The sequence below is a fragment of the Ricinus communis genome, chromosome 5 (genome assembly GCF_019578655.1).
Source record: "Ricinus communis isolate WT05 ecotype wild-type chromosome 5, ASM1957865v1, whole genome shotgun sequence".
Classification (NCBI taxonomy): domain Eukaryota; kingdom Viridiplantae; phylum Streptophyta; class Magnoliopsida; order Malpighiales; family Euphorbiaceae; genus Ricinus; species Ricinus communis.
The window spans coordinates 9,627,825-9,772,003 of record NC_063260.1 but is presented as its reverse complement, the minus strand read 5'-3'; the positions used below and the strand labels follow the sequence as shown (position 1 = coordinate 9,772,003).

The 144,179-nt window shown below is 30.8% G+C and overlaps 10 protein-coding genes across 12 annotated transcripts; 2 read left to right on the top strand and 8 right to left on the bottom strand.

Annotated features, from left to right (window-relative positions):
- Positions 1-4,815: 4,815 nt before the first annotated feature.
- LOC8277307 (cytochrome P450 85A) lies at positions 4,816-8,547 on the bottom strand. The gene is made up of 9 exons (XM_002525863.3): positions 7,994-8,547; positions 7,212-7,533; positions 6,941-7,090; positions 6,604-6,849; positions 6,436-6,522; positions 6,211-6,289; positions 5,513-5,619; positions 5,248-5,372; positions 4,816-5,149 (listed from the first exon to the last, which is right to left on the bottom strand). The coding sequence occupies exons 1-9, from the start codon at positions 8,182-8,184 to the stop codon at positions 5,062-5,064; spliced, it is 1,395 nt and encodes a 464-aa protein (XP_002525909.2). The 5' UTR covers positions 8,185-8,547; the 3' UTR covers positions 4,816-5,061.
- Positions 8,548-30,953: 22,406 nt separating this feature from the next.
- LOC8260261 (PI-PLC X domain-containing protein At5g67130) lies at positions 30,954-36,339 on the bottom strand. Of its 2 annotated transcripts, none has more exons than XM_015726493.3 (8): positions 35,646-36,339; positions 35,402-35,524; positions 32,623-32,760; positions 32,431-32,529; positions 32,018-32,321; positions 31,699-31,922; positions 31,412-31,506; positions 30,954-31,291 (listed from the first exon to the last, which is right to left on the bottom strand). In XM_015726493.3, the coding sequence occupies exons 1-8, from the start codon at positions 35,727-35,729 to the stop codon at positions 31,186-31,188; spliced, it is 1,173 nt and encodes a 390-aa protein (XP_015581979.1). In that variant the 5' UTR covers positions 35,730-36,339; the 3' UTR covers positions 30,954-31,185. The 2 variants fall into 2 exon arrangements, with proteins under 2 accessions (XP_015581979.1, XP_002531004.1); XM_002530958.4 differs by having other exon boundaries at positions 31,420-31,506.
- Positions 36,340-36,471: 132 nt separating this feature from the next.
- Positions 36,472-41,703, bottom strand: LOC8260260 (PI-PLC X domain-containing protein At5g67130). The gene is made up of 8 exons (XM_002530957.4): positions 41,385-41,703; positions 41,018-41,140; positions 38,053-38,190; positions 37,859-37,957; positions 37,476-37,779; positions 37,153-37,376; positions 36,715-36,801; positions 36,472-36,618 (listed from the first exon to the last, which is right to left on the bottom strand). Exons 1-8 carry the CDS (start codon positions 41,466-41,468, stop codon positions 36,586-36,588), a joined length of 1,092 nt encoding a protein of 363 aa, XP_002531003.1. The 5' UTR covers positions 41,469-41,703; the 3' UTR covers positions 36,472-36,585.
- Positions 41,704-45,347: 3,644 nt separating this feature from the next.
- Positions 45,348-46,568, bottom strand: LOC8260259. Its single transcript, XM_002530956.4, has 3 exons — positions 46,408-46,568; positions 45,825-45,913; positions 45,348-45,670 (listed from the first exon to the last, which is right to left on the bottom strand). Exons 1-3 carry the CDS (start codon positions 46,429-46,431, stop codon positions 45,523-45,525), a joined length of 261 nt encoding a protein of 86 aa, XP_002531002.1. The 5' UTR covers positions 46,432-46,568; the 3' UTR covers positions 45,348-45,522.
- Positions 46,569-54,080: 7,512 nt separating this feature from the next.
- Positions 54,081-56,217, top strand: LOC8260258 (COBRA-like protein 4). Its single transcript, XM_015726494.3, has 6 exons — positions 54,081-54,327; positions 54,421-54,500; positions 54,643-55,099; positions 55,272-55,422; positions 55,514-55,791; positions 55,885-56,217. The coding sequence occupies exons 1-6, from the start codon at positions 54,276-54,278 to the stop codon at positions 56,166-56,168; spliced, it is 1,302 nt and encodes a 433-aa protein (XP_015581980.1). The 5' UTR covers positions 54,081-54,275; the 3' UTR covers positions 56,169-56,217.
- Positions 56,218-56,350: 133 nt separating this feature from the next.
- Positions 56,351-61,049, bottom strand: LOC8260257 (COBRA-like protein 2). The gene is made up of 6 exons (XM_002530954.4): positions 60,573-61,049; positions 59,420-59,499; positions 58,320-58,776; positions 57,861-58,020; positions 57,440-57,717; positions 56,351-57,022 (listed from the first exon to the last, which is right to left on the bottom strand). The coding sequence occupies exons 1-6, from the start codon at positions 60,664-60,666 to the stop codon at positions 56,721-56,723; spliced, it is 1,371 nt and encodes a 456-aa protein (XP_002531000.1). The 5' UTR covers positions 60,667-61,049; the 3' UTR covers positions 56,351-56,720.
- A 12,770-nt stretch (positions 61,050-73,819) lies between these two features.
- Positions 73,820-78,252, top strand: LOC8260256 (solute carrier family 25 member 44). Of its 2 annotated transcripts, XM_015726490.3 has the most exons (6): positions 73,831-74,285; positions 74,755-75,136; positions 75,277-75,473; positions 75,961-76,105; positions 77,102-77,255; positions 77,706-78,252. In XM_015726490.3, the coding sequence occupies exons 1-6, from the start codon at positions 74,227-74,229 to the stop codon at positions 77,729-77,731; spliced, it is 963 nt and encodes a 320-aa protein (XP_015581976.1). In that variant the 5' UTR covers positions 73,831-74,226; the 3' UTR covers positions 77,732-78,252. The 2 variants fall into 2 exon arrangements, with proteins under 2 accessions (XP_015581977.1, XP_015581976.1); XM_015726491.3 differs by lacking the exon at positions 77,102-77,255 and having other exon boundaries at positions 73,820-74,285.
- A 272-nt stretch (positions 78,253-78,524) lies between these two features.
- On the bottom strand, positions 78,525-80,475 carry LOC8260255 (probable methyltransferase At1g29790). Its single transcript, XM_048374359.1, has one exon. The coding sequence runs from the start codon at positions 80,112-80,114 to the stop codon at positions 78,705-78,707; it is 1,410 nt and encodes a 469-aa protein (XP_048230316.1). The 5' UTR covers positions 80,115-80,475; the 3' UTR covers positions 78,525-78,704.
- A 138-nt stretch (positions 80,476-80,613) lies between these two features.
- LOC8260254 (FACT complex subunit POB3) lies at positions 80,614-83,954 on the bottom strand. The gene is made up of 7 exons (XM_002530951.4): positions 83,683-83,954; positions 83,422-83,543; positions 82,825-82,877; positions 82,647-82,710; positions 82,497-82,539; positions 82,273-82,320; positions 80,614-81,180 (listed from the first exon to the last, which is right to left on the bottom strand). The coding sequence occupies exons 1-7, from the start codon at positions 83,761-83,763 to the stop codon at positions 80,908-80,910; spliced, it is 684 nt and encodes a 227-aa protein (XP_002530997.1). The 5' UTR covers positions 83,764-83,954; the 3' UTR covers positions 80,614-80,907.
- A 10,388-nt stretch (positions 83,955-94,342) lies between these two features.
- LOC8260252 (receptor-like protein kinase FERONIA) lies at positions 94,343-97,499 on the bottom strand. Its single transcript, XM_002530949.4, has one exon. It carries the CDS (start codon positions 97,351-97,353, stop codon positions 94,687-94,689), a length of 2,667 nt encoding a protein of 888 aa, XP_002530995.2. The 5' UTR covers positions 97,354-97,499; the 3' UTR covers positions 94,343-94,686.
- Between the last annotated feature and the right edge of the window lie 46,680 nt (positions 97,500-144,179).

Below are 144,179 nucleotides of genomic sequence, written 5' to 3'. Positions count from 1 at the left end.
GTAATGCTAAAAATGCACAAATCGGTATAGATTATGAATATTTTAACTAATAAATTAATGAATATTACCAATATTTTTGGCAATGTCCATACTTTTCAAAATATGAAACTTTCTTTAGGAGTCTCCTCTTGTCTATACGTTGCATTCTATTTCTTATGAAGTTGAAGCGAAAGAGGAAGTAATGATTTTCATGGAAAATGATAAAAATACCTATAAAACTAGGTATATGTAAGCACAGGATCTATAATAAATTAAACAATAATTTTTTGATAAAAATTTATCCAATTACTTACAAGTTCTGCATCTCCTGAGATATTTTTTGGTAAATAGTTCAGTTAGGAATCAATTGTTTGATTGAAATTTTTTTGGCATTTATCTCTTATCAAATCTTTGAGCATGTATTATGTTGGATTCTCCAATTGTAGCTGAGAAAATTAAAGTACAACAGTTTAATAAATGAACATTATTAATTAATAAATTATTTTGTTATTAATGTACTCACATATGGTTGCATGCAGAAGAAAAGTCTTTTAGGTGTGCTTTGAATGCTTTTCTCAACCATGTTCATTTTTACACTCCATATATTCAAAACGTTTATTAAGACTTGTTCATCTCTACACAACCTCTTATCTTCACGAAAACCTAGCCACTTTTGGAATTTGAACATACATTCACTATATATAAAAGAAATAATTAGTTAGATGATGCGATATGGTCTGTATATAGTTTAAAAAATTAAAATACTTAAATATTACTCTTACTTTTGATCAGTATCTATAAATGCATATTTTGATATTAAACTTTCTCTTGCTATGACTTCTTTTGATTTCTGATTATATCTTGTCCAAAAAGTAGGCTTCAACTTGAATAGAAGGCGCTTGTGTTTCCTTACTGGTCTCATTCTTCTGTTTACATCCTCGACTTTTATTTTGATTCTTCATTTATTCTAAATTATATACAAACAATAATAAATATTAAACATAAAGTTAATGAACATTTAATATTTATGTAATGAAAAATCATGACAAAGTTGATGGACATTACAAAAATAATTAATGAAAATTCAAGATAATTATGAATACTGATTAATATACCATATATAGATTAAAAATGTTGAATACACATTTTTTTATGATCACACATTGAACATGAAAAATAAAATAAAATTTACACAAATTTCTAAAAGTTAATGATCATACTCATCATATGTTTCTCCATCTTCAGCAGATTTTTTTTTTAGCAGTTGGTGTTTTTGGTTCATTATCTCTTGCTTTTGGATTTTGATAAGCTATCTGTTGTTTCTTGCTTGCTGCTGTTTTTGAAATTGCTACAACTGTTTCTTGTGGTGGATCTTGTGTCGGTTCTGAAGACTCTGGAATATTAGAAAAATATTATATTATTGAACATTTCAATCTCTTCTTGATTTGGTTAATACTCTCCACTCGCTTCATTTGGTGTAAGGCCCAATGAAATTATAAGTTGATCAACAACTTTGTCTATTTCAGAATTGCATTTTTAAGCTTTGCTACTGTTTCAAGAAATTTTGGATCACTAAAGAAATTATCGTCTTGATCTAAATTTCTTCAAGTAGTTAGTTTTTTTTTTCTAGGAGCTTTATATATTTTTTGAAACTGAATTGAAAGTCTTCTTAAAAATATCATTTCCTAGTTCTGCACTTCTTGCTTCTGCCATAACTTCTCCAAACTCTAATACTACACTTGCCATTTTCTTCAATACAGCAGCAACTTTGTCTACAAATTCTTTGGAGAGGATTTGTAGTGTTATCTGAGTTAGAAATTTGAATCAATTGTTATTAGTGGAGAGAAAAATAGGTTTATACACCCATGAAATATGAATTGATATTTGAGGAGATTGTGATTTATGTTAAAAAGATATATTCATTTATTCATTTTTTAAACTTGAAGTTAAGACAATTCATTTTTGGTTAGTGAAAAGTCAATAGAATATCCTTATTTTTTTGGTTGAAAAGGTGGGAATCTTTTAATTTTTGCACTATCTGTTTCAAAATGAAACATCTTGCATTTTTTCATTTAATGAAACGGGCGTTTTGAAATCTTCATTCCTTACGTGTTTATGCACCCTGGCTCTATAAAGCAATTGGTTAAAAAGGAAAAAAGTTCATGAGTCAAATTAAACTTTGTTTCAAATTTTTGTAATAACATTAGGGGTGCTTGCAGTCCAATTAAAAGTATTAAGCAATCGTATAAAACTATATATCCCTTCACTACTTCAACAGTCAATAGTTAACTTACTGTAATAAAATATATTTAAGAAGTTAAAAAAGAATAACATAAAAATATTATTCTATTTATTATATTTTTATATAAAATATATTAAATTTAAGTATTTATTCACTATTAATCTCTTAAAATTAAAAATAGAATTGAAATTTATAAGTTCAGTTTAACTTTTTGATTTCGGTTGGATTATTGATTTTATTGTTTATTTTTAATCACCCCGTGGACCTTCAATTGTGCTGGCAAGATCTGAAAACTCACACTCTATTAGATTTTAACACTTAATTTTATCTTAATGATGGAATGAGATGGAGTTTGAAAATAGATTGGTTAGGATACTTAGGCCTAGAATGGTTCATGAATCCAGATTTCGGTTTAATAAAGTTGATAATAATTAGAGGAAATTACAGTATATATGTTTTTTTGGAAATTATTTCTTTTATATGGTAGTTTTAAATTTTTTATAATTTTCTATTTCAATTATACTATCTTTGTTTCTTTCAATTTCTCTTTTACGTCTTCTACTCTTTAGACAAAGTTATTTATCTTTCGAGCACGTCTATGGCTCTCTGTATCTCTCTTGCCCAAAATGCTTATACTTGAAAAAAAATTCTCTATTTTCCATCTTTTATTCTTTTGTAATCAATTGTCAGTTCACTGAGAGGAACCATCAAGAGACTAGCAACATAAGGCTTATGCTCCTTTTCCTTGTTCTTATCCTTTCTTAAAACATATAGTCTCGATGTGAACAACCATGAATGTTTTCAGCTTAATGCAAGATGGTTTGAGTGTTGTGATATGGATAGGTGGATAACTATGCTTACGATTTCGGATCTCTTGTTATTACTAGCTCGATATCACTCATTCACCATTTGGTTAGTGATTTCAATATGATTGATTTTAGGATATTATGACTTAAATATATTATTATAGTAGTCATGTTAATTGCTCTCTTGTTGCAGCAAAACCAGTAGGATTATTTGTTGAACATAAAAATATGATAATTATTTGTCTTTACTTTAATAAAAATAAATTATTATAGGTATATTGATGTTGTTATGGTAAATATGATTGAATCATACTTGTATCTTATATTGTAACTTTGCAGCCCCATTCTCCTGATATCTCTGCTTTAGCAAGAGATTATATGATTTTTTTGGCATTTGAATTGGGATAGAAAGAATATTTATCATTAAGTATATATGGAATACCATAAATACTGCTATTTGTTTAACCATTTTGAGGGATATGTCATTGCTAGTCTGTGTTTCAACAATAAACAGAAAATTCTCTGCACGAATGGAACACAAAGAAGGCTAGATTTATCTTGCTTCGCCATATACAACAGCTGCATCTTCTTTGACTGGTTATGTTAATGATGTAAGAGAGTTCTTGCAATAGGCTATTGTTGTTTTATTTACGCACTATAGATTATATTTATCATCTAGATTAGAATATTTTATCACATGTATAAATCAGGTACCTCATATTTATTGAAACTTACAGTTCTCCTTATAGCTAAACATAGGAAAAAGAAAAGTTAAGGAACCAAAAAGGATTGTTTCTAGCTGGTTTCATGGTAAGAATTGTGTATTTTATTCACTTTAAATGTGCTACTTTTACTTCTTTGAAGCTTGGATAAACATCAGACAACTTTTATAATAAAAAAGAATGATTGATTTGCACTTGAATTGAACCGATTTTCTAATTTTAATATACAAGAAGATGTGGCTTCACGCTTTATAGTATGGTGATCAGCTCATTTATGGTTCTGTTTTTTATCTTTTGTATTTTTTTTGGTTTCTTTGAAGCTTTTTTATTTTTGCTAATCTGTTATTTTTTAGTTTTATTTTTTATTTTTACAACATATAGATGTTTTGTTTTATTATTTGAGAAGGAAGGGAAAATATCCAGTAGCTGCAAGGTAAAGTTCACCATTACTAATAATTTATTTGATCAACACATACAAAGTATATACCATCTTTTATGAATATCAGTATTTTTAAAATAAATTTTAAGACACTGTAAATTAAATGTACTATTCTCGATATTTGCAGAATTTTCCATAATAATTACTGAGAGATTCAAATCCTGAGAGGAGCACCATGTTCTCAAACTCAAGGTGGCTAGTCCAGCCCATGAAATGAAAAATGGTAAACCCTAATTGTCAGTTTTGTGGGTTCTGTTAGGTTCCAACTAACATTATTATTATTTCTCATGGGCCTGATGTGGTCAGGTCGGGAATTCTTAAAGACTGTAACCCTGCAACTCTCAGGTTCAAGCTGCAAGGTCGAAACTAGAATATTGAAGTAACTACCCAATTACATCTCCTTAATTACTGCACAATAATAGCATCCACTAGAGTATTCTTATGATCCTTTAAACCAGAATTAGTTTAATTTTGCAGGACCCTATGATTTTGGTGCTACATTTTCCAGTTGGAAGCATGTCATAAGTCATGTTCCATGAGGCATGATGCTTTACTATTCTTCAATCATATGTTATTTAACATTTAGCGTTTAGAAGGAAAAAGAAAACCAAATTGGGCATTAGAGTCTGTGAGCCAATTTCTTTTTTTTTTTTTAAAGAAAATATGAAGGTAAGTAACAAGAATAAAGAAGAGAACCCATAGCTTTGATAGGCAAAAATGGAAAGGCTCAATGTCATGACTCACTTTCTAATCTGTTAGAAGATCATTGTACATCCTTCTCCCTCTTTTTTTTTTTTTTTTTGTCTTTTCCTGATAATGCTATATATATTATATATAGATATATCTCTTATGTACATTCATAGGTTAGGGTTATTAGTAAGATGAAACCCTAATGTGTAGTCCATTGGGTGCTTCTACTCTTGGGAATTTCATTAGTGTGTCTCCACCAACTTCTTCCCATCTGTAAGAATATAACATTAACTCACATTAGCTCCGCACCATTTAATTACCCTCCTAAACAGAATTAAGTTTGACAAGTCTTGCAATAATGAGTTTTACCTGTATCTGGTTACAAAATAGTGAAGGAAAGTTGAAATTTCTGCTATTCCTAGTTCCTTTCCAGGACACTGTCTGGTACCCCCTCCAAAAATGAAGAGATAGTTTTGAGACTCCAAACTTCTATCCTGCATTTTAAGCAAATGTAGCTGATTAATCACTCTGAAGGTGATTAAACTAAATAATAATGGGTTATTTTCTTAACTGACATGGTAAATTATCATGAATAGAAAATGTAAAGAAAATAAATGATTTATTTGACACTAACCATCCATCTCCATGGGTTGAAAGACAATGGATCTGGGTACAAGTAGGGATCATAGTTTATCTCCCTAGTATAAACATAGATTCTCCATCCTTCAGGAATCACAAATCCTGAGAGCAACAAAGGGAAAACCTGTGATTAACTTCATATAATCTACTAATAACTATATATGGTAGGACCTCTTGTTGATAACTTAACATGCTTATTTACCGACTCGAAAAAAGAAAATGAAAAAAAAAAGTTTCCTGTCAAAAGTTAATGTTATTTTCCTATATCTACAACAAAGATAAGAACATTCTGGTCACTAGAAAGCGAAAGGTGCTGAGAGTTTGAACTCCTGATCTCATGTACTTTGTGACACATTCTTGAAAACACGCACAAAAAATAAAGAGAAACATAACACTTCCTTTCTTGTCAAAAATAATTCAAACAAGGGCTGGGCAACAAAGGAGTGACTTAGCTGGATTGGTAGGTAAATCATAATGGAGTAAGGTCCACAAAGGAGGGAAGATGATCATGTTTCCATGATCTATCTATATATAAATATATATATAGTATTGCATTATTTTTTTATCTACTCATGACACAGTTTTAAAGATAGCTGCTATCTGCAAAACAGCTTCTTGAGCCCATAAAGAGAACACAACTTTAGCAAAAGGAGACATTATATCATAATAACATGAACTATTTTTAACACTCACCATTTATTTCCATTTCTTTAGTAGTCTTTCTCAGAACCCCATTAACTATTGTAGCTAATCTTGAGGTCTCAAAAATCACCTGCATAATATCACCCCAACAAAAAAAAGAAAAAGGAAAAAAAAAAACATTAAACACATAACAGTTCAGATCATGATCAACTTTCATTTATGAACAAATCAAGAAATAATGATTATGTTCAAGTTCAAGAATTACAGATTTCTTACCGCACGAGTAAAACACATCGATTTAAGGTCGTTTAAGTTAATTGGATCCTCAGGCATTTTCTTTTCTCTAATTGCTAAATGTTCTTTCTGCAAATATCAAGACATTCTGTTAATATGTCACAAGCATGTAGACAGTACATATATTAAATACCAAAACTAAGAACTTACTCTTAGTTCTTGAAGGATTTGAGGGTGATCATGCAAATACTTAATAGCCATCATTGAAGTTGTTGAGACTGTTTCGTACCCAGAATATAAAATTGTGATGATTTGATCAATTATCTCATCATCATTGAGTTTGTATCTGTTTTCATCAGTTTTCATGAGGCAACCAAGCATGTCTTTATGGGTTTCTTTTGATGCCCTTCTCTCTTCTATAAGTTGTCTCAATAAGCTCACAATATTTTGCCTAGCCTGTAATAGCAATACTGAGCATTAACTACTGAAACATCATACCAAAAACTAGCTTGCTGACACTAACGGACATAGAGATGGAATTAAATACCTGAAATCCGTTACGATAATTTGTTCCAGGAAGATCAATTGGCAACGACAAGGTGCCTAAAACAAGCTTGAAAAACTCAGGCATGAATGCTTGAGATATTGAGCTAGAATCAGGGCCAGCAATTTGCTTAAGTGATGAGAGAAGTGCCATCTACATACATTTACATTTTGTTTTAGAAAAAAAAAAGAGAATTAAATTAAAGAAGAAAAAGGAACTATGATAATGAATACTGATGTATTAAATCAAATATCAATACACTAATAATGCAGACCTCTTTGGTTTTCTGTTGAATGTCAATAATTTTGTCATGCCAATTGCTGAGGTGGGTTCTCATGAAGACATCGATTGTTGGCAAAAGTTGTTCTCTGATCATGGTAGGGCTAATGAGGCTTAATAGTGCACCTCTCATGTACTTGTGAGTGGAGCCATGAACTGCTGCAATATTACATTTGCCTAATATATCCAGCATGGATTGAGGATAACCAGGAACAAGCCCTTTTGCCTCATTCATGAGAATGTACCTATTTACCTCTGGATCCATTGAAACAATGGTAGGACACCCAAGAATGTGCGATTTAAAAAAATTACCATACCTATAATTTACCAAAAAAGAAAGAAAAAGAAAATTAGAGTAAGTTAAAAAGTAGAGAAAGTTAAAGTATAATTTACAAGAAAACCCCTTTATAACTGTTCTAACTAACATCCATAGTTTGATGAAAAGATTGGCCTTTTTGTATTATAGCTATCTTTTATGGTTTATGATGGACCAATCCTCCCTACCCAAAAGGAAAAAAGGGAGATGGGATGTAGCTACCTATTACTGATTGAAGAGGAGAAATGAAAAAGAAACATCACTTTTATAAAAACAATTGTTAGTTCTCTAATGGGTTTATTTTATATAGCTTGCCCATCTTAAATTTCCTTTTTTTTAGAAAAAACAACTTGAAAATAATATATCAGCAAATACAGAATAACCCTTTTGTTTCATCCATTAACATTCTGGAGACAGAACACAAACAGAGAAGGATAGAAGCATGTAAGTAAAGTAATGACCTTGCTCTTTGGTTTTTCATGAAGTTGGGACCTTGTTTAAGAAACTCAGTAGTTTCTCCAAAAACTGGCCAACCCATAGTGCCAGGAGGCAAACCCTTCTTCATGTATTTAACCTCATTCCACCTCAACAAAGCAGAGGAGACACAGAGCAAAAAAAGGACTATAAAAACAATCACCAAGAAAACAGCCATTGCTCTACTTCAAGAAAAGCTTCAAAGCCCACTACTCCAAGGAAAAAAAAAAAAAAAAGAAGAACAACACAGAGCTGTAAATGGCACGGGGCTTTTATTTCTTTTGCTCTAGTTGAAGCTACTTAGAAGTGTGCATATATATAGAAGCCTTTGAACTTTATAAGCATATATCAGTGTATAGAGACAGGGAAAGAGAGAGAGAGGGAATGGCCAGATAGGCCAAACCATGCACCCTACTAAGGTAAGGACCCTACCCTAATACTTCAGGGTAATAAAAGCATTACAGAGAAAATTAAATGAGAAAACTATTTTAACTTTAAAAGAATAATAATCTTCTTAATTGACCCAACTACTTTGACTCAACAGAGGATTTTGAAACTCGATCCTTGTCCACGAATGCTTGTATTATGCAAACAAAAAAAAAAAAAAAAAGCAGAAAATTTAGCATCAAATTAGAGTAACTGCATGGGAAGGTGTTAAGAATTTATTATTTCTTTGAGAATAATTTTAAATTGGCAATTTCACACTAATGTCAGATGCGTTTATGAATAATTTCTGAAGTGAATTCCAGAACAGTTGAATCTTGATTGATAAAATTTAATTACAGTTAGATAAAATAATATATTTACTTTAAATGAAAATACTAAACATTTCATATTAATTTATACAACTTTCGGTGTAATATATAATATATTTATAAAATTATTTTATTAATAAAAAATAATTATAAATGTATTTCGTAACATTTCAGGTTAGATAGACAATAATGATATATAGTATTAATTAAATTTATAGAAAATTAATATTCATTGAGGTTTGTGTAAAATCATTTGGACAGGTCTTATTTTATTAAAAAAAATATAAAAATATTATTTGGATTGAGAAATTTTTAAATTTATATATTAAATTAAAATTTATGAATTCATCATGAATCTAAATTTTTTTAAAATTTTTAAAATTTTTAAAATTTTGACATTTAAATTAGACATAAAAATTTAAAAAAAAAATATTTAAAGTTAAAATAAATTTTGAAATAAAATATTATTTATAGAAATAATTTTTAAATAAAAATATAATAATAATTTATAATTAATCAATTTGAAATTTTTCAATTCATAGGAAAAAGAGTAAAACTCTTAAAATAAGAAATTTGATGAATGGGAGATTTTGTCAAATGAAGAGTTAAATTAAATTTATAAAATTTGTGGTGTAAAATCTATGGGATCCGAAAGAAAAGAGTTGGGGAGAATGGAGAGTGGTTTAGGAAGGGAATTGGAGCTTCCAAGAAATGATTCGAGTATTATTATTATTGGTATAAAATAAGAAAACTGGAGGAGAAAAGAACTAAGTAAAGAGTTTGTTTTTATAAGAAAAAGAAAAAAAAAAAAAGAAAAAAGAAAAAAGGGGGATGAAAAGAGGCACATGCAAACCACCCCATTGGACCCTAAAAGAAAAGGGCAGTACCCTTCACATGTCTGTCAACAAGATCTGTGCAAATGGAATTTGGAATACCACCACTACTACAGGACAGGTTTCCTTAGTTACCATGTGAATAAGTGAAGAGAGAGAAGTGTAAATGGTTTTATATACATATTTATTGGTTCTACTTCAACTCCAACTTCCAAAATTGGACTGCCCTAAAAGAGAACTCTTTGCGTTTGTGTTGTAGCAGTTTGAAGCTGTGGGACTGTAATTCCTTGAGAAAACCTTCACACTCTGCTTCTTCCCCCAACATTATAATATTCTCAACCTACCCTTTTACTCTCTCCTTCTACATTTCCTGATTATATATTGTCCTCTTCACTTTGTTGTTAATGATGTTAACCCTGAGTTTTTTAATTTTTACTAGATATTTTCTAATTTAAAATTTTTCATACTAACTCGAATAAAAAATAGTAAATCCGCTCCGTCTAAAATATATAAATATAAATAAATTAAAGTTATCGCAACATATAGCAACAATCACCATTTGGTTCCACACATAACTAATTTTTTATTTCCTAATAAATTTGAAATTATGAGATTATATGCTAAATTTGTTTTTTAACTATCTTTTTAGCCTTTATATCTAAAACACTGAAAGACTTGATTTATTTTGGGGTTGATAGCGGGCAGTACCTTATGCATTCTCAACCAGATGCTCTTTAGTTGTTTCCCATATTTCAACACCCCACAACCCTTCTTTCTCTTTTTCTTGTTAATGTTTTTCCTACAGTGATTTCTCTTGTACTTGTAATTTCTTCTTCTTTCTGTTCTCTTACATATGTTCTGTCAATCTGTAGAGTTTTATTCTCCCTTTATTCCCAATTTGAGTTTGTTCCTGAGGATTAATCCTTGTTTAAAATTTGATATTGTCTTTAAATTTCAATTAAAGTTCCTATCTCTGGCTAATCATTTTAATATCTAGAGGAGGAGGTGCTATAAAACTATGTAAGAAAATAGATCACAAGGATGAAGTAGCACAAGGCTCAAGGGCGGAGCTGAGGAGAAATTGTTTTTTTTTTTTCTTTTTCTTTTTCTTTTTCAGGGAGACCAAATCTTTCTTTCTTCTTTTTCCTTTTGTTTTCTTTTTCCCTTTAATAACTTGATGAAAGAATCAAAACTGTAACTATTCCTTAGCAAAAATATGGCAGTCCAACATTACAAGTTAAACACGTAATAAAGGGGAGGGATGAACCTACTTTGAATGGAAAGAAACCCAAGAAATTCTCTTAGGTCACATCGAAGTCTCTATTATATCATCTGTGAAAATAAATAAATTCATTACACCTTACTAGATATAGTATTTATATTGATTATAAATTTCGGTGTTAACATTTAATTTTAATTTTATTCTCTGATGATTTAATAAATTAAAAAGTAAAATTTTGAAATTTACACGCGGTTTGATATTTTTTTACTTAAAAAATAAAAATATTTTTTATATTAAAAGAGTAAACGTATTTTATTTTTTTAGTATTTTAGATACAAATTTATATTTTATATATGTATTTAATATAAGTCATTACTAAATTATAATTTTATAAATAGTATGGCATCTAATAATATATTATAAAATATTTATATAATTTATTTAAAAATTACTTTTAAATTTAATTAAAATTAAAAAAATTTATACTTTAACGATTTGTTATGATTACAAAATATCTAATAGAATATTAAATTATTTAAAAATACTTATATTACTAAAACTTTATATTTTATTAATATTTATAATCTAAAAAGTAAAAAGAAAAGTAAATATATTTAAAAAATTTAAAAGATAAAATACATATTATTCATTTGATAAAAAAATGTATATTCTTCTTTAAGATGTAAAAACGCTAAAATAATAATTTTTTAAATTTTATTTTAAATAAAATCCATTTAAAAATATATGTAGAAAGAGAGTTGCTAATCGATCCACTTGTTGGCACATTATTAAATGGAGTTTTGGCAAGAATGAGAGAGAATTAATGTTTAATTGTCTACTAATCACATCAATTAGACTTAATTTGTTGGAGATTTGGAGTTTTATTGAACTACCCAACTTTATTTGGCCATGTTTATCTTCCCTCTTTACTTTTCCTTTTTTTTTTGATAACTTCTAATTTCAGCCTCCCAGAAAATAAAAAAAAAAAAAAAAGGATTGCCCTAAACAATAGATCATTGCCAATATTTCCGGAATTTGCGGGGAGTTATAAGATTGATTTTCGGTTCATCGAGTCTGTAATGTAAGCAGAAATGGTACTTTTGTCTTATTTTGAATTCTTCATTCCATTATATTGAATTTATCATATATAATTATTTACATATGTTCTTAATTCATGATTTCTTGTATTTTTATTATCATGGATCAACTTGTATTTTTATTTTTCAGTAAAAGAAATTCATGATTTCTTATTAAAAAGAATGAAAAGACAATTAGAATTGTTTAGACCAATTGGACTGTCTTTCTTTAAATACTTAAAATATCTAATACAAAAAAGAAGTTAGCAATATTTTTCCTTAATACTTTTTTAGGCTATTTTTTTATTAGTTCGTTTTATCTTATTTTCTTATTTTAATAATATTAATAAGTTAATTTTACTATATTGAGATAAATCGGGAAAAAGTTAACAAAATTATTAGTCATATTAGATAAGGACTAACCGGTGGGTCTTAGGTCTTCCTATCAAACTTGATTGATATCATTATTTATTCATAAATAATTATTCTCTACTTTAGTTGTATATTTTCATTATAAACTAAACTACATTATATTTCTTAGTTTTAATATGTGTTAATTATAATACCAAAATATAAAATTATTAGCATTTGAAAAGATTATTACTTTCATAAAATTTGACTATTCTTTTATAGTAGTTTAACAATCTTTATATTTTTTGAGTATTTTTTTTATTTTAGTTAATAGATAATTATTAGAAAATAAAACATATTATTATTTAGAAAAGAAGATTTTCACTAATTATTTAGTGATAATTAGAATAATATCTATTTTTTATGTTTATCATATTAGGGTTTTGTATTTGCTATATAAGTAAATTTATGTATTCTATAATTGACATAACTACAAATTAAATTCCGAGCTTTCTATATTTTAACAATTTTATTTAATTATTTTAAAATTTTAAAATCAATGCTCATTTTTTAATTTATTTTTAAAAATAATTTCTTATGACAATTTTTGAAGTTTTACAGTAAAAAAATAATATAGGAAATCGATTTTGCTTATTAAAAAAATAATAATTATGAATTAGCAAAAATTGTTTATCATAGACTTAAAAATATGACCATTAAAAATCTCACATGTATTATTTCATATATTTTATATCTAAATATAACAATTTTTTTTATTAACTCACTAATTTTTGTATTAGTAAGCAGGATTAACTTATCATGTCATTTTTCTCATTGTAATATTTTAAAAATTATTATTGAAAAGTATTTTTAAAAATATAAAAGCATAAGCATTTATTTTAAAATTTTAAAATAATTGGATAAAATTATTAAAAAATATAAAATTTATGATTTAATTAGTAATTAAGCCTTTATAATTTGATATCTCTCAAATTAATATACAATACATATTTTCTCTCTTAAATCAAATGTTCTTGCTTGAATACGATTTTTTTTAGAGTGTCAGATTGATTCAAGATCCCAGGACTTGATATATTTTTTATTTCATGTTAACAGTTATGTGTTAATAGAGAATTGTTTATCTCAAAGAACGTTGACATATTCTTAATTTTTTTATAAGTGAGTTGCATTAATCTATTATTATTAAAATCAAAACCGAGTCCTATTTTTTTACTTTTATAATTATTTGCAAGTAAACAATAATAACTAGATATCCAGGTCATTCCATATTTAACATTGTATATAAATGTAATAAGAATTACTTATTTATTTAATTATTTATTTATCTAAAAGAGATGTACCCTAATTAGAGTGGGCTAATAATTTCTTATGTCTTTTAAATAGTCTTTAAATTTATAGCGATAATACTATTAGCTCTAATAATATTAGATGATTGATTTAGCGATTGACATTTATTCATCGTATATCACTCTAATAACATTAGATGATTAATTTAGCGACAGATATTTATCCGTGGCTAATTCTTATGAGTATTGACCAATTCAATTGGATAGGTACATAATTACTTACTGAGAAAAGCGGCAGAAAAGGCATTTGACAATATCAACACAAAATCGAAAAGAAAAGGAAGAGAGAGCAATGAATATTGGAAAGCTTGTAATAATGGAAGCTGTGAAACATGGATGGAAGACGAAGAAGAAGGAGCTATCAAAAAGTACATTGGTGTGTGTGCAGGCATATCAATTCAATATATGGAAAAAGATGGATGGTCCTCTACAGGTAATCACAAGGTTCCAACTGCGCAAGTAGCAGAATGGTCCTGTGCTGAATCGTGGGGTTACCGCACAACCAAGCCAACACCACCCACCTCTACTAAGTAAATGACTTTTTGTAATTAATGAATGAATTAAGAGTTTCAGGGAAGATGGCCATACTTGCATGTAGATATGGTAGTCTTGTTAGGTTCTCTTTTGTGACAAGACATTTAAATTTTAATTATTTTATTACTTTAATATTTTAATATTTAGTTTAGTCTAATAAATCCATAAATTTTATTTTTATAATCTCTTAAATACTTTTAATTTTTATTTTCAAATTCTATTTAATGATAACATTAAGACACATATGCACAGTAAAGTATTAAAATGATTAAATTGTCAAAATCTAGATGCCTAAATATAATTTGACTATTTTTCTACTATTTTAGTTTTTTTTTTTCTTTTTACACTCTTCTTCAATTTGAAAATTAAGCTAATTTTTATCTTTTTTAAGTGTATGCACCATAACGCATATAAGAATAATATATAATATAAATATGTTATATATTGACATTAGATGATTAATAATATTAAATTTTTATAATTTATGAACATGTGATAATAAGTTATTGATTTGATATACAAATAGAAAATGTATATTCAAACTAAAACAATTATATTTTCTTAATTCTCTATGTTGAGAAAGAAATTAAATAAATTTCTGAAATAGTTGAACAATGCCACGACAATCCCTTTATACTCTTTATATATGATTAATTCCTAGTGGAACCAAAAAAAAAAAACTAGTAAGAAAGCAACTGCAATTTTTGTTTGGTAATTACTGATATTGTGTTTGTAAATTGTCACAAAAAAATATTATTGACAACAAATTAAAAATATGGATATTTATTTTAAAACTTTAAAATTAAATACATAAAATTATTAAAAAATTTAAAAATTTAAAACTTAATTAATAATTATGCTTTATTATATGGGTGCTGGCTATATTCGAAATCTCAGTTAACCATGTCAAATATATTCATATAGTGCAAATTATGATTTAGTCCTCAAGAAGTGCATGGACGGTAAATTTGTTTCTGGACATGTGAAATATGTATAAAATACGGTTTTCCCCTTTGAATTCAAATGCATTATTAACATGAAATTGAGTGAGAAGATTACACCAAACATTTCAAACAGGATTATGCTTGTGCAATTAAGTTCAGTATCAACTATATTTTGTTTGGGATCAACCTTTCTTTCTCTACCTACCATGCAATTTTACCTCTTTAAAAATTGACATGCACCAAACTACAAACATACCATTATACTAATAGTGGCCTCTTTCTCTTTGAAGTGACTTTACATTTTTTTTTTCCTTTTATACCTCAAAAAAATATGATAATAGTCTTATCCCTCCATCTAAATTGTCTATGCAATATATGGCCACAACCGTTAAATGTGTCGGTCTTTTCATTTAGTTTCGTTTTGGTTACAAAATTTAAATTTATTTTATCTCAATTATTTAATTTTAATTTAAATTACTATTTAGTCTCCTTGCCAATAACAATTTGATATGTCATATTTCTCTTTTTTAATAACTCTTTTTTCATGGCTATTTTTATCACGTGTTAATATTTTATTTACAAAATAATTAAAACTGAAATACAATTAAAATTAAATAAATTAAAATTTTATGACCATAACGAAATTAAAAACAAAATTTATGTCCATTTCTATCATTCCTCCAAAACTGATTAGTATTATATTTATGTATATTATTGATTCAATGGCTAAACTTGATACACATTGACAAACCAACTTCGACCTATAAAATCCAAGTGAAATGAAGATTGAATCAAATGCAAAAGCACCCCAAAATAAACAGTATATAATAGACAGTCTAGCCACCACATATAATTCGCAAGAAGGGATGCTCCTATCCTGTGGGGTACTACATTGGTATAGTCGACATGCAAATTGTAGAGAAGGGAAGGGGAAGGGGAAAGGGGACGGGGGAGCGAGGGGGTGACTTCCGTACAGTACTTAGGTGTGTATATGATCATGAGTCTAATCAAACATGTTACATTATACATGTATGATATATCTCTTCTCTTCTTCTTTCTCATATACCCACTTCTAAATTTTTATTTTTATTTTTAATTTTTGTTTTTTTCTGGCTTGCTTCTTTCACTGAAGCTGATAGCTTGTCTTGACATGGGCACTAAAGATGAATTGGATAGTGACTTAAAGAAAAGTGTAGATCTATTGGAGGATCCTTGGAAAAGGATTTGACATAAAACATGCAAATCCCTATTTTACTAAAATTCAAAAGTGACAAATCGGTTCAACCATCACTTTCATAGCAATGAAAGAAGGATTTTCAAATTGAAGAAAAGAAGGGACACTATATAGTTATGGGGTAGATGTATAGAGGTGACAAAAGGAGAGAAGAAAACAATGTCAAAAGGGATACGTTTTGTTTTATGGGTTCTAAAATCCATGCATGTAAAAGATCAAGTGCATTTCATTTTGATTTTCTTCTTGTTCTTTTTGTATATTAGGGTATGGATAGGTAAAATTTGCATCACCCATAGGTTAGGTTTTTTCAATAAAAGAGACAAAGTTTGGTTGAAGACTAGGAAACTGAAATTCCAGGCAGTGTTTGAATTTCTCATGTGACTTGGAGTGATTCTATAGCTAGGTCTGCCAGGTTGCAAAACTATTTTAGTCTTAGCATCCATTTATATTTTTCTTGTTTCTTTCCCCATAGATAGAGGAACAGATATTACACATGAGAGCGAAATATGTTTTTCTTTCTTTGGTAATTCACTATTAACAATTGCTTCCTGAAAAGAAATATATAACTTAATATATTAACAAATTGACTATCTACTAACCATTTAGAAATAGAAAATACTTGATTTACATAACTAGAATTCAATCTGTACAGAGAACAAAAGTTTTGGAATATATTTTTGAAATTATTCAAAAAAATAAAATCAATTAACGTATTAACTATCAAACTGGTATGATTGCAGTAGAATTTCAATTAATTTTGAAATTGACTAAAAAGAAATAAGAAAGAAGATGATAGTCCAAAATGGGGATTGACCCATCTTAATTTTTAATTCTTAATTCACCAAAAACCAATAATGATAGGCTACTATATATAAACATGTAAGGCAGTAGCAACCATACTTGTACACTAATACTAGTTTGTATAGTACTGTGAATGTGAGATTTCTCCCATCACTACACGTGGGCAGGACAACTGGGGGACAAATGGCATGAGAGCCACCTTTGAATATCAATGATTTGTGGCAAAAGGAAAATAAGAGTAATAATTGTGAGGGAATTATCCGTCTCCTCGAATTTATAAAGAAACATTGCCGACACATATATTATGTTAATATACATATTGGGTTGGCCCCTTGTTATATGGAAACAAAACGAAAATGATATGAAAAATACATCAACATATAATATATATGTGTGTGTGAGAATTAACTCATAGCATTCTTCTGTTAATTAGTTGTTTCACCATTTTATAACGGTGCACGAGTGTCCTAGTTTTCCAATTAAGATCCCCCATACCATACAGCTTGTCACAGATTTTTATTTTGTCTAGAACTGGAGTCATATCTTATAATTCTCAAAACTTAATTTACATAGTGGGAATATCTATTTTTTGTTAGAAAATGAAATTGAGTTCGAATTATCTTTTTTATGTTTAGATGAACTTTTATTAATAAAATTACAATCAGAACAATCTAAAAATCGGCATACAGAATAGTGCCAGATTTTGTAAGTTCTTTTATATTCGAATGTTGTTTTTAATATAAATTAAAATCTCATCTTATAATATAATTAACATAATGAAATATCTATAGCTTGGAAGGAATAAAAATAAAGAATCAATTTATGGAATTGGAAGATATGGAAAGAAGTTACCATGGGTTAAAGTGGAAAAGTAAAGAAGGAAAAAAGGAAAAGACAGGATGGAGGAGTGGGGACTCCATCCAGAAGCACACATGCAGATTGATGATGACATTATATGCTTCATTTATAATACAAACAATAAACTTGTGTGAAGTATATATGTTTGAAAACTCTGAGTTGCACGAGCACCTCTTTCTTGTTTTCTTCTGCTTGCTTTTCTCTTTTCAAAGAATTTGGTACCTCTCTTTCTCCACCCCCCAACACTATCATTTCTTCCTAATTATTCCTTCTTTTTCTCTCCGTCTCTTTCTAATGTATGCATCCACACGTGTGACATCCACCTTATATGATTCTCATCCAGAACATCACCTCATTCCTCATCTTATTATACTAATTAATATGCCTGATATCCTATTATCAAACAATTATTTCACAATTCTCAATTAACTTTCTATTTATACTCTTAACAGTTTTTTGTATATTTCTGATATTTTCTTTTTTCACATTGAAGAATTGTGTATAATTTAGCAGGTTTTACTTACATTTTAATGGCACACATGGATTGATATGAGATGGGTTCCATCCTATATAAATTATTGATAGCTCTATGATTCCATTATTGGACTGCGTTATCCAAGTTATACAAGCAAAGCATATAGGATAAGAATTTTGCTTGCTAGTCAAAACATAGTAAATGGTGATTTCTTTTTTCTTTTTATCTTTCCCAAAACAAAGATTGGGGTTGACTTTTATTTACTGTTATTAAATGGGTTTTTTTTTCTTTACGTGTTCTATTATTAGTTGGTTGTATTAGTAAACTACTTAAATTTATTTTTTTGTCTTCTTTGTTTATTACATAAGTAGATGAGTGCGTTTCCCTGTTGGAGATAGCATCGGTTCATGAACTATCGCAATCCATGATTTTCTTTGGCCGATGATGATTTTTGGCACCATCTAATGATTCACTTTCTTGGATAGAAATTTGAAACTTCTTGAAAGCTATTGAAAATGGAATCTTGTCTGTATAATTTACTACTTTTCTATTCCAATTTAGCTTTCATTCCCTAATTATAATCACTTAACAATTTATCACGGCTCTAATACTTTCAAAAATATAAATTTTCTACATGCAATCATATTGATACGCATCCTTAAAATCATTATAAAATAAAATGTATTATCATCTAAGATTAAAACAAAATATATTTAAGGTTTACTATATAGTTTTTTACATGTTAAAAATAATTAATATTTATTTAAAAAATGATTAATAAAATTCATCTCGTTACATATCCACATTTTATAAAAGAAAAAGAAATTGACGAGTTATACAAATCATTATTGTCAAAACCCTTTTGTATGTTTGTCATTGCAGATGCAGCCTTCAGATTTACACACGTGTTTGTAGGATAAGATCAATCATTGTAAATCTCGTTAGAGAAAAAAATTTTAAAGAAAAGAAAAATAAGTTTTGATGAATTGGTACGATAATAATGTGATCCAATTAATTGGGGATATCCATTTATCCTATAATTAGTCCGAGGATGCAAATACTAATCAGCTGCATGGGCACATTGTTATTCCATATTAGATATAATCACCATGCTACATGATTATGATTAGGGTCGAGCATAATGATCTAAATCTATATTCATCAATCGAATTGAAAATGTTTATTAATCATTTGATTTTTTTCTGAATTAGATTGAACTAAAAATTCTTTTGATATAATTCTGAATCTCATTAGTTCTCCATGCTTGTATTAAACGATTTTGTGTTATTCTAAACCAAAAATTGAAATAGAACTTATTATAAAAGATTTATTTACATGTACAATTATTCTTACAATAAACTAGTCTATATTTTAAATCTAAACTTAAAATCAAATATAAAAAAGTCTTTTAAAATTCAAACCTAGCAATTATATTATGAAAAATATATAAGCCCACTGGCCAAATCTAAAATATTTTATTTACAATACTTTTATCTCAATTATTTTAGTAAAATTTTGAGTTCATGTTATTATCTTTTATTTATATTACAAAATCTATTTATTATTGAAACAAATCACGTAAATGAAACACCTATTAATATTTATATTTTGTTATATTTTTATATAGGTCAAGTTTTCCATACGTAGATAAATAATATAATGTAATTCCCACTTCATAATATCATAGTTCAAAATTTATATATATATAAAAATTTAATGTAAAATATTTGAAAAATATAAAAAAATAGAAGTTTCATGCATCGATCTTTTAAAAGATTATTACCAATAAAATAAAATTAAATAGAAATTATGTAGTCTTGACTAATCAAAGTTATGTAACTTCATATAAAACTAAATAGTTTTATACATTACAATTAATATTAGCTTGATAGACTAGGATAATGTAATTTTGTTTTTATATATTTTAAATTAATCTCAATGTAATTAATTTAAATTAAAAAATATTTTTCAAGAAAATAAGAAATCTTTGTATCTTTCATTTTTCCGTTTTATAATCAATCATTACATTAGATTTGAATTTCCATCGGTACAGTTTAGTATGGAATTTTATATTACCGTACATTTTTCGAATATCAAATTTTTAGATTTTTAAAATTTAATTCAATCCCAGAGATTTTTTTATTTTAAAAATTTTTCCAAATCACATTCACTTCTAATTATGATATACTTGATAAAATTGTGATATAAATTTACAAAATATCTATATAAATTAATTATTAAATATTAATTATTAGCTACTATGACAATTTTATCGGGCGTGATCTTACGAGCTTTCATCTACTGTAAAATGTTCATAGAGCCATAATTATAATAGTTAGTTTGACTGCACTATTCACTTTAGAGCCAAACAGAAAAAAATCTAACCAAAATGTGACTTAAATATTCTTATAGGACATATAAATACTTCAGAAACCCTTCTTAAAAGGCCTAATGACACAATAATTTTTTACATCCAATTAATTTTTACTTAAATAATGAACCTAGGCTCTAAAAGCTTGATGAAAGCTCTTCAAACCCCCAGGTTATTATTCTTGGTGGTACCAGGTACAACAATCAACTAAATTGAATAAACCTTATAAATATGAACCTTAAAGAATCAGCTCAGGGTTTTATATTAAAATCATATAATATTAATGAAAAGTCTAATTAAATCTGCATATAAAAATTTCTCAAAAGCTTTGCAACTCGCAATCTATTAACCAATCAAAATATGAATAATAAAAGAAAAAAGAATTCTTAAAAATAATTAGGGTGCACGAAATTAAGAAGAAAAAGAAGATACATGTATGAGATAGTTGGTGAATTGAAGAAGGGGCATTAATTGAGAAGCCTTGAGAATCACAATCCCAGTTGCCAACAAACAAACCCAAGAGTAGAATAGGAAATGTTAGTAAGAAAAAGAGCAAACATAACAATAAATTCAAACGCCCAGACAGAGAAGAAGAGCAAGATTAGAGAAGGGGGACCCACATTGATAATATTTAATTAAAGAATGTCAGTCTTTTTTTTTTTTTTTCTTCTTTTAAAAAAATCTGTGTGACTGGTAAATTCTTATCTTATCCCCCTTACTCTTACTCAGGGAAAGACCAAAGACATTATTAAACATTGATTGATGATTGAGTGCACGTGTGGGTTCTACTTGGCAGGTCCACTTGGTTTTTTTTTTTTTCCCTATATTATTCACTCTAAAATCAAACCTCTTTCATTTCCCCCCAAGAATGAAATATTCCTTACTCAACGAGAAAATACATACAGCAGAGAATATTCTCTTTCTCAAGGGGATTAGGCATAACAGTAATTTAATAAAAAAGAGTCTAATTCGTGGCCTGATCAACACATTTAGGGACGTATTTGAAAGAACAATTAACAAGGAAAAGCTAAATCTCCTTGATCACTACTACTAAAGGAGTTTTGGCTTGGACACTCTCAATAGTCAGCTTTGTTATTATCAACACTCTCAATAGAATATTATATTTACTTTATACTATTTTCTTAAAATAAAAATATAAAACAATTTTTAACATTTTTAAAATTATAACTAAATTTTAAAAGTAAATTTAATATACTTTTTATATAAAAAGTTATTTATTTTAGATAAAGATAAAAGATTTTTTCTTTGAAAATTTAAAAATAAAAGGAAAAAATGCATTAGATGGGCAAGAAATAAAAAGATGCCAAGAGAATTAACCATGGAGATATCACTAGTTTGCCATTATCGCGAAAAGACCGGCCGTTCCAGCAAGCCGATGACAAAGGGAGTGTGTATAGCAAAAAGAAAAAAAATTAATAATTCTCTTGATATTCCTCTTTATAAAATATTTGTAATTTTATTCTAAAAAATTTTATAAAAATATTCTTTTATTTTAAAATCAAATATCTAAGGATTAACTAAATATGAAACATGTAATTTTTTTTAAATAATTGCACATCAACTAAAATCAACCAAAAATTAACAAACTTATCTAATTATAAAAAATATTAAATAAATAAATCAAAATATAAATTTAAATAAATATGGATTAGAGAATGAATAAAAAAATAAACCATACATCAATAAAATATAAACCATACCCCTCTTATATTAACTAGATATCAATCAAATGTGAACAAAAAATATTTTAAATTTTTAATCCTTTTAATGATAATCTTAAGAAATATTTTAATAATTTAATATTTACTTATTACTAACTTATTCGGACCTTGATAAATATTTTAATCTTTAAATATCTCTCATTAAAATTATAAAATTATCATTTACCTCTCTCAATATATATATATATTAGAGTTACTGTAGTAACAATTTTAAATGAGGGACCGATCATAATTTTGTACCGTAGCAAAATATCAAAAGAGATATCGCTCCCTATCTTATCCTCTCTCTTCTTAATGTATATATCGTCGCTGCTTTTCTCTCATCCGTTCATCTATTTCTGGCCATCTTTTACTGTTATATTCTCATCAGAATCTCTTTTTGATATAGCGATCTCACCATCACTGTTGGTTGCGTTGAAAATCGCCTAGAGACCGCAATTTGACGAAGCACAATTTTGGCCCTTTGTCACCACCGTTGAAACCGCCTCCTGCCGATAATCTTCAGTTGGTCTGAGGTCGACAATTAAATTCTCGCCTTCAGAACCTTTGGGCAATGAACAACAGCCCCTAATGTTTGTGTTTCTTTAATGATTAGAGCCTCGCCGGACCTTAGGTGGAGACTTTCTAGCCTTGAATAGTTGACCGCTAATGATAGACTAGAGGAAAGTTTGAGTTTTGCTCTTTGAAAAAATGTGAAAAAGTAAAGACAAAATGAAAATATAATGAATTAAAAGTTAAATATAATTATTTTCAAAAAAAATATATAAAATAAATTTTTTTGTACATTTAAATCCGATTAATTATCAATTAATGCAACACATAATTCACCCTTACACATGAAAGATAAAAAGAAAAATAAATTCTTTACGGTCATCAACCTGAATTCCTCGATTGAGAGTGATACTACACCAATAAAAAAACTCTAATAATCCTATTCAGATAAGTAAAGATTCACTCTATTTCAAAATAACTAGTAGTTTATTTGCATATTGTACTGCTGAAACATAATCTTAATAATAAATAATTTATCTATCTATTCATAATTTATAATCTATAATATGTTATCACATGTATAAAAGCTAAAGAGAGAACATTTAAGTTGACTAAAATATATTTAAAATTAATTAGTAATTATTCATGTATTGTACAGTTATTGTTATTATTTTAATTATAAAATTGAATTTATAAATAAATAAAATATAATAAATTTTAAAATTTTAATATTTATTTATAATATTTTAAAAATAATAAAATATTAAATATTTTTAAATATCTTCTTAATTCTTTAATTCTTTCGTGGAACAAATGAAGCCTAAATGGGCCAACATGTCATTGTTTCAAGAACTCTAACTTCTGAATATTTGCGTTTCCTTTTGGGGATTAAAAAAAACATGATTTCTCAAATTCAGAAAATAATTAAAACAATAGAAAAGGAAAAAACAAAAGCAGATTAAATAAAGGATTTAAAATAAAGTAACTATATTTTATTTTAAACATTCAATAAAAACTTTTCAAATAAATAATTTTATATAATTAAAAGAATATCTTAGTTTTAGTAATCTACCAATTAAAATGGAAATTAGTCAAGTAGCACAAAATAGTATTAAAAATGTATAAACTCTTAAATTTACGAAATCTATTTTAGATTACAAAAAACTATGAAAAGGATTACTATTTTAAGATAATAATTGTTTCTGTATTTACAAAATAAGTTAATATTTTCCAAAATTTACTATTGTTTCATAAATTTTATTATTTTCTCAAAAGTAACCATATTTTTATAATACCATATAATTTTTAAAAGAATATAAAAATAATTATTTTTATTAAAATAATAATTAATGTCGTGATTATAAAAATTCTATTAGTTTTCAGAAATTAACTTATTTTTTTATAAATCATCAAATTTAGTAAAAGTAATTATATTTATTTTCATACATAATACATAATACGAAATATAAATATTTATTTTAATTTCTAAAAAATATAAAGATTATTGTTATTTTCTATAAGATAGTAATACAATTATGAAAGTTGTATTATTTTTATAAATTTACCAAATTCTTTTATAAACCATTAGCTTTTGCAAAAATAAAAAATACTTTCATAAGTAATAAGACATATTTTTTTTTTATTTATAGAAAAATGGAGAAAATCGCTATTTTTGTAAAATAATAAATATTTTATGATCATGAAATTTTTAAATATAGTAATGCAGTAAAAGAAATTATAAAAAATTAAGCCGGTTGCCAATCACTTTTAAGACATAAATCTTAATATAAAATTATAGATTAACAGTGTGCAAAAGAAAGTCAAATTATTTTGTTTAAAAGAAATTTTATTTTAAAGAAAAAAAAAAGGCCAAAGTGGTCTATTATTGGTGGAGGGTAAGAGTAGTCCAAGTAAGACTGACTATATGGATTATTCATTTACCAAAATTGATAAATGTATCATTGATTGTTAGATTCTGTACTTTTGCGAATATTAATATTATATATATCCTTTATTGCCAAAACATTTTCTTAAAAATAATAATTAAAAGAACAGAAAAAGGAAACTAAACTTTATTTTCTCCATGAATGATAGAAGAGTTACTGCTCTCTGCAAGTTGGAGGCAGCAGCAGTACTGAGCCACAGGCTACTACTTCACGTGTGCTCGACTGCATCTTCCCCTCATTACTCCCTTTTTCTTTCTTTTTCCGTACAAATAATATATATTTTGGTATCATCAGCTAATTTTTTGGATCCTGTTCTTTCTTTCTTTTTTTTTTTTTTTTTTAATTTTTTATTTAAGGAAATTAAATATTCTGGGTACGTTCTTTTATACAGTATAGATGGATAGATAGATACAGATTTTACTTTGTGTTTCCCATGAAAGACAAGTTGTGGGGGGCAATGGTTTAACTTCTGTGTTCAATTATGCCATTTGATGTATAAAGAAAAAAGAAAAGAAAAGAAAAGCTGCTTGTCTCTTGGTTTGTACTTGTTCTCCTATTATACACTTATATGTTTGCCTACTCATAATTCTTCCATATACGTCTGCCTGCACGCGTGGTCGCAGCTATGGCGTTATTGTGGTCGCATAATCGGGGGGTTAAACATTAGAACAAATAGAAGTTAGTTCTTTTCCTACATTCAGTTTGTTTATTTATTTTTCAAGTAATTCAAAGCACGACAATTATCAGCCTCATAATAAGAAAAAAGAAATTTCCCAAAAAGTAATGTCTTAGTTTGAATTTCAGGTATTGTCAAAAAATTCTGGGATATATTAGTTATAATTTGATCTGAGGAGGATAATAAGCAAAAGAAAATAGATAATAAGTTGTTGTATTTGTGTATGTTTTATATGCATGGTTGAGCTCATTTTGTTTGTGTGGTCCTTGGCATGGCTAGCATACTTTTATGATAATTACCTGTCTGTAGGACTACCAGTGGGCTGTGGACATTATTACTTTGCATGATTTTCAATGCTGAATTTGATCCTACAAAGCTCTAATAGTTGCTGCTTCCTAATCCTATATACTAACACAATTGCCTTTTCTTCTTTTCTTTTTCCAAAAGATTTCCATTGCCGTAGGATAGGACATATATAATAACAAATTTGACAGCCAACAATTAGGAAATCTGGAAAAGAACTAAACCTTTGCATGTGCTTCAATTTGTCACCCCAACTAGGTTATGGAGGACAAAGGAAATATTAAAACAAGCCTGTCAATGTTGACAATTGTTGATTTGAAAAATGACCATTCGATATCTCTTTTCTGCAAAGTCACAAACTCTAACAACATACATATAATCTTCTTTTATTTTAGATTCGAATCTCGATTCATGAAATGAGAAATAAGTAATTTAATGACTGGTTATTCCTATATGTCTATATATATATATAATAAATCTACCAATCTCTTTCATTTGATGATATGTAATTGTATATCATCTTAATTTGCAGAACCAAGCTGTCATCAATTTGATTGAATAACAAAAGATTTTCCAGCTTTACAAGCATTAATTAATCTTTCCAAAGATGAGCATGTGTCACCTTTTGGAAACCTGAGATTCATATATAGAAAGCACATTCCATAAAATAAGAAAATCAAGATAAACATTATCTAACATAACGAATGAAAAATAAAGAGGAAACAAGAAGGAGAAAGAAAAAGATTAACATAATCATAAAAATATTTTTAAGTTAAGATCAGATAATAATAATTTAAAAGAGAGACAGAGAGATCAACTATACAAATGAAACATCATACATTGCCTCATGTAAGTGACCAACCCAATTGATCAAACATATAATTTGAAAAGATTCTTATAACCTTTTAGTTGGCTCCACTTCCACAAGCTCAGAGTCACCCAACTTCCACCTCCCCATGTGTTAAGGTCCCCATTACATTTTGTTTTGATTAAGTGCTTGTCTTTGCTGTTGTTTCTTTCCTTCTTCCTGAGACCAAAATGTTTATTTCTATATTCTTCTTTTCTTTCTCTCTTTAAAGATTGTATATATCTGTCTTTCCTTCTCTTCCAACCTTAGCCCACATTAGGTAATCTTGTGTTATTAGAAGAGGGAAAGGTTGCCAATACCCCCATGTGATCTGGTGTGATCTTGGCCACAATGGGGTAGTGATATTTTAGCTACATATATATATGGTGGGGCTCTAAATGGGACTACTGCCCTTGTGCAAGAAACAACAATGGGGAAAAATCATGACCCTATTGCACGTTACCCCCTCGTGGGCATATCGTAATCGTCCTTGGTACGATTTTGAGGACATTTGACAAGTACACGACACTTGGTGAGCCCCAAGCTCAATCCATCTTCAATTGTAAATTTCTTCATCATAAAATTCTTAGATTCATAATCACAAACACTTGGTGGTTAATTACAGAGCTGCTCAAACATAAGATTATCGATTTCTATGAAACTTGATCACCAGACCTAATCTATCAAACACACGATCCTTGTTTGCCACTATGCACATGTATCTTTATTGTGATGCTAAATCTTTCAATATCTTTTTATGGCGGCTCAAAGAGGATTTTGAAGACCATAGGGTTTGCTTTTGTCACTTCAACAAAAAAAAAAAGTTCTAAAATCCAATTTTCATATCTACTAATTACTTTCTGTTGCATATTCGAAGCCCACATAGTGCTCAATGATGCAATCTTTATACTAAAGTTGATTATTTTTCATTCTAAAAGTCAAACTAGGTTATTATGAGGCAGTACTATTGGATTTCAGTTTTCGTTATGGGACTCTTTGCCAGGATCTCTAGTCATCCCTATTATGCGATTCACATCACCAATATATTTAATGTGTCAAAAACTATATAACCTTCCTCGGGCCATATTGCCTTGAGGATAAAATCAGAAATCCTGAAGCACTGCCTGCCCTAGTACTAATGAGCCAGCCTATACATCTCTTGATTGTAGGATTATCTCTCTGATCCTCAAGCATTGGGCATCAATTTCTAGAAATTTTTAGATAGATTCCATCTCTAAATTATATATGTTCGTCTAATTTTAATTATTAAATAAATAAAACTTTAATAAATAACTAGTTAATCTTTTTTCAGTTTATCTTATCTTTTTGTTTTTTATAATAACAAAACTCATTATCATAGTGTATAAAAAAATAATTTCAATGGATTTTATTATTATAATTTTTCCAACTACTATTTTCTTTATTAAGATATTAAATTATATCATGTATTAGAGAGGTAAAATTTCATTATATGCTAAACATTTAATTAATTTTATTATAAACCGATACTAAGTAAGTATATTCTGATGTAGAAATGCTAATTACTTAGACGTGTACCCATAAATATATGAAGCCACTTTGACGTATATTCTGTGAAAATTGTTCTGGTAAGAACATGTGGTCGTTCAAACAGTTCTTCTTATTATCATGAGATAAAAGATATTGGATAAAATAATAAATAAATTTTCATTGAGAAGTGGTCTAATCTATATACATTCGTGCAATCATTGTCGTTTAATCTAATATTATTCTCAGTTACATCGAACACAGTTTTAGGGCTCAAATGTCGAATGTTGGTCAACATAAAAAGAACAAAAGTATATATAAAAAAATTAATATTAAAACGAATCATATTTTCCTAATGGTGCAATCTTGAGATGGATAAACAATGATTAAACCTATAATTAAGTTTTCTAATATCCAATAACATGCACTCCACAAATCAAGCAACATCGATGCATGTTCTTAATTAGTGAAAAGTAGGATTAGGTAATCATTCATGCAGATCTGATATATATAAAACAAAATACTATATAAATATTTTTTTAATTGTAAGTGCCAGTGCTGAAATACTATTTTATTATCTTAAGATTGCTAGCATGTGTTAGATGCCTCCTAATCTACCTACTCACATGCTCTTCTTCACTATTTTTTTTTTTTTTTGTTTTCTTTTGGGTAAACAAAGCTTTGAACTGAAAGACAGACATTGATTAGCTCCAAAAGCTTATGAGTTTCAAACAACAATTAAAGTATCATGTATAGGTTTTGACTGAGAATTTCAAATCTAATCTGTGGACTTTGATGTTGTAAAACAGTGGATTGAAATTGGTTTTCATCTTCTTTTTCTTTTGGGAGGATTATTGTGTTACTGGTTGTGGTCAATTTGCATAATCAAAGTAGTAATTATCTTATACATATCATATCACATGAATATGTTTTAATTTTTTCAAAAAAAAAAAAAGAAAAAAAAAAAGAAAAAAGAAAATCAAAATGATAATAATTTTGAATTCTAAAAAGCCTGCAAATCTAGTCAAATCTCACAATCAACCAAATCTATATCTTAGTATCATAGTTATAGATTAGACCATCCATTTGGCTGCCCAAGTTGTGGAAAAACTGTCTCTCTGCATCATAGATATAGATAAGTGTATATACACATCGTAATTATAGTTGGATTAATTGTAAATGTTTTTTAATAATACTATACAACTTTTAAATGAATGACCCATATTTTAAATATTTTATATTTAAATAAACAGTGTAAATATATATATATATATATATATATATATATATATTTTAAATTTTATCACTCAATTAATCTTTAGATTATATGTTAGAATTTGAGTTATATATTTATGAATATTATCAAAAGTAATTTTTATTACACTATTAGTAAAATTAATTTTTGAATATACAAATTAAGTGTTATAAATACATCTTTAAATTCGTTAGATTAAATTATAGACTAATATGAGTTGTATAAAGAGTTAGTCATTAGACAAGAAAAAGAGGAAAGTACATTCCACTTATGTGTATATCATCTTGCTTGATTATATTCAGTTTAAAGTGATAAAAAGAAAAAGAAAAAATATCATGGTGTAAGATGAGCATGTAAGTAAGAATCTTCTTTGATTTAAATGAAATAATTTTAGATAAATAATGAACAGAATGAATGAATTACTATAGGATTTTACAGAACTGCCATAGATAACTCAATTATTGGAAAATAATTAAAAAAAAAAAGATAGACAAAGCCAGTGCTGAGTAGCCCTACTATCTGGACCAATGTGTTGGTAATCAGGCAGTTGGTTGGTTGCCCATTTCTACTTTAACTACAAGTGTGAAATACTACTTAGAAATTCATTTTCCTTTTTATTCTTTTCAAGAACTGTTCTCTTGTAGCCCATTGGTTATTACAAAGAAACAAGCTATCACATAAGCATGCATAAAAGAAGAGAAAAAGAATGACAATGAAGGTATTGTAGTGTTTTCTTGAAATTTAAGTTTTCATGTCTTGATCATTTGTCTAGCAACCTGCATCCCACATGCTGTACTATCATAGTAATCATTATAAAACTATTATAACCACATTTCTTTCAATACCAGAAAAAGGCTGATGTTTTCTTGATTCTTTGATTTGTATCATGCATTATAAGTTCAACCATTTGATTCTTCTTTTTTTGGATTTTATTATGCTGGAATATCAATGATTACCGTTTCTTTTTTCTCTTTTTCATTGACATATGGGGGATCTAATTTTATGTGACTTGTACATGCTAAAAGTTAACTAAATGTTAACTCATTTTATATCAGCCTGCATGTTCCATGAAAATCAATATCATTGTGCTACCAGATGTGTGTATATATATATATATAGTGGCTTTGGTTTTGCAATGGATGATATTGGTGATGTTATGGATCCTTGTTGGATCTTGGATTTGAAGCTCAAATGCAGCAAAGCCTATTAGGTCTTGCATTCCCTTAGCCCGAAACTCCTTATACCCCAGCCCAAATTAAAGTGCAATTGCAAGCATTTGAAGAAATCAATGAATAGGGTCTCGTGAGGTAGAAGAAAAGCAAGCATATGTTACAATGTAAAGGATAATCGATGCAAGAATTATTATAAACCTATGAATACGTTCATTCTTCTTTTATTATCAGTCTTTGTTAACAAAGAACAATGCCTTCTTTTCTTGCATTGATCCTTCAGCAATTATTTTAAGTAAATCAATTCCTTCATATTTTCCCTTCTTGCCCAATATGAATATTTTTCGGTCATTTAAACTGAAATACAAATTTGTCAACTTTCAAAATATTTCACCCTTTTAACTCCCATTTCACCTTAACTGTCAGGGAGAAGGGTCTAGCTTCCATCTCACATAGGGTTGGCTGGAATGACAATTACTGTCACTGCAATTTATCTTGGGCAGTGCAGGCAGCTGAGCTTGATCCAGGCTGCAAGAAATTATGATAAAAATTGGTAATAGATAAAGAGTTTGTAATTGCATAGTGTTAAGTGTCACAGGCCTTCTATACGATTTTAAATATGCCAACCCAATGCTAAATGTAACTTACTAGCTTACCAGACATGCACGGATATCATCACATCCACACAATAGCTTGCCATTGAGTGAATCCACTGCTTGGAATGATCCTCCTCCTTCACTCCTCTGCATCAAAACAAAATTAACGATAAAACATATAACTTTGTGTAATCACTTCCATTCAATTAGTAAGTATTGTTGTATTTTTTCTTTTTTTAAACTTATTTCAGCAGTATTTTGTCAGATGATATCACGAGCCAACTTTTTACGATTACTGTGAATTTTTTTAATGGAGAAAGTTATTATAGAAAAGTTGACCTTATAATAATTAACAGCGACAAAGTTAGCCCATCTGTTGCCTGCAGCAGCATAACAAGTTTGAAGCATGTCCAAAACCTTTGCGGAGTTATCTATGCAAGTAAGTTCTTTCATTGGAATACTCCTGAAATAATTCACCAACACAAGTGATTTACTCTTGTCACTAAGGGCAGATGACTCTGGTCTATTAGAGCAACTTCCTGGATGCATACCACCATCCCCATCTGCACAAATAATTATCTGACAAACATTAATTATATGTACTGATTTTTTACTATGCTATGGGTAGAACAAGAATCTCTTGATTAAATCTTCTTACACTGATTTTCAACCATGTAATTCCACTGGTAAGCAATTCCTTCACTTTTTTCCTTGGATTTAATTGAAGTGAACACGAGTAGCCTATGGTTGTTTTTCACCATGTCGCTAACTAGAGGCCAGTCTTGACCATGTTTGGCCATCATTGTCACAGGAACCCAGTATTTCATCAACCCAGAATCATAGAACACTCTTGTTAATCCTTTAGGGGCTTGCACATAATCTTCTAAAATTAGTGTGACAATTTCTGATGGATTTGCTGATAAGAATTCTTCAATTTCCTTCAGTGTATCAATAGCAGGTCCCTACTATGAAGGGAAAATAAAAATATATATCAACATATATAATTAAGCTTTCAAGAAAGATTGAAAAAAGAAACAAATTAATTAAATAGAGGAGGATAAATGCACATACGAATGCAGTATAGTCATGACATTGTCCTTTAAATGAATGGCACAGCCATACATCTCCTCGAAAATCATACGTATCAAGCATCAAGGCTCGAACTCCATTCTAAGATATATGAGGAAAAAGAAACAAGAGATTAATTGAGAACGGCATGCATGCATAAACATATTCAAAGAGAATTAAGGAACAGAGACATACATTAAGCTGTTGTGTGACATTGTCTTCTTGATTTGTAACTGTGAGCCGAGGGATTCCAGTGCGAGATGGATATCCAGCAATAGCAAAGGCATTGTGTGTTGTCAAGAATGCATATTTGTTGAAAGGCAACGAATTATTCTGTTGAACAATGCAGTAAGAAAACAAGTAAGAGTATATTATGTTTTTAGCATTGCAAATTGCAGCCTTGATAATACCACAGAAAATCAAGAGTGATGTTAAGCCAGCCACAATTATTAAATTCCCACTTCCATGGAGCTGTCACAATGACCAGTGGTATTAGCAACTATTACAAGTTCTATTTCAATTTGGAGATTTTCTAACAAGAAAGTTCTGGAGATTTAATGAAAGAGAGCCACTCCTTTAGTAATCAAAAAGGAAAATGGTGTGTTCATAACGACTATATTTATAAACTTACAAAATTCTTTCGTGTATTTTCTTTGGTTTACATATAAAATGTTCAAGAATCGATGTCCATTTCTCCTTTCCTTTTATTTTTTTTTCCATAAAAAGAACTCAGTTTTTATTAGCTCTTTCTTAAAAAGTTGTAAGCCATTCATGAAATTTGTGTTTAAAGTTAAAAAATAATTATTTGCCAATTGTTATTGTTAGTGAAGTTATGTGGGCTACACACTATATTTTAGTGCGACTTCTATATATATAGAATCTGCTTACTTACAGGGGATGAATTTTAATTCCTAATCACTTGAGTAATGTAAAGGTTGTAATTATAATTTAATATAACTAGTTATTTAGCCGTGCGTTGGACGGTTATTATTATTATTTCGATTATAAAATTAAATTTATAAATACAATTTAATTAATCGTTTAATATTTAATATTAATTTATAATAATTTTAAAAATAATAGCGAACTAACTATTTTTAAATATTTTTAAAATTTTATTTATATTATTACATTAATAAAATATGTATTTATTAATTTATCTTCAAATTAATACTATCAATAAATTATTTTTAGAATATTTATTTATTAACTCTAATATTATATAAATTAACACTATTAATATAATTAATATTACTATTATTTAAAATAAAAATTATTATATAATTAAAAATTAATTTATTAGTGAATATAATATTTAGAATATTATTTCTTATAATTAGAATCATTATCTAATTATAAGGCTAATTTATTAATAATATGTTATTTCTTAGGATTAGAATGAGTATTTAATTAGGAATGTAACTTATTAATCAATAAATTAATAGAAAAAACTATAAATTACATATAAACTTGAATTCTATGTGCCAAAAATAGTACACATGTCAAAATAAAAATCTTACGTGTCAAAAATTAAGTACATTTGTCAAAAAATTTTAGGTCTTAGAAATTAATATATATATATATATATATATATATATATATATATATATATATATATATATATATTTGATTTATTATTCTATTAGCTTTATATAACTAAGGGTAGGTAATTATTTTTCTTTTTAACTCAATGATTAAAGAAATAATCCATATTTAGCCTATGTACTTTTATTGTTTTCGGGTTTGATCCTTGCACTTTTGTTTCGTAACATTGGGTCCTTGTATTTTTTTTTTTTATCTTACTGTGTTAGGTAAAAAAATTTAATAAAATGATTAAGGACTTATGGTTAAAAATTAAATTTTAAGGACTTGATATGTAAGAATAAATAATATAGGGATCAATTAGCATATTTTGTACACAAAATTAATACTCTCGAGAAAGGATTTAAATTTTATAAAAATAAAAATATAAGGACAAAATATTATGGAGTGAAAGTATAAGGAGTCCTACTAAAAATAATAAAAATACAAGGGACCAAATATGGGTTAATCCATGATTAAAAATGGCTGCCTTGTAACGTGGAATGTCATGTAGTCGATCTTTAACTCTTGGGAGCCCATCTCTTTATTATGATAAAAATGACAAATCAAGAAAAAGAAAGACTATAGTAAAGGCTCGCGGTTTATAAGGACTAAACCCCCGGGCCCACGTAAAACAATATTTTTAAAATTTCATACAAGATATAAATCGGTAAACTATTTTCTATTACGTTAATTTTCTTTTAAATTTTAATAAAATTAATAATTTATTTATGTTACCGACTACTAAATTAAATTTTATATAATATTCTTTTATTTGCTCTTATTTTTATTTTTAATAAAATTTAATCTTAAGTAAACGTATTAAAAATATTTATATTTTAAAATGATATTGTATAAGTTTATTTTAAATTAAAATAAATAATAATTAAGAATTATGATTTTTATAAATATTAAAATTCTTTTGCATTAGAATTTATTTTAATTTAATCATAAATTGATTTTAATGAGTTTAGTATTGAATAAGAAATGTAAAAAATAAAATTATTAAATTAAAAAATAGTAATTAAATTTGTTAAAGATTAAAAAATTGATTTTTATTAATTTAATTTCTAAATTGAGATAAAAAAGTAATTAATTTTTTTAGAAATTAAAAGAATTTTAATGTAATAAAAGATATAAAAACCGACTTATTTAACCTAAAACAATGAGAAAAACAAAATGGGCCATAGCATAACTTCTTACGCCTTATCACAGCCGCAAAACAGATACTGCGTGGCGTGAAATGCTTTTAAATTGCTACCTTTTAGTAAACTTCCTAGAAACTGCTGAAATGTCATGTTTCTTAATGATTGATATCAGCAATTCCCATGAATAAATAACAAATAAAACTGATGAATAAAAAGCATAAAGAGGAAGAGAGAAACAGGTATACCAGAATCCTGAACTGGTCTGTGGCTGTCGACCTTACACACTTTGAAGCTGAAAATCCTTCAATACAATAGAAACAGAACAATCCATCTTCACAGTCTTGGTCCGACGAGCATTTATCTAACAGCTAAAATCAATTCATCACACCATCCACAAAAAATAAAAATCAGAACAATATATAACGCAGCTCTTGAAACCAAAACTAAATATATCAAGGTGAAAAAAGAAAAGGGTTTCTCGGTACAAACCCCACAAGGACCATCAGAGCAAGCTGAAGCAAAGCTAATAAGCAATGAAGCTGTGATCAAAAGTAGGTTTTGAGGAATACCCATGAAAGGGAATTCTTAAGGAGATAGAAAGGTATAGAAAGAGGTCAGGGATGCGAGTGATATAGAGCTTAACTTAAATATGATAAAGAAGAAAAGGATGTTGGCAGAGAAATGAAGGGAAACTCCCACACAACACAAGAACCCAAAAGAAAACAAGGGTGTCTGTGTGTGGTACTACAGAATATTAAATGTGGATATTTTTAGTGGAAGTGGCACACAATGAGAAAAGAGTTAGCTGCCCCAATCAAGGACAAGGATACTGGTGGTGGTGGGAGAGAATTGGACAATGGCGTGCTGTGAAATTGAAGGTGTAAATTATTAGTTTTGGAAGAATGCTTGTAATTAAATATGTTGGTTGCATTTTCCACCTTGAAAAATCCTTTTTCTTTTCTTTTTATTCTTTTGAAGAAAAGGATTGATTGTCCATAAGGACGAGCAGGTTAAACAACTACTACATTTTTTTTTTTTTTTTTTTGGAAATTGTTATTTCCCAAAACTACTGGTTAGGACCCCAAAAGAATATGATATTGATTAGTTTTCGTTCATGCCAATCATGGTTTTAATTCATTTTCTTAATAGACTTTGGCTCTAATCTAAATATAATACCTCACAAGGCGATTTCATTACTAATAATGTTGCACACAGTTAGTAAGTAATTATCAATTTTAAAATGATATATATAAACAAAGAATTGACAATTGGATTTAAATTCAAGAAGCAAATCTATTAGAAGTAGAAGTGGCTGTTGAGTTAATTGTGTAGTTTGTCATTATGATTTGGTGCAATATCTCAATTATTATATCCAAAACTATTTATTTATACTAATTCTAATGCACATTTGCCCCAATTGCTATTTTTCTCAGGAAGAACAAGCTCTTGAAGTTGATCCAGCCTGCATTAAGAAGCAGAAAACTTATCAAATTACAAGGATCATAACTTAATATGGAAAACAAATAATTAATTAATACCAAAATGTATTGTTGCTTACCATGCATGCATGGATATCATCACACCCACACAACAACTTCCCATTCAGTGTGTCCACTGCCTGGAATGATCCTCCTCCTTCACTCCTCTGCATTACAATAATCACAAGGGGGGTGAAAAGAGTGCAACTTTGTTTCTCTTACATTCAAGAATGTAACTATATTTCAGCCTTTCCATAATTCTGGTTTCTTTTTGTGTTAATCCAATCTCCATATGAGATAACCTTTTTCTTTTTTAGTGAAATTCATGATCTTAAGAGAGGAGGATATCAAGGTCCAAAGTTTGAACCCCTCGATCCTTTTGTAAAACAGAAAAGAATCTGAAAACTAAAATTCTAATGGTTATTAAAAAGAACAATTGAAACGCATTTGAAAATTATATATACTAATCTTTCAAAAAATTATAATTTTTTGGGGATAAGCCTAATTAAGATGATTACCTTGTAATAGTCAACAGCAACAAAATTAGCCCATCTATTGTCAGAAGCACCATAACAAGTATGAAGCATATCAATGAGATCCCCTGAGTTATCATGACACGAGAGATCCTTCAATGGAATAGTCCCAAAATAATTTACTAACACCAAGGATTTAGTCTTGTCATCAAGAGAAGATGATTCTCCTCTATTTGAACAACTTCCTGCCTTCATACCATCTTCTCCATCTACCAAAATTATATGTCAAAACACTGATTATTTGAATATATATATATATGATAAGGGTAATTGTAAAGTTGCAGTTTACAATGAAATCGTGAGCTTACAGTGATTTTCAACCATGTAATTCCACTGATAGGCAATTCCTTCAGTTTGTTCCTTGGATTGAATTGAAGTGAACACAAGTAGCCTTTGATTGTTCTTGACCATGTCACTGACTAGAGGCCAATCTTGACCATTTTGGGGCATGTTTGTCACTGAGAACCAGTATTTCATCAACCCAGCATCAGTGAACAGCTTTGTGAGTCCATTAGGGGCTTGAACATAATCTTCTAATATTATTGTCACAATTTCTGATGGATTTGCTGATAAGAATGCTTCAATTTCTTTTAAGGTGTCAATAGCAGGTCCCTGAAAAGGGAAATTAAGGAGATTTATTTACAATAACTCTTAAAAGAAAAAAGAAAACATGAGGTATAAATGGACATACAAATGCAGTGTAGTCGTGACATTGCCCTTTAAATGAATGGCACAGCCATACATCTCCACGAAAATCATATGTATCAAGCATCAATGCTCGAGCTCCATTCTGTAAAAAAATAAAAACAATAAATTTAGGGTTAGTTATATCAATGAAGATGGTAATATATGTATATGGCAGGAAGCAGGAAGCAGGAAGCATACATTAAGCTGTTGAGCGACACTGTCTTCTTGATTGGTGAAAGTGAATCTCGGAGCTCCAGTGTGAGATGGATATCCGTCAATTGCATATGCATTGTGGGTTGTCAAAAATGCATATTTGTTCAATGGCAGAGAGTTATTCTATATCGAGATACATACCCAAAAGAAAAACAAATTTAATAAAATTAGCTAATATTTTGTTCCAAAATTTAATACAATGTTTAACATTTTCTAATAAAATTTCAATTAAATAATCAAAATTAAAAATTAAAAATCACAAAATATGAGATAATTCATGTTCAATATCAACAGGAGAGAAGATGTATATTTATTTCTGATTTTTTTTATATGTGTGTTTAATTTTTGACATATAGAATTTTTGTTTGACATGTATATTTATTTTGACACGTGAAATTCAAGTTTATGTGTAATTTTATAGTTTTTTTATTAATTTAATGATTAATAAGTTACATTCCCTATTAAACACTAATTTTAATCCTAATAAATAACTTATTAATAATAAATTAATTTTCTAATTACATAATAATTAATTTTTTAATTAGATAATGATTAGTTTTCTAATTAGATAATAATTATTCTAAAAAATAGTATATTAATTATATTTTAATACTATATTAACTAATAAATTATTTTTTTATTAGATAATGATTCTAATTATAAAAAATAATATTTTTAGATATTATATTCACTAATAAATTAATTTTTAACTACATAATAATTAATAACTTAAAAAAATAGTAATATCAATTATATTGATAGTATTAACTTATATAATATTAAAATAAATAACTAAAAATTTTAGAAATAATTTTTATATTATTGTATTAATAATTTTTTTGAAAAAAATTAAGAATATTTTTTTTAAATTTGCTATTATTTTTTAAAATATTATAAATCAATTGTTATTATTTTTTAAAATATTATAAATTAATTTGTAATTATTTTTAAAATATTAAAAATCAATATTAAAAATATTAAAAGATTTATTAAATTGTATCTATAAACTTAATTTTTTATAATCATAATAATTTTACAACGTATGGGTAAACTAGTATATATTAATTTTTGAAACTTAAATTTTTTTTTACATGTGTGCTTAATTTTTGACACATAAGAATTTTGTTTTGATGTGTACTATTTTTTATACATGTGATTCAAGCTTATATGTAATTTTATAGTTTTTTTATTAATTTATTAATTAATAAGTTATATTTCTAATTAAACACTAACTTTAATTTTTTTTAAATAAAATATTAATATATTTAAATATTATATTAACTAATAGATAGTTTTCTAATCAGATAATAATACTAATTCTATCCTAAAAAATAACATATTCATTATATTTTAATATTATATTAATTATTATATTAATTTTCTAATTATATAATAATTCTAATTCTAGAACTTAACATTTTAAATTATATTTTTAATATTATATTCAATAATAGATTAGTTTTTTAATTCACGTAATAAATTTTTAATCTTAAGAAATAGTAATATCAGTTATATTGATAGTATTAATTTATATTATATTAAAACTAATAAATATTTTTAAAATAATTTTTATATTATTTTACTAATAAAATTTTAAAAAAATTCGACATATATAATTTTTATTTTGACATATATAGTATGTTTGACACATGAGAATTAAATTTATATGTAATTTTATAATTTTTCTATTAATTTATTCATTAATAAGTTATATCTTTAATTAAACGGTGATTCTAATCTTAAGAAATAAAATATTAATTATATTAATTAATAATTAACTTCCTACTCAGATAAAAATATTAATTTTATCTTAATAAATAATATATTAATTATATATTAATATTATATTAAATAATACATTAGTTTTCTAAAAAATTCTAATTCTAATTCTAGAAAATATTATTTTTAATTATATTTTTAATATAAATTTAATAATAAACTAATTTTTAATTATATAATAAATTTTTAATTTTAAAAATAGTAATATCAATTATATTGATAGTATTAATTTATATAATACTAAAATTAATTAATTAATATTTTTAAAATAATTTTTATATTATTATACTAATAAGATTTTATAATTTTAAAAAGATTAAAAATGCTATTTAAATATATTTAGTTTACTATTATTTTTTAAAATATTATCAATTAATAAATACATGTTAACATTTTTTCCTATGAATATTAGTATTATTGTCACTAACATTTTTTTATAATACTTTTGGTTGAAATCCATTGAAAAATTCATTTTATTTGAGAAAAAATATAAGAGAAAAAATATAATAAAAATGATAAAATTGAAAGAGATATTTTTATACTATAAAATGTATTAACTTACTAATATGGAATTCATTTAGAAATTATACATATTATTTTAGAATTTAAATTAGTCATAACTAATTTCACATAAATTTAATTATGCAGCTTTCACGCCATTTAAAGCATATAAATTTTAGATTTTTTAAATAAATTTTATAGATTTCAATCAAATACTATGTTAGTGTTATAAATTTAGAGCAATTAAATTACTCTAAATTAATTTAAACTTAAACTAATCAAGGTTAAATTGGAAAAAGATAAATTAGGAAAATGGACAATAAGAAACTAGTGAGCTGAAACAATTAGGCCATAAATAAAAATTGCAAACATCATTTGGTTGTGACATGTGACCTCCCCAGAAAGATGCCCAATTGCCTAAATGTCATTCCTTCATCAGATAATGTGTAAATCTCCTACTAATTACATATGCATCATATTTCATTAATTTATATAAATATTTTCTCTGTGTTTGTCGTATTTCTTTTCTAATAAGATGATAATTCAGGGAGGAAGTCAGGTTAGCTGAGGATTGAATTTTGCACCCCTACTATTCGTTTCATATAATAAAAATGATAATTATACAAAATTAATATTGCAACAGTATAACATAGAGGTGAAGGAGAAGTACCAGCAGCTTGAATTGGTCTGAGACGGTTGATCTTACACATCTGGAACCTGAAAATCCTTGTGGGCAAGAGAAACAATAAAGTCCAGCTTCACAATCTTGGTCCGACGAGCATTCATCTAATAGCTAATGAATTGAAACTAAGTAGAATTACAAGTCGATCAAACAGTTATAATATCAATATATGTAGTATATAGTACGTGCAAATTAATTTACCGAGAATTAATATAATCGTCTCCAATCCATGACTGTTAAGTTTACGAGTTTAAACTCCATTGGAATCCCAATTAACAGAAACAAGGAAAAAGAAAAACTAAAAGGATATAATACTTTCTTAACATTTAAACAAGAGAGAGGGAGAGAGACAAACCCTGCAATCTCCATTGGAGCAAGCTTCAGCAACTCCAACCAGTAATGAAACTGCGATCAAAATCAGGTTCTGAGAAATACCCATGAAGGGAAATTTTTCAGTTTGGTTGCAAAAAGGCAGGGATGCAAGTGATAGGTGGTCTATATAGCATACAAATTATGGGACTTTTTTCTTGGGCGGAGGAAACAGAGGAAACTCCAAGAAAATCTTGAGCAAGCTAAGGAGTGAATTGCAAAAGCTGATCGAAAGCAACAAGGAGAGAAATGGGTTGGCCATCCAATCAAAAAAGAAAGGACGTAATTAGTAGAGAAGACTAAGCCTAAAGGCACTGCATTCATATTCATAGGAAAGTGTGTTAACATGCATTTATTTTGTAGATTTTTTGGCAGCTTGCTTTTGTATTGTTGAACAAGCTCTCTTTTGTAGTGTCAAACAAGTTTTGAAGCTGCATTTTTAAGAGAAACATATATTAATGAAGAACATCTTTGTTATGACTTATTATTTTTCATACAACAGATGTCCTAACAAAAGGTTGTTTGATACTTATAGCCTATACACATTTTAATGATAGATTTAAGATTCATAATCCTTATGTTAATTCATTCATTGCAAGAAATGAATGCATTAGTCCTACATTACTAGCTAATTACTGTAGGTTATGAAGGGAATCTTGTTTTAGATACTTTGGTTTGTGTCAGACACTCGGAAATTGTACAAGGTCTCTAAACAACAGCTCCTTTGAATCTTAAGAGATTATGGTGCCAGAGCCTGCCAGGTTATAGTCTTGCTTCTTGTTCTTGATAGAATCCCAACAAACAACAAGCACAGTAGAACACCAACAAAGATACAAGCAAGCAAAACAGAACTGGATAACGTTCACTTCTTGATATAGCGTGCAAGAATTAGCTTGTTATTTGTCATCTCAAAAGGAAAATAACAATTAAAAGGATAATGCTTTAGCCATCTTGTATTAGTAAATTCATATAAATTTATTGCTATTACTTTAAGAGCTTGTTCTTCCTTTTCTTATCAGTTCCTAGAGACTAAGATATGTAATCAATTTGTTTCATGTGCCCTGGTAACATATAATATTTAGTTAGCTTGTTGACAATTATTTCAGTCACTGTGATGATCAAATGCTGAGATGAGCTGAGTTGAAGATCAAGTGTTAGAAACACTATGCAACTTCATCAAGCATATATTTGTCAGAGACAGAAGTTATTCTGATGACTTGAACATTTTAATTCCTGGATTGCAGGACATACCATACTCTGTTAACAACCAAGTATAAGGGTAAATATTACATCATATTTGGTTTTACAAAAACAAGAAAAGATGAAAATTTCATTCTATTGTGACAGCAAAAGTGCCAAATTGAACAGGATCGTATAGAATCAGTATTCTCTTTTTTATTCACAAGTTCAAGATTTTGATGCAAAATGCTAATCGAGTCGCAATGAAACTCAAAATACCTAAAGTTCATACGAAACTAGTTCACATATTACTGTAGAGATCGAAGAAGGAATGAAACATTAAAAGAATTTTATTTTATATTATTATAAATTACAAAGATTTTTCTTTGAGTTTCTTTTATATAAATACTTTTTCTTTATAACAATAATTGCAATTTTATCTGAGAAAGAAAGTTTGCAAAAATACACTTTTCTCGTATATACATATTTGTAAAAATACGTTCAAGTCAAATACTATAACAATTCAACTAAATATTTATTGTACTAAAAAACTCTAAACAAATCATGCATCAATTAAAATCAGCAAAATATCTTGTTACAAAAAATATTAAATACATAAAAAACCAACAAATAAAATTAAAATTAAAATTAATATGAATTAGACAAAAAAATCAATCAAACATCAATAAAACATAAATTATACCCATTTTAACATCAACTGAACATTAACTAAACGTCAATAAAAAATTATTCAAAATAATTATGTAATATTCTAAACCTTTTTGACTTATTATTGAAAATTTGATATTTTCCAAAATTTGTTTTGAGTATTAATAAATATTTTAATTTCTATGCCCTTTAATTAGTTAATTATTTTAATATATATAAGTGTGTTATCTTTTTTTTACAGATTTAATTTATTATATTTTTTTCATATTTCTTTGAACCTAATAAATTAATAAATATTTAGTAGAGTGTATTTAATTATTAAAATAATCTTAAAAATTTGAATATCATTAATTAAGAATTTAAATTTTCATTTAAAATAGAACTATGAGAAAAAACAGTTTTACACTATTAATTATAAAATATATACGTTATATTAAGATTTTGGATTAATATAGTAGTATTTATTGTATTTTATTTGTATTTAAAATCTTAAATATTTTCCTAATTTTACTAATAAACGAATATTAATTAGTTTAATCTGAAAAATTTGTAAAAATTAGAATTATTTTTCAAGTAGACAGCTACAAAATGTGAATTAATCATTTTGCCCCTCAAAACTAAAGTGTTATGTTAATATATTAAAATCAAGGGTGTTATAGCAAATGTTTTTTTTAAGGAGGTCAATAGAAATTCTTCATTGTGGCATCACAAGAAGTCCCTGAATCATCTCCTTCCTCCCCTCCCTTGGCTGCCATTAAACTTTCTCCGTTCACTGACGTTCGTCCATCTTTCACCCTTAAATGCTCATTTTAGGCCGCCCTTAGCCTGCTTTGGCCCTCGCCAACAAATGACGACTTTAAGAGCCATCGTTCTTGTGTTTTGAAGAGAGACAAAATCTCTCCTCCATATACCGCTATAAAATTTACACATGTTTGAACTAAATTGATAATCCGATCAATTCGAAAAATTCGATAAAAATTAAAATTAATTTATTCGATTTATATTTTTTTTTGGTTAGAGATGATTTACAAATATTTAAAATCGAATAAAAATAAAATATATTCAGTTTTAAAGTTAAAAATTATAATAATATCCAAACCAATCTGACATAAAATTAAAATTTAAAAGTTCATATATAATACATAATTTATATAAAACTATATTATTTTAGTATCACGTACATATTCTCTTTTATAATCCTAATGACAATTTATTTTTTTATTTTATCATTTTTTCCTTTAAATCCTTATAATTATTATTTAGTTTTACTTCTTCTCATCAAAAAGTATTATTGAATTTTAGACTTTACTTATTTAACTATATCTATTCATCTAATCTAACTATAATATTACATGTACTTTTATTTGTTTTTTTTTAGTTAAAGACTTTCGATTTTTATACAAATTTGAATTTTAACTTTTAGATTAGATTTTTAAAACCGAACCGCATTAATAATCGATGACTCGAATTTATTAATTTATTAATTTTAAATATTAAATTTAATTTTAAATAAGTACAATCTGATTAATATAATTTGAATTAGCATATAATTTCTAAATCGATCAATCCCACCCACAAACACCTCTAATAAAAGCCATCATTTTTTACCACCGATTACACAACCAAAAATTCTTGAAGCAAGAAGAAAATCCGTGTAGCCCACGTTCTCCACACCCAAAATTCTTAATCGAGCTATAAATTTCTACTCAAAAATTAAAAAAATATATAAAAATGAAAAAAGGTAAAATTGTTAAAAGAAAGAACATTACTATAATATGTTTAGAGTGTGATTGAGATTGCCGTTGGTTGTCAATAAATAAATTTAAATTTTTTAATTTAAGATAATATTAATTTCTCAATTTTTTTAAAACTATTTTTCTCAAACCTAATTTTAAGGAAATCATCAATTTCTGCAAAAACAATTTTAAAATTTAAAAATAATATAAAATTAAAATTAGAAAAAAAAATGATTTACTTTTCTTTTTTTCCTTTGGAAAATATCCAAGACTTGTATTATTTTATTTTGATTCCAATTTGGGCTTAACATTCCGGCTCATGGAAAGACGAACTAATGCGCTTTTATTAATTCTCCAAACAAAAATTAAATAAATAATCTTGTCTCTCTTATTACTTGGAAAAGTATATAACAAGTGAGACTGGGTAGTTCTCAGTTTAAAAATTGAAAAAGCAAGCACAAATTTGCACACTGTATAGAACAAGATAATAAAGTTGTTGACAATTAATGATTCCTGTGGATAACATTCTGAGCCATGTAATTATTTGTCTTCAGAGAAGAAATGGTTGATGGAAGGCATGATTTCAGGTGGGCGAGTTCGAAGGAATTTTCTGAGGCCATGTTCAGCATATTGCTCTCCTTCCACTTCGTTTTCAAGCACTGCCGTGCGGCGGTGAGCTTTGTTGATCCTGTCAATCCGTTTCACACAAAGAATTGGTCAAGAAAATGAACTAATGCTTGGTTTTCTTTTTAGTTCTTTAAATAACACAGACATAAAATAAATAAAAAAAAAAAGCATGCACATAGAATGGTTATTGAACTTGGAATATATATATAAAATACCTGACATCAGGATTCAGAAACATGTTCCTTGTAAGTTGGAAGGCGCACAAACTTGTTACAAAGGTCATTGCAGCCATCAATGGGTAGACCTATCAGCACAAGAGAGGCATAAGATGAAAACCCTTTTAAAGCAAAAAAAAAAAAAAAAAAGAAAGAAAAACAAAAAAAAAGGTTATGTTGTAGGACTAGCCAAGGCATGTGTGCCTGAGACGTGTATGAAATCTGAAACGCCATATGACATATATTTTGCTATGGGGGCAATTAATTTATTCATAATATATAAATTTTGCTAGAAATAACAATGGTAGAGTGTTAGGTGGGTCATCATACCACCATAAATGCCTGACCGATTTGTAATCTATTTCTAAACTTAACGACTAATACTTGGCACTACAAATTTGTAAATAAAGCACGAATAATATTGTCAATCAAAGAATTAATAGTACTATAATAATTTGGTTAAGCAAGTTATTATTCGATTTAGAAACTAAAAAATAAAATCTAACGAGAAATTGCCAACCAGAAGTAATAGAGAGGCAAGTTGTACCCTGGTAATTGGAGATTAATGATGATAATTGCTTACCTCTGGCTTAATCCAACGAGCCATTAGAAGGTTGGTAATAAGAAACTAATTGCTCCTTCAAGTTCAAGAAGGTATTGCAACTCAAGGCAGTCTTATGAGGATATATCTGCACTGCAGGCTAATATGATCTGAGTAGATTGGACACATAGATGTAAAATTTAAAATATGTATATATATATATATAGTAATGGTGCTGTTATAGGATAAAAGGAATGACTCAGGGGGCCAGGTACGTATCTTCCAGGTTGTGTATATTACAATGTGCGGGACTGAGGACTTTGCTCAAAACCTGGGGCATCAGCCTCTTGTTTCATTGCTTGTTATAGAAACTTATGATCGTTAAAAGTCTGAAATGGCCCGTTGACCTTGTTGACAAGTAAATACATTTGTAATCTATATCACTACAAACCTCTTGTTTCCCATTTGAGATTTTTCAATATTCTAAAAGTTATTGTGACAAAACCGGTTGACAAATGCTGGTTTTGGTTTCATTGCTTGGAATCAAATCAATAGTCATTTACAAAATTTACAAACTCTGCTAACGATAGTTTGCTTAAAGTTTTCGGTAATGAATTTCAAATATTAATTTTAAATTTAGTACTCCTTTAGTTATGTACTAACTGTCTTTTTTTTTAATATTTTATTTAGATTAAAAAAGTATTTAATAAGTAAAAAAAACCTAAATTAGACTAAATTATCTTTTTATAGATATTACTAAATTTATTATACATATAATAAAAAATTAAAATAAAAATTAATACTGTATTGAATATATCAAAATAATAAATAATGAGAATTTAATTATTTAAAAAAGTGAAATTAACAAAGGTGCAGTAATAATACATTTGTTGCAAAAATAATCTGTCGTATCATGCAGTGAAGTTAGAATACCATTTTATTCCACCAAATCCAAATTTGAGAAAGGAAGGATTTTTCTTTTTTCTCTTTTGGAGGACATTATAGAAAGGAAATATAGGAAAGAGGGGTATTTGAGTCATTCTGCATTTCTTTGACCTGCATTTATCTTTAACTTTTACTCATTCGTCTCATCTCATGCAGTTTAATTGTTGTTTTCGTTGTAAGTTTTGTCCTTCTCCTTTTCTTATTTGCAAATTGGCTTTTATTTATTGACCTTTCCAAAGCCCATCATTTCTATTTTCATTAAATAATAATAATAATAATAATAAATAAAAAGAAGAAGACATGCATCATTTTTACTCCCTCCATTCTTCCCAAAAAAAAAAAAAAAAAAACATAACCTTTGAAGTTTTGCATTTTTTTGTTGGAAATTAGAATCCAAGAGATGTGCTATTTATAATATGAATTTATGAGAGTTTAAAGGCGTGTTGGAATGCGATTTGAAAATTAAACTTTTGGAATGATTGAAATTTATAAAAGAAATTATTTTATTTAAAAATATATATATAAAATAAAATAAAAATAATTTAACATTACATAATATATTAATAATTTAATATGAAATCCATTTAAAATTTTTTCTTATTTTATTAGAATTTAATTTAACCGTAATCAATTTTATACTAAATTTAATTATATTGAATTCTAAATTAATTTTTATTTGATTCAAAGTACGTAAATTTTAGATGTATAAATAAATTTTATATATATTATGAATTAAAACCAAATACAATTTAAGTAGATTTTATGCTACTGTTAAATAAAAAATTATTAACTAAAATTTGTTGATGTTGCTTTAATTTAGGTGATAATCATAATAAAAAAGAGTTAAATTAGCAGGACAGTTATTGATTCATCCCATAACCAAAATCAATATCATCCAGGTAAATGAACAGATAATTTAACAATATTCTTCTCTGATAGTTTACTCATTTTTATTAGGATTTAGAAAAAGATTAATAAGTTAACCTCTTATCTATTTGGTTTAATTGCCAAAAAAATTATCAACTTTACATTTATTATAAAATCTAGCACATAATTCTTAAATTTTTAATTTCAACACTATACTTTAATATTGACTTTAATTTTAGCATTTAATAAAATTTTCTGTCAAAGTTATTAGCTTGGCGTGAACTTCGGTAACAATAAAAAAAATCGAGTCAAAATTAGAGTTGTTGATTCGTTCCATTACTTAAATATTATTATTTATTACATAAATTAATTTTTTTCTTTTCTTAACTTTGGAGTTTCACTAATTTTATATGCTTAAATAATAATATTTTAATATTAACTCAATTCCTTTTTTTTTATTATTGTTGTTGGAATTCATGAGACGTCAAATAAATTTTATTGATAATTTCACTGGAGGTTAAAATCGAAATCAATATAAAAATTTGATGCTAAAATTAAAAATTTAAATAGTATAATACTAGATTTAATAACAAGTGTAAAATAAAAGATTTTTTTGGCAATTAAATCTATCTATTTCTTAACTCCTTTTTTATTTATCGTTGATTTTAAGTTTGGAAATATAGAATTTTAAATAAAAATAATAAAATTTTCCTTGAATTGTCTAGTAATAATTAACAGCTTTAGTACTGGTTCTATCTTTTTATCATAAAAACTGTAATTACGTTAGTAAATTTTGATTAATAATTATGGTCTGGCTAATATTAAAAAATGAAAACTATGTTAAGCCAGAAATATATTCCTCCTAATAGTTAAAACGAAAGATTACATTCTTTCTGAGACAATAATACATTGTCGTTTCTCAATTATACCTTTTAAAAATCCCATTTGTTTTGTTATAACCTTTTGATATTATCATCTTTTTTATAAATTATGTCTATTTTATGCAAGATCATGTCTTACTATTTCATAACATTTTATTTCTAGGAGACACTAACTTACTTAACCATCACAAATTTAATCCATATGTTATTTATTTCCAAATTCTCCAATACTTTTTGTAATTTTTTAAACCAAAAGATGCTATCAGTTTATAATTCAATTTATTAATTCTTAAACCTAAAATGATCTTTAAATTATATTCATCTATAATTATAGATTTTTTTTTTATTTTATTCTATACATCAAATCATATGTTGATCAATTTTAAATAATTAAATATGATATATGTAAGATTAGCCTTCATTTAAACAAATCATTCTTATTGATTTTGTACCATAGTGTTTTGATATTTAACTATTTCCCCCTTTCATTTTACAAATAAAAATCAAGGGACTGCCATTTTAGTATTTCAGAGGTCGCATGTTGCAAGAGTCATGAACCATCCCCAGATACATCGCCATTGATTGTTGAAACATTACTTTCTCAAGCAATTAATTCAATAAAGTTTTGATTCATGGGAGGCTAATGGTTAGGGACTCTATAATAAGAAATATTTGTTTCTTTACATTTACTATAAAAAATCATTCAATATAAAATCTATATTTGTTTCTTTACATTTACTATATCAATTGAGTTTTGTTTCTATATTTAATTGGTTATTATTATAACAGTTGTTTTGCATGTGTTTTTTAGAAAATGTTAATAATGCTTAGATTTACAAAAAAATTTGTCACAAGGAAACGCAGTTAATAAATTCAAAAACGGCGTAATTTAGTAAGTATGAAAACGGCGCAGTTTTAATTAAGAAAACATGAGTATATTTTCACCTAAATTAGATCTTTTCCTTTCATCTCAAAGTGATTTTGAACCCTAATTGATGTCTTACCCCAGATCAATTTTCCACATTCTCAATGCGTTAAAACCAGCATATGGGTTTGCCTCCTATAGAGTTTTGTTGCTCAGAAAAATATTTGGAAAGAATCCAATGGTCACTAGTAAATGTGGAATTATTTATATTTATAAATTTGTATAGCAGTTGTACTTAGTATTATTTTAGTTTACCTATTCTTGCTTGTACCTCATAATAATATATAGTCTCAATGTAATTAATTGAAGTTAATTAATACAATCAGTTTAATTTTTCTATTTGTTTGCACATGATATCAGAGCATGGGCAATAAAAATTTTTGATTTAGTCTTTTTACTCTAATTATATTATAAATCCTTACTTTTTTCTTGTTTTCGTGAAAATGGTAAAGATTAATGTTAATTGTGAAAAAAAAAATTCGCTCAATTTCTAGGATTTAAAAAACTTCTATGTTTGATTCAAATGATCCTTATACCATGCAATCATCAAATCACCTAGGCTTGATGCTTGTGGGTGCTCCTTTTAATGACAAATTATCTCTCATAAAGCCGGTTTATGTGCATAGCACTTGGTGCAAAAATGAAATTAGGATTTATCAATGAAAAGTTATTTCCACTTAATGAAGAATCTAAAGACTATGAAGCTTGGCTTAAGTGCGATCTTATGGTTACACTTGGATTATGAATGCTATTTCGAAGGATTTTGGTGATGCATTTTTTTATACTACTACTACAAAGGACCTTTAGAATGAAATTAATGAACATTTTGGAGAGAGCAAAGGACCACAACTCTATCAAATCCAAGGAAAATTGCCTCGGTTTCACAATGTAATTCAACTATTGTTATGTATTTTACTAAATTAAAGAAACTTTGGGATGAGGTGAACTGCTTTATTATATTATTTATTTGTAATTGTAGAGCTATGAAGATTTGTATTTGTAACTTAGCCAAGATTATTAGTGACATGACTAATCAGACAATACTTATACAATTTTCCATAGAAATTAGACACAGATTCTAATTTTAAGAAATATCCTATTAATTATATTTTAATATTATATTAATTAATAAATTAATTTTTTAAAAAGATTGATTTTAATTTTTAAAAATAATATCTTAAATTATATGTTTAATATTATTTTACTAATAAATTAAATTTTAGTTATATAATAATTTTTAATCCTAAAAAATAGTAATAGTATTATGTAATACTAAAATCAATTAATTAATATTTTTAAAATATTAAAAATTGAGAAGAATATTTAAAAATATTTTAAATTTTCTATTATTTTTAAAATCTTATAAATAAATATTAAAAACTAGATTTTATTAAATAATATCTATAAATTAAATTTGTAATTAAAACAATAATAATGTCATGTAATTCACGAATAAACGATTAATATTATTTAAAGTTTTGGAAAAAATTCTTACTTAAGCTTTGTGTATATACTACAACTAATAAGAAAGTGACATATATGTATGAATATTTTACACTTTGATATTGGATGATTGACACATATTTCATCATTTAAAACTAATGAGTATGTGTAAATTATCTATCGGTTTGATGCATAGCTGAAGTTAAACACCGAGCTTAGGCAGGTATTCTCTTAAATTTTTTACCTTAACTTAACGGTACCTTCTAGTTCTAACATGCAAAATGTGTGCAGCAATTTTGAAAGAGAGAATTGGGATGTCAATTGGCACAGTTGCAAATAAATAGGACTGGCAATCTTCTTCCTTTCTTAGTTCAGGAACTTTTTTGAAACTATACAAATTGCATATACGTACACAGTCATTCAATCCCAAATTACTGGTACAATGACATAATGATGCCTTCTAAAGGATCAATTAACTTTTCTGAAGCTATTTGCAATAATATCTATCCCAAAGATAATCTTAATAACATAGAAAGATAAATCCTGAGGAAAAATGTGCGCAAAAATGCCTTCATAATTCTTGATTATGTTATTATTCAATTGTTGTAGTTTCTTGAGTTTTTCTTTAAAGAAAAAAAACTAGTTTAACTATTATCAATAAATTATATATAGTTTATTTATGAATTAATTTTATATTTATTTCTTATAGTTAAATCTATTATACATTATTTAATAATCATGTTAGTTGATTTTTGATTTAATTATATAATTTCTAATAATAAACTATAAAATTAATAGAGCATATATGTAAAATATTTCATATTAATATTAGTTTGTATGTCAAATATAAATATAATAACTATCCTAGCATGTACATGTTGCGGCAATGAGCTAGCTGGTTTTCGGTTCATAGTTTCGGTTCCAGCTGGTTCCAACTAATTTTTAAGAAATAATAAATTAATTAAAATAAGTTATTTTATTTTAACAATTGAAATTGGAACCGATAGTTCCAATTCTAGATGAGAAGAAACTGATCTTAAACCAATATTTTGATTCTAAACCGATTCCAGTATGTTTTAATCAATCCGGTTCTATTTACTCAATTTTTAAATTATTAATTTAAATATTGAAAATTAAAATAGATAATGTGAGAATCTATGAAATGTCAAAAAAAAATAAAAAATCATACTTAAACTCTAATTTTATTGACAATATAATATATACATGAACAAATACAATTCATTATTAATTACTTATTAAATTTCGGTAATATAAAATTAAAATAGAAAAATTGAAGTATAGAAATATAGAGAGAAAAAATGAGTTGAACAAGTGGCTTTAATATTTTCTTGTTAAAATAAATCTTTTTCCTTCTTTAAATGTTTGTAGATAAAAATTATAAAATATATAAAATTATATAATGTTTAGACTTTTCTACAATTAATAAATAAAAAAATATTGAAAATAAATAAAAACTATAGATGAATGCAGGTTTTATATTTAAATAAGTAAAAGCAAAAAGAGAAGTAATTAAACTATAGAACACAATACATAATTCATGAATAAACTCAAATTAGTAAATTAAAATATAAAAATAAAAATAAAAATATTAAATGAATAACAAAGTTTAAAGTAAGATTTTGTAATATACCAAAAGATACTATATACCAATAAAATCAAATAAATTAATAAATTAAAATAATAACAAAAAAAAGACATTTAAATATTTAAATTTAAAAAGGTATTTTATTACAATTATAGATTAATAAATAAAGTTATTATTTTTATAAATTAATATTTATAAAAAAATACCAAATATCATATTTTACATAGAAAACTATAATTAGACTATTTTTCTAATTGCAACTTTAATATATACTAATTATATTTATCAATAATAATAACATCCACTACAGTTCAAAAGAAAAAGAAAAAAGATCCACAAAAAAATCCAATAAATTTGTTTAAGATCCTAATGTTTATAATTGGGCAGTTAAGCTTAAAATCATTTTTTTTTCTTTCTCACAATAAAAAGTAAAAATTTCTTATTCAGTGAGACTTGAATCCTGACGTAAAATAGAATCAGTCAATTGAAATAAATATTTTAGGAACAAAAATAAGAGTTGATAATAAATAAATAAAAAATTTAAGAACTTATCGACCAAAAGAAGAAACATAAATATAATCCTTCTCGTAAGGCATGTTTTAGCATAAAGATATAATATCATGGCCTCTACTGTAAACTTAAACTTCCCCGTAGCCATCATGTTATTATGGGCTTAGGTAACCCTCTAGCTATCAAGACAAATCCTGATATCTTTCCTGATGTTTAACCATAGCCATTTCTAGAAAATGTTAAAGAAATATGTTTAATAATATTTCCTCGATTTAATATTACGTATTACATATATATGGCTAATTAAGCTTCTTTTATGAGAGATTATAGCTAGAAAAATGCCAAGAAAATCCCTTACTTTCCTGGTACATTCATGCAGTGACAAGAAAGAAAATGTCACATTCAGCAAGAACCTGGACCGTTGGGATGTTATACTCAAATGAACTCCTCAAGTTTCTCCGGCCACTTCTCACCTAAACGTTGCTTTACGACATGGAAAGTGAAAGACACAGAAAAACAAGTTCAGACACAAGCTTATTATAATTTATAAAACATATCCAAAAGCACTTAACAACCAGTAGTTGTGCAATCTCCTAACACTATAGCCTCTTGCTGCTCTATAATAAGTTGAAATGTGGTTTTGATCTCTGCAAATCATTGAGTCTTGAGCCCAATTTGTGAGATTTGCATTTAGTTATCAATAATAGAGATATTAATTGTAGAATTGGTGCAGATGAGATTTATCACCTCAGCTTTCTTCTACCTTGTTCTCTTTTCATGTGCAGGTAAAGTTGTAGTTCCTAGAGTTATATTTTGACATAAATTTGCTTGTGTTTTTTGAAAAGAAAATTCTGTTGGCCTTTGGGTTGTGTTTGCAGCTGCTTATGATCCTCTGGATCCAACTGGTAATGTAACTATCAAATGGGATATTATGGCTTGGACTTCAGATGGCTACACGGTAAGTTGGCTTCATATAATGAGTATAGAATGATATTTTCGTAATACATTTTTTTTGGCTGATATATAGAATTTGACTTCTCTATGTTCTTTTTTTTTATTAGAATTCTCACTGATAAATTTATGGTGCAAATATTTTTCAGGCTATTGTGACTCTCAACAATTTCCAAACGTTCAGGCACATAATTAAGCCAGGCTGGACTGTAGGTTGGGCATGGAAAAAGAAAGAAATAATATGGTCCATGGTTGGTGCACAAGCTGTTGAACAAGGAGATTGTTCCAAGTTCAAAGGGAACATTCCTCATTCCTGCAAGAGAAATCCTGCAGTTGTGGACTTGATGCCTGGTGCTCCTTACAACCAACAATTTGCCAATTGTTGCAAAGGTGGAGTCCTATCAGCTTGGGGCCAAGATCTTTCTGCTTCTGTTTCTCAATTTCAAATTACTGTTGGGTTAGCTGGTACTTCAAATAAAACTGTCAAACTTCCCAAGAACTTCACCTTGCTAGGTCCAGGTCCTGGATACACCTGTGGCCCTGCGAAGCTTGTCCCTGCCACCAAGTTTCTCACTCCTGACGGACGCCGAAGAACTCAGGCCCTGAGTAAGTTGCCTTGCATCAATGATTGTTCATTCCTTTTACTTGATTCATTTACTTTCACAATAATGGAGATAAATCTGGTATCATTAAGCCAAAACTTATCGGTCGATTCATTTTCTTGTTGATCCTAGCCTCAACAATACCAATCTTGAGTTTGAGCTTTGTATTCTTGCAGTGACTTGGAATGTGACCTGCACTTACTCGCAATTCATGGCTAGGAAAAACCCGAATTGTTGCGTCTCTTTCTCATCTTTCTACAATCAAGAAATCACTTCCTGCCCTACTTGTGCCTGTGGCTGCCAAAGCAATAATAATACTTGTGTCAAGTAAGCCACCCTTTTCCTGATCTTCACTTCAATATCTCTATTAACCACTGACTTCCATTCTAAATAATACAGCAAATTCATGTTAATGCAGTCGAGATTCCAAAATCTTTAAAGTGGTTGGAGAAAGCAAATCGAAGAACGAAACTACCCCTCTTCTGCAATGCACACATCATATGTGCCCGATTCGAGTTCACTGGCATGTGAAGGTTAATTATAAGGAGTATTGGCGCGTGAAGGTTGCCATAGTAAATTTTGACTACAGGATGAACTACTCTCTGTGGTCGCTTGTTATCCAGCACCCGAATCTCAATAATGTAACACAAGTATTTAGCTTCAATTATCAACCTCTTATTCCATACAAGTCCATCAGTGAGTATCAGGAGATTCTACTCCTCTGAACTTGATGATATCATGTCAAATAAGATTTTAGCTTAACATGCCTGTTATGTTATTAACATGCAGATGACACAGGGTTGTTCTGTGGCATGAAATATTACAATGATGTGTTGATGGAGGCAGGGCCTTTAGGAAATGTTCAGTCAGAAATACTTCTTCAGAAAGATCAGAACACATTCACCTTCAAGCAGGGATGGGCATTTCCGCGGAAAGTATACTTCAATGGCGATGAGTGTATGTTGCCCCCACCAGACACATACCCCTTTCTGCCAAATTCTGCACATGGGTCCCTCATCTCCTTTCTGACATTAGTTTCCACATTGTTTTTCCTATTTAACTTTATTTGTTAACTTCTATACTTCGAAACTTTTATATCAGGGGATCCTCTGATAAAATGGAGCAAAGGCGTATGAACTCATAATGGAAAAATAGAATCCAGTCAAATTTTGCAATATCCTTGTATTAGTAATATTTGGAGGTTGTATAAAGTATTGCGTTATTTACAAAAAATAACATAACCGTGAAGCAAAAATTAGCACCAGTTTCTCTGAGAGATGAGTTCTTTTTATTACACTCAATTTTGTTACATTCTAATTGTGTTGAGGAAATTTACAAGGAAGAGAAAGTTCAGTAATAGCATGTGAGACAGGAGCTACAAGAAACAAGATGGTACAAAATCACCCACAAATACGTTAAACAGAAGCCATTATATAACTAAATGTTGAACACCTTCAACCGGAATGGCGGATGGCATTGTACAAACAAGTTAAATTTTCAATCGGCTTCCAATTAATACTGGGTTAAGAGCTGGTCAGAATTTGCAGATTATCTTAGTTGCAGATTATCTTAGTTTGCAGCAAGCTTGTGAGTTTATGCCATAGCAGAAAACTAGAATAGGCTGATTAAGGTTGGAACACTAAAAAGTTTAAGAAAGCCAATGCAGAGAGCAAAGTTATAGTTAGTACGAGAGGTGGGGAAAACTGGCGTGAACCAGCATTTGGCAACCATGGATAGGCATCAGGAGGTGGCATGACACAGTTATCACCATTGAAATAGATCCTCCTAGGGAAAGCCCAACCTTTCTCAAAGGTAAAAGTAGTTTTATCCTTTTGGAAAAGCAGCTCTGACTGAACATTACCAGACGGGCCCGCTTGCATCAGCAAATCATTGTAAAACTGAACTCCCCATAGCATGGCTGTATCATCTGTTGGAGAGGTATATAATGATGAGAATTCACATCTTTTTAGGAGATAAAGTTCTTATATCATTTCTCAGAAGAAAAAAAATGCATTATCTTTTAGGAAAGAAAATGATATGCATCTGAACTACAAGGCATTAACACAAGTGCTCAACAACAGTGACTGGCAATTCAAACCACAGATTATTGTGATAAGATTCACTATCCTTGACCAAGCAGATTGTAATACAGCAGACTAATAAATCTATGCATGCTACCTGTCCCTGTTCCCATCGAATGAAGTGCAAAGATGAAACGACATGAATTCTGTCTAAACCAGTTTCCCTATTCCTAACATTCATTATTATATTCATGGCCCAAGGTGCAAACTGCAAGCAACAGGAAAAGAAACAAGAGAGACCAAAAAGGGAAGATCTTGCTTACTTATAGCTGCATAAGGATTCAATGATTTGTAGTTAAAACTGAAAATCTGAGTCAGATTGTCAAAATTTGGGTGTTGGACAACTAGGTTCCATTGCGAGTAGTTCATATTGTAATTGAAATTTGTAATAGTGATCTTAACCCGCCAGTACTCTCTGTAGTTAAGTTTAACATGCCAATGAATTCTGACTGGACACATATGACGTGTGCATTGGACAAGAGGTGCAGGGCTGTTCTTCCCTGATCCGGAAACAACTGAAGCCAAGTGGGGTGCATCTGGACTGCAAAGTGTCAAACATTAAAGATATTATAAGTTACAAGAGATGGTATATTCACTGAAAAAAGAAGTCCAGCATCTCCAGAGAAACTTAAAGGTCCTAAACCCAAAAGAAAGAAGAATGGTGTTTCCATGAAATGAACTTACTCTACACAACCTCCTGACAGAGAACTGTTGCTTTGGCAGCCACAGGCACATGTTGGGCAGGGAACAATCGTGTTATTATAGAAAGATGAGAGTGAAACACAGCAAGTAGGAGTCTTCTGTGCCAGGAATTGTGAATACGTGCATGTAACATTCCATGTCACTGCAATAACATGATCAGAAGTCAACAAAAACCTCCATATATACAGGTTTTAAACCAATAAATAAGGAAATACAGAAACTGTTTCTCAAAATAATTATAAACAAGTACATCATGAGACAACAAAGTTCTGCACAGTGCTTTTCTAAATAACAAGTCAAGGAATGTGATCTCTGCAACTCAATAACAACATTGACAGTAAATAACATGTAAGAAACTCAACTATGAATTAAAATGAGATTTAGTTTAATTTAAAAAGGACAGCATGCATATAACTATGTCATCTTCAGTGATTTACTTACTCAAAGCTTGTGTGACTCTCCTTTTATCAGTAGTGAAAAATCTACTAGGTCTAACAATTTTTGCTGGACCACATGTATAACCAGGTCCTGGTGCCTTCAAGGTGAAGTTTTTTGGTACCCTGACTGTTTTGTTTGTGGTTCCAGCTGCACCTACACTAAGCTGGAATGCGCTTACTGCTTTGGAGGGATCTTGTCCCCAGGAGCTGATTACACCCCCTTTGCAACAATTTGCAATCTGCTGGTTGTAAGGAGTTCCAGGCAATAAATCCACAACAGTTGGATTTTTCTTACAGCAATGTGGAATGTTTCCTTTGAATTTTGAACAGTCTCCCTGCTCCGTTGTTTGACCTCCCACCATGTTCCATATTACCTCCTTCTTTGCCCATGTCCACCCTAATGTCCAACCTGGTGCTTGAATGTGACGATATTGCTGGAAGTTGTACATTGTAACAACAGCCTACGCATTCAATACAGATGTTAATTGATTTTGACGACAATGAAGAAAATAATTAAAATTTGGGGAAAAGAATGCATGGTATCATTAACCAAAATCTCCATTTGTATGCCCTCTACTTTAATGAGAAAAAAGCATTAAGATTCAGCATGGAAATGATACTCCAAAATGTTATTAAGGAAAAAATGGTAGGATAAAACATCAATGATGCACTCTGGTTAATGAATATAGCAATTACAAACACTATAAAGCCTTTCAGTTCCAAAGAAACTTCTTTGAAAGAAATTAGAAACTATATCAGAAACATGAACAGGAGAACTGATCTTGCAACTCGCTAGAAATTAATTAAGGTCTCAACTTGATTAAAACAACTAACTCTAACACAAAAGGTCCAGAATTGTGTTTATCAGTCTGCTTCTGCCACCTTCATTACATGGCCCAGGCACCAAAATAACCTAACTACTTGTAATAACAAATGAAACATAGGTTATTCTTAACAGCAACATGAAATTTCAACAAATTCACAAAAATGTGCTGGCTTAAGTATATATATGACAGTCAAAAACTGTCCAATAGTTGAATTTTGTCCTTATGCAAATGCTAGGTTTCTATCATTAGTAATACATATGTATTAACTAATACTTACAACATAGCCATCAGGTGTCCAGTTAATAATATCCCATTTGATTGTGATATTTCCAGTAGGGTCAAGTGCGTCGTAGGCCTCTGAAGAATTAGACAGCCAGCAAGTTGTATCAGAAGAGTATCAACAAAAATGAGCAATGAGAGATCGAGAAATATACAATGATAGATACTTTCTGCTCTTTCTCTAAATAAAAGGATCATGATCTCAAAATTAAATAGCACCAATGCATAACAGGTAAAATGACAAACAGATATACTGTATTCAATCTTTAAGATTTGCACTATTTCTAGATTACCATAACATTGACTAGTAATGATGAAGAACAATAACTCACTTCAAATGATTAATAATAGTACCTAGAACAGAGGGAAACAGCATATGTTATGTAATGTTTGCATTTAGCTTTGGATCATAAAGCCCCATTTATTGATGTTCAGAATCTGTAATTGAGTCGTCCAACAATCTCAACAATCCCATCAAATTTAACAGAAAATACATGCATGCAAACCCAATAGATGGAAAATTTTAGTTCTTTAACCAAATTCGCTGCCATCGTCAATCTTGCATCAATAATGTTTTTCTTCCTGATTATCTCCTACCTTTTCTTTTTCTTCAGTATCATTATGCAAGCAAATAAAAGAAAAGAAATTAAATATCAATTAAGTATGCTATTCTATTTTAATAGAATGGAAACAAAATAAGTTCAATTTTCTCCAATGTCCAAATTGTCTTTTCCTAATTGTATTTCTGCTAGAATGCATGAACCAAAACAATTTCCAATTTTCACAAAGATAGGCATCACCTGAAGCACTTAGGTAAATAACAAAGCTCAAGCTTTCAATAAAAACCGTTCATCCAAACACCAACAAATGAACCAAACGAACACAAGACTCTACAAACACTTAGATAATTAAGGAAACCCCATTCCTCATTTATCAAATTCAAGAAAATCCAAATTTTTTTAAAAGAAAAAACAAAGGAGAAGATTTTCCAAATTCATCATTTAGTGTACTCAAATCAATCATCAAAGTATCAATAGTTGTCACATATATAAAAAAAATACAAAACTTGGAACTAGCTAAAACCCATTAATATCACATAAAGATTTCAACTTTTCAAAAACTAAAATAAGAAAAAGGAAACCTTTACTAACCTGTTTGAGTGAAGGTGGTGCAAGAAATAAGAAAAAGAACCAAAATGGAGAATTGAGAGAGCGTTCTCATAACGGGTTTAAAGAGAAAGTACATTTCTTGATCTTGATACAGATTGTTTTGTACTTTAAATTGTTGAAAAGATTGTCTTTGCGTTCTTGGTGGGCTCAAGGATTATATAAACCAAACACACAGAAAAAAGAGAAACAAAAAAGAAAAAAAGACTTAAAGACTTAAAGAAGAGGGTGTGGCATACTGGCTAAAATAACTGGCTCTTGGTTTATGCTTAGTTCAGTTCACAATTCCACTTGGCCAAGAAAAGCCAACACAGTTTGTCCAACTCTTTTAAAGACTTCTTTAAGCCCATTGTTAAAAAATCTTTAAAAACACGTCCTGGAGAAAACCCACAACTTTTGCCATTGCTTTCACTAAAATAACCAAAAAAAATAGAAAAGAAGAAAACTTTGAATGTTAATAATCTTTGGATTATCATGACATTGTTGAGTTTGGATTTTATATAAAACTTTAATGGATTAATTGCATTACAGTTGTTTGTTTGGGATGATAGAAAAATGACGGATGGATTTTTTAAGTTGTGGAAACTTTCTAGAGAAAGATAAAGGCGCACGCAAAGTTCTGTATTTGACTTGGAAGTTGGTGGATGCACAATGCAAGGTGCTGATTTGTCTGTTTTTTATTTAGGTGACAGGTTGTGTTACTTTAGCTGAATTTTGTGCTTAACTGTCGCGGGATCAATGTCTGTTTCATAGCTGTGTTTGACTGGGCAGCGTTTAATTCTTTAGCGTCTTGTATCTTTAATTTTGCAATGCAAGTTGGATGGTGCATAAAATAATTTTTTTTATTAAATTAAGTTAAATAAATTTAAATTTTATTTAATTGACATTTTAATTTAATAATGGCATAATATTATTTTAAGAATAATCATCTGCATTTAAATCTCATCAAATTCTTAAAAAATAATTTACACCAATCAATAAATATAACCCATTGAGAATCCATATAATAAATTCAATTTATACTAAATTATATATATAAAGTTATATATTTCCGATTCTTGAATTCTCAAAAAATGAAATTTTTAATTCTAATCTCCTCTAGTGTGTGGAATTGATTCTATCCATTATATTATTATAATTTTATTTTATTTTTATTTTATTTGATTAAAATTTTTAAGATTTAAGCTTCTTTTATAAAAATGATATAAAAGTCAAAAGAGAAAAAAAAAAAGACTTATAAAATTATGCTCATTAGTTTGTATATAAAAAAATATTCATTAGCGACCAAAAGAAATATTTATTAATGGCCAAAATAAGTATCGTGTGTTACTGTATTTTTAAAGAATATAAATAAAGATGCCATGTGAATTATTACATTATTAATTATTTGATTTCTGTCTTTGATGTCTCAAACTTAGTAATTATAAGTGTACGAACCGAATGATAGTATAGATAAGTTTACCATGAGGTCGATCTCACAAAAAACTGTAGAGCATGTATTATAAAAACTAACTATCACAAAAAAAATATTTAAGCACTCTAACCTAATATTTTGAGAATAGTTTAATGTTTATAAAAAAAATTAAATAAACTATAAAGTAAAGATGCAAATGGAATGATTAAAAAAAACTATATGATAAAATTGCATTTAATCTAGCCAATACTTAGTAATTCCTTTATTTTTTGCTTAAGCTCAAATCTAATGAATGAGATAATGATATGTTGTTTTTCTAAGTCACTCAAACCAATGATACAACTTAAGTTTCTTTTACCAACATAGATTAAAGTAAAAATGATATCTTTAATACATTTAATTTAAAAAATTTCATAATAAATATTATTATTAAATTGATATGATGGTCAACTAATAAAAATATATGAAACTAATAGAGTGATGAAGATAAAGAAATCATTCATTAAACTCATTGATAAATAAGATTTATATATAAGTAAAAAGCTAAACTAAACACTAATGGAAATTAGTCTGATATATTTAATCCAACGGTCATTGTAATTAAATAGAAAGATATAAAAATAATATAAAAAGTAAAAGCTTCCTCAAAATTCAGAAATTCTTCAAGTTATGAAGATTATTGATCATCACTCTCCACTTCTCAAAAAGCTTCTTAAATCTCTAAAGAGTAATGCAAAAACTAACTAAAATATTTGTAGAAGATGAACTGTAGAGAATTGCAGATAGAAAAATGATAGACAGGTGGCAGACTCCCTTCTTATTTAACTGATCTCCACTACTTGTATAGATTCCTTTTACAAAGTCCTTCTCTAATCACAACACCTCTATAGTTATCTTCTTAACTATCTTAAATAAAATAAACAACTTAAAAATAGTTATTTATTCATAATTACGTAATAATTAATTAATTTTCACTTGTGGACCTTTATATATTTGGCTAGGCTTGACAATTAGTAGTCCACACATTGTTATTCTGAGTCTCAGTAGCAATAGTCCAATTTAAGCCCATTTATGAATATTTAGTTTATAATTTTCCTTTTTGGCTTATTAATATCTAAAATTAGACAATAAAACTAAAATGGAGTAGTGAGCACATATTTTCACATACTTTGTATATAAAACATATTAATAAATTACTAAAACACCTTAAATATATATACATAATATGAACCTATCGAATACCCCCACACTTAAATATTTACTTTTCCTCAAGTAAATAAAAACTTAAAAATATAACCTTTGCAAAAATAATGAAGAACATTCATACTCAGCTTAAAAATATTATTTAAAAGGATCTCACTAATACAGAAATTATGTCAATCCAAGGAAACTTAAATTATAAAAAATTTCTTAAAAATATATAAACTCAATCATAATTAGTCAAAAGATTCAAGCATCCATTATCTAAATATGTTTCACAACAAACAGCCTAACTCATTAATAACAAATACAACTATGATGCACAATCCAAATTATAATGACCTTATTTAAAAAGGCAAATCTTCGTTAACAAATAAGAGATCAATAGATATTTTTTTTATTTGCTTTTCAAGCCCTTCTCTTTTCTTTTATGGTTCTTTTCATAATTTTACCCCTTAGATTTTCATCTAGATACTTGGGGATTATTTTCTTTCTTGAGATGTCAAGCCTTTTTATGGAAATACAAACATGGATAATAAATGCACCTGGTTACTCAACAAAACATACATTAAGATGTTTTGCATACTTATAATTTTAATTGCCTTTTTACACTAAAATCAACATTGGTCATGAACATTCCTGGTTACTAAGAAACCAAAATAAGCAGAGTAGATGATAAAACTTAGAGCTTTAACTTACTCATATCATATCTCACAAACTTAGGCCAGCCAATATAATAACAAGGAAATAATAACCTAAATCATATACTTCTAATTATACACATCTCAAATTTGCAAAACTACATATCATGTCCATATACAAAAGATAAACACTTGATTATTTAAGTGCAAATAACTCATGAGTTCATATTTATACATATTTAAAAATTAATTCAAGAACTCAAGAATCAACATAATAGTATTCTTTCATCGATTCTTAATATAGAATAATAATAAAAAGCCGAGTAGACAAATTTAAGATTTTATAAAAATTAATCAAAAGTTACTAAATACATGACATTTCTAAATAAAAGAATAATTCTAATTCTCTTTCCCCACACTTATTTTTAAAACTGCCTCAATGTCTTAAGCATATAGGAATAAACAAATAATGGAGAAAAAGTAGAATACTTTCTTGATAATTTGTAATGCCTCTAGTTTGTTATATTTATTCAAGTAATTATCATCTCATAGTCACCTTAAATAATCTTAAAGAACCATAATTGATAAGAAAAATATTAGTTAAAATAAAATAACAAAATTAAAACATAATCATAAAGTTATGATTACAAAAAACAAAAGCATAAATAAAATTTTAAATGGCTAAAACACATAGAAATCATAAGGTAGCTAGAAGCAAAAAAAAAATTCCTAAGGTAACTAGATATGGAAGTCCTTGAAACAGAAAAATAAAAATCTAATATAACAACTAGAATCAATGATACGGTGGGGATGATAGTGGTGATGGAGAATCAAAGTCAACCGATTTGAAGTAGCAATCGAGCTTATATGCTTGTCGGCGTTGGCTCCTTTCCATATTAGCCAAGTAAAAATCAAACGTGTTAAGCCTTTGGTTAAGGTTGGTGTTTATTGTTTGCAATTGGTTTAATACTTGGTACCAACCTTGACTACCTCATTCTTGCCATATACTTCCTTCATGATCCAATTCCTCTTCCTTTTCCTCTCTTGGTGCTGGTCCCTAGGAACACTAGTATTACCTCCCCCACTTGATCTTGACTTAAAAGAGATAGGTCCACCACAATAATTAAGTAAATTAGCTCTCACCAAAGCATTAACATTAAAATTCCTCAAAGATAGTAGTTCTTCAAATGTGGAATGCTTCAGATCAAAGGCACAAAGATGAATAGCTAGACCCGTAAAGATAATATCATAAACCAATACAATTTTTAGATCTAGCCGGTGTCTTAAATAAGCTTTGTATAATGAAATATGCCGAGAAAATAGATTTATGGTTGCCTAAGCACCATTAAAAATTTAGCCCTTGTTTTGTCACCTTGCTTATCTCTTTCCTACCAAATATGCCTCCACACATAAACTTTGAAATAAGCAAATAACAATGATCATTAAAGATATTAATTAGCATGTTCTTCATATCATGTTTATCTTGACCTGTGAGTTTCTTCAAGAACTTGCCAATTTCAAACTTATGATGTTGCTTACAAATACCTCCCCTTTTCAACCTAAAAGCTTGCATAATAGTATCACAAGTAATAGTATAATTATGCCCAAATAATGTAACTGTAATCTCCTTGTCATTGGAAGGATTATATTGTAGAGTTGTGAAAAACTCTAGATTCAATTCACTATTTGATGGTGTGCTCTAAAAGCAAAATCCTTCCAACCTAATATATCTAAAAGGATCATCATTCTTTTAAAAATATTCAACTTAATAAGCGTGCAGACATCCAAGAACTTATATGGAACTTGCTCTCTTGTTGCAAGCCTTAAAAATCTATTATCCTCCTCATGTGTGTAGATGTCAAATGGGGCTTCATAGGTTGCCATTAAGTTTGGTTCTTCTTCATTGGTGCTTAAGGCTACCTCATTGCCTTTGCCTTTCCTTGCTCTTGTGTTTAGAGCCTATTTTTTTCTTTTTGAGATGTATAGAAGGTTTAGTGTTGATTATGAATAAAAAACCTTTTAGAACATGAGAAAAAAGAGTAGATTTATGAAGAGAGAGAAAGTAAAACGAGGAGAGAGAAAGCTTGAGTTTTATATTAATGGAGAAGAGTGATGTGAGAGAGAAAAATAAATATATTTATAAGAGATGATTATGGTTTAGGGGTTGAGTGTTTTAGTTAAAATAAATGACTTATTCAACCATTTATTATGTATTAAATTGAATTTCTTTTTCTATTTTTTATCCATAAATTAATTTAATAAAATAAAAATAAATAATAATTATTTGGCTTGCATCAGCATTATCCACGCCTGGTGGCTCCTTATGAGGCAGCATCTGCTACCTGGCTCGCTAATTTCTCCACATTCGTTGCTCGTCCTGCTATGGAGGCTCCGCACCTCGCCGCCAGCATCTTCAATTCTCATCGTGTCGCGCCTGTCTAGCTCGCGGGAGCTGTTGCGCCTCGTGTTGGTGGGTCGAGTGACCCGTGCCTCGTAGAGGATGCACACCCTCCTACTTCCTGCGTCTGGCCTAGTCGAGGAGGCTTTCGCAGCTCAGGGCTCCTACTGCTGCTAGCTACTAGCTGCTATTACTCTCCTACGAGCTTATGATATTTTTGCCATGCCTCTACTATAGGCCCGTGTAAAATTTTCACTACCGCAACGTAGCTCGCTCCAAACAAATATTTTCTAAGTAATTCACAAGTGAATTTTAACTAACTTATATATTTGCAAAGATCCTCAATGAATGTTAATTATGTAATTAAGTGCCATAAATTTTAAGAATATAAATTAAATAACTTTAACTAAAGGAATAGGTAAATTGAATTAAAAATTAAACTTTATTATATAACTTAAACAAAAATAAAAAAAATTTAAAAATCTAAATCCTAACTAAGATGACTAAAATTAAAAAATAATTCCTACGAAAGACAAGCAAACTAATAAGAAATTACTAAGTCCTAAACTAGTTATATTTCCTTGGACGTCATCTTCCTCTCTTTATTGTTGGTGGCGTGTCATCCTTCCTTGGGTGTTCTCGACCTTTTTTGGGTGTGATTGGTTTGGATATGGCATACTCATACTTCCTTGGATGCCCATGATCCCTTTTTGGGTAGATAGTTATATAATACTCACTTCCATACTCACTTTCATTGTTCTTTTCTGAATCTTCTCCTCCCGAAGATATTTCATTTCAAAAGTGAGTGGCCTCTCCATTGATCTTGGGTAAGCTTTACGATAGGCAAAAAAGGTAGTGATCTCTTCGGACTTAAGGTTGTAGTCCATTCTAAGCCTTTTTCTTGGGCGTTAATTTTTGAGAAATTCAGGTGGAGGGAATAGTGTAGGTGTGGTCCTTCTAGCTCTTTCCTCATGCCATGAAATTCTTTTTAAACTAGATAGAATTGATGGTGAAAAGAAGGGTGTAGGTGCTCTCCTTCTGATTTTCCAGATTTCTTAGAGACGAGTTTTGAGCTTAGTGGCTTGGATTTTAGTATAAAGTGATTTGGTGATGGAGAGTTTACCTCCTCCTTGACACTTCTTTGCCTAGAGTTCATGATTATTAAGGGATATGAGAAATTTTTTTAAGTAGCTATTAGAGAGGAAGGTCTATATATAAAGCTTTTCTTAATCTTAGTTTGTTTAGGAGTTGATTATTTCTAGTCTTAGAATTAAAATCCTTATTTCTTTCTTAATTGCTTGTTCTTATCCTATAATGAAACATATATCCTGGTTCTAAATAAATTTATATGTCTATATGCCATATAATTAATAATTAAGAAGCATATGTTAAGAATAAATAATATCCATATGATACACAAAATCTAATTAACATTTGAAGCACAATATTGACTAGTAAATTTAGTGTTACTACATGAAGTTTCTCTTTTGTACTTGATAATCCATTTAGGTACTAGGATGCTTGAATCTCTTGTAATTTCCTAAAAATAAAAATAAAAATATTTTTAATTAAAATTTAAAATATAGAATAGTAAAAACACTAAAGAGATAATATACATGTGCTAAATTTATTGTCTATAGCTAAACATTATCGAGTTGAGCTCAAGTTGGTAGTGCATCAATGCACTCCACTTCATGTCCATAAGTCATTCCTTCATACTATGGCATTAAATGATGGTTCAATTACTTTGAATTGCTCATGCGTCTTATTGTTGCGTAATTTCACTGCATCATGGCGGAATACTGTTACTACTTTAAAAGGGCCATTCCATCTTGATCTAAACTTTCCTGAAAAAATTTAAAACACGAGTTAAATAATAGAACTTTCATTTTATGGACAAAATACTTATGAAGTAAATTCTTATCGTGTTGCCTCTTGGTCCTTTCTTTGTATAGTTTGGCATTCTTATATGCCTCACTACGCATTTTTATCAACTCGTTTAAGTGCAATAGGCACTCTTCATTATCTTGGTTAAGTCCATATTGAGCTCTTTAATAGCCCAATAGGCTTTATGTTCTAATTCGACCAACAAATGACAAGCCTTGCAATAAACTAATCTATAAGGACTCATTCCAATCGATGTCTTATAAGCCGTGCGATATGCCTAAAGGGCATTGTTCAAGTGTACAATCTAGTTTTTTCTAGATGGCCATACTGATTTCTCTAGTACTGACTTAATTTGCCTATTGCTAACTTCCACTTGTCCTGATGTTTACGGGTGATAGGGAGTTGCAACTCTATCCGTTACTTCATATTTCTTAAGTAAAGCACTAAATTTCTTGTTGTAAAAATGAGTTCTTCCATCGCTAATGATTGCTCTAGGTGTTCCAAACCTGCTAAAAATATTTTTCTTTACAAATTTTTATACAATATTAACATCATTAGTTCGGGTAGCAATTGCTTCTACTCATTTAAACACATAATCAACAGCAACAAGTCGATACTCATAATCATGAGAAGGTAAAAAAGGTTCCATAAAATCAATATTCTACACATCAAACAATTCAGCCACATGATTAAAATTTTAAGGATTTCATTCTTTTTTACTAATATTTCCACTTTGGAATTTATCATATTTAGCACAAAATACATGAGCATCTTTAAATAACAAAGGCTAAAAGAAACCTAATTGAAGAACTTTGTAGGCTGTTTTCTTACCACCAAAACGACCTCCATAATGCATCTCATGGCAAAAAGTAAGAATGCTTTGTTATTCATCCTCAGGAACACATCTTCTAATCATTTGATCCGAACAATGTTTAAATAAATAGGGGTCATCCAATAATAATGCCTATAGACAAATAAAAAATATATTTTTTTTTTTACCATGTTAAATCAGGTCTCATGATACCACAAGCCAAGTAATTTACAATATTAGCATACTATGGCTCATGATTCACAGCAAATAATTGTTCATCATGAAATATCTCATTAATTACTTTTTTAGAATCAAGATTATCAAAATCGAAAATCAACCTATAAAGGTTATCAATAACCACATTTTCACTGCCCTTTTTATCTTTTATTTTTATATCAAATTCTTACAATAAGAGCACTCACCTAATAAGCTGTGAGTTAGCATTAGGCTTAGTTGAAAGTATCTCAAAACTGCATGATCTGAATGCACAATAACTTTAGATCCCACCAAGTAATGTCTAAATTTGTCTAATGAAAACACACCAACTAGAAATTCTTTTTTAGTTATTGAATAGTTTATTTGGGCATCATTAAGAGTTTTGCTAGCATAATATATGACATGTAAAGTCTTATTAACTTTTTGGCCCAAAACTGCTCCTATAGCATAATCAGACGCATCACACATTATTTCAAAGGGAAGGGACCAATCAGGTGCCATAATCATAGGTGCACTAGTCAACTTTTCTTTTAAAGTATTAAAAGTAGACATACATGTATCATCAAAAATAAAGTTAATATTCTTAGTGAGCAACTTAATTAAAAAGCGAGCAATTTTAGAAAATTCTTTAATAAAATACCTATAAAATCCTACATGACCAAAAAAATTTTTAATGTCTTTTACTGAAGTAGGTGGGGGCAATTCAACAATTAAATCAATCTTTGCCTTGTCATCTTCGATACTTTACTAGAAACTACATGCCCTAGCATAATACCATATTTAACCACAAAATGGCTCTTTTCCAGCTCAAAATTAAATTACACTAAATGCATCTTTTAAGCACACGAGTTAAATTACTAAGACATGCATCAAATGAGGAGCCAAAAAGTGAAAAATCATCCATAAATACCTCGATGCAGTCTTCTAACATATCAAAGAAAATAGAAAGCATACATTTGTGAAATATTACAAGTGCGTTGCAAAGTCCAAATGACATCCTTCTAAATATAAAAGTTCCAAAAGGACATGTAAAAGTTTTCTTCTCTTGATCTTCAGGTGTAATGGGTACCTGATAATGTCCTGCTAAAAGCTCTAAAATTTGATCAATAAAAGGAAAGGAAAAATGGTCTTTTTTTGTTGCAGCGTTTAGCTTCCTATAATCAATACAGATTCTCCATTCTGTAGTAATTCTTGTGGGAACTAACTTCCCCTTTTCATTCTTAACGACTATAATACCTGACTTCTTAAGCATTACATGTACAAGGCTTATCCAATTACTATATGCTATTGGGTATATAATACCCTCTTCCAATAGTTTTTGGACTTTCTTTTCACCACCTCTTTTATATTAGGATTAAGCCTTCTTTGGGTATCTCTAACAGCCTTGGCATTATCTTTTAAGATTATTTTATGCATACACACAGTTGAACTAATACACTTAATGCAAAAAATTTCCACCTAATGGCTTTCTTAAGTCTCTTTAATGCTTTAATAGTTGCCCTCTTATTCTGAAGAGAAAAGATCAGAAGCTACAATTACTGGATATGTATTCCCTTCTCCTGAAAAAATATATTTAAATATTTTAGGTAAATTCTTAAGCTCAAATTTAGGTGGTTCATTAATAATGTCTATTTCATCTTTAATCGGAGAATTAAAAATTCTATGGTACTTTCATTAAGTGACATTGGAATAGCTTCATTTAACTTATCATGAAAGACTAAGACTTCCTTATCTAAATTTTCTTCTATTTTTTTCAAAATGTTAATGCAATCTCTAACTTACCATCCATATCCTGTAAATATGTTTCATAAATAAAATAATCCAAATAATTACATATGAACTTTCATCAATTAAAGTGCTAGGAGATAGAGTTAGAGAATCAAATACTTTAAATTCTACAGTTTCTCTTAAGATTGTCATAGTCATCTTTCCATTATATACATCAATAACTATTTTGGTAGTTGCCATGAAAGGTCTACCGATGAGTATTGTTTGCTTTTTATCCCCTGCTGGTGTATTTTCTATGTCAAGAACTACAAAGTCAGCAAGGATTATTAGTTTACCTACATGAATCACCTCTTGGATACTTAATTGATCTATCAGCTAGTTGTAAAGACATGGTAGTTGGTTTCAATTCTTCTAAACCAAGTTGTGCATATATTGAAAATGGCATCAAGTTGATGCTTGCTCCCAAATTCAATATGGCTTTAACAACTTTTTTATCATATATTGTAATATCAATGGTAAAGCTCCCGAGATCTTTCATCTTTAGGGGTAATTGTTGTTAGAGAACGACATTTGCTGTTTCAGAGACTATAACTTTCTCATTATTTACATATCTCTTTTTGCTGTAATTAAGCTCCTTGAAGAACTTTGCATAAGCAGGCATACTTCTAATAACATCCAACAAAGGTAAATTAATATTAACTTTAGAAAGTATATCAAAAATTTCAGAAAATTGCTTATCCTATTTGCTTTCTTTCAATTTGTTAGGGAATGGAATAGGGTGCTTATAAAGCTCAGCTGCCTTATGGAACTCAGATCTTGAAAACGCCTTCTTATTTTTTTTTTGGCACAAGATTGGGTTCTACTCTTCTTTCTTTTTGTACACATCTTTCAATTATTTCCACATCAACGAATCCATCTTCTTTTGATGTACCTGCATAAAAAGAATCTTTCTCAATTAAGATTTCAATATTATTATCAAATAACTCACCATCCTTAAGAATGGTGGTGGCTTTGGCTTGCTCAGGTTGACTTGATAATTTTTCTTTCTTGTTTTCTTGTACAACTTCAGCAATTTGCCTAATTTAAGTCTCCAATCGCTTCATTGAAGCTTCAATTGAATTAATTTTCTTTTCATTCATCTCCATCCTATCATTGATAGCTGTCATAAAAGTTTAGAGTGTTTTCTACAAGCTTGGTTTCCTTTGAGGAGCTTGTCCTTGATTTTGGAATGGAGGGTTTTGATTTCTTAGGTATTGAGGCTCTTGGTTTTGATATTGGGTATCCATGGTGTGAAAATTACAATAAAAGTGATCTCATGCTTTATAAAAGGCATTAGCAGTCCAAGCACCGTTATTTTGACAATTTAAGTCCATTTATAAATATTTGGCTTATATTTTTTGTTTTTGGCTTATTGATACATGAAATTAGACAAAGTGAGGTAATAAATACATTTTTTCCATATTTTTTATATATAAAATATATCAATAAATCACTAGAACGTCTTAAATATATATACATAATATAAATCACTAAAACACTTTAAACAAGGAAGAAGCTTAAGGATATATGCTATAATATTTTAAAGTATTATCTCATTAAAGAATTGAGTATCAAAGAAGACCCTCCTGGCAGTCGAGTTATTTTTCTTTTCATCCACAATACAAATTTGCAGGTTTTCCAAATTAATCACCACTTATACATCAATGGCACAATATCACGAGTTAATTTTATTCACTATAATCCATTAAAGAAATAGTCTAGTTAATATTTTTTAATTGTAAGAATCTAAAGGTCTTGAATTCAAATAATTTTGTCAGCACAATCAATATTGGATAAATTATATTCTTAACGGTTTATTTTTATTTGCTTCTTAGTATCTTAATGTCACATCCCGTTGAAAGGAATTATGCATCACTGTTTTTTTTTATGCTGAGATTTACTAAGTGCTGCTTTATAAAGAATGCAAAATCTCAGGAAATTATTTAATATTCTTTCCAAATTAATGTGTCCCCTTTATACTCTCAAAGCATTAATTAAATCTTCAGCTAAATTTATCTTTTTTCACAATTTGAGAATAAGAAAACAAAGAAGAGAGCTCATGGGCTGGGCCTGCTGCGTTCCATTTCAAACGCAGAACGGAAATGACATGACATAACAAATCGCATACTCCCCATTTCTTTTCTTTTCCTATTCTTTTAATATATTTATGTAGTTTTTATTTTTTTTATTAATTTATATTAATAAATTATATTTTTAGTTAAATTAAATAATAATTAATTTTTTATAATAATTAATTTAAAAATAATATATTAATTATATTTTAATATTATATTAATCAATAAATTAAATTTTTTATTTTAAAAGATATTTTTTAAATATTATATCTCTATAATAAATTAATATTTAGTCATATAATAATTTTCTAATTATAAATAATACTATTAATATAATTTTTATTATTTATAATTAAAAATTATTTTATAACTAAATATTAATTGATATAATATTAGAATTTAATGAATCAATATTTAAAATAATTTTTATATTAACACACCTAATATAATTTTAAAATATTTAAAAAATTAAGAGATTACAAATATTTAATATACTGTTATTTTAAAATTATTATTGATAATATTAAATTAAATATTTGTTAAATTTTAATTAATTAGTAAATACATAGATTAGTTTTGAATTTTCACATTCTTAATAAAATTAGCAGATTCTTTTAATAATATTATCTACATTGTTATTTTTATTAATAAACGTGAGAGTAGAAAATATTAATTGCGAAAAGGATATTTTATAGTAACCTTATTTAGATGATTATTTTTTGACAAAAGAAATTTATTAATCAGAAGTAAGAACTGAATACATAAAATGAAGGGAATTACAATCCCATTCAGTAAGAATTGACATAAAATCAGAAGCTGGAGCTAGAGGGTGAGCCATGGCGACGGTTGAAAACCGGAACTGGACCGGTGAACCCGAGCCATATAAAGACGGTTCGGTTTGACTTCAGGAATCATGAAAAACGCCCCCATAACCTGTCCCTTCTCTTCTCTAAACCGCGTCGGCTCTATTATATTATAAAATGAAAGAAGAGAAAGAAATAACAATAATAATGACAATAATTTTCCAGAGAAAATAATTGTTTTGGCTCCAGGTTTTTAACATTCTCGTGAGGAATACGAAACCAAACGAAATTCTTTCTTTCAATTAGTAGAATCTCATCGCCTTTTCGATATATATTTTTGTACCAGAAGCAACAAGTAAAATGCATTCATTTTCATTTTAATTTTCCATTTCTTTTTCTTATTTTATAAAAATCAACGCTTATCGAAATGGAAACATCTAAAGCTCGAGTTCATTCATTTGGCCAAACTGAGATCAACTGGGACAAGTACGTCTTTTCTTTTCTTGGTTTAGTTTTCGGTAACTGCTAATTTTCTTTTCAATCTTGATGATTCTTTTATCTGTTCAATTTTGTTGATTTGAATTCTTTTTTGTTAGAATTATGTACACCCAAGTTTTGGGTCATTGGGGTGATTTAAACAAATGATGTTTTTGCTTTCGAAACTGTAATGTATTGCAATGTAATAGGAAATGAGACTTCAAAAATTTAAATGAATCTTGATTAAGGTTTACAGTTGATGAGTAATTAATACCATTTGAAATTGTTAAATTATTCTTGATGAGTTATTTTAATTTGCTTGTATTTTGAATGCTTAATCATGTTCTTGAACTGAATTGGGATTTTAGATTCTTATGATGGATAATTATATTGGCTTTTCTTCCCAATTTTTTTGTTTTACTGTAAAATTTTAAATCTTCATGTTCACTTATTAATTAATTCCACCTGTCTTTTGCAGGCTCGATAAGACTAAGTTTTACATTGTAGGAGCAGGCATCTTTACAGGAATTACAGTGGCATTGTATCCAATGTCTGTTGTCAAAACCAGGCTTCAGGTTGCTACTAAGGATACTGTTGAGAAAAGCGCATTTTCTGTTGTCAGAGGACTATTGAGAACAGATGGAATTCCGGGTCTATACAAAGGGTTTGGTACTGTCATAACTGGTGCAATTCCTGCCAGGATTATTTTTCTTACTGCTTTGGAGACTACAAAGGTGGCTGCTTTCAAGATGGTTGAACCATTTAAATTGTCCGACCCTTCCCAAGCAGCTTTTGCAAATGGTATTGCTGGCATGACTGCTTCACTTTTTTCTCAAGCTGTATTTGTTCCAGTTGATGTGGTATGTCTTTTCATCTTCTCTTTTGTAGCATTCACCTCTTTGTAAATAAAGAAACAAGGCAATGTTTGTTTAGTTGATTGTATACTTGCTCCTGTTATTTAATTGTAGTAACTTGGTTGAATTGCAATGGTTCTGCTCAGGTTAGCCAAAAGTTGATGGTACAAGGATACTCTGGCCATGCCAAATATAATGGGGGTCTGGATGTTGCTCGTAAAATTATGAAGACTGATGGTATCAGGGGATTTTACAGGGGGTTTGGCCTATCTGTTATGACTTATTCCCCATCTAGTGCTGTGTGGTGGGCAAGTTACGGTTCAAGCCAACGAGTCATCTGGAAGTGAGACCATTGCTATACTCTAATATAAAATTCATTTTATTGAAGGGCTTGATTATCTTAGAAATCAGCTTTTAGTAAATACTACTTACTAATTTCAGTATGCTTGCTCTATACAAAACTCTGAGGTTTATTGGGGATGGGGATGGGGGTGGGGGATTTCAATTCCAGTGAAATTTTGGCATAAGTCATGAACTCATGGGTAGTTGACTTCAAAATTCAAATATATACAGTAACAAGTTCAGAATTCTGTTGTGGTCATACAAGTGAAGGATTTGAAAGGCTGGACTTGGAATGTGATTTATGTAACCAGTAGCCTCCACATATTGTGGTTACAACACATCTCCAATCCTAAGGCTGTTTGAGAATTCCAGTGATTATCAAGTCTATGGAATTCTTCTGCATCATATACATTTTCTACTTCCTTTTTTTTTTTTTTTTGTAGTCCAACTTCTCAGTAAGATAGTAATACACTGATTATTTTGGACAGGCTCTTAGGTCATGGTACTGATGTCGAGGCTGCCTCACCTAGCCAGTCGAGGATAATGTTAGTTCAGGCTAGTGGAGGAATTATTGCAGGAGCCACCGCATCCTGCATTACAACTCCATTGGATACTATCAAGACTCGATTACAGGTGCTACTAGAACTACGTGGCATCAAACAATTTTTTACTTTTGATGATATGTTTTAGTGTTCCCTGAATTTGTATTACTCTTTTCATCTTGTGCATCATGTTTTAGGTCGGTCTAGACTCTAGAGTTTAATGCGGCTGAATTTTGAATAGCCACTACATCATAATTATTAGTATCTGAACATACATATGCACTGTGCATACACGTACATTGACAAATTCTCTTGCTCTTATGTGTACTTTGTTAGGTATGTGATCCTTGTTTTTCTTGCTCTTCCTGGTATGTTTAGCACCTTCAGCAATAATTGAATAATTCTTTGGGATAAATCTATCCATCTGTTTTTTCATTGTGCATTGCTGAGACTTATTGTTGCTTTTACCTTTGGATTCACATCCTGTTGAGGCACCATTTATCTTTTTTCTGACATTTACATAGTTTCATTCTAAATGCGAAACTTTGAAAAAGTAGTATTCGAAAAAACCTATAAGTCATAGAAATGTTCCTCCAATAACCTGAAAAGGCAGCTTCTTTATTGATATGGTCAATCATCCTGCTACTTGTGTTTCTTTGGAACAATTAATTTGAATTGTAGCTCAATAACTGCAAATGAAGTATGTGAGGCCTAAAAATTCTTGATGCTGGGGTGAATAATTTGGGTTCCAGCTTATATTTTTCAATTGCTTTAGTATTATGTGGTCATACTTTGTTTACTCAAGCAATTATGATCCGTTTTTTTCTTTACGTCTTTATTATTTCATATGCGTGCATGCACGCGCACAAAAAGAAAATGTGAGGATGAGCCTTGGTGCAATGTTAGGATTACTTCATTATGGCTTGAAATGGCTTCAAACCATTGGAACAGCCTCTTTGTAAATGCTAGGAAAATTGTTGTGCACTTAATCTCTCCACTCCGGAATTTGCAATGGAGGTCTTACACATAGAGAAACCTTTACTAGCATCGTAATTGTTCCTCTTAATAAGTTTTGTCAACTCTATAGGTGATGGGACAAGAAAGGAAAAGCTCTGCAAGACAAGTTGTTAAAAACTTGATCAAGGATGATGGTTGGACAGGTTTATATAGAGGGTTTGGTCCTAGATTTTTCAGCATGTCAGCTTGGGGAACCTCAATGATATTAGCTTATGAATATTTGAGTAAGTTTATTTTCCCGTCTTTACAATTTTATTGATAAACCTCAACTTCAGTCTTCAGGCAGTCTCTGTTTTCATTTTGGGAATCTATTGAATGCAGTCTGTTCTGTATGTGCCATATTGGTTTAATTGTTTAACTATATATGTGATCTTCTGCTGCTTGGATACTGAACTTCAGAACTGGGAGGTCTGCATTTGTTATTTGCTCCTTGTTGGAGTGCTAAACAACTTCTTGGTGTTGTTTTAGGCTATCTTAAAAGAAGTTGTACGTTCGAATGCATACACCATTGAATGTAAACTTACACATGCTCTGCTCTTTTCTTCTTCATTTAATGTCCTACTTTGTATTTGATTTTAATGTTTTTGGGTGTTTATTTTTTTGTTGGCATGAATTGGTTTGTGTTATTGTTCTGTATCAAGCTCAGTCTAAGAACAATTTTATCTTTCTTTCAGAGCGATTGTGTGCAAAAGAGACATAGAAGTGATCCTGTTACTACTACTCCGAAACCATTTATTCTTGCCATATGAATGGCAAATACTTATGTTTGAAGCTGACTATGTTCAACTTGCCCTAGAAGAGGGCTGTATTCGAACAGATACGTCCGAGAAGTTTCCTGTACTCTTATCATTGAATTAGAACTGCAGAAATTGAAGGTTGATATTATTAACTGAGAAACCAACCTAACAGTTAGAAATCTGGATTAGTCAACAGATGGGCTCTTTTGAATTGGCCATATTCTTTGAAGTTTCAAGCACAGATTATTTTTCGTTTGTTATCTTTTAGGATAAATTTTGAATCAATTAGGGGCTGTTCCTGTTGTATCTGTTTTCATTTGGCATAGCAATTGTATCCTTGTAGTAAAGATTTTGGCGTAGATATGATTACTTTATAGTATTTGTCCTGTTTCGGTTATACATCTGTATATTGCAGAAATAATACTATTCCTAAACTTGGTCATTTTGCAGAAAAAATACTATGCCTGAACAATCTTTTGTTGTACATTTGGTTATTGTTTGGAGATCCTTTTGGCTCTCTAGTTTACAAGTCACAGATTATTAACTATGGATAATGCAATCAGTGATGAACTGGCGAAATACCAGTCTATTTACTGCATCAAGCCACATGATTCTTAATTATTAGAGCTGCAGAAGCCTCAGTTTTCCTGAAGGTTCTGATTTCAGCAGTATTCATGTTCATTCATCTCAATCATGATATGGATATAATACGAACTTTGAGTCGAAGCTCCAAAAATTGATAGTGCAATATATGGCTATGTTGCAACATTTCTCATGCCAAGAATATGCTGGATTATTGTACACTAGGTGCTTCATGAATTCAATGTTAGTAAAATTCTTCTATGCTAATGCCTCTATAATGAGAAATGAGGTATGCTTGTATCAAGAACAAGCAGCTTGATTATTCCTTTCCACAGGATGAACATGCTGGTAGTTTCATCTTCTGATTGGCTTTTCTAGCACAGCAGAAAGGAAGAGCTCACCTTCCAGTTTATCTGTCTTTGGTACCACTCTCCACAGTAGCTTCTTATATCCTAGCCCAGCAAACTCATCGAGATACCGCGGCAAATCTTCTTTCTTACAGAAGAATCGATCCACCCAAAGGATTCCCCTGGGTCGGAGAACTCGATCCCAATCAAACAGCACGAACTGGAGGAGTTCCATGCTAATCCACCCATCCAAAAATAGAGTAGAATGAACAATATCGAGTGTGTTATCAAAAAATGGCAATCTTGATCCAATTGACAGGTAGAGAGGCAAAAGACCTCTTAGTGCAATAACTTCGTTAAAAGGGGCACCTAAATTCAAGGTTGCTGAAGCAATAGTTACATTTCTTTCCTTCATAAGTGCAGCAAATGTGCCTGTTGTAGGGCTAAAATCAAGTCCAACTCGAATCTCTCCTGGCTTCAATCCCAATACTTCTTCAATGGTGAATTCAGCTGAAACAGCCTCATTTTCCCATCCTCGTTTTGAAAGATTGAAACAATCTGAACATTTGAAGAAACCTCTTCTATTAACTGTTTCATTAGAAAAAAGACATGAGTACTCTTTACATTTATAATGGCTCCACAAGATGTTATCACTGCTAGGTTGACTCCAAAGAGAAGAGTTCACAGGAAGCGGTTTGCTGTATTTTGGAGGTGGTCTTGATAGGCATCTCCTTCTTGGCAATGGATCACACCCAGCAGCAATAAGCTTTTGAGCCAAATCCCAATCATCTGGGCACATCCCATACATTTTGTAACTCATGAAACGGTCTACATTTGTTGGCATGTTAGCACAAGATAATCCAATAGAAGGACTAATTGCCTCTACTCCAAGAAAGATTTTCTTCCCATCTTGCCTATTAGGTTTTGATGAAATATAGTCGTGAAGCTCTCTTGCATTGAAGTTCTTCACACTCGTCGATCTTTCTTGGTCTTCTTCACTTTCCTCAGGTTCACTTGAGTCTTCATCAACTTTGCTCATTTCATTATCACTTGCAGGAGCATTGCTGGATATTCTTGATAAACCATCAGCAAGTTTGTCCAAGGATAAGGCTATCTGAAGAACTTGATCAGAAAACCTTGCTAGTGTTTTTGAATCTGAACTTTCATTATGCAGTTGCTGTAGCAAAACCCCAAGTTGGGTCTGCAAATTGGTGACTTGGCTGTGAAGTGAATAAGGCAAATAAATCAGGTCATTGGAGATGCTGGTGGTCTTGGTTGGGAAGATGAAAGGAGGATAAGAGGTATAGGAACTGAAAGTGACAATTATGAGGAGGCTAATGAGCAATAGAGTGCATAGCATTGTTAGAAAGCTTCTTGAAATGCATCTTGAAGACCTTGAGGTGTTGTGCCTCTGCATTTTCTTGAGATGGGTTCAGCCACTAAATCTTTCTTCGAGTAGCTACTGATTTGCATTCAATTTCTGAGCCATTTTTGGCTTCCCGGTTGATCCTGATCAGATCTTCCTGATAGTCTATATTTATTTATTCATGTTTCATTTTTCCCTAGATTCTTGATTTTATAGTTTAATATTTATTTTGCCTTGAAGATGCAGAATAGTCTTAGGGGCAAGTTCTCTAATATTGGTCAACTTTAAACTAATATTTCATGGCTTCACAATAAAGCAACAATGCAGCTAGCAGTCTGTCATTTCCCCTTTTCCCTGAGATTTTACCAGTCCGAGGTAGACCAAGGGCACAAGCTCCATCGCACTTGAAATGTTCTTTGTTTCGTTATCCATCTTCCACCAAGTAACAATTAACCAAAATTTACACCTGCATTCTAAAAGGATGTCTATGAAATTCCATAAGAGCAAAGCAGGACAAATTAAATAAAGAATTTAAACAATAAATCGATGCTGAACAAAAACTACAGGATTGTTATAACATTAACAATCCAAAATTTACACCATTAGGTGCCACCTGTCTTGGGCTACTCATAATAGTGCAGAAGGTTCACTAATATCTATGATAACAATCATGAGAGAAAAGAAAGAAGAAAAAATAACTGTTTCCATGTGGTGATAATCTTTTGCATACCAACAGAAACCAAACGCAACTAATTTCATATTTCCAATTTTCCATGCCAACATTGGTAAGAGATCCCATAATCTTGGAAACTGAATGCAGCTTTTGGTGCACTGTCATGCTAGTTTAATTTTCATCTTCAGATTTATTTCCATCTTCAGCTTCACCATTATCATCATCGTACTTGTCGTCATCATCACCATCTTCATCTTCTTCTATTTCTTCTTCTGCTTCATCACCATGATCATCCTCATGATTTTTATGCCTATTATCTTCATGATTGTGTCCTCTGCTTTTTGCAGCATATTCTTCAAGTGATGCAGAGGGAAACAAATCCCCAACCTTATTTCCTTCATTAGATGCAACTTTCTCAGAACTCTTTGGTGTACCTTTGTTCATCTGATGCATTAAACAGGAAAACAGTGTTATGTAATTGAAAGGCCACAGAATAGGAAAAGCAGAAATCATAATGGATCTAAGACTTCCAGGTCTACATCAGCAAAAGGAGACCTGTCCTAGTATATGATTAAATGATAATGTGTTCCCCAGGCAAATTTCAATAATCATGAAAGTTACCTGAAGCACACAAATAAGTTGAAATCTGTAGTAAGATCATTGTTTGCATAGTCGACATAGAAAAGGTTCAGTTGGTATTATTGTTTCATCAATTAATTATAGACATCTATCCATTCATCTCTGCGACTTCGGACATTTTAAACCACCTTAAATTTGTCAATCAAGCCTGACATTCTATATCAAAAATTCAATATGCACTCTATTTCCAGATAGTAATTACATTTTTTTATGTTGCTTTTGAATTAAGAGATTTCAAGTGGAAGAAAATTTGAGTCTGTTAGATTAAATCATTTGCATGAAGTTCCGAGTTCATAGATTCATGAATGGAAATTAGATGAATAACATGGATGTGAATTTAGTTGAAGGCAGAACAAATCACCCTTTGTCCTTCAATTAAGCCTAAGCCTTTTCTTTTTCTTTTTTAATATATAGGAAGAAATCTAATCCATCTAGACCCAACACTGAAGGTTTTCTCCTTGTGCATCATCGTTCATGCAATCAGAAAATGAGGTTTCACGTCAGTAATGTATAACAAGTGTCGCATCTCCACGTATCACATGATTCTTCCCCGCCCAAAAATATATTATTACCGAGTAGGTAAAAGCACAATAAGAGCCTACATCTATTTGCCTGTTTGATTTGAGGGGAAGAACCTACAGGTTTATAACAAGTCCGACTAAAAGAAAAGAAAAAACGAAAAAGTTATCTAAGTCGTCCAAGCCCACGTAAGAGGCGGTAATTTACCAAAAAGAGTTTAAAAAAAATAATTAGTACTATCCTATAGAAAATCTGACTTCAGATGACTTCTTTCTAATCCATGAAATTCACAGGAGCCACAGAAGATTTGACTCATTAAACACACAAAGTAAAAGCTATATAATCATTAACATATGATCATTATTGTAAAGAGCTTACAGCACGTAGGAGACTCCTCCTGTCCCTCTCTCTAGCATTTTTTATGGCCTGCAACAAATCCATGATAACTCATTAATGTCCAACTTAAAAGCAATCTGAAAGTTCAACTATACATGTAAATTGATGCATACTTGCAGTCATACAAAGAAAAATCATTTGACAGCATCATCATAACAACTGCTACATGACATCATTTCGGACAAAGGGAAACTAAAAAGACCTACCTCCTCGAGCATCTTTTGCTCAGCTTCTATTTCAGCAGAGTCTCTATGAATAGAAAAACAGAAAACATTTAAACTCCCATGCTTTGCAGACTATAGAAAAAGTCATGAAAATAAGCAACATCCAAAAGTTGCAAAATTTTTTAACTTAACCTTCCAATTATGTTAGCCACGCGGCAACGACACTTTGCACACACTTTTTGCTCTTTAGCACAAGCTAAATCAAATAGTCCAATAGCCAATATTAATAGCAAAAAATAAACAGAAAATTAAAAAGAAAATTACTAACTGAAAAAATATCAAGCAGTTAAAAGCAAAGACAGAAACTAACCAGTACACAAATTATGGTAAGCCTGACGAACAGTGCGTTTCGAGCATTGTTGACTGTAAAGGAATTAGCAAATTCAAATATAAAACAATCAAATTCCTCTTTCAGCTACCAATCAATCAAACAAAATTCTTTTCTTGCTCATTCTTTAACTTCTAAAGAAAGCAAGAAACACACTTCCAAAATGATACTAAAAAAAAAAGAGAACAAAGTGTTAAAAAAATTCAAAATTAAAACATCCAATTTCCACTTAAATTACCCATCAATTATCATATTGAAATAAACCTTTTTTATTTGCTATTTCTTTTAAAAGGAAAGAGGAAAAGTTTTCCAAAATGATTAAGAAAAGAAAAGAAAGTTAACAAATTCAGAATCACAACACTCAAATTCTACTCCAAATCACCTATCAAATTGAAACAATACCCTTTTCTTGGACATTCTTTAACTTCCAAAATAAAGTATTAACATTCACAATCAAACCACTCAAGTTCCACTTAGAACACCCATCAATTACCAGATTCAAACAAAATCCATTTGTTGCACATTCTTTAACTTCCAAAAAGCCCAGTAAAACCTCTTTCAAAACAAATAAAAAATTACCATTTAGCAGGCTCAGAAAGAGGCTTGTACTTGCCATAACGGCGTTTCCAATCAATCTGTTCTTTACAACGAGGGCAAACTCCAGTGATCTCCGATAAAGGTCTCAGCTTTCCACCAACTTCCTACTTTTGAATCCGTTTTAATTTTAGTTAGTATAAAAAGATCTTGCTTATTTCTTGTTTGATTATTATTAGTATTGTTTTGTTAAATTTTCAAGCTCTATAAGAGGAAAAGAAAAGTGATCCTTTCTAGAGTGATTACCGTTTCGTTGATTTTGTGGCCGGCGTTTGGCTGCCATGCAAAGCGGTTTTGGTGCTTTGGTGGACCTTGCCTCTTGCTCATTTTCTCTTCTTCTTCTTCTTCTTCTTCTTCTTCGATTCTGAAGATTTTAATTTGAATTCGGTTCTAAAAATCCCTTAAACCCTAAAAGTTTTATGATTGTTTGTCAAGTTACAATTAAGTACCATATTACTACTTTATATTTCAGATACACTCTCTTTTATTATATCGTTTCTTCTTATAATTGAATTATATTTCCATTCTTTTTTTCCTTTTCCTAAAGGAAAGAAACTGGTATTAAACTGGCCAAATAGCCTAAAAGTACAAAACATTGCGGATACAAAACACAACTAAGCTTAGCTAAAAATAGAAAAGAGCTTACAGCGGTAAAATATAATTCTCAAATGGATTTACATAAATAATTAATATTAATATCTATTATACAAACATGCATAAACTTTGACCTATAAAGAAATGAAATTTTCTAAAAGGCCTATGAAGTAATAAAATTTGAGCAATAGAACCCTTTTCTAAAGATGTCACCACTGTTACTGGTTCTCCAATAATAGTCTTAGCTGTCTTAATTTGGAGGAAATTAGGTGGATCTATTTCAGAAGCTCTCCACTAATGATGCGATCTCCTTCATCCGAAACTCAAGGACACCAAATTAAATATCGATTGAATGAAAGGATTTGCATATTTGCCATAAATAAGCATATAGCTTTTGCCAACCAAACAAATCTTGTCCCCCGCAAGCGATGAAGCAAAATTAACACCTCAACTATTGTCTCTACCTCTGCCAAAAACCTAGTTCCCTTTGCTCACTCCCAGTTCTCATTATCCAACAACCCTCCACAGGACAATTGCAGAGAGGGACTATGGAAAACACTGATATAAACGAGGACCCGTCATTAAACAACATGTAAAGGCACTTCAGAATCTAGAGAAACTTAATCAAAAGAAACAAAGATATAGCTACAATATTCTATAACTAAATAAGTAAAATATACAAGACGGGTAAGTTTCTGATGGTAAAAGCCATGGGAAACTACTCTTGATCGAAAACTCCAACTGTAGATACTACTAACTAAAGAAGAATAGTCTAGAGAGTATATTTTAGAAGCAGAAGTACATTAAATTATAAATGCTTGTTTTAGAATTCAATATTTTTTATCTAAGTTTCTATAAGTCTTAAAAATTTAGACTAGAGTATATATATAATATATGATATATGACGAGGATAAAAAGTATAAATGATATAATAACTATGTCACTTATATTTATTTATCACCTCAACTCAATAATTACAAAAAATGGTATCTTAAGACTTCATTAATGAATCAAGCGAGGGTGCCTTTATATTTTTCGATAGTCATATTCTTTCTCTAGCTTCCACGTCACCGCGAACTTGTACATAACTAATCCTAGTAAACCTAAAACTCACAATCCTTCAAATACAATTGTAAGGGATGAGTTCAAGATAAAGGAGTAGAGAGAATGTTCAATATTTAACTATGATTAATTGTGTCCAAATAAGAGGTAATGTGGTAATTAATGAAAGAATCTAGATGCTACATCATTACATATTAACGAGAAAGTGTAATCTGAATTATTGTTGGCCAAAAGTATATCATCTGTATGCATTACAACCACATGATGATAAGAAATTAGTACTCATTATACAGGTTAAAATCCTTAAATTTTGTCATATTACGTTAGCAGGTCCCTCTGTTTTTAATAATTGATTATAACATCCTTCTCATTTGATGAATTAATTATTATCTCATTTTGTCAAATTTTTCTATTAGTCAATCGTTATTTTTATTTAAAATACTAATTATATCCTTATAATTAGAAAAACCTTAACAACCCTGAATTTTATTAAATTGCATTCATAAATCCTTATGTTTTTAATAATTAGTTTTAATATCCTTCTCGATGATACTAATATAATTAACTCAAATATATAATTTATCAAATTTTATTAAAAAAACATTATTCATTTTTATATTTAAGAATTTATTAGCTATTTCAATATTTAAAACTTAGGCTATAAATTAGTAAATTAATATTAAAAAATTAAAACTTGTATTAAGATATTTTATTTAAATAAATACCTTACATAAAATTGTATAAAATATGAACTAATAATATATTCTATTCTTTAGATATATAAATAAATTTTAGAAGAAACTTAGTAAGGATAAATAGGTATTTTAATTTCAAATAATATCTATTTTTAAGAGAAAGATGTAATAGTTTAACTTAATAAAATGAGAGAATGTTAAAATTAATTATTAAAAATACAAGGATCTATTAGTATAATTTGGCAAAACTTAAGGATGTTAAAATATTTGACCTATTAAGAGTATTTGGACCTTTTATTTGTAGTTAACATCTATTTTTAGTAGAATGATTGAATAGTTTAATAGAGTTGAAAGACAAATATTTTATAATTAATTATTAAAAATAAAAAGACCTATTAGTGTAATATGATAAAACTTAGAGACATTAAAATAATTAACCCTATTATATATAATAGATTATTTTCCCTGAAAGATAAAAACCGTTCATTCCAAAAATAGGTAAACCATTACAGACCAAAAGATTTTTGCAGCCACAATATTTGGGCCAAGAAGTTTGACCAAAAAGGCTCATCTACGAGGGCTTTTTTGGTTAAAGTATGGGCCACCATATTGCAAAGTCTAGAAACAAAAATAAAAGAAACATAATCAAAAGATTAAGCCAGTAGTTTAGCACATGTCTGGATCGTGTCAACATGCGAAGTCATCTCGACCTCCTGGTTAATTCCATCCACGACCACTTTGCAGTCCCCCTTAAAATATACTAAAGATAGACCCCAACTTAAAGCTCATTGCACTGCCAGTCGAAGAATAAGAGCTTCCATTGTTATCAGGTCATTTATGCCTTAAAAATTATGGGTGCAGGAGAAGATTATCTTGCCTGAACTGTCCCTAGCCACTATACCAACTCCTTTCTTGTCCGACTTACTAATCACAACATCCCAATTTACCTTTACAAAGGGGGGTGGTGGCGGCTCCCATGAGGCAGGAAGTCTCCTTGGTTCTCTACTTGGAGGTTCTATCATCAGTTGCCTCTCCATTCCTTTACAGAATTTAATTTGATCCCACGGGTTTGTTGCATGAAAGACTACCTCAGTTGGATGTATCCTATCAGCACTGAAGAGTCATTCGTTTCTCGCTTTCCAAATTTTCCACAAAAAGCAACATGCTAACGATATATTCTCCTGTGATGGTTCCAATGATCCCGCACTTAAATCCTTGACAATTGAAAGCCATACTTCAGTTATATTTTCACCTTGCACATTCTCTGTCCTTAGCCCAAGAGGAGATAAAAGCTAGATCGCACATGAAGAACAAATAATCTAGATTCTATGCACCCACTCTGGAACCTACATGCTGATGCTCACGATTTCGATAGCCATACCAGTGATTTGGAGGAGATTTCTCGAAAAGTAATTGGTGCTCATTTCGGCCAATTCTCAATCATCTTTCTTTGGCTGAGTGGCATGTATTTCCACGGTGCTCGTTTTTTCCAATTATAAAGCATGACTAAGTGATCCTACTCATATTGGACCTAGCGCCCAATTGTGTGCAGGAATTACTGGAGTTTGGAAATCTTTTCTTCAACTGAGCTCATGTTTGCAACTCGTTTAGGAGGAGTCTCCACATAAATACTATAATTATGCAATGCCTCTATCACATTCTAAAGGTGCATGATGGAAATTTTCTCTAAGTTTATAGAGAACATTATGAAAGTTTTTATAGATGATTTCTCTGTCTATGATTCATCTTCCAATGATTGTTTAAATAATTTGTCTAAAGTGCTGCAGAGATGTGAAGAGGTGAACCTGGTTTTGAATTAGGAAATATACCACTTTATGGTCATAAGGAGTGGTTTTAGGTCACCTAGTGTTCGATAAAGGCACAGAGGTTGACAAGGCCAAGATCGTAGTCATTGAGAAGCTTCCACCATCTACAAGTGCGAAGGGGTTTCATAGCTTTTTAGGGTAAATGCTAGTTTTTATAGAAGATTTATTAAAAAAAATTTAATATAGCTAAACCTCTTACTAATCTTTTGTCGAATGATGTTCAATTTATATTTAACAAATATTGTCTTGATATTTTTTATAAGTTGAAAGAAGCCTTAATTTCTGCATCGATCTTTGCAACCTCCCAATTGGAGTCCTTCTTTTGAAATTATGTGTGACGTAAGTGACTATATTGTGGGAACCGTTTTTAGGCAGTAACGTGATAAATAAGCCTATGTTATTTATTATGCTAGTTACACTCTTGATAAGGCTCAATTAAATTATGCTACAACTGAAAAAGAACACTTAGTTGTGATTTTTGCAATTGATAAGTTTCGCTCTTATTTGACAGGTAGCAAGTGATTTCCTTTACTGATCATGCTACCTTAAGGTATCTCCTTTCAAAGAAAGACATAAAGCCATGCCTCATAAGATGGATTCTTTTCCTTCAAGAGTTCGATTTTGAAATTAAAGACAAACTAGAGCTAAAATGTTGTAGCAGATCACTTTTCAAGACTAGTGTTGGCAAATAAAGAGACTGAGCTACCCCTTGATGACTATTTCAAAGGTGAACACCTAATGCAGATCAAGGGTTCAACGCCCTGGTACACTGATATTGCAAACTATTTAGTTTGTGGTGTCCTTTTCTACCAACAAAAGTAGAAATTCTTTTTGGATGTCAAGTTTTATTATTAGGAGGAACATCTCCTCTATAAGAGTTGTGAATATGGTTTGATTAGATTCCACCAAGACTGCAGCCAATAAGAAAAGAGTGGTTAAGAAAAAAATGTGACATATCAATGTCTTATTAGCAAAGTGACTAATTGCAACCAAAATTAAAGTTGAATAATTAGATTGAAATAATTTAAAGTTTTATGACCAAAATGAAACTAAGTGCAAAGTTTAGTGACTATTTATATTATTATCCCTCATATTCCTCGTGCCTAATAATATAGATTTAGAGCTTAATAACTTATAATGATATTATTTAACTATCTTATTAATCTCATCAGATCAATGATTTCTCATTACAATCTCACAATCAAACAATAAAGTTAGGAGTTGTTAAGTCTTAAACCCATATTATCAAATACGAGTACCATAATATTACTAACCTATTGGAGTGAGAATAGTTAAAGTCTTGCAAATTGAAAATTTTTAATAGTAAGATAATTTTTTAGGATTTATAATCATATATTTTTTGTCTTAAAAAATATAAAATATAAAATGATTAAAAAGTAAAATTATATGGTATTTTTCTATACTTTTCCAATTTTATAATGAATCACCTTACTAAGTCTAAAGCGGTACACATCCCTACCCATTTTCTAGCTTTAGTCGCGATTTAAGGGTAAATTATATTAGCGGTCACTAGACTTTATACTTTGCAGTAAAAAGTTACCAAACCTTTGATTTATAACTAAATAGTTACTGAAATTTACTTTTAATAATAACGAGGAGTTTTTCTGGCGAGTGTGAAGATAAATTATATGGGTGATCACCAAACCTTCCACTTTGTAACAAAAAGATACTAAAATTTTAATTTTAAAAGATACTTGGTAGATACTTTTCATAATAAATTAAAAGTTTGATACTTTTTGTTATAAGCTGCAAAGTTTGTTGATCATCCATATAATTTACTTTGTAAGTATATTGAAAAATTTCATCGATGTTATTAAAATTAAAGTTAGTAACCATTTAGTTACAAATTAAAGATGTGGTACCAGTTTGTTATAAAGTGTAAAGTTTTGGTAACTCCCAATATAATTTACCCCACGATTTGATTTAAAATGTTGGAAATATTTCATGTCCAATATCATAAAGAATCTCTCAGTGTGAAAAGATTAACTAAAAAATTCAGACCTAGCTTGCTTATGTTGGAAGGTCATCACCGTTTCTCTCCCTTTCTCCAACTTATTAAAAAAATTCTCTCTCTAGATCTTTCAATATTTATCCTATAATAAAAAATAAAGAGAAAGGTTACCAACATAGTAAAGTTGGTAAATAACACCGACTTTATAGAAGTATAAAAGGAACTTAGCTCCTTAGTATAGTGTGTGCAAGAGGAGTGTACCAAAGTTAAAGTGAGGTGTGTGTGCTTGTGTTCAAGTACAGAATAATAGCGTGTAGTGAGAGAGTGAGGTGTCTTAGTGTGTTATAGTACAAATACTATATACTAAATTTCTGTTTAATATAATAAAAGTTTTTTATTTGCAATCAAGTCCTCCATATAAATTCAATAAGTGGTATCATTGAAGGATGGTTAAGTGTCTGTAATTTTTAAAGTTGTTTGAGCAAAGTGTCCTAAGGGGTAATTATCTCATCCACAGTCAAGAGATATTGTAAATCCGGTTGCTTTCTTGGTTGAGAGAAGTGCCAAGTTACAAGATGGACCTCACAATAGGCAATGTGAAGAAGTTGAATAATTATAATTATAGTATATGGTCGACGTGTTTGGACTTGTATCTCCAAGGTCAAGATTAGAAGGTAGTTGGTGGAAGTGAAAGTACGCCACCTCTAGAGGAGAACGTCGAAGCTTTAAGAAAATGGAGGACCAAGACTGGAAAAGCAATGTTCTTGATCAAAGTAATAATTGAAGAAGAAATGGTTGAACATATCAAGTATGCTTTCACACCTAAAGAAGCTTGGAATATTTTGGCCTCGCTTTTTTCTAAGAAAAATGAAATGAGATCTCAAAATTTAGAGACTAAGTTAATCACAGTTAGACAAGATGAATCATCGATTAATCAATATTTTTATAAAAAATAAATCTTTATGTCGAGAGATATCATAATTAGATGACACGTCTAAATTTAGTGAAGATAAAATGAGGAGAATTATCATTTATTGAATTAAACTAGAATATAGAGATTTATTACGACAGTTTAAGGATGACCTAAACCACCATCACTAGAAGAATTAAAAAACTTATTAGCTAATCAAGAGATGTTAGTTAAAAAAATAGTTGGAGTTTTAATAAAAAGTGAAGCACTATTTAGAAAATATGGAAGAAGTTCCAAAGGCGGTTATTCTATAAGAATCTATGAAGGTAACGAGTCTGATTTAGAAGAAGATAGAAATATAAGGTGGTGGAGAGACAATAGTTCATATTCAGGAGGAGCTCAACAATGTCAAGAGCTGGAGGATAAGCAAGATAGAAGATCTAGCCAACATGATGTGGAATGCTATAATTATGACAAATGAGGTCATTATGCTTGAGACTATCGATATAAAAGAGTTGAAGTAAATGTAGCAACATCTGTAAAACCTCAAGTGTAAAGTGAAGAGGAATGAGACTTTGACGTTTAAGCATCATGTGTCATCAAAGAAGCAATAAAAGGTAATAAGATTTCATACTTTATGGAAAGTGATAACAAATAGGACATATTGGCATCCTCAGCTATATCAAGCTATCTTAGAGAGTCGTGCAAAAGTGAAGAAAAGTGAAAAACGATAGAATCAAGTTTGTATAAAGAGTTTTTATTAGAAGAAGAACTCAATTATGAAGAAAAATCTCAAGACTAACCAAATATAATCACTAACAATGAACAAATATTTTGAACGGGTTGTCAAAGCCCTTCAAAATAAATTACTGATTTTCTTAAACTAATTTGTAGAAGGTCAAATCCCAAGGGAACCAATGTGGATAGCTTCTCAAAGTAAAATAAAAATGGGGGGATTTTGAATGTTTGAATCAAAATTATAAATAAGCAGAAAATAATGAAGGCTGAATATTAAAGTAAATAAAAAATCAATCTTAATAAGTTTTCAATTCAAGAGTGCTAATTCCATCCAATTGTAATCATGATCATAGGCTAAAATATCAATTCTTCTATTCAAGTACTTAGTCTACTTATTCGAAAAAGTCGCAATAAGTGTAATTCTCCTAATATAATTGACTCAAACTCAACATCCAAATCAAAACTCACCATTAGTCAACTGGGCACGATAGCGTTCCATATCAACTTAATGATAGCATTAAGAATAATGAGAATGACTAAACCAATATTAATTAATTGAGATAACTACAATTGAATTAATCTTGTTCCTTTATTTCCCTATAGCCTATCATGCAAGCTATGTAATTCGAATAAGCCATAATTACACACATATGAGCCAACTCCCGGCTACTTGTGTCAATCGTTCATGACACTTACGAATCACAAACTCAAAGTTTAGCAATAGAAAAATCAATATCAAATTTGAGTCGTCAGTTCAATCAATATCAATAATTCTTAAATAATAAAAACGAGAAATAAAGAATACTTGAATTAAAGAAGAATTATATTAAGCACAAAGCCTCACAAAATCACAATTGGAATTTATTCACTCTTGAATTAGAAACTAAAAACTTAGCCACTCATGGGGGAGTAAGAATTCACAAGAATTGTAGAGAATATAAGAAGAATAAGAATATGAATCTCAAAGTACTCGGCCCCCCTTTACTTGGTAGAACTAGCCTCCTTATATAGGAAGTTAAACCTAAACCCTAATAAGAGAATCCTTATAAAAAAAAAAACTTCCTATATGATCTTATCCCTATAAGGAAGGATAAGATAAAGAATAATCTAAACAAATTAAAATCCTAAATACATGGGAGAAAGTTCTCTTTATCCAGCACTTTCAAAAAGAAAGAAAATTATATAAAAGTGGGTCCACCACGAATTTATCTTGAAAAATTTGAAGCTCTCTTCTGCAGGTCCCAGCAGCTCACGGATTATAAGGCGTGGTCACGCCTTATTGAAAATGATCTTCTGCCCAAATTTTTGCTCTTCCTTCAAAAGGCTTGGTTTTTGACAAGCGATGCTTTAAAACATGTCTTTTGGCTGAATTTCATTCAATCCTTGATATTTCACCATCTAGATCAGAATAAACACAATTTCTACAACTAAGCACATTATCCAATCAAAATATAAGGGAATTAAACACAATAAGTATAACTATTTATAACCTATCATATTTCTAGACTAAAAAATAGAGGATGAATATATTGAAGCATCAGATTGCCAAGAAAAGCAGAAAACACTACAAAGTACGAGGGAGCAAATAGAAGAAAAGCAAGAAAGTTTCAAAATAATGGATGAGCTTATATGGTTTCCAAGCAATAAAAAAATTGGAGATGAATATTCGATATAGAGGCGAGATCAAGCAAAGAAAGAGAAGATAATGAACATAAAATAAGAGCCGAGTAAGAAAATAGAAATCACTAGCATAATGATTAATGGAGAAAATTTTAAAAGATATAAAAATAAATTGTGGAACAACAAATGTAGGGACGAACTTGACGATACATTGCAGTTGATGAAGAATAGAAATAATACATGAAATGAAGGTAAAACTTATTATGATCAAGACAGACATAGAGTTTCAAAATTAAATTTGTGAAGTATAGAAAGCCGGTGTTGAGGGGAGTATTGGAAGGTCATCTCCGCCTGTCTCACTTTCTCCAACTTTTGAGAGAACTCTCTCTCTAGATCTTTTAATATTTATCCAACAATAAAAAAAATATTACCTATATAATAAAGTCGGTAAATAACACCGATTTTGTGGAAGTATAAAAGGAACTTAGCTCCTTAGTATAGTGTGTGCAAGATGAGTGTACAGAATAATAGCGTGTGGTGAGAGAGTAGGATGTGTTAGTGTGTGTTATAGTATAAAGACTATGTATTAAATTTCTATTTAATATAATAAAATTTCTTTTTATGTGCAATCAATTCTTTTCCATATAATTTCAACAGCTTAATAACTTCTCAAATTTTAACTCCAATTAGTGTAATAGAAAAAAAGTTGTAGTAATGTTATTTGGGACCATGACTGAAGTAAAATAGAACATGTTGAATGAAAACTCTTTGGAGAAATTTTGACAGTGTAATAGTCAACACCATCACAAATATTTATGGTTTAACCTATTGTTGTCTAAAGGATTACTTAGTTATTTTTGGTGTATTGCATCTATATTTTGAATGGATGATTTATATTTTGAGTATGTTATGTAAGAAATTAATGACTCATATAATTATAATAAAATATTAGCAATTAAATTCTATTGGTTAATGAAAGATTGTGAATTGAATAGTTACGACGATTGGTAAAGATTATGACATGAAAGGTTATAATCATTGGTGCTTTGATGGAAAGCCACTGACGATTGATAAATGTTATGACATGAAAGGTTGTAACTATTGGTGCTTTGATGGAAAACCACTATTAGTCTATAAATAAGAGTTGGTTCTCTCTCTATCCATATCATAAAAAATTATAGCAAATACAAAATTAAAAGATTAGAATATTCATCAATAAAATAATTAAGGGAAAGTAGTTAACTTTGAATGTACAAAGAGTAATTCAAAAATCATCAACCTCCCTATCAACAATCCGAAACACTACTTGTTTCAAAAATTCTATCCGAAAAAGTTTCTGATATTAATAAAATATACTATAAGAGTATACACAACAGACTAATATCAACTCAACAGTTCTTTCACAAAAGAAAATTGGACAAAAACATTGAAAAAAAAAAGGTCTTGGTCCTGCTGTTTGCTTTGGGCATTACTGTTATATGAATAAGCGTTTTTCAGATTGTCAAATTGTAGACAATTCTATTATTAACATTACCAAAGTCCTAAATAGATTAAAGCATGAAGATACAATTAAGAGTTGGTACATTTGGGAGCAATGGACTAAAAGAGTATTCAATGTGTGCAGACAAGGCTTTTACATGGCTTGTTGGTTACCATAAAAGCAGCATAATTATACAAGTTTAATTGAAAGCCAGGGATATATGATCAGTTTTTTTTTTTTTTTTTTACACTTTTTACAAAATCTATGTAAATTCTGACCAAATGCTCATGAAAACAGGGTTCAAAACCATAGAACTGCTTAATTTGAACTGTTCATTCCGGAAATAAACAATTTTATCTTCCTTTTGGACTTATAATTTCAGAGAAAACAGCACCAGATTTCAATCTATCAGGATCAGATTGGGCAACACTCCTTCCCCAGCTACTGATGCTACTCTTTGTTTCCTCCTCCTGTCCACCTGAACCACTAAACAAATTATCGTCATCCTCAGTAGTAACAACTTCTCGATGCACCAATAATGGACTCTCATGCTGCTCGCTAACTCCATCACCATCACCGCCACCACTAGCAATGCTCACTTCATTACTTTCCTGTAGCTGCAAGACAAGCTGAAGCCCAAACACCACATCGCTCATTGCTGGCCTTAGTATTCCTTGGTCACGCAAGCAACTCTCAGCAATCTCACCAAATTTCACCAAACAAGCCGGGGCAACATCACCCATCAAATTGGGGTCAATTATTTGATTAAGAGCTCCTCTTCTATAGCAAATTCGTGCCCAATCAGCTAAATTCACTTGCTCTTTCGGCAATCCTGGAATCACTGGTGGCCTAGCACATAGTACTTCAAGTAGAACTACACCAAATGAGTAAACATCGGATTTTTCTGTTAGGTGTTGCCTACGGTAGTACTCTGGATCAACATACCCAAAACTGCCCCTGACAACAGTGCTAACGTGTGTTTGTGAGTCGCTTGTTGGACCCGTTCTCGATAGTCCAAAATCTGAAACTTTAGCCACCCAGTTCTCGTCAATTAGTATGTTCGTTGACTTCACATCGCGGTGAATGATTGGGGGCTTCATACCTGTATGGAGATAATGAAGTCCTCTTGCTGCTCCAATGCATATCTCTAGCCTTTGCTTCCATGGAAGTGGAGGGTTTCTTGTTTTATAGAGATGATCACGGAGAGTACCCCTATGCATATACTCATAGACGAGGATCATTTCACCTGGATCATCGCAGTAGCCAATTAGAGCAACAAGATTTGGATTTTGAAGCTTCGCAAGCAGCTTGATTTCTGTCTTAAACTCGCGAGCACCCTGTCTTGATGATGAATGCAAACGCTTGATTGCAACTGGAGTAGCACCATCATCAATGTATCCTTTGTAAACATTTCCAAATCCCCCAGAGCCAATGATAAATTCATCATCAAATTTGAATGTGGCCATTTCAATCTCGAAAATGGAGAATCGACGAAAACGGTCCAAAGATCTCAGTGAAGCATTGGTTGTACTAGACCTTGAAACGAAGGAGAATCGGACTGGGACCCGAAAGGACTTGGCCTCAATTTTCCCAGAATCATTTGCTTTCCTCTGTTTATAAACAAAAGAACAAATAACTACAGATAGCATTAATGCACCACCACATACGGCTCCAATAACTGCCATAATCATTGATGATTTTCTGCTCCTTTTCTCCTTTGATAAGCTTGGATGTTCTGGTGATGGAGGAGCGACCACTAATTCAGGATTGGACCCGGCTAGACTACCATCTGATTTGTTCAACTTGAATATCTCTAAACCATTCAAGATTGCATCATGAAATGCGGGTTTTGACTTGGTATTAGGGTGTAGAGCAAGCCACAAGTCCTGCTTGCTATGGCTTCCTTCTGGTACCCAAACGACATAGTCTTTGTACGCTGGAACACTCTTGCCGCCACTCAAGTAGATTACATCTACTTGATCATCCGCTGTCTGGTTGTTGATGAATACGAAAAACACCAATTGGTTCCAACTTTCAGCGATCTCAACTCGAAACTCACAGAAATGGAGCCTAACAAGATAGTTGAAACCAGCATCAACAGAGAAGAGCCAAGTAAGATTGTAATTCATGCTACGATTTGGATCATGACCCATAAAACGCAGAATACTATATACCAACAAAGGTGCAGTGTAATCCGGTGTGGCCATTTTATATTTTATTGTAACATTCTTAGGTAAAATGGTAAGGAGTCCAAATGCCCCCCCAAAGATGTAATCAGAATCTTGAAGCCATGTCCTGTACATTCCAGTATCACCTGAGCCGCTGATATCTTTCCCACCAACATTCAGCCGATGAAATGTCTCGAGAGCTGTGGTATTATCCAAATAAAATGGATTATTAATACCTACATATGTCAATGGGTTATTGATGCTGCTTGCATAGAGATTGTCTGGTATGGAAACGATTTCAATACCATTAATGAAGGCAAAAGATCCTCGAGAGGCAGAGAAAGTGAGGTCAAGTTTCTGATTATTATCCCACACGGTTATTACATACTCTTTGACAAACGAGTAAACGTCGGGTTTCATAGCGGAAACAGCAAGATATGCACTAAAGTTGCGAAGGAGAGTATAATCATTGGCAGTAACAGAGAAAAATGATTTGGATATTTCAAGATCTGAGTATTTAGTTGGATAGAAGTAGAGACGAACGAACTTTGAGCCAGGTGAGACAGGAAACAAGTAGGTGAATTTCGATTGCGAAACGCGAGCATCCATATATGGGACTTCTGTTGCAGACGGGTCACGTTGAGAGGCTGAACACCCATATGATGCAGTTTTAGAGTTAGAGGCGAGAAATTTGGACTGTGCATCACCATCCCAACCGCGTCCATCCAGAGATGTTGCGCTAGATGATGTACCGCAGTTAAGGAGAATAAGGTCAGCAGGTTTAGCGGTTGTGGGAGGGATGAAATGGAGAAGAAAGACTAGAAGAAGACCTGGATGATCTCTAAGTGACATCTGATATGACGAATAGTAAGGCTAAGACAGCAGGGAGTGGAAGTAAGAAAATACCAATGTGATGCAGTATTTCTTTTGCACAGCCACTTGGATGCAGGTAAAGCCTAACTCTTGATAATCTAGCCATTTGTATATGTGTTTCCCCCTTTATTTTCTTTTCTTCTTTTGAGCTTTTACCCGGTCCAAATGCTAGATAAGATTAATGTTGGCCGACGTGGCCCTCTGAACTTTGTTAAATAGTAATTTGGCCACCTGATTTTTTATTTGTGCCAACTAGCCACCTAAACTGCTTTTTCGAACCACTTAAACACAGATTTGCTGACTTCTAGATTTGCATGTATACACGCAAAGTGGATGAAGTTTGGTGTGATGCTGTGGCTAAAATAAGAACGGCTATATTTATGGTAAAATAGCCTTCCTGCCTTTCATACAAATTTCCTAACCCTAATTCTAAAATTGATTATTTTCTTAATGTAATTTCTTCTCAAATTTCTTCTTTTAAAATACTCAATTGATCATATTCTTCTTAATTCTTTGTAGAACCCCAAATTAAATACTCAAACTAAAAGGTTGAGGTGAGATGGAAAATTTGCCTCCCTAATTTGTAGTGTTTCTATGCAATTGTAGAGAGCAAGCTGAATTGAAAATTTCATAGACAGAATCAATTCTAGAAAGGATATATTTTTTGCCTGTAAAAATTTTAGGGTAAGTATGAGGGTATTGAATTATTTTTTCTTTTAGTAGTGAGTAGTGATTATTATTATTTACAATTTGCAGATCTCAAAAGCTATTCGGAATTGTAATTCTTTTTGTGGTTTAATCCTCCAATAGGTGATCATAAGAGGCATATCATTGTTGGATTATTGAGGAGGCTGAATGCTACAGAGAGAGAATGAGACAGACTAAGGCTCCCTGAAATTGATAAACAAGGGAGAGCACTTGAAAGAGAAATTGAAGACAAAAAAAAAAAAATGGTATACTATCGAAAGCAAAGTTGTTTTTGTGGAAAATGGATAGTTATTGTTGTAGTTATAATGTGGGTAATGCTTTGGGTTCACAATATGAATTAGTAGCAACTTAGTGAAAATAGAGTTGTATTAGCTTAGTGAAACTGTTGTACTTTGGTCGAGAATTGAAATGAAATTGTATTTGTGTTAAAGATATTTCAATCCCCTTAAGAAATTTGTGCATTAAATTTAATGCAGAAATACTGAAATTAGAAATGGAAGCAGAAATAATAAAATTGCATTGAAAGGTTACTAACTGTTCTGAAGTGGTTCTTGGATTTAATTTCTTAATTTCCTCAACATAATCACGCAATTATTCCATACTCTATCTCAGGATCCCCTATGACACTTTTTAACACCAACTTTTTCTTCTCTCCTACACAAAGTTTTTCCTACTTTAACTTTCAATTTGTCTCTCACCAAAATTAGCAATTTCCCACAATTTAATCCTAGCTGTGAAATGATTCTCTCTCTAAAATATTTTTCTATATATTTTGAATCACAAAATTTATTCTTATTTATTATGTAACATCTGTATACTGGATTATAGATCTTTATGATAAAGTCATCGGTAAATTCTATTAATACAATAACTAATGGCAGCCTTGTTTCATACACTTAACTCTTACTCTATGCACATAATTAGGTCTTTTTTCAATGAGAGAAGGTGCATTTTTGTCTTTAACATTTAGGCCGAAGAGCGAATTGCCCCAAAATTATTTGTTAGTGCATTTAAATATAAAATCAGCAAAAATTTGTAATCTACGTCTCTCCTTAACGGGAACATCCAACAACCGTTAACTAAAATGATGTGGCAAAAAGCAGGTCCTATAACTCTTTTCTTTCTTTATCCATTAAGGAACTTTCCACCATCATACCCACCGCCATTATCATCATATTGACCACCATACCAACCTCTATATATTCCTCTTTCTCTACCACCATATTCTTCCTTTTATTTTATTTTCTTTTTCACATAGTTGCAATAACCATGTTAAAGAAAAATATAAAAATATTGAATTGAAAGAAAAGAAAAAATAAACACTAAAAAAGAAGAAGCTAAAGAAAAATAAGAATAAAAAAATAAAGAGCAACCAAACAGAATAAAGGAAACATAAATGGACACATAACAAAAGAGAGGCCGCTCACATTTTATTCCTTCAAGACATTGAAAATAAGAAAAATCATAAATGTATCCGAATGTTGATTTTTTACAAAGAAAAAAAGAAAAGAAAAGAAAAGAAAAGAAGTGGCATCATTTACAAAATTTTGATTTTTTATCAGATAAAGAAGAGATTGGAGATAGTGGCTTAGATTGATTTTAACTCGCACACTATTCAGACATTTACAATTCTCAGTCGTCTATAACTACTGAAAATGGATTTACAAATTCTATTCTACAATTTCACCTCATCTTTTATAAAAAGTGAATTATTTTCTTTTATTTTCTATTTCTTAATCACCATCATCCTTAACTACTTTGTAAAAGGCAATTGCTTTACAGTTTTTCTAATGTTGGTGAGTTGGCCCAAGCAACTCTTAAGTCCTTCTTAAAGCTTTTTTGGAGAGATCTATTGCACGTATTGATGTCATAATTGAATCCACAAGAGATGGTTGAGTGCAATTAAAAAATATGTATTGAAATTGTATGTTTCTTAAATGAGTGGTGATAATGTAAGAGATGATCGTGAAGGAATTCGACTTTAGATCCATTTTTCCTTGAGAATGAATGAGGTTAGGGTTTGAAATTCAGAAAGATAGAAGGAGTTGTGGTGATGAAGATGATAGAGTGGTAAGAGGAAAAGAAAAATATTAAATTAGATAATTATAAGTAAGACATACCAAATATATAGTGTATATCATTTTCTCAATTTGGATTTAAATATTTTTTTTTTCTTATTCTTTAACATGTTAGTAGAGCCCACTTTTAAAACCATATCAGCTGAAGTTAACATCTATCTATTTATTTATTAAAGGCTTAATTGCAAAAGAATTTTCGACTTTTGGCATTTTTCTCAATTTAATCACGTGTTTTTAATTGTAACAATGTCATGCACGACATTATAAATTTTGTCAAATCGATACATAAATGAAATCTCCTATAATCTCTTAGTTGTTGCTTTATCCATAGGATTTGAGTGCAACAACATCCCGCCGCCACATATTTAGCTTTTGTAGTGGAGAGAGAAACTGAAACTTATTTCTTGCTAAACCATGAAACTAAACATTTACCTAAAAGATAACAAGTTCTAGAAGTGTTCTTCCTATCTAAAAGACTTTCTGCATAGTCGGCATTTAAAAACCCAATGATGTAAAAAGATGAATTTCTAGGATATCAAAGTCCTGAATGCAACGTGCCATGTAAATATTCTAAAATATTTTTGATGGAATTTAAATGAGACTCTTTAGGATTTGATTGAAATTTAGCACAAAGACAAACACTATACATGATATCAAGTTCTAGAGGTGGGTGAATACAAAAGTGAATTAATCATACCTCTATAACTTCATTTTTCAAAGAATTATTTTCTTTAAGAAGGTTTTCTTTTAAAATTGCATCCAACGATTTCCTTAAGTCCTCATTGAAAGTTTTAAGAGTAGTGACTTCTTTCTTTGAAATCTCAAGCTCTTTTCCTAAGTTGGAGTATTTATTTTTATAGGAATTCAATTTTGATAGCATATTTTATAAAAGCTCATCTTCATCATCCAATACATCATCACTAAAAGAATGACTAGATGAACAAGAAGAAGATGAATTACAAGAATGAGAAGTAGAGCATACCCTATGTGAGTCCTTAATATCAGCCATGAAACAAAGGTTGGCCTCTTCATCTCTCACTCTCCATGTTGGAGGTTGAGGATCCATCATGCTATGTAACCTTCAAGCCTTTTTTCTTTTCTTTGTCTCTCTTCTTTCTCTTCAAATATTTGGGACGATCCGGTTTGATGTGTCCTTGCTTTCCATACTCATAGTAAGTAATATCATTCTTCTTGTCCTTGCTTGGTTTTGACTTAGAGAAATACTTCTTGTTAGTAATAGGCTCATTTTTCTTCTTCTCTTGGCCACTAGAATCCTCTTGACAGCTTTGTGATTAGGGCCATATCATCACTTTCACTTTGAGCTTTTTCTTAGTCTTTATCATCATTTAGGATATCATTCTCTTCTTATGCTCTTGTATTAGCCTTGAGTGCTAGTATCTTCTTCTTCTCTTTATCCCTATCAAATTCATCCTTGATTAGAGACATTTCATAGGTGAGAAGTTTATCTATGAGGACATCCATTGAAATCTTCCCAAGGTCTTCATTGACTTCTTTTATACTAGCCACTCTAGCACCATATTCGTCTAAAGAAAGACCCCTAAGGATCTTATTGTTGATATTCATAAGCTCATAATTCTTACCAAACTTGCTCATATTGTTGATGATGGTGAAACCTATTTGTCATGTCGATGATGGATTCATTTGGCTTCATTGTTAATATCTCATATTTAGTGATATACATTTGGATATTCCTTGATTTAACTTGTTTGGTACCTTTATGATAGTTCTACAAGGTAGTCTAAATTTGATGTGTCATTGTGCAATGTTGTACTCTCCCACATTCTTCCCTTGATAGACAACTTACAAGAATTGCCATACCTTGCTTATTTTTATGATTTTTCTTCTTGTGAGCATTTACCCATTTTTCTCTAGAAATAACTCCTTTTTTCTCTATTTTTTTTATTTTGATGGGAACCTTTCATTCCTTTATAATGTAATCCCAAACCTGAATACCATATGAATTCAAGTATATTTTCAGCAAAATTTTCATAAGGCATAGTCAGATCCATCAAAGTATGGTTTGAGGTGTTGCGCTCCTTCATTGGTTGCCATTTGAACTTTATACTAGTAATAAAGCTTGAAAATGAGTGACAAAGCTTTGATACCACTTTTTGTCCATTGGAACCCAGAATGAAGGGTTGAATTAGTACTTTAAATTGCAGAATTTAGATGAAGTATGCAATCTCAAGAATCCCAAAACTATAATAAGGAAATAAGATGAGAGTAAGGATAAGAAAAATTGACACAAGGGGTTTATAGTGGTTCGAAAATAATCCTCCCTATATCCACTCCTCAAGATCACACTTGAGCATTCCACTATAATCAATTTTGATTACTCACATGAACGACATAGTTTTGACTAGGAAAATCATGTGTCAAGGCTATTATTGGTTGATAATGAAGAAGCATTTCATGGCCTTGGTTAAGAAGTGTTGTGAGTGATAATTGTATAGTGACTTGTGCCATTGCCTCCAACTAAACTTCACAATTTAACATCTCCTTGGCCTTTTGCAACTTGAGGAATTGATATCATTGGGGAGATAAAGACTCCTTCAAATAGGCATAGGTTCATAGTTATGGTGATTAACTACTTCTCTAAATGGTTTGAGGCTGAATTGTTCACTACTGTAGGGGCTAATCAAATGGCCCAGTTTATAGAGAGGAACCTGATTTATAGATACAGGGTCCCATATCACATTGTGACAAACAATAGCGTGCAATTCATGGGTGAGATGACAGATTTGCTAGAAGAGTATAAGGTCGAGCATCATAGATCTTCTCTATATAGGCCTTAAGCGAATGGTGTGGTTGAAGCGGCCAATAAGCACTTAAAGAAGATACTCTCGAAGATGGTGTGGAACCATAAGAATAGGTCGTTTCAGTTGCCCTTGCACTTTGGGGATATTGAACGACTGAGTGGACAACGAAGGACAAATGTGATATTCCATGGTTTATGGGACTGACGCAGTTTTGCTAGTTTAGCTAGAACTAAAGTCTCTAAAATTTATGTTGGAAGCTAAAATACTAGAGTATTAGTGGGTAGAGCAGAGGTATTAAAAATTGCTTTAATCGATGAAAAGAGGATGAAGACTCTGTACCATATGCAGTTGTACAAGAAAAGGATAGCCAGGGTGTTCAATAAGAAAATGAAGCCGGAAAAGATCAAAACTGGTGATTTTTGGTATTGAAGCACACAAGGCCTACAACGTTTAGTTCGAGAGGAAAGTTTAGGCCTAACTAGGAGGGCCCATACCTTGAGAAAAGAATTTTGCCCTAAGAGTGCTGCTAAGATTTCAAACTTGGAAGGCAATGAATTCTCTGAGCCCATCAACATGGATCAGTTCAAGAAGAAATACTATATATAAAAATAAAAAATATAAAAATAAAAGGAAATAAAAATAAAAAATAGCCTACTGATAAAAAAACTTGAAAAGGTTGGTCATGCAAAAATGAAGGCAAAAAAGAGAGAAAATGTTCAGCTTGCAAATCCAAATGGACTGGCTGATAATATGAGTTGTATCATGAGAAATAAAAATGTACATATGTGCTTTTACTAAATTAATAAAGTTATTTAAAATTTTTATCAAATATGTATATGTATGTTTATTACTTTATGCCCTACTAAAAAGAAAAGGCAAACTAAATCCTAAGCAAAATCAATGAGATCTAAAATTAAAAGCATCATAATTTTCTTCTCTTTATACTTGCATTCCTAGATTCAGCAACTAGCTCTTGAGTCCTTTTAAACCTTGCAAATCTAAGTGCACTAGTAGTGTGAAGCTGAACCCAAGCCTTAAAATGATCATCCATGGTTAGATCGTCTTCAACATTGATGTTGTGCTCTATGGTACGACGGGGCCATAATCTTTCAATCTTGTTCAGGAGGTCCTAGCTCAGTGCGAAACCTTTAAAGTTAAGAGGAAATTATAGGATCAATTGCTTTTGCCTATATTAGCAATAGAGCCTAGAAGGTAAGTAAAAGGTAGATGCTTGTAGCCTAGGCAAATGGATGCAACCACCATAAATAAGGAGCTTGACATGCCGAATCTTCCACCAAGGGCAGGTCTAGTGGATGAGTATGCACAAAATGCCTTTCATCTAGGAAAAAGGTTTTCATGGTCTCGAGGCATAACAATGGAGTGAACTTGCACATGCTTTGTTTCATATTTGTCAATGTCCCTTAGGATCGCTAATATCTAAAGCTTTTCATGCAATCAAATATGCAAAAAGAGAAAAAACAGAAAAATATAATAAATAAAAATGAAAGCTAAGTCAAAAACCCAAAAGGGCGGCTTAAGCAAATATAAACTTTGCTAAGTTGAAAACTGGAAAGGGCAACTTAGGCAAAAGTTAAGATATTAAAATAAAAATAAAAAGAGATTTAGTTGTATACTTGTAAGAGAATGAGGCTACCAGCAAACTATTGATGGGTTTTATACATATCCAACCTGATAATGGTTTCCATCAGGATTACTGGAAATAGATTAGCCTCGCGCTCTACGTGGTCAATAATGTTAGCAATTCGGATATCTCCCCCTCCTTGAGGAGAAATCAATAGATATTGGGGATAGAGGCAAAAGCTCACCATCCTAACCTAAACGGGTGTACCCCTTTCCTTCTTTCATAGTAGGAGATTAGAGAAGTGAGACTGATGTATTGACCAACAAAATGGGAAGATACATCAGTTGGGGGCATGTTGAATAACTCTACTAGTTTGGTAGGAAAAGGGTCATCTATTCTAAGCAAGGCAATTGGATTTGTAGAATCATTGGGATCTCCAAGAATTACAGAGAATTCTTCACTGGGTATAATTCTTACCCATTGAAGTAAAAGACATGATCTTTTAGGCACTAGAAGTTAGTAGTCGACGGAAGAAACATGGAGTCAAGTTTGGTATGTTACAATACCTTGAAGGAAGAAAGCTGAAACTTTCCAAGTTTGACCCAATCATCACTAGTTAGGTTTTGAGGGCTTTTGCATTTCTTTGAGTCATGATTTTTGAGCTAAAAGGGAATAAATTGCATATGGGAGAGTTTCAAGGTGTCTATGCATATATATAACTTGATCGGCTGTGTGATTTCATCCATTCCAAACATCTCAAGTTTTTTTATGCATTTTTGGATTTCGACACTCATGTAAGCTATATATATCGATTGCGGGCACAGCCGATTGGTTATGTGATTTCATCCGCTTCAAAAATCTCAAATTTTGAGGCCTTTCAATGCATTTTTGGATTTTGATATTCATGTAAGCTATATATATGGCATTTAACAATAAAAACAAGTACCCAAGATGCTCAAATTTTTATAATATCCAAGATTCGAAGTTATACAAAGAGAGTAAAATGCAAAAGCGAATATCAATATAAAGCATATTTCTAAAAAAAAAGATGTATAAAGGACCAACTAATCTAATCAAAAGTCATCGAGACCCTCTCCTGAGTCATCCATCCACTCGTCGGAATCAGCTTCTAGAACCTGGGTTCAAAGAGCAGATAAAGGATTAATCATTACATTTTATAACATATATGCATACACCCTGTACATTTTTATTTTTTATATTTTACTCACCCTCCAGTCTTAGGTGATGACGAAGAACTGTCTCCTAGCAACTGCAACGAGCTGATGTACATGCTCAAACTAGTCCCTCTAAATCTAAATAATAATATGTGTATATGTATTACTAATGTTCTAAGAAGCAATGTAGTGTAAAGTAGTAAAGTAAAAGACAAGTTATGTTTGTGCAACTACTCGGAGTAAACTGCGGAAGAAGGCTCGACTCCAATACCAGTCGATGGTCCACTATACCGAAAGGGCTCTAGTAAGACATAGTCGAATCTAGGAGGAACATGATGCTCCTCGGGATCACGTTTGCCATCATTATGTGGGGTGCCTCAGAAGTAGCAATAGTTTATGAACTTGAGATACAAGTAGCCCTAAGACGGCAAGCGTGCCGCCCTCTCGTCTGACTCAAAGACCTATGGAGCACTGGGGCGTGAAAACTGAAACACAGGATCAACCCTTATACAACTTTACAGCAATAATCAAATAAAATGAGAATGGTAAGAAAGTACATGAGCGATAGTGTCCTGATCTAAGGGTATAGGCCCCAACAAGGTCATGAGAGACATATAATCAGTCCTTTATGACCTGATGGTAAGGTCCTTAAGGTCATCAAACCCCTCAAGGCAGTCTGCCACCTTCTCGTCCATAAGATCAATCGTTGAAAACATGGACAGAGAAGGTGACATGTGCACTAGTCACCTACTAAGCCTTGTTGCCAACCATAAATCCTCTCGCCCAAGTACCATACTCGGCAAGCAAGACCAGAAATGAGTATCGTTTTATGCTCAATATCTGCAGCAGACAGCGTATATGGATCTCAATAGAAGTAGTCGCCGAGCAAATCACCGTGAATTTAAAAATACAAAAGTAACTAATCGAACTTTAAAATTTATAAATTAAACTAAGATTTCTTTCGTTTACCTGATCTCAAGACAAGGAGTTGATCCATATGCAGTGCACATGGACCTGTGCCCACTCTAGGAAGACATTACTGCTAGAGCCTAAGTGACACAAAAGGGGGGAAAGCCCGAGAGGTGCTGATAGGCTGGGAATCTACTAGAAGATCAAGCTCTAAGGCCCACAGCTGCATTCAAACAATCATTGATCAATGTACAAATAAAAAAATAAGGATATGCATAACAAAAGGGTAAACCTACATGAATAGTATGCAAAATATTATAGAGCCTCCTGCTCCCGTGAACGGTAATGTCCATCTATTGGTACAGATACACTAGAATGGCAGCTCCCTAGTTGTAGGAGGAAACCTAGTCCAGATATTTCAAAGGGGCTAGATAATGCAAGTTTAGTGAATTTCCTAAATCGTAAAATAGGGCAGTCCCGAACTAGTAGATAAAGAAGACTCGAGCCTTCTAGTCGACCTCTCGTACCAACTAAGGGCTGAACCCTCTATAGTAAAGACGGATGCTTTGATAAGTTACACACCAAGTATTCTTAGGCGTAGGAAAGAATTCTAGAAAGTCGATGATGTACTGGTCCCGAACTGTGAACCTCCGATCATGAATGACATCGTCAAAAGGCACAGGCGTACTTGAAAAGTTAATCCTTGTGATCATAGAGAAGGCGATGAGAGATAAGGTCAACTCTCCCACGGGTGTATGGAAAGTATGAGTCATATCCATCCATTGCTCAAGCAATACATAGATCGAGTTGTATCGTCCCCTTAATGGTAGAGGGTAAGGTGGCGACGAACTGACGAAAGTTGGTGTCACCAATCTGAGCTTGGACGGAGCTCGGCAGCTCATCAAACAATTCCTGAGCATTATAAAAATTCTCAGCAAATTTATTCAATATTGTGTCACTCTAGAAAACATAAAAACGGGTATAAATACACAAACATGCACATTGGAGTCAAGAAACATGAAAGTATGCTAAATCTTTCAAGTTATTTTTCAAGCAAATAGGTGTGCAAACAATCATTTCGGCTTGCACGTGTCTGGATCGACGGTGCATAGCCGATCAACTGTTCATACTAGGATAACTTAATTTTTTTTTCAATTTTCACACAGTTTTTAGACAAATTACACATTATCTGAGTGTTAAAAATCATAGATAAACTAGTTTAGTGAAAGAAAATACCTCATTAATAATTGAAAAAGCCTAATGTGTGCTCAATTTGGCTAAAATAGGGATTTTCTTGCCTTTTACAAGCCTTAGGTTGCTCTAGTATGAAGTCATTGGTGAAAAGTCCTAATTTGGTGCGAGTGGGATGCGACTCACAGATCTCAAAGAAGAACTTTCCATTTCAAGAAAAAATTGAAGAGATTTGGTTAAGAATTGGAGAAGAAATCAAAGAAAGAGTATAAGAGAGAGTTGGAGAGGGAATAGGTAAAAATGAGAAGAATGGATAAAAGTACATATATATATATATATATATATATATATATATATATATATATATATATAGGTACTAGGAAAGGTAAAATTGTCATTTTAGTCCCCGACCTTCAAATTATGCTTTAGTCCATATATGGGTAAATTACCAGTTTAGTCCCTAGAGGAGAAAAATAGTTAAAATACATCATGAATTGGGAACTATCGATCCAATGCGAAGCCGAAGCAAAATTCAACATCCGAAAGTGGAAAATTAACTCGAAGTGGAATACACACATATAAATAGGCGTAGACCTGATGTGCGTAGAATACACACATCTAAATAGGATTTTTAAGGCTGATTTTATGTACATTTGGATGTGAATTGGTTTCAATACTCACCCTATTCGTTTGTTTGTGTGCTTCAGGTCTAAAAGAAGTCAAAGAGTGATAAAGGGAAGAATTGGATGTCAAAATTGCCAAAACAAGTCAAGTTTGCGCATCCCTGATCTGAACATGGCTGTGTTGGTTTTAACACTGGCCGTGTTCCCAACACGGGCACCAAAATGGGGTCGTGTTGGGTGCATTCGACATCAAGGAAAAGAAGCGTTAAGGAGAACGGCCATAGAGAGTAACACGGGCATTAGCAGGAGGCCGTGTTTCGAACACGCCCATAAACACCAACCCGTGTTCCCAACACGGGCATAAACACGGCCATGTTCGCGGCGGCAGGACGAATTAATTAAAAAAAAGAAAAGAGTAAAGAAAAAAAAACGGGGGGGGGTTGTTCGAACCAAGGAAAAATGAGACTTGGACTAAGGTTTAAATCGGATTTCCTTCGAAGATTGAAGATTGGGCGAGGTTCGTTGATTGGTTTTAATTTGAGCAAGAGGAACAAGAATCGATTCAATTCGAGCAAGAGGAATTGGGGTTGTTTACTCTCATCTAAGAGTGTATTCGGGTTTCTCTACCTTTACTCATTGTTGTAATTGAATTCTTATGGGTTTTGATAATGAACATGTTTAGCTAGATTGATTAAATCCATTGGGATTTCTTTACTATATTGGCTTAATATTATATTGTTGGATTGTTTGGGTTAGTTTTGTATTCTTCTTGCTTTTAGTATTAATAAAATAATGCATTATTCATAGACGTTATGAATTGTGGTGTTTAGATTACTTTTTGTGATTGAGAAGTCCATTTGGCAATTGGAATTTTGAATAGCAAGAACTGGTTAATAATCACTTAGAGATAAGAATAATAACTAGCCAGATTAAGAATTAACAAAGCTTAATAGAGGCGGATTAAAGCTTAATGCTAATTTAAGAATTAATCGTTAGGAAGAGATTCCAACTTTAGGTTATTAGGTTTAGGAATTCAGTTATCTTGAGAGAGAAACTGAATTCAGTTAAGAATTCGTCCACGGGTAGCATAATTGGAATCATCAATCCTTTATCTTTTGTTTGATTGCCAACTAGTTTAGGTTCCCTTTGGGTTTACTTTCTTGTCTTGGTTGTTTCATTTATCCATTTATTCCTGCATCTCCCTTAGAACTTAGCTTGTAGCTATTAGTTAGTTTAGAAATTATTCATCATTCATTTTAGGTTAATATAATAAAGAACAAAGGAGTAACTCTGGGCTTTCACTTTCCCGAGGAATACGACCTTGATACTCGCCATTAGTGCTAGACTACATCGATAGGTACACTGCCTTAGATTGTAGCTGCATAGATAGCAACCATCAAGACCTTTCAATCAAAAGCGTGGTCCCTAAGTCAGACGAGTGTAATCCCTAAAGTTAAACAAGTATGGTTCCTAAATCAAATTCAGATAGAAAATATCCACCAACTCGGGCGGATGAAATGTAGCTTCCATACTCACAATCATATCTTTATTGTATCCTTGATATGTATGATTTTTCTTGATTTATTTAATTATTTTGTGCTCATAAATCTTGACAAACCGGGACAAACTGTGAGCACCTATTTTTCGGATCTTGATATCAAAGAAATTATAGAAAATCTGATAATGAAAGTTATTGCTTTTATCGAGTCTTGAAGAGTTGAGGACAGTCAAATCCCAATTATGTTGTGAATAATTAAACCAAAAATTATTTTTCGAAATCAATTTGGGCTAAATTGATAGAGGAAATTAAGTTTAAGGGGTAAAATTATAAATTTTGAAAGTTCAGGGGCCAAACTTATATTTTTCTCAAAATTCTCCAAACTTGAGCCAATCAAATTTATGTACACCCGAATTGGCTCTGTATAGTCCCAATTGGCTCTCAACTCGAAATCCAACGTCATTTTTTTAGTTCTTTTTCACTTTAAAAATTTCAAAATTAGTAAAATTATATCTACTATAATGTTTTAATGATAATTATTCAAATTCTTAATAATTTTTTATAATTTATACAGTATTTATCAATAATTATCATTAAACACTTTGGATAAATCCAACAATTAGTTTTTTTTATTATGGATATTTAAAAAAAATTATAATATATATCAAAAGTCTTTAGGATTTCCTAAAACCTTCTCCTATAAATAGAATAGGAAGCCCCAAGCTTAACGGTTGGCAATCTTCAGTACAACAACAATAATTCCCATCATTATACACATTCTTAAAAATCAAACACAATAGCCTTTAAATACTTCCATTTCTTGTCCTATTTTTTATTCAATCTCCTCCTCATCACATGAGAATCGAGGATCTGCATAATGCGGTGACCAACTTGAGGGTTTTAAAGCATCTGTATCATCATTCTTCTCTTCTTTTCTGATTTATTTATTACTTTTTTTTAATTTTCTATTATTAGAAACATACTAGGATTTTGTAGTTTCTTTTTCAAATATTGTTATTTTTAATGTTAGATATGCTTAGAATTAGTTTCTTGCATGATTCATATATTTCTATGATATGTATGTGTCTTGAGTTTTGAAACGGAAAACTTCTGATTCTTGGGTTTTGAATCTAATAGTCATGTGTATAGATCAACATGCTAGGTTTATATTTCTTTGATGATGATTTATGTATATTGGCATGAGTTAATTAGAATTGCATGATTAGTATAATATCAATTGTTTTAAGAAATTGCCATATTAGAAAATTTTATTTATATGTCTCATTGCCTAAAAATTAGATGTTTTACATGTTATTTCATGCATTGTATGTGTACTAATCATATTTTACGTGTTCTATGTATGCAATACTACAATTGTGTCAATCTATCTAAATCATATCATTATGTTTTATGATCAAAATACTTTCTCAATGAAGCCCCAATCAATCTAATACAAAGTATACTTCAAAGAAGCACAAAATAGTCCTAACAATATTTTCAAAAGCCAATTTGTCTTCTTGTCCTTCATATATTCACTTAAATCCTCATTCAACAATAAATTCAATGGTTTAATATCATTTTTCTAATAAATTATTCTTTCTATGTATCTCTCACCCTCATAGTCCCTCCATAAATCAAGCTCATACTTTAGTCTTTTCTTTTTTCCTCTCAAACCATTAATTATTTCAACTGACCCATGAGTGAATTCTTCATAAAGCCATTTAAAATAATTGTGAATTCTTCAACTTTGCATTTGAAATAATTGCATTTCTCTTCTTTCTACAAATAAATTAAGAATTAATAGAATTAAGAAAATCCACTTCTTTGTACAATGATAATTCTATTTTATAAGTATATAATCATTATTTTATTATTTGTTTATCAGACAATATGCTTCTATTTTATCAAACTTAAGTGTATTTTAGTACTGAATTGTTATTTGTCTATATCAGAAGTATTGTGGTAGTTTATAGAGAATCAAGTAATTCTAATCCCTTTAAAAGGTGAATCGGCTTTTGAATTAGTTCTAAAGAAGTTAGCGCGATGAACTAGTTGAATCTATGCAAGAAAAGAGTTGTTGGACTCAACCGGTTCACTTACCAGTTTGATATAAGGTTGCAACGTTGTCGGTTGATCTTCAAAGAAAAGACCAAATTCTATTATTTCAATCCAGTTCCACAACTGATTTTGGCCTATATGGTGAACTAGCGTTAGTTGATGTGAAGACTAAAGGTATTGTTCTCAACTAGTTGGTCGATTAGTTCACTGATTCTAGTGAAGCAAGACAGGTTAAGGTCGGGACAGTTATGCCAAAATGGGTTTTCTCGTATGTTTTACTATTTTTTTAGAGTAAAAAGGGTTCTTGGGGAACTATAAATACTTTAAGTTGTTTTGGTTTTAGGATTCATTTAATTTTAAAGAGAGAAACATCCTTTAAAAGAAGATTTGACATTTTGCTACAAGATTGAAGAGAGCTTTCTAACTTTAGGAGATCAAAATAGTATTTAGCTTAACTCTTATCTAAAAATATTTTTCTTTAGTAATCATCTGTGCTTATTATTTATTAATTATGGGTAACTAAAGTCTCATTCTAAAGAGAATGATGTAATCTATGAATTAATTATGGATTCAATATAGATTTTCTTTTTTCTTGATTTAATCTTCTTATGGTTATTATAAATATTGTGATTGACCACCGTGGTATTTTTTTAGGATCTATAAGATGAACTGAAGGTAGAATTACAAATCTAAATCTAGAAATATAGATATAATAATCTAGGTAAAGAAATATATCTAGCTATTATAATGCAAGAATTATTGCTTAATAGATTGGATTAAATGATTATCTTTTAGAATTAATAATTTCTTAATTAGATACATGTTAATTGCTTGAAATAGAATTGATTTATTTCCTTAATAATTTTATTTGAGAATAAACTCTAAGATTAATATCCATAGTTGACTCCATTAGATGAAATCCAGATTTATAGTATTCTAAAATATGATATTCTATCTTTAATTGTTTCCTTTAGTTTTCTTTTAATTTTCATCTAGTAAATCTTTTCAAAAATCACTTTACACGATTCTTAGACAATTCTTTGATCTCATCCTCATGGAATCGATCTAATTTTATAATCGTATACTCTTATTATCATGTGCACTTGCAAGTGAAGATTTTAACAATTATACAACCCTATAATTGAAAATACACTCATATCAATTTCACAAAATCAATTCAAAATAAACAAAACACATATCTTAAACTTTCTACAAGTAAACAACCTTCTCCCTAGATTATCATTTGATCATGAAACCCTACATAGGAGCTTTTTACGATTAGTACATTTACATTTCTCTACTTCTCATTCATAGTCATATTTCAGACCTATGTACTAAGGCAGTGCCTAAGTAATGCCCTAGTTGGTTCAATTGTGTGGAAGGACGAAGAGGAAGTATATGACATTGCAAATTTAGGGATTTTAAGAATTTAGGTTAGAAATTTGTGTAACTCTTTTTTGCTGTTCCTTTCTTACTCTCCATAGATAATAAAAATAAAATAAATTTTAAGAAAATATGCTAACATATGTATTAATAATTTATTCTAAATTAATTATTTTTATTCTTTTTTCTAAAAATGTAATACACGCTCCTTATTCGGCAAAAAAAAAAGGGTTTAAATGGACAAAGATGGCAGATATTTGGACTAAAAAGTCCAAAGAAATAGAAAAAGGCTAATTTGAACCATCACACTAAGATTAGTGGCTAAATTGGACATTATTCCGATAGGCTTTGGCTCATGTAGCTTCTAAGAAAGCTTGGTTGGAATCCTTTCACAAAAAACACATCAGTTACTTACATTGTGTTTGGTTGAAATCTATAAAATTAATGGAATTCAATAATAAATCTATAAAATTAATGGAATTTATTTATAAATCTAATATTTACGTGCTTTCAATAAAATGAAAGTTCTAAATAATTAAGTTTATGTGGAAACGGTTATAGCTAAACTAAAATTTAACAAAATAGGAGAATTTCTAAATGAATTTCACATTAGTAAGTCAATATATTACATCATACCAAAATATCTCTTTCAACTTAATTATCTCTATTTTTTTTTATCTATCATGCCTTTTTGTCAAATGAAATGAACTTTTTTATAGATTTCAATTGAACATAGCATTAACCTGATAATTTAAGTCTTAATACACTTGCAATATTCATTTTTCTCATGATAGAGTTTTAGAAAAGAAACTTGAAATTCCATATGTGTTATCTCATGATTAAATAGCAAATTGTGTGACAAATTCTCTATCTGATTCAATGTTTCAATTTTTAGGAGACAAACTTGGACTAGTAGAAAGTACTCTACCACTCTCAAGTTTGAAGGAAGACATTGAAGTAAAGAATGTAAAAGATGTAAACGACATATAGTTTGCAACTTACTAGTTATGTAGAGTAAATTATATCGGTGATCATCAAATTTTACACTTTAAAATAAAATGGTACCAAATCTTTGATTTTTAATTAAATAGTCACTAAATTTTAATTTTAATAATACTGGTAAATTTTTTCGATACATTTAAAAGGTAAATTACATATATAGTCACTAAACTTTGCACTTTATAATAAAAATATATCAAAATCTTTAATTTGTTATAAAAAAAATACGTATCTTTTGAAATTAAAATTTTACTATTTTTTTGTTACACAGCGTAAAACTTGGTGACCGCTATATAATTTTTCTTCACACTTACTAAAAAAACTCATTGATATTATTAAAATTAAAATTCAACAACTATTTAATTATAAATTAAAGATTTGGTATTTTTTATTATAAAGTGTAAAGTTTAGTGACGACAAATAATTTACTATTTATTTTATTTTTTTTTCAGTATATATTTTTTTCTTTATTTTATATCTCTTGAACCAATGTTGATTCCGGCTGTTGTGCATATTAGTGGCTCTGATGATAGAGCATCACCCTTGCATCACAATGCTAATTAAATAGTTTCTTTTTTCAGCCATTATTTGTGCCGAGATTTTTCCAGCAATTACTCTATATATCTTAACGGGATGTAGTTTATTTCTTAATTATTAATTTAGTAATTAGTTGTCTATCATAATTTATAATTAACTTTCTACCTTTTATTTTAAGTTATAATTCTTATTGAATAATATTTAAAATGTTGATGCAATATGTCCTTTTTTAATTTGAAATTATTAAAAAATTAGCAAAAAGTTTAATAAGAGATGATTTATCTAATAAAATAAAACATCTAATGAGAGTATATTATAAATAAAACATTAAAAATTTAGTTCAAGTGGTTAAAATATTTATTTTTGAGAATAAAAATATCTAAATTTAAATCTTTTACTCACTATCTAGATCAATTTTTACCTTTTATAATTAGTAAAAATTTTCACTTATTCTCTTTCATAAGCCTGATAAGGGGCTTTAGAAATTCTCTTTTCCTTTCTAGGTCATCCGAAGGGCCAGTCCAAGATCATACTCGTCAGACGTTCTCAACATCTAGGCGCCACTATCTTTCTGAGTTATTCCAGTTTCTTCATGAGCGGTGAACAACCAAAACAAAAAAAGAAAAAAGAGAACCCTCTCATAAATTAAAAAGAATAAAACAATAAAATTTAATGGCATCAATTAAATAAACTTAATTTTCTTTTAGTTCATATCTAAGATGAAAATAAACTACTATTATAGAACGGATGCTTGTGATTCTTTTTACATTAATATATAAAGTACAACACGAATTAAATTTTTTTATAACACTAAGCAGACACGAAAAAGAAAAAGAAAAAAGAGAAGCAAATTTTTATTCTCAGGATAATTATATTACATAGATGTGCAGACCTGGCATCTAGCCGTCTCTCTTCCTCATTCTTTGACTGCCTCAGCCTCTGCATCTTGTATAGTAAGTGCAAGGCCGAGTATTCCCGCCGGCCCGTTCTATGCAGTTGCCGTATATTTCTGAATTGCAAAATGCCTGCCTTCCTAAACTCCCATAACTGATATACTGGGCGGCGAAGACAGGCAATGGACACACATCGGGTGTGTCATTGCAGGAGGAGTTTGCATTGCCATCAAGAGAATCTGCAACAGAAATAATACTCAAGATTATCAAAGACAGGAAGACAGTTAAAGAGAGCCTGAGCCGTTTTCCAATCTTCAAGTCAGTTCTCGTCATCTCTCTTGTTGGTTTTCCTTGTACATGTGCATATGCAACAGAAGTGAACTTGTAACTACATAAATATGACAGGTTACCAAAAATTTGAAAAACTGACATGAAAAACGTTATCTGTAGGACACACTGGTTCCTTCATTGACTTGGTGTTTTAGTGAAAAACAAAAGCACTTCACTTTACATAACTTTATTTTTACTCTTGGAGAGAATATCTTATTGTTCTTACAGTTGGCGTCTAGAAGCTTTGTTATTGGTGCTCAAATAAAATATCCTTATCAAAGATGAATAACTTTCGAGCGGCCTTCGCCATCAATCAAGGCGCAAATAATACAAGTTTAGGCCACTCGGTAATTGGGACCATGAAACAAGAATTGACCTGAAATTTATGAGATATTTGACACTGTCTTGACCTCACATCCCACCACCAATTGGGAAAAGGGAAATTTCCTCCGACTTGAATTATCAATGTAGATTTATACTTATTCGACAGTTCACATAAATTCATCCAATTAATTTTCTTTCTGATATTTAATAATTTAAACAGTCTAAATAAATAATATTTTTAAACAATTCAAAAAATCCACATGCTTTTTTGCAAATAATTGAAAAAAAAAAAAGAAAAAAAAAAGACATGCTATATCAAATAATATATCATTATGCAATCACTTTTTACTTATAGAGAAAAGTAGTAGGCCTGCCCATCAGCAAGTGGTGCCATTTGCCTATCTTTCTTTTATTCTAAACGCGTTAGAATTTATCAAAGGGACCAATGTAACAGATAGAATGGTCACACTACAATCAATTACGTGAACCGACTATTTGTGTAGAAAATACAAAGGATTAGGAGTTGAAGACCAGGAAATTTCTTAGAATAGTATTAAATGGATTGAATCTAGACAGCAGAAAATTTTTATCTTTTTTTTTTATTATTATTATTATTAAATAAGGACATGCTTCATTAAACCTCACCACAATTAACAAATAGATGAGTTTTCTCGAGTTAGGATATTCAATTAAATATTTATTATTTTAAGATAGAATTTTATAAATTCCTATTTTTAGAATAGCTAGAGAAAAAAAATTTCATTTAGACTCTATCCACTAAACCAATTGATGGTCCGAATCTGAATTAGAAAAATCAATTTTTAAGGGATATTTGGAGTTTTAAGAATTATTGGGCAAATTTATTTAGAAATTCATAATTGTAATTACTATATAAATTGTAGATAATATATTTAATTAAATATTGATCTTTTTATTACTATATATTTTGATTTGAAATATACTTTAATTATGGTTAATTAATAAAAACTTCCAAGCACATTAGTAGATAAAATAGTGTATAATGAAATTAAATTAAATTAGATAGACTAATTGATGGACAGTTGTCCACCAGACCAATCGGCAGAACGAGCCTAAATTAACATAAATTAATTTCTTTTGAAAAAGAAAATTCATATAGTTATTAAGAGTTTATAGGGCTAATGTGAATTTTATGATTTACTGTCCAGATTTTTTTAGAAATTTATAATTGTAAATTCCTATAAGAATTCTAAGTGGCATATTTTATTAAACACTAATTTTAAATTATCATATTTTTAGTTTGAAATATATTTTAATTGTAGTTAATTAATAAAGTTTTTTAAAATGAGTGATTAAATTTAATAGCATAGAATTAAATTAAATTAAATTAGGTAATATAAATTATTTGTTGACATAAAAATGGTCACATACATTCATAATAATATTCATGTGTCATAAATTTTTCTTCAAATATTTTATCTTAATTCCTTAGTTTTTCGAGCATTTCTACGTGCAATATTCATATTAATAATAGAATGATCTCGTAATTAAACCAGTTGAGCTCCATCATTCTCAATTTAATTAAAATCTTCAACATCAATAGCAATATAACCACCATCAGCACCTCCGTTACCACAATCAATAGCATATGTATGATGTGGCATTGAACTTGACTTGAAAAAAAATTATTGAGACCACTATGAAAATAGAGAATAAAATAACATAGATGAAAATAATTGAGGACTAAAATAAAGAATGAAAAATGACAACAAAATTATATCTAATGGTGTTGAGGTAATTGCGAATCAGAAAGTTTGACAGTGGCATCAAACATATCATATCATGAGGCGAAAAAAGTATGGAAATAGGTCTAACCCATGGTGTAAATGGACCTGATGATGAAAAGTTGGGTACTAATAATGCTAGTGTAGAAAAACTTTGCATGAAGGTGCTTAAATATGCAAATGCATTTGATCAAGATAGCATAGGAATATATAGAGTTGCAGTTGTAATAAGAGTTGAGTATAATGTCCACACTCCTAAAACTGCTAATAATCAAATAAGGCAGATTTTACCACTGCAACACATTTCACAATCAATGGGATAAACACTTCTCTGGGCCTGTTGCATCGATATCGTGTTAGCTACTCAACTTCTATGTTTGCACCCTGTATATATTCAATCAATAGTGGGGAGTAGGTACAGAATGTGAAAGAGGTATGTGATTGTATGTCTATGCTCATTAAGGGTCTAGTGAGACTCCTAGTTAATCCATGTGTGGTTTATATGGGGTTGTCATTACGCTCAATTGCATCAACCTACACATAAATAATTAAAATATATTAAATAACACAATCCACAATACATAGACACATTTACATAAAAAAATTAAGAGAGTTATTGATCGATTCTCTAATTGTAGAATCACAGTGTAAGATCCGCCTACATGTGACATATGTATACCACTCCATGACATTTGAATGGTAATGGAGCAATCCATCTAATAATATCCCTATGACAATCCAATAAGCTATGTTATCAAATTTTTCAATCCATCTTGAATGTCGCTCCAACTAGTTGATATAAACATTATATAATACAAACAAAATGTAAAGCCTCAGTTCGCTGTGGCGGATTGGGGATCAGCTGTTGTAAGCCAAGTTGTCTTAGAACTCTATTAGACTAGGGCCATTCCATGATATGAATGTATATCAGCGGCCCTACAGATTGCTATATATCATGGCCATGTAAACAATTAGCTGGAAGGCTTCCAATGACCTATAATCTATTAAGAAAATATATGATGTTGAAAATATTTATAATTAAATAAATATTATAAAGGTAACTATTGATGTATGATTGTTAAAATATAACTTTGAACACACCTCAATAACACAAGATACATCAATCTTGAATTAGATCTCGTAAATCTCATGTGTGGGTGCTCTATAAGCAACTCAATCACTGATCCATCTGTAGTTTATTATATTTTTAAGATTATTAAATATGCACATAAATTACTAACTAAATAATTAGTCATTATTATAAATCATATACCTCTTTTATAAGGGAGCGTCATGATGTAATTATAGATGATGCAACACCGTAAATGGAAATATCTCCATATGCCCATAGTTGAAATAGAATGAGTGTATTCTTAATTTGTAATATGATAGGATATCTCGATGCAGCATACAACTCATTATATAAAAATGCTAATCGTTCACCTTCCCAACTATTTTGATGAATAATATTATGAAAATGGTAGGTACACCAATGGCACCCGTCTAGTACTTTTGTGCATGTGCTTGAAATGAGCTATAAGATGTAAGATCGAGCATGACAATGAATGATTTCTAGGTCAACTCTAAGTGGTATGTTAACAAAGTTAACATGTAGCAACTTTCTTGTATTTAATACTCATTAATGGTGTAACCTTAACTATTTTGTGGTAGTTTATGATGTATTTAGGACCAAGATGAAAGGTGGTCCTTATACATTTTTTTATGCTAGACAAGATTGTGTGCACGGCTCATATATTTCTTTTTTGTATTTTTGGTGTATTTAAATGTTAACTTAAAAGTTGAATAAAGCAGTGTAATTTTTGGTTCTCTTTCTTTCTTCTCATTTTTCTCAACATGGTATCAGAGCACAAAATGATCCTAAAGGACTTGTGAGTTGAGCGAGTTTTTCTATAAAAAAATAATAATCCTAGAAGCTAAAACCACCACTTCTAATATAGCAGAACCTCTTTTTGATGGCAACAATTATCAAGCTTTAGATCTTTGGAAGATAATTGAAGAAGATTATCAACTAGAAAAATATTAATTTTGATTAATATGTTTCTAAAGGGACTGACAAGTCTTAAAACTGCATTTTAAAGGGACCAATAAGTCTTAAAACTGTAAAACTCATTTTGAAGGGACCGACAAGTATCAAAGCTACAAAGCTTTTTTTCTAAAGGACAGGCATTGTCTCAAAACTTCAATATATTTTTGGTTTTAGCAATTGTAAATTTTTACATTATGGGAGTGTGTTAAAGATAATGCAAAAATTTATTTTTAGATTGGTCAATAATTAGTGGGTATTCTCAATCCTAGTTTTTAGCTGTTTTGATTTTGTTTCTATTTTGTAGGAATATATTTCTATTAGTTTTGATTGTAACTAGAGTTTAAGCATTCATTTGACTTTTTATGTATATTTAACTGTTAACTTAAAAATTGAATTAAAGTAGTGTGGTTTTTTATTATCTATTTCTTTCTTCTCATTTCTTTTTAACCTGCATCTGAGAAAGAGGGCCTTGCACCTGATAAAGAAGTTTCTACACATGAGGGTCATGTTGTTGATGAACCTCAGCAAACATCTACACCTACACCTACACCTATACCCAAATTAGGATTAAAATAGGTTGAATTAAGTAATGAAATAGATGGCAATATAATTTATTATAATACAACTTTGTTTGAAAGTGGTAATAACAGAAGAGGAAGGGTAAGAACTAGTGGTGGAACTATTAAGGGAATGAAAAATGGTAGGGTTAGAGGTGAAAGTGTTAGGCTAGAGGTGGTGGAGTGAGCAGTAGACTAAAAAGTGGTAAAACTCATGCTAAACCTAAACCTATTAAGAATTATGAAAATGGCTTAAAATTTGATAATGAGTATCGTCTAACAAATGATAGTGATAATCCTAGTGGGATTATGTGTATCATGTAAATGAAGAAGTGAGTCGATATTGACAATCACAATTATGAGAGGGTATTTCTTTAATGAGGAAGATAACTTTATGGAAGAAATAATATCCTTAGTGATATAGGATCATATATGTCAAATGAAGTGGATGATAATTTTGAGGATAAAGTGACTTTTTTTAGTGGTAATAAGATGAGGAAGAAGAAAAGTTTTTATCCTTTTAAGGGCATATTTTCCAAATATTTGCCCCAACTCCAGCAGGTAAAATGAAATTTTTTATAAGGCATATATTTAATGGAGTTAATGAATTTAGAGAGACTTTAAGGAATTAATCTTTCACAGGGGGTTATATGCTATGTAAGACAAAAAATAAACCTAAAAGAATTATTGATGTATGATTAGGCGAAGATTGTCCTTGAAGAATGCATGCATCCATTCTCCCTAACAGTAAGTCATTTATGATTACGACATTAAATGATGAGCAGGCGTATAGATAAAAATAGGAATGCATCAACTAAGTGGATAGCAAGTTGAAAGATAAGTTGAGTATAGACCTATCAATGAGCCATGAATTAATGTAGAAAGAAATATCAAATTAATGAGGTTTAATTGTTACCGTTAGTAGTTACACAGGGTTAAGAGTATAGCTAGAGATGAAACTGATGGATCCCATGTTGATTCTTTCAAAAAGTTAAAAAATTACACAAATTTCCTAATGCAATATAATTTTAGCATAGTTATTAAGTTTGAACATATAGAAAGGATTGCTGAAAGTATTAATGACACATCTCTTTTTAAAATATATTTTATATTGTTTGATGCAAGCAAGAAGAAATTCTTAGAGGGGTGTAGGCCTTTCATAGTTTAGATGGCGCCTATTTAAAAGGGGCATTTAGAGGTTGTCTGCTTACTGTTGTAACCCTAGATAGGAAAAGAGGTTTGTTGCCAATCACATTGTTGAGTAAGAAACGAAAGGCAGTTGGATGTGGTTCCTATATATCCTAAAGCAAAAAATTGCTAGTGCAACTAATAGCCATCTCACATTTATGTCAAATAGGCAAAAGGTGAGCTTTCTTAATTACATGACTTATTATAATTATTTTGTAGTGTAATCAAACATAACCTATACTTTTCTAGACTATCTTCACTATAAGCACCAATACTGCTATAAGAATCATTACCACTAAAATAAAACAAATACATAACAAAGCCTTTAAGTACCTTAAACTCATTTACATTTCATGTAGCTTCCTTTGGATTTGAGAGTTTTCATCATTCAATTATGTCATTTCTTCTGTCATCTTTGCCTAACCATTTGTTAGCTCATTAATCGAACTTTTTTGACTCATTTTTGAAGTATGACTTTCTAAAGTTTGGCTTTTATTACCATAGGATAACAAACTTACAAGCACACACCATCAAGGTAAGTTCCACACTTATTCTATTGGTAGTAATAATATAGTCGATTCTTATTGAGATTCCTTAAAACACGAACTCCAACCCTTTTTCCATATCCATACTTCATATTTTATACTTCCTATTCCATTGATTTGTTACATTTGATTCAAACATATGCTTTTCTTTCTTTCTGTTTGAAGTAAAGAAAAATTTAAGAAGAAAAGCAAGCTTTATATGAGTTGCAAGCTATGTTTCCAAACCCAATCCAGACTTGATCTCTATTCTAGATGATGACTTAAATCTTGATCTCCAATTTGAGTCTTCAATCTTCTCCTTTTTTATCTCCTTTACGGCTCTCCTTTTGTTTTTTTCTCTCTTTTCCTACTTGAGGAAACCCTAAAAGGTCTCATCTTTTCCTTTTTAAGACATAAAAGCATGCCAAACATGTGCAACTGATGTCGCGCTTCTCCAAGGGGTAAGAAGAACTCACCCCCCTGAGACATGACAGCTTCACTAAAGGATCCATGAAACAGTCTCACAAGCGATGAGAAAAACCTCCAATGGGGTGAGAGCTCATAGAACGTGAAAAGGCTTGCAGGAACATCTCACTGGGTTGGAGATACTACTCATGGAAGCTGAGACACCAAAGTTTATTTAGATTTTATCTTCTATCCAATAATTCCATGCCAACTCAAAACCACCTTGGATAAATTCTTTCCTATTAAAATCATAAAAAGTCTATACATAAACTCATCAAGATTATAATAGAAAATACATGCATAAATTACACACATCAAATACCCCCAAATTCAAGTTCTTGCTTATCCTCAAGCAAAAAGAAAATTGAAAACTCAATGAAAACAATTTGTTATTGCTAAGCCACAAATTTATGTCTCATCTTACTCTTTATTTAATAACCAAACTCTAAATATACAAATATATTTATATGTTCAACATTAAAGTATATTATTCAAGAAAAATGCAAATGCAAATGCAAATCTCAAGTACCATTGCTCAAAAGTGCATCCATCTCAACTCCTCCAAAATTCAGTTCAACTCTAGATCTCATAGGATTCACTCATTAATTCACACCGACCGTAAGAGCAAATACTCATCAAGCATATGCAAATAGAATTTGTTTAAATAAAAAATAGCAAAACAATTAGCATTCGCATATAAATATTCGATATATATTTCAATAAACACTCATATATTAACAAATATCGATCTCATGAAAGAGACAAACATTAGAATTAACAAAGAAATTACATTACTCACATCCACTACTAAACCAAATTTCTTAAGCAAAATCTACCTAACATGTGCCATAAGACAAGAGGTTTTCAAAGAGGTTAGTGAAGAGAAGAAATGGGATAAAAAAGTTTCAAGCTTTTAAACTCATGAGGCTTTGTAAAAATATGATATCAAGTTTTTTATTCTAATACAATTCCATCAAGAGCAATTCTGACATCGAGAAATTAATAGTCTTTAACTTTTTTTTTCTCTTCTTTTCTCTTTTTTTTTTTTTTTTACCATATAATGGGTTTTTTTTTATAGAATTTCTCACCTCTTTATGCTTAAATAATACACACTTGATGTTTTAGACCACATACGTTGGAGTTAAGATTTTGGAAAGAAAAAAGTAAATGGGACAAAAAGAAAGACACATATAGAGTAAGGTTGGCACACATTTAATAATTTTTACTCAATCCACTTAACTAGAATAATCGACAGAAGTAAATTCTAACATTCATTACAAAATCTATAGAGATCTTCTAGCAATTAAGAATGTTGTGAAAAGTGTTTAGGAAGTAAAAGAAACTTGTAGAGAATTTTTTTTCATTTTCATTTTCTAGTTTGTAAGGAAAATGAAAACTTCTCATTTTCATAGAAAAATTGTAAAATTTATAAAATATGTTTACTTTATAAAAAAAAAAATTTATTTTCTATTTAGGTTATATTTTAAGTATAAAGGGTAGATTTGAAATAAATAAAGTGAAAACTCCTTATTTTTATTTTAAAACAAGTGACTTCTTATATAAAGAAAAATATAGAAAATATGTTAAATTTGTTTCAAAAGTTTTCAAAGTTTAGTTATAATTTTGAAAACATAAAAAAGAAATTTTACATTTCTATTTTAGAAAAATAGTATAAATAAACACAAAGTTTTAATTTTTATTTTCATTTAAAATTTTTATAGAAAACTAACATTATTTTCTATAAGTAAACAGGCCATAATCCTCTAACAAAGATAACTTATGGCACAAAAACTCCCAAAGATAATCTCCACAATTCAATTCTTACGCATTCAAGTCGATTTCAACGCCAAGAGTAAAGTATACTTTTTCTTTCTAGTCTACTTATTGCTTTTTCTTTCTTACTTACTAATTCTATACTTTTTCCTTATTATGATAACTTTTTGTTTTTTCTTTCTTTGTTGCTCATACTCTTCCTTTCTCTTATTTTTTCTATTTATTTTAGTTTTTCTAAAGTATCAATTCTCATTATTTATATAGATGTTAATTTAACTAATCCTTTTTATGATTGTTCTAGTTTTGCTTTGTTATTTTTTATTATTACAATGGTATAAAACAACTTTGTTTCTTTGTCTTGGTTTTATCTTATTTATTTATTTAAATTCATTTATTTTATTTATATAAAAGTTATTTAACTTTCATCTTTTTATTTTTTAGATTTTTTAGTACACTATGAATTATCTGTATATTACATGTCAAATTAATTATATTTAAAATTAGTTTTCCAAGAATAACGTGAAATTAAATAACTAATATTGCCGATAAATGTTTTATTGATAGTTACACAAAAACTATCGATGAATTTTTGTCACTAAATAATTTTTAATAATAATCAGCAAATTATTGATAAAAATAATAATTATTGACAAACATTTTTGTTGCTAATATACTGATAAATTATTTTAAAAAAAATTGCTAAATTATTATTCTTTATTAATGGTCAATGAATTATCGATAAAGAAATAACAATTTATGGATGATATTTTCATTAGTTTTTACCTACAGTTTATATTTCTATCAACAGATTTTGCTTAAAAGCATACTGCCGACCAAACTGTTGTAGTCAGAAAATGGTTGGTAATAAGTTCACATACAAACTTTGTATGTTTACATTTTGTTGGTATATTCGAAAATATTTTATAGTGTCTTATATTTAAGTATATAAATCTTTTTAATTCAATTATTTAGTTAATAATATATATTTTAGATATTTTCAAAATAATCAATAATATATAATTTTAGATATTTATATTTAAAAAATTATTTATGAATATAATGTAACTTAAAGTTAACTAAAATGATTTAATTGAAAATAATCTATAATATCATATTTGAAAATAAATTAACCATTTACAACACATATGTATATCTGGTGTACTATTAAAGCCACATTACTATTAGATTTAACAGACTAGGATTAACAATAATATAATTAAAGGCTTGGTCTATTCTGGAAGGAATCACCTATAGTTTCTTTTATTGGATTCTCTAAGAATTAGTTTGATGTCAAAGTTTGTATCCAAGGCATGTGTCCTTGAGATTTCACTATGTTTCATGGGTCCCCTGAAAGAAGCAAAAGGAAAGAGTCGTGGGATATGCTTCGAAGCTTGAAGTCTAGATCTTCTCTCTTATGATGTTGTATGGGCGATTTCAATGATCTGCTGGCCCAAGAGGATAAGAGAGGTAAGATTCATCACCCACATTTCCTTATTCAAGGATCTAAAGATGTTGTTACACACAGTGGCTTTAGTGATTTGGGGATGGAGGGTTATGGCTTCACATGGGAATGCAGTCGTGGGTAATCGAATTGGTTGAGGAACGCCTTGATCGGGCTCTAGTTTCTTATTTATGGCTTAATATGTTTCCTCTGACCTTTATACATAATGAGCCCACTATCAACTTAGACCATTCTGCTCTTCTATTAGATTTCATATCCCCTTCTAATGCATGGCAACCGAAATTCAGGTTTAAAAACGCCTGGCTTAGAGAACAGGAGTGTCAGGATTTAGTGTCTTCTGTTTGGAATGCTTTTGCTGATGATGGTATTCAAGGGCATATCTCGATTTTTGGGAGGTCACTTCTCAAATGGGGTTCTGATTTAAAGAAATAATCTCGGGGCCAAATTAATGATTGCAGATCTCTTATAAAGAAAAAAAGCTTCAGGTCTCAAAGATGTGGCAGCTGTAATGGTTCGAGAAATGAGGAACTTAATAAGTTCTATGCGCAGAGAGATACGTATTAGCAGCAACGTGCCAAAATTTTTTGGCTCAAAGTAGTGGATGTTAACTCTAAATACTTTCATCAAGCTGCTTCGGCCAGAAAAAGAAAAAATGCTTTAAATAGAGTAAAAGATAGAGATGGTATATAGAGGGGTATGCTCTTGAAAATGTGATCTAGTCCAGTGATGTGGAGGTATGTTATTAAGATAATCATATGCATCCTTGTTCAACTCAGCTAAACTGTCCATGTGTTTTATAAAAGCTTGTGTATAACTAGCTCTAGCACACTTCCATAATATGTCCTTAACTTCTTTTAATTTAATTCTCTTTCTAATGTTAGTTAGTATGTGCTTAACACAGAATCTATGCTCACTATTAGGAAATAGTTGTTCAATTGCAGGTAACAAGCCCCAAAAGCAAAAAAAATTACACAACACAAAATACATGAATCAATATTTGAATACAGATAGTTCAATAAAAAAATTTAATTGATAGGAATATATTACCTTTTGTCTATTGCTCATGAATGACCAATGATGTCTATTATTAATCTCAAGGTCATTTGCTAATAAGTCCAGAAACTATAGCCAATTCTCTTTGTTCTCACACTTCACAACAGCATAAGCTATTGGATCAATGCAGTCATTTGAATCTATCCGAACAGTTGTTAGTAATTGGCCTCCAAAAAGACCCTTCATGAAGCATTCGTCCACTGAGATAAGAGGTCTGCACCCTTCTTTAAAATCAGCTTAAGGCAGCCAAACACACATACATGCCTTGATAAACTCCATTCACCAATTGTAATTTAACTATTGAATCAGGAGTACTTCTCAAATCTCCAATGCATAATCATTTAATCTACTTATCTGTTCCTTTTCATCACCATTGATAATCTTTAGAGTAGTACCATTAGCCCTCCAAGCAACCAACCTGCTAAATCAACTTCTTGATTGCTCTTAATTGATTGAATAATGCCATTCAATGTCCATGTTGGATCAACCCTGAAGGTATCAAGATAGGTGTGGGCAATCCATTTTGCATTCACATGTTTGATAGTGTGTTCCCTTCGATAGTCATGCTACAAACCTGATTTTATTTGCATGGTGTTCCTGTCCTTGGACATAAGAGAAGCCCATATGTAAAAAGGGAAGCCTTGCTTGCAAATAGCTTTACACTTCTTGTTATTAGGATTAAATCTGACCTGCACTCTTTGTTCAATTGCTTGGTTCCTCACAACAGTCTTAAATTGATTAAGACTCTGAAACTTCATCCCAATCTTGAAATTAGAATCTGCCGTAATTGTATCCTCATTAAATTCTAGAAATTTTAGCCTATAGCTTTATAAATTAGACTTATTAAAATGTGTCAGAGCAAGAGTCTAATTAATCTGAATCGACATAAATGGTTTCATCTGTTGATATTTAGGGATTTATATCTCTCTCACATTGCTAAGTTATTAATTTTGAGGAGTATTTCTTCCACATTGCTAAGTTAACAATCTTGAGATACCTTCCAAGCCTATATAATAGAGGACTCACTTTATTATTCATTCATCCCAAAAATAAGAGAAAAATATTAGAGAGTTAAGCAATTGTTTTTCTCCTATTATAAAGAGAGAATTTTAATGTTTTCTCCTTTATAAATAGAGAGTTTGCAACTCCTATTATTTTCTTATAGTAAAATTCTTCTATTATTGCTCGTGGTTTTTACCTTAATTTGTTTAGGGGTTTTTCACGTAAATCTGTGTGTACTATTGTGTATATTATCTTATTTTATCTTTATTTTCTCAAATTATTAGCTGTGATTTTGCTCTATCAGGTTCATATTTTTCTACAATTGGTATCAGAGCTTGGTTGGCAAGAAATTTCTTAAAATTCGGTGGTTGCAGCTCAGTCTGATCTTTCACATCAGAAGAGGGTTTTTTGAGGTTTCTTTGGTGCAAAAGAGCTTGCGTGGAGTAGTAAAAACAATTACAATTTAGGGAAGGTTCTGTCTAAGGAGATTGGTACTTAAGAGGTCCGCTTGTGACCCTCCAGTCTTTCCTAGGAACTTACCTACTGAGTTGTGTTCATTACTGCGGTTCATTTTACAAGCTAAAAGGCACCGTTTGTGATAGAAGCAATGGCGGCAAAATTTGAGATTGAAAAATTCAACGGGAGTAATTTCTCACTGTGGAAATTAAAAATAAAGGCTGTATTGAGAAAAAACAATTGTCTTGCGGCTATCAGTGAATGACCAACAACACTCACAGATGATAATAAGTGGAACGAGATGGATGGGAATGCTATTGCAAACCTTCATCTGGCACTTGCAGATGGGATCTTGTCTAGCATAGAAGAAAAAAAAAACGGCAAAGGAGATTTGGGACCACCTCACTAGACTGTACGAGGCCAAGTCATTACACAACAATATTTTCCTTAAGAGGAAACTTTACACCTTGAGAATGTTAGAATCTACCTCAGTGACAGAGCATCTTAATATCTTGAATACTCTATTTTCTCAACTCACATATTTAGGCTATAAAATAGAGTCACAAGAACGTGCAGAACTTCTACTCCAAAGTCTACCTGATTCTTATGATCAACTCATCATCAGTTTAACAAATAATATTGTTACCGAAATTCTAGTCTTTAATGATAATACAGCCGCTATTCTTGAAGAAGAAAATCGGCGAAGGAACAAGGAAGACAAGAAGGCAGGTTCATAACAGGTGGAAGCCTTGATGGTGATGAGAGGGAGATCAACAGAACGTGGCCCAAATGGAAGTCATAATCTTGGTAGACCAAAATCAAAGAGTAAGAAGAATTATAAATGCTACCATTGTGGTAAGAAAGGTCACCTGAAGAAGGATTTTTGGAGTTTGAAGAATTCCAATCCTCAAGGGAATGTGGCATACACTTCGGATGATGGAAATGTATTGTGTTGTGAAGCAGCAATATTAATTGAGAGCAGGAAGAGATTTGCTGATGTATGGCTTCTTGACTCAGGAGCAACTTATCCCATGACCTCTCGAAGAGAGTGGTTCCATCATTATGAACCTATCTTAGGAGGATCTGTGGTTGTGAAGATAATACCTTAAAGATCATAGGCATTGGAACCATCAGGTTGAAGATGCATGATGGTACAGTCCGCACTATTCAAGGAGTGCGACATTTGAAAGGTCTGAAGAAGAATTTGTTATCTCTAGGACAGTTGGATGATCTTAATTGCATCATTAAAGTTCAGAAAGGAATCATGAAGATTAGGAGAGACTGTGCATGAAGCAGAAGCATTTGTTGCTTCAAGTAGTTCAAACGAGAGATCTGCAATGGTGTGGCATCAGAAGCTTGGACATATGTCTGAACAAGGCATGAAGGTTTTTGCTGAGAAAAATCTACTTCGTGGTCTCACAAAGGTGTCATTACCCTTTTGTGAGCATTGCATAACAAGCAAGCAACATCGACTACAGTTCAATACATCCAATTCTAGAAGCAAGGATGTTCTAGAATTAGTTCACTTTGATGTATGGCAAGCACCAGTTTTATCACTAGGAGGAGCTAAGTACTTTGTGTCCTTCATTGATGATTACTCCAGGGATGTTGGGTGTATCCTATCAAGAGCAAGAGAGATGTATTTGCAGTTTTCAAAACTTACAAAGCGCGGGTTGAACTTGATTCAGGCAATAAGATCAAGTGTTTGAGGACAGATAATGGAGGAGAATACACAGGTAATGAATTTGATAGCTTTTGCAAGCAAGAAGGCATCAAGAGGCAGTTCACTACCGCATACACTCCTCAACAAAATGGAGTGGCAGAGCGGATGAATAGAACTCTGTTAGAAAGAACTAGAGCATTGTTAGGAGCTGCAGGCCTGAATAAGGCATTCTGGGCTTAGGCAGTTAACACCGCCTGTTATGTAATTAACCGGTCTCCATATACAGCAATTGATCAAAAGACACCGATGGAGGTGGACTGGGAAGCCAGTTGATTATTCAAACCTCCATATATTTGGAAGTCCTGTGTATGTGATGTATAATACCCAAGAAACTACAAAGCTGGATCCAAAATCCAAGAAGTGTTTGTTCTTGGGATATGCTGATGGTGTGAAGAGGTATCGCCTGTGGGATCCCACTGCCCACAAGGTTATAATCAGCAGGGATGTAATCTTCTTAGAAGATAAATTGAAAGGAGAAGATGATAGCACTTCAAAAGAAAATTCAGAGACTACAACTATACAGGTGGAAAGAAAGTCTGCAGAAGAAGATTCTTCTGAAGCAGCACTAGAGCACAAAGAGGAAGAACCAGTCGAGTTTGAAGAGCCAGCCGAGTCTGAAGAGTCAGAACTTGGAAAGGAAAAACGTATAAAATTTACACCGACCTGGCAGAAAGATTATGATATAGGCAGCAATGTCGCATACTATCTTCTAACTGAGGAAGGGGAGCCATCAACTCTCCAAGAAGCAATGAGCAGTTCAAATGCATCTCAGTGGATGGCAACAATGCAAGAAGAGATGGAAGCTCTACATAAGAACAAGACTTGGGAGCTTGTGCCACTACCATAAGGAAGAAAGGCCATTGGCAACAAATGGGTCTTTAAGATCAAAAGAAATAGTGATGATCAAGTGGATCGGTTTCGAGCAAGAATGGTGGTGAAAGGATATGCTCAAAAGGAGGGGATTGACTTCAACGAAATATTTTCTCCTGTGGTTCGATTAATAACTGTTCGAGTAGTCTTGGCGATGTGTGCTACATTTGACTTACATCTAGAGCAGCTAGATATGAAAACAGCTTTTCTTTATGGAGATCTTAAGGAAGAAATTTATATGCTCTGGCCATAAGGTTTTGAAGAAAAAGGAAAGCGAAACTTGGTTTGTAGGTTGAACAAATTTTTATATGGTTTAAAGCAGGCGCCGAGGTGTTAGTATAAGAGATTCGATTCCTTCATCATGAGCCTTGGATACAACAGACTTAATGCAGACCCTTGTGCATATTTCAAGAGGTTTGGTAAAAGTAATTTTATTATCTTACTGTTGTATGTAGATGACATGTTGCAGGCCCCAACAAAAATCATATTGAAGAACTAAAGGCACAGTTGGCTAGAAAATTTGAAATAAAGGACTTGGGACCAGCAAACAAGATTCTAGGGATGCAAATTCACCGAGACAGAAACAATAGGAAGATTTGGCTTTCTCAGAAAAATTATTTGAAGAAGGTCTTACGACGCTTCAATATGCAAGAATGTAAGTCAATTTCTACCCCACTTCCTGTTAGTTTCAAATTATCCTCCAGTATGAGTCCTAGCAGTGAAGAAGGAGGGATGGAAATGTCTCGAGTACCGTATGCATCAGTAGTGGGGAGTTTAATATTCGTGATGATTTGTACACGACCAGACATTGCACATGTAGTGGGAGTAGTAAGTCAGTACATGGCGAATCCTGGCAGAGAGCATTGGAATGCTGTAAAGAGAATCCTAAGATATGTTAGGGGAACCTCAGATGTTGCATTGTGTTATGGAGGATCAGACTTTATTATCAGAGGATATATTGACTCAGATTATGCAGGTGATCTTAATAAAAGCAAATCTACTACAGGGTATGTGTTCACACTTATCGGCCGTGAGTCGGTATCAACAACAGAAGCATAATATGTAGCAGCTACACAAGCTAGTAAAGAAGCAGTATGGTTGAAAATGATGATGGAGCAACTCGGGCACAAACAAGAGCATATTCCTCTGTTCTGTGACAGTCAAAGTGCCTTGCATCTTGCAAGGAATCCAGCTTTTCATTCAAAGTCAAAGCACATACGAGTCCAGTATTACTTCGTTCGTGAAAAAGTGGAAGAGGGCATTGTGGATATGTAGAAAATTCATACTAAAGACAACCTAGCAGATTTTTTGACGAAGGCAGTTAACACTGATAAATTTATTTGGTGTCAATCCTCTAGTGGCCTGATAAAAGTATAAGCAGCATGGAAAGGCAAGGAAGAAAGAACGGTGTGAAGATCTGACTGATCCTTAATCAAATCTTCAAGTGGGAGATTGTTGATATTTAGGGATTTATATCTCTCCCACATTGCTAAGTTATTAATTTTTGAGGAGTATTTCTCCCACATTGCTAAGTTAACAATCTTTAGATACCTTCCAAGCCTATATAATAGAGGCCTCACTTTGTTATTCATTCATCCCAAAAATAAGAGAAAAATATTAGAGAATTAAGCAATTATTTTTCTCCTATTATAAAGAGAGAATTTTAATGTTTCTCCTTTATAAATAGAGAGTTTGTAACTCCTATTATTTTCTTATAGTAAAATTCTTCTATCCTTGCCCGTGGTTTTTATCCTAATTTGTTTAGGGGTTTTCCACGTAAATCTGTGTGTTCTATTATGTATTTTATCTTTGCCTTTATTTTCTCAAATTATTATCTATGATTTTGCTCTATCAGGTTCATATTTTTCTACATCATCTAAATCTGTATCCTCTTCAATAACACCTTTTTCTCTAAGCTTCTTCCTTTCTATTTCTTTATCAACATACTTCTCAAAGGACTCATCATCATCATCTTTTAAATCATAGTTTGAATCAATGAAATCACTATCTTCATCTTCTTCTTTTTCAGTAACACTATTATCACCTTCTAAATTTTCAACCTCTTCAATATTTTCGACTTCTCCACTACCACCATCCATAACATTAACTTCCACAAAACCACTAGGTTTATCTCTAGCTAACACATGCATTATCTTTGAACTATCAACAAACAAAGACATCTTAATTTTATCATTATCATTCTCTCGACTTCTTAAACCATTAATATCGATTTTCTTCGAATGTATCCAAAAAAATGACTTAAAAATTTATGGCCACAACTAATTCCTTAGCCATGCCTAAAATCTCTATGAATGACATCTTATCACTACTGCAGTTGTAATATCCGGAATTTTCCTTTAATAATGATAATATTAATAATAATTAATAAATGAGTTTTTATTTAAATAAATTTTACTTTATTTTTATTTGGTTTAAATTGGAACGATTTAAATGGGAATTTTAATGCTAGACAAATAAATGAGTTATTTTCTATATCCTATTAGTTTGATTTTTAAGGAATTAATTAAGTAAATTCTATGAGAAATAAATTATATTTTTGGTTAATAAAATTTTTTCTCCAAATGAATATATATAAATTAAATTCTATAATTGAAAGTTATGGAAGAATTTGTAAAGGATATTTTATAAAAGAGTTATTGAGAAAAGGGCATTTTAATTAGCTAGTGGTGTTAAATTTTAAATTGAAAAATATTTAGCAAATTGATTAATTAAATTAATTGTGTGTTAGGATTAAATTGAAAATTTGTTTTGGGATAAAGATTAAAAGTATAATTTTTTAATATGGGATTTTAATAGAAATTTGTATGTTTGGTATTTTTATAATTAAATATGTCGACAAGGGCTTTTTGATAATTTTACATTTAAAAGCAAAGGTAAATATGTAATTATGTATTTTCAATAATTCTAATTTGGCCCAAATTAAATAGTTAGGGGCTTAATTGATCTTTGACTAACTCTAGTTTTTGAAGTTGGTTTGCCCAAATTTATTGAATAAGTCCATTTAAGGCCCCCTTCATTCTCTTATCTCTAGCTCTTGTAATTGGACCTCCTTTGATGAATAATGGATCCTTTGAACTTGTAATTTTTCTTAGAGTAGAATGTGGCCCTTGACGTGATGTTGGATTATGACTTGCCTTTGACTTTTAATTCGCATCACAGTAACTCTCATAGTCTCAAATTTTAAGAGCCAGCTTAACGAAAATAAGGAAAAATTAGCATTCCGACCCAAATTACTTCATTATATGCATCCTAAAAATCAAAATTCTTGTATTCTCGCTTGTATTACACTTAAATTAATCGAAAACAACATGGTTTCCCCTTTACGTGCGTGGATTTACATCTCGTCCTACTGCATCATCAAGCTAATCCCCAATATCATTAGTCAAGCTTGTCAATTGCGTTCCCATGGTTCAAGTTTAAGGGTTAATTGGAATTTCTGCATGATGAAATTGTTGTAATTAAAAAAGTTGAAGGACCAAATGGTAAAAAAGAAAAATACAGGGACCAAAAGTCGATATAGAAGAAAAGAAAGACGAAAAGTAAGAAGGAAGAAGAAGAAGAAGAAGAAGAAGAAGAAGAAAGAGAAGGTCGGGCTTTTGTGGTAGGAGGGGGAGGCGTCCGTCCAGGACTCGAGTCGGCCGAAGGAGCTGCTCGCGTCGGCGAGAAAGCTAGTGGTGGCGGCGGCGGCAGTGGACGGCGTCGGTAGGTGGCTAGACGGAAGGAAAAGTGGCAACCTCTTTGGACGCCGATTGTGGCATTTCCGACGTCGGTAGCCACTAATTCTGGGGGCGATCAACTCCCCTCGGCGTGAGCTCCCTTTTGGCAGTAGCGGCAACGCATTTGGTGTGTCATGCTAATATTTTACGCGATATTTCTAATTAAATGATTAATATTTTAATTATTTAGTTACATATTTCATTTTTCCGCATTATGATTTTATCGATTTTGTGTTGACTCGGGACGGGACGACAGTAAAACATAGTATTTGATGAGTGCACCGATATAAATCCGAGAGTGATGGAAAAATGGTAAAATGGTAAATTTAAAAAGGAAAGTTTAGGACTTGCCTTGGTCGAGCGTCGTTCTCTAGGCTTGGTAGAGTGTGTTTGCCGGAGTAAAGGTCATTGGTCGAGCATTGCTCTCTGGGCACCGGCTTTTTTGGAACCTAAGTGACCAGACTAGAGTTAAGGACCCTGGTCGAGCTTCACTCTCTGGACGCTAATCTTATTGGAGTAAGAGAGCTGAAAGGGTAAGAGTGTTAGTGATAATTAAGTGTTTGAACTGGATTAAGGACCCTGGTCGAGCCTCGCTCTCTAGGCGTCAATTCTGTTAGAATGAGAGAGAGTCGAGATGTTCAGTATTGGGATTAAGGTTTTACTGAGGCACTCCATCCCGTAGTGCATGAAAATTATTTTATATAAGCATGACAAGACACGTTTATTTCTGCATGACTTATTATTTATTTCAAATTTAATAAATGTGTTATGGAAGTGTTGTAAATATTTTTTGATATATGATTTTAACTCAATCTCACGACTGATAGTCTCAATTTTATTGTTTTTCAGATCCGTGATTTTAGACTTCCTGTGGCTCTTATCTAGCAACCCGACTCCTTCATCATCGGGTGATGTAATTGATTTGGTATATTAAATTGTAAAATTCTTAGATTCTCCGCAGTAAAAAAATAGAGTTGTCAGTTGTGAATTATTGTAGTTTTAGGCCTTGCCGAATTCTTCGGGCAAACCTAATTAAATATGTAGAATTTAATGGTTAAGACATATTATGACATTAGTAATATCATATGAGATTTAATTAAGTTAATGAGTGTCAGACTTACTACGGAAGTCGGTGGCCTTACGCCTACTCATTCCCTAGTGCCGGTCACGGACTCACAAATCCGGTCGTGACAGTAGTAATCTAACATACCCAATAACCTTTTACCGAAAATCACCAACAGAATCAGTCCCAATATGGTTGATGTGCGTAGAATACACACATCTAAATGGGGTTTTTAAGGCTGATTTTATGTACATTTAGATGTGAATTGGTCACAACACTCACCCTATGCGTTCGTTTGTGTGCTTTAGGTCCAAAAGAAGTCAAAGAGTAATAAAGGGAAGAATTGGAGCAGAATTGGACGTCAAAGTTGCCGAAACAGTTCGAGTTCGTGCATCCCTAATCTGAACATGGCCGTGTTGGTTTCAACACTAGCCATGCACCAAAACGGGCTGTGTTAGGTGCATTAGACATCAAAGAAAAAGAGAGGTTAGGGAGCACGACCACAGAGAATAACACGGGCATCAACACCAGCCCGTGTTGGGAACACGGCCATCAACACGGCCATGTTCGCGGCAGCTGGACGAATTAATTAAAAGAAAGACAAAAGGGAAAGAAGAAAAAAGTAGGGGGAGAACGTCCCAAACCTTAATATTTCTCTCTCTAAGGGTTTTTTGAGCTGGAACCAAGGGAAAATGAGACTTGGAGCAAGGTTTCAATCGGATTCCCTTTAAGGATTGAAGATTAGGCGAGGTTCGTTGATTGGTTTCAGTTTGAGCAAGAGGAACAAGAATCGATTCAATTCGAGCAAGGGTAATTGGGGCTGTTTACTCTCATCCAAGAGTGTAATCGGGTTTCTCTACCTTTACTCATTGTTGTAATTGAATTCTTGTGGGTTTTGATAATGAACATGTTTAGCTAGATTGATTAAATCCATTGGGATTTCTTTACTATGTTGGCTTAATATTGTATTGTTGGATTGTCTGAGTTAGTTTTGTATTCTTCTTGCTTTCAGTATTAATAAGATAATACATTATTTATGAGACGTTGTGAATTATGTGTTTAGATTGCTTTGTGTGATTGAGAAGTCCATTTGGCGATTGAAATTTTGAATAGCAAGAATTGGTTAAAAATCACTTAGAGATAAGGATAATTAACTAGCCAGATTAAGAATTAACAAAGCTTAATAGAGGCGGATTAAAGCTTAATGCTAATTTAAGAATCAATTGTTAGGAAGAGATTCCAACTTTAGGTTATTAGGTTTATAAATTCGGTTATCTCGAGAGAGAAACCGAATTCAGGTTAAGAATTCGTCCATGGGTAGCATAATATGAGTCACCAATCCTTTATCTTTTGTTTGATTGCCAACTAGTTTAGGTTTCCTTTGGGTTTGCTTTCTTGTCTTGGTTATTTTATTTATCAATTACTCCTGCATCTCCCTTAGAACTTAGCTTGTAGCTATTAGTTAGTTTAGAAATTATTCATCATTCATTTTAGGTTAATATAACAAAGAACAAAGAAGTAACTCTGGGATTTCACTTTCCTGAGGAATACGACCTTGATACTCGCCATTAGTGCTAGACTGCATCGATAGGTACACTGCCTTAGATTGTAGCTGCATAGATAGCAACCATCAAGTTTATGGTGCCGTTACCGGGGAATTGTTTGAAAACTAGAGTGAAATTTACTATTTGTTAATTTAGCCATTTCTTTTTATTTTTATTTATTTCTATTTTGTTTGTACATATTTATTTAGTTAAGTTTATGATTCAGGTAATGGATGATAAGAGGGTTCAATGCTAAACTCTTTGTATGACACATTGGAAAATGGGATCAGGAACCAAGAGAGTGCTAAAAATTGGGATACCCGTGCATCTTTAGAAGCTCGAGTTTGCAGGGCTACCGATCAACTCTCCACTCCTATCCTTTCATCTTAAGTCTTTTATGAATTTTATTGTGGTTTACATTTGAGTAATGATTGTCCATTGTATAGTGATGTTGCTCATTGTTCTTATAACTATGAACAGGTGAATTATACGAGAAGTTGGCCAAATGACTCGTATGGAAGCACCTACAATCAAGAATGGAGCACTCATTCACCCTTTGGATGGAGCTTAGATGGCCAAGAACCACCAGGATCTCAGCAACCACATCAGCAGCCTAATCTTGCACCTTCAACGCTACTGAATCCGAGGAACATTTGAATGCCGTCACTTTGCGTTCAGGTGAGAATTTTTTTGGTTTATCTATTATGTTTGACGATGATGCTTATGTGTAGGACGACTCCTTAAACATGGAGATAGAACTAGAAAAGAAAGAGGCAAACATGATTCCTCTAAAAGACTACCAACAAGAACGTACAGTTGAAAATGCTGAGTTGCAATTAGAGGAATTTTTGGTGGATTTTCCACAAGTCCCTTCGATGATGGAAGATGAGCACGAGTTATCCAATGAAGAAGTCTTAGAAGAGCTCGCGTTTCTTCTAGCAAGTGAACCAAGCCAAGGATTGGAAAAAACCATCAATATTCCTGAAGAAATTGCCCAACCGTCGATCCTTCCAATTGGTGAAACTCCAGCTTTCAAATTGGAAGAGCCCCTAGAGCATCATGACTACACGCAAATATATGAGGAGCAAGTTTTGCCCATCATACTGGCAGCTTGCTTGACCGTCAGGAAGAGGAATTTGACGATTAGTCCTCTAAGCGGATACTTAAAGCCATTTGCTTGGAAGAAGGATTGATGGTCATCAATCCCTACTGTTTACTTTTCACTATGAGTCCAGCTAAGAAGACTTATCACATAAAAAATAAGCGCTTTTGGAAGGCACCCCAAATTCTATGTTTCAATAATAATCTACCTTTTCATTGTGAACTTAGTTTGATTAGATTTTACAGTTTGTTTTTGTTAAGTTTTATTTATGTTGAGTGTATGAGTTGAGGACTTATTGGTTGTGCAGGTGAGAAAGAGTGAGAAAGTGCTGAGAATCGTAAGTTTTGCAGTTTTTGGAGCTCAACACGGGCGTGTTCAAGACCGTGTTACCAACACGTTTATCTATGCTGACCATGTTGATTAAAACGGACCGTGTTCTAAGTGCAGAAACATAAATTAAAGATGGACACGTTCACAGAAGGTAACACGGCCTTAAACCCTAAACTGTGTTGGCAACACTCCCCGTGTTGATACAATACGGATCGTGTTCCATTTGTGCAATATCAAAATAATGATGGACACGTTCACAGAAGACAACACGGGCATTTATGCCCAACCGTGTCCCCAACACGTCCACGTGTTCCCTAAACACGAGCGTTTTCATAGAAGTTAGTAAGTCAGCACGTTTTAATTCGCTTAACACGGCACGATATTCAGATCATGTTCATGAACACGGCCCCTATTGGTGAACACGGGCGTGTTCCATACACTGCCTATATATACCACTTCATTTCAAAATGGCCAAAAATTTTGCTCTCTCCCTTTAGTTTTGGCAATTCTCTCTTCTCTTGCTGTCTCCATTTTTTTTTATTCTTATCTTGAAAGCTTTAGATATTGCGTTTGTCAAGTAAGTTCCCTCCAACTTCATTTTCCATTCTTTGTTTTTTATTTTGATATTAGTTCGAATTTGTGTTTTCTTTGTGTTTGAATTTGTATTTGAATTTTTTTATTTTATTTCTTTATTTTATTATTTGGTGCATAGATTTACAGTCATGTTTGTGTTTAAATTTTCTATTATTTTCTTTAATTTAGTTTATATACTTAATTGTTCATATTTTCCATTTTTTTTTTCTACCATTATTCATGTTTGTGATTAATTCCTTATTTTCCTCTTTATTATTTTTAGTGGCCGCTAAACAATACGCTCTGTCATATTTAGTCGACTCTGTTTGTGTCTCTTCTATATTAGCTTGTTGGTTTGCCTTGTGATGGATTATGGCGAAGTTAAACTCCATATGGATGAATTGAAAATTTAATTAGTTAGCATTGGTTGGCATTGTTATGGATTGAATTTTCTTTGCAGGACATTGAGCGGTTTAACTTTATCGAGTTAAAACATTCAGTTTGTCTATTTTATGCCGTTATGCTGCCAGAATTTCGTTGATCCTTAGCACTAAAAATTTCTTTTTTAGGTACCATGTCCACCAGACGAGGACCAGGAGTTTACAAGAGGAGGCGGACCGATGGTTCCTCTTCCTCTCGATCGTCAGCGCCTTTGACTAGTTCGAACCAAATTAGACCACCGCAGCGCCATCCATTCCTACTTTTCCAAGGGCAGCCCACCTTCGAGCAGAGATATCAATCGATGAGGCATAAAGATTTCAGAAAGGGGCGTAGGATAGACTGGCCAACACTAGAGACCGTCGGACTTGCAAGCATTTCTTTGAGATAGTTGAACCAACATATAGGGAGTTGACTGTGGAGTTTGCTAGCACTTTCTTTCTGCAGAGCCAGTTGCGGGACTTTCAGTAATCGGATTCGATCAGTTTTAGATTAGCAGAGCAGACTTTCACGATGAGTGTACAACAATTTGGGGTACACTTGGGCTTGTGGACTGACGAGGATATAGCTGGGGAGGTTTATAGTGGTTGTATACACACGCCTGGTATGTCAATCCGCAGATGTGGGCTGAGATTTATGATGACACTGAGGGGTACAATGCCAGCCAGTCCAAGGCGTCTAACTTGTCTGAGGGACTACGGTACTTGCATGCGATGCTGGCTAGGACCATCACTGGCAAGGGAGATAGCGGTGGTGTAGTTACCCAACCGGATCTGTTCATACTTTACAACATGTATCAGCACCAGTCCGTCGATATGGGATACTTGTTGGCCAGATAGATCAGTGCTTTCTGCAACAACTCAAAGAAGGTATTTTTCTATTTTGGGACTTACATTACTCGACTGGCTAGGAGCTTAGGAGTTTTGGAGGAGGCGATACCACATTTGACAGAGCTGGGGGTGATGGAGACGTTGGGACTTTTCTAATTGGTTAGTATGAGGATGGTGACTCATAGGCAGGGTTCGCTAGGACTAGAGTATAGACTGAGGAGTGCTCTCTTGGCAGCACTCAGAGAGGAGCGACTTGGCCCACGAGCCCATGGTACACAGGATGTCCCACCTTCTTCTGATATTCTAGAGTCTTCCTCCAGACCGTCTACTTCAGCTCTTTCTAGGTCTTCATCAGCTGTTTTAGGAGTCTCCCCAATTGAGTTTAGAGAGCTACAGCTTAGAGTGCAGAGGTTGGCAGAGGAGCAACAGCAGCATTTCATTCGACAAGAGGCTTTTCAACAGGACCTTTTATAGCGTCAGGCTGAGTTTCAGAGCCAGATGACGGCTCAGTTTGAGAGGCAGAGGGTTATGCTTCAGGCCCTGATTGAGCAGGGATGTAGGTTAGAGGCCTCTATGGCCAATGACATGTTTGATGATATTTTTGCTACAGACTTTACCCCTGCCTGTCCATAGAGCTGGGTTCCAGTGCAGAGCCATTTTGACATCCCTCTAGCAGATGATCCAGCTGACCCTCCCTCTCCGACTGAGCACCCTTCAACACAGCATCCTGAAGAGCCTCCTATTGACGCTGCTCCTGCTGATCCACCAGCTCCTGCATGTGACACTACTTCCGACCCTCAAAGAGCAGCCACTCCTCCACCACAGTATACTGATGATGCACCTTATAGGCGATTAGCTCTTTTTCCTTTTTCATTTCTTATATTTTGTACACTGAGGACAGTGTGTCCTTCAAGTGTGGGGTGGTGATATTTATATACACTTGTTTTCGTGTTTTTATTGTTTTGTATATGAAATTCATATCCTTTTCTAGTGTATATATCGCATTTCATTTATCCCATTTCAGTGATTTGTTTATTTTTTATGCGTTTTTTTGAATTTTGAAAATTTTTCACTTTGTTTTGATGCTCTTACTGTTGACTTGCTTTTGAAATCCTGTTTATGTCCATATGATCGGGTAAAACCGATAGTGTTGAGTCTTATGAAAGAATGTAAGATAATTAGTTTGAGTTTTGCACTAAGTTGCTTTGGTTTATTTAATTCTGTTTTGATGATTTTTTGTTTGGAACCTACTCAAAAAGCACACTTGTGAGAAATTGAGCCTCAATTGTAAGCATACTCTTTACATGCTTTTATCTATTTCTTTTTGGGAGTGCCAATTACTATCTTTACTTTTAGAACTTGCTCGGTAATGCTTACGAGGGCCACAAGGAGAGTTTAATACTTTGGTATGATAGAGGCACTTAGGTTTTTCATTCTAGCCAAATAGCCTTCATTCGTTTATTGATTTTGTAGATAACTCCTTCTTTCACCATTTTTTATCATATTTCATTACCACTTAGTTTTATTCTACTTTGGGTTATGATTTTGCATACGAGTTGTTTTTATTGGGAATTTTTATCTTAGGAATAGCGTTGGAATCTTGTAGCAGCTTCTTTCAATTTAAAAGAAATTCACTCTATTATGTGAATGTTCTTCCCTTATGAAAAAAAAGAAGAAAAAAATAATAAGAAGAATAAGAGGGAAGGGTGATGAAAAGAAAGAAAGTAAGTGAGCTAATTGTTTAATTGCTTTTCGGAGATTATATTTTGACTTGATTCCTATTTCCCACCTTGGACTACTATCCATTGTTTACCCCTTGTGATTATTGTGACTTGTGTGCAGGTCATTTATCTCATTGCAGAACACCATAGGTTCAATTTTGACAAAATTTACCTACCCTTACCTAATCCCCATTAAAACCCTTATAAAGACCTCTTAACATGGTTGTTGACTCTCCATAAGTGGTAGGAGTAGGATTTAAGAGCAAGCATATAGTAAGTAAGGCAGTAGTTGATGCATTGAGCGATTAAACACTACCCTTTAAACACTTTGAGTGATTTAGAGTGAATCTTGTGAGGAGTTGGTTCTGAATAATTTTGTTGAGATAGTATTTTGTGAATAATTTGCATCTTGGTTGTGATACTTGAATTGATTGCTTCCTTTCTTTTTGCTTGACTTATACTTTTCAAGGATATGTGCAGGAGCTCTCTAGCTTATCTGTCAGTTTAAGTGTTGTTCCTTAGTGGTTTATTTTCCTTATTTTACTTTTGATTGCTTGAGGACAAGCAATGAGCTAAGTGTGGGGTTATTTGATGTGCGTAGAATACACACATCTAAATAGGTTTTTTAAGGCTGATTTTATATACATTTGGATGTGAATTGGTCCCAACACTCACCCTATGCGTTTGTTTGTGTGCTTTAGGTTCAAAAGAAGTCAAAGAGTGATAAAAGGAAGAATTGGAGTAGAATTGGACGTCAAAGTTGCCGAAGTAAGTCGGGTTCGCACATCCCTAATCTGAACATGGTTGTGTTGGTTTCAACACTAGCCGTGTTCCCAACACGGGCACTAAAACGGGCTGTGTTAGGTGCATTAGACATCAAAGAAAAAGAGACGTTAGGGAGCACGACCACATAGAGTAATACAGCATCAATACCAGCCTATGTTGAGAACACGGCCATCAACACGGCTATGTTCGCGGCAACTGGACGAATTAATTAAAAGAAAGAAAAGAGGGAAAGAAGAAAAAAGTGGGGGGAGAACGTCCCAAACCCTAATTTTTCTCTCTCTAAGGGTTTTCTGAGCTCGAACAAGGGGAAAAGGAGACTTGTAGTAAGGTTTCAATTGGATTCCCTTTAAGGATTGAAGATTGGGCGAGGTTCGTTGATTGGTTTCAATTTGAGCAAGAGGAACAAGAATAGATTCAATTCGAGCAAGGTGAATTAGGGCAGTTTACTCTCATCCAATGGTGTAATCGGGTTTCTCTACCTTTACTCATTGTTGTAATTGAATTCTTGTGGGTTTTGATAATGAACATGTTTAGCTAGATTGATTAAATCCATTGGGATTTCTTTACTATATTGGCTTAATATTATATTGTTGGATTGTTTGAGTTAGTTTTGTATTTTTCTTGCTTTCAGTATTAATAAGATAATGCATTATTCATAAGACGTTGTGAATTGTGTGTTTAGATTGCTTTGCGTGATTGAGAAGTCCATTTGGCAATTGGAATTTTGAAT

Coding starts and splice junctions, on each gene's coding strand:
- LOC8277307 (XM_002525863.3), bottom strand. CDS start 8,184: ATGGCTGTTTTCTTGGTGATTGTTTTTATAGTCCTTTTTTTGCTCTGT. Junction 7,534..7,993: donor ATGAAAAACCAAAGAGCAAG/GTCATTACTTTA, acceptor GGTAAATTATAG/GTATGGTAATTTTTTTAAAT. Junction 7,091..7,211: donor TTCAACAGAAAACCAAAGAG/GTCTGCATTATT, acceptor AAATGTATGTAG/ATGGCACTTCTCTCATCACT.
- LOC8260261 (XM_015726493.3), bottom strand. CDS start 35,729: ATGGGTATTCCTCAAAACCTACTTTTGATCACAGCTTCATTGCTTATT. Junction 35,525..35,645: donor GCTCTGATGGTCCTTGTGGG/GTTTGTACCGAG, acceptor AATTGATTTTAG/CTGTTAGATAAATGCTCGTC. Junction 32,322..32,430: donor GTCATGACTATACTGCATTC/GTATGTGCATTT, acceptor CCTTCATAGTAG/GGACCTGCTATTGATACACT.
- LOC8260260 (XM_002530957.4), bottom strand. CDS start 41,468: ATGGGTATTTCTCAGAACCTGATTTTGATCGCAGTTTCATTACTGGTT. Junction 37,958..38,052: donor GTGTCGCTCAACAGCTTAAT/GTATGCTTCCTG, acceptor ATTTTTTTACAG/AATGGAGCTCGAGCATTGAT. Junction 36,802..37,152: donor TTGCTGTTGACTATTACAAG/GTAATCATCTTA, acceptor ATTGTAATGCAG/AGGAGTGAAGGAGGAGGATC.
- LOC8260259 (XM_002530956.4), bottom strand. CDS start 46,431: ATGGCTCGTTGGATTAAGCCAGAG. Junction 45,914..46,407: donor CTCGTTGGATTAAGCCAGAG/GTAAGCAATTAT, acceptor TTGTGCTGATAG/GTCTACCCATTGATGGCTGC. Junction 45,671..45,824: donor TTTCTGAATCCTGATGTCAG/GTATTTTATATA, acceptor ACGGATTGACAG/GATCAACAAAGCTCACCGCC.
- LOC8260258 (XM_015726494.3), top strand. CDS start 54,276: ATGAGATTTATCACCTCAGCTTTCTTCTACCTTGTTCTCTTTTCATGT. Junction 55,100..55,271: donor CCGAAGAACTCAGGCCCTGA/GTAAGTTGCCTT, acceptor GTATTCTTGCAG/TGACTTGGAATGTGACCTGC. Junction 55,792..55,884: donor TATTCCATACAAGTCCATCA/GTGAGTATCAGG, acceptor ATTAACATGCAG/ATGACACAGGGTTGTTCTGT.
- LOC8260257 (XM_002530954.4), bottom strand. CDS start 60,666: ATGTACTTTCTCTTTAAACCCGTTATGAGAACGCTCTCTCAATTCTCC. Junction 57,718..57,860: donor CTGTCAGGAGGTTGTGTAGA/GTAAGTTCATTT, acceptor GACACTTTGCAG/TCCAGATGCACCCCACTTGG. Junction 57,023..57,439: donor GAATCCTTATGCAGCTATAA/GTAAGCAAGATC, acceptor CCTCTCCAACAG/ATGATACAGCCATGCTATGG.
- LOC8260256 (XM_015726490.3), top strand. CDS start 74,227: ATGGAAACATCTAAAGCTCGAGTTCATTCATTTGGCCAAACTGAGATC. Junction 75,474..75,960: donor AGCCAACGAGTCATCTGGAA/GTGAGACCATTG, acceptor TATTTTGGACAG/GCTCTTAGGTCATGGTACTG. Junction 77,256..77,705: donor ATTAGCTTATGAATATTTGA/GTAAGTTTATTT, acceptor TCTTTCTTTCAG/AGCGATTGTGTGCAAAAGAG.
- LOC8260255 (XM_048374359.1), bottom strand. CDS start 80,114: ATGCAGAGGCACAACACCTCAAGGTCTTCAAGATGCATTTCAAGAAGC.
- LOC8260254 (XM_002530951.4), bottom strand. CDS start 83,763: ATGAGCAAGAGGCAAGGTCCACCAAAGCACCAAAACCGCTTTGCATGG. Junction 82,321..82,496: donor AGCAAAAGATGCTCGAGGAG/GTAGGTCTTTTT, acceptor GATTTGTTGCAG/GCCATAAAAAATGCTAGAGA. Junction 81,181..82,272: donor GGAGGAGTCTCCTACGTGCT/GTAAGCTCTTTA, acceptor TTAATGCATCAG/ATGAACAAAGGTACACCAAA.
- LOC8260252 (XM_002530949.4), bottom strand. CDS start 97,353: ATGTCACTTAGAGATCATCCAGGTCTTCTTCTAGTCTTTCTTCTCCAT.